We start from the raw sequence: 140,443 nt of genomic DNA, 5'->3' as shown, positions 1-140,443 counted from the left end.
AGGGGGGGAAAGGGCGGAAAGAAAAATGTGTGTTTCGATTGCCATTTTTACGGGCGCCAGTAAGTGTACACCTTTTTTTTTTGTGTGCAGGCAACCAATTTATAGCCCCGGCACAGACTAGCCGGGGGAAGCTGCAAATGTGAGAAGCAATCCATCTACTGATTGGCTTCATTGACAGATATCATTTATTTTGCCACCAAGCTCAACACAGTGTCGGTTCTCGACGGAGCGAGGCAATGTGTCTGTATGCTAGACATTTGGCTTCCCACATTGGTGGTGTTGGTCGTTGAATAAGAGAATGAAAAATAACACAACCATCTTCATTGGGGTGGAACGCGATCATCCGATTCGGCTCGGAAGGAAGGAGACGGTGTTGAGCAGACTGTTCTAGAACTGTTCCTTCAGCCAGCACAACGCACACTCCCGGTTCTGGCGCGGCTCGTAAGGAGAAGGTGATTACGTTTGATGAGTTTGCGCGAACATGTTTGAAGCTTAAACTCATGTCGGTGCTTTATCATACACGGTGGAAGAATGTAATCCCAACACACCGCGTATGTTATGGTACGCGATTATTTGAAGTAAAAGTATAAATGGCACGGAAGGATTGAGACATCAATCGTATCAATCAAATCTGGAAGCGATTCACACTTGGTATGAGTATTGAAAAGGCAATATATTCAACTGTGAGCTTTTCTTACCAAAATGATCTAAAGCGTTGCAGTTTGATAAAAAAAAGTTATCAGCCACTTTCCCAAACTCTATCGAACGATAGTTGCAGTTGCCTAGATACAATAGATGCTTTAATTTATTTCATGAATATCTTGCTCAGTAATGCGTACAATAGAGCACGTCGTACGATTTATTCATCGTCTCCCATGGATAATTCGTTCGTTCTCACGATTTATTGGTATCATCCCATTGGACATCAATACAACTGAACCAAACAAATCTGAGTAACGCTCAAAAAAATGTCGGAACAAACCAAAACACTATGAGAAGCAACCAAAAATGTTCAGGAAGCAATAAAAAAAACCATGAATCCATTTATATCTGAAGATTTAGTTTACGATTTTTATGAAATTTTGTGGTTAAAATGATGTCCATACTTTATTACTATTTTTTCTTTTTACTTTTTGTTTTTTTTTTTACCACACGAGTTTGACTTCAAACCAAACCATCTCCTTTGGTTTTCTTCTTATATCTCATATATATATATATATATATATATATATATATATATATATATATATATATATGTAAGAATAGTGGCAAAATGGTATTGCCTGATGCGAATCGGAATATTGTTATAAAGAAGAGAACTTGGGCTGAGCAGGAGTCGTTGATCAGAACTCAATAAAGCAACACCGTCAAAAGAGAAAAAGTCTGTGTCAACGTTCTCCCTCATTCGGTCCACCTCCTCCACCCCCTCGGTTGGTTTTGCGGTTGTCGTGATCCGGTTGTGTCGAGCATTGTTCTCCAGTGTTGGAGTATTCGGCGCCTTCCCTCATTCCTTTCCGCTCTCGTCTCCCTTTCTTCCACTTGGTGTCAGAAGTGGGATCACGACGAACGCGATTTTGGGACAAGTGTGAATTTCCTGGAAATTCGGTTGCGATCGACGTTGTGTGGAGTGAGGCGGTGAGGCATCAAAGCGCTGGGTGCGCTGGATTGTGCACAAAAGAACAGTGTACGAGTGTAGCGGCGGTCGTACGGGTGTTCGGTGCGATCAGGCGCTGGGTGCGCAAGTTCTGGCGGTGTGCAAAAAGAAATGCGCTGTGTGCGCGAGTAGCTGTGTGCGTTAGTGCGCTGTGTGCGCGAGTTTGCTGTGTGCAAAAAAGAAATGCGCTGTGTGCGCGAGTAGCTGTGTGCGTTAGTGCGCTGTGTGCGCGAGTTGCTGTGTGCAAAAGGAAATGCGCTGTGTGCGCGAATAGCTGTGTGCGTTAGTGCGCTGTGTGCGCGAGTTTGCTGTGTGCAAAAAAGAAATGCGCTGTGTGCGCGAGTAGCTGTGTGCGTTAGTGCGCTGTGTGCGCGAGTTGCTGTGTGCAAAAGGAAATGCGCTGTGTGCGCGAATAGCTGTGTGCGTTAGTGCGCTGTGTGCGCGAGTTTGCTGTGTGCAAAAGGTTTAGCGCTGTGTGCGCGAGGGTTTGCTGTGTGCAAAAGGTTTGGCGCTGTGTGCGCGAGACGTTGCGGTGTGCGAAGACGGTTAGCGGTAGGTACGCAAGTGTGTTGCGTGCAAACGGTTAGCGCTTGATGCGCGAGAAGTTGAGCGGTGTGCGTTAGTGCGCTGTGTGCGCGAGTTTGCTGTGTGCAAAAGGATTAGCGCTGCGTGCGCGAGAGTTTGCTGTGTGAAAAAGGTTTGGCGCTGTGTGCGCGAGAAGTTGCTGTGTGCAGAAACGGTTAGCGATAGGTGCGCGAATTTGCTGCGTGCAAACGGTTAGCGCTTGATGCGCGAGTTTGCCCTGTGCGCGAAAAAGGTGGCTGTGAGAAAAAAGGGCGCTGTGTGTGTGACTAGCGCTGTGCGTTTTGGGCGCGAGAAAAACACTTGTTTTCTAGAGTGTTACAAGTAGGGAAAAATGGACCGTTTGATAAGCGAATATACGCGTACGGGTTTGGTTCGCATGTGCGAAACGGCGGGTTTAGCAATGTCTGGAACCAAGGAGGATTTGGCTAAGCGGTTGTTAGAAGCCGGTATAACGAGCGATGAGCAGCGCGAAGAAAATTCCGGGGAAATGAACGCGTCGGGTTATTATGACGTGGAGGCGGAATCGGAGGCTAGCGAGACGGGAAACAGTGGGACGACTGCGGCGGGTGGTCCTATTGATGTTACCGCGGAGACAAGATCGATCGTGGCAGAGGTGGTGTCACAAAGGGCGGAGGTGCCAAGAATTGCGAAAAGGGAAACACATGCACCGTTGGTGCAGCCCTATTCGTTCCGTGATGTGGAAGAAGGTATTGAGCCTTATGGTAATGACCTCACCAAAGATATTGGTGTGTGGTTTGATGATTTTGAAGGAGTGGCAAGTATGGCGCATTGGACCGATGAACAAATGTTTATCATGTGCCGCCGGAAAATGGTTGGTGTTGCGCGAAGTTTTCTCTCGACGGAGAGAAACGTAACATCGTATGCAGCTTTGAGATTGAAGCTGATTAAAGAATTTGGAAAAATAGTGCGGTCGAGTGACGTGCATAGGCGACTTATGGCACGAGTAAAACGTTCGCAAGAGACAATGTTGGAATACGTGTACGAGATGCAGCGCATAGCTCGTGACACGGAAATCGATGATAGTAGCGTTGTCGAGTACATCGTGGATGGAGTGTCTTACGATGCAAAAGTGCGTGCGTCCCTTTATCGAGCGCGCAGTATAGCAGAATTAAAAGAAGAACTTTTGCTGATGGAAAGAGCAGAGAAGAAAAGTGCGGTAAAGAAGAACAGTGTGCAGCAAGAGCCGAGGTTGGAAGGAGGTGTGCGCAAGTGTTACAGTTGCGGCAAGCCGGGGCATCGGGCGAAGGATTGTTCTACCAAGAAGCGACTGGTAGCTGACACGCGCGCTATTGTACCGAGTACAAATGAGCGAACTCCGGTGAAGTGTTTTAGATGTGGTGGTGAGGGCCATTTCGCCAAAAATTGTGACAAAAACAGTTATAGTGTGATGGGTGGTCAAGCTATTGTAGCAGGTAGAGAGCTGCCAACAAAGAAAGTGAATATTTACGGAAAAGAATACACGGCTCTGATCGATACCGGGAGTGAAGTATCGCTCATGGGTTGGGATGTGTTTTCTGAACTTCCACCGCGGTGTAAAGTGTGGAACCAGTCAAACCAAATTTTAAGGGGACTGGGAGGAGTTCCACAAAAGGGGCTGGGTGAAACAATACTCGAAGTGAACTTAGACAATTGGGTCTACCAGGTGCAGTGGGTTTTGGTACCGTACGAAACAATAAGGATTCCTCTGATTTTGGGGATGGACTTTTTGCGAAGTGTTAATTATAACATTAACAACAATGGAATTTGTATTGAACCACGTAGAAACGAAGAGGCGACGGGTGTTCGAGAGATAGAGGAAAGGGAGGAACAACAACGGGGAGAGGAAAATAGGATAAGTGACGTGATGAATACGGTGTGTGTTCCCGAAACAAACGATCCGGTTATCTCGCCTCAATTTTGTAACTTGTTAAGAAGAGTCAGCGTGCAAAACGGTAAAGCCAATGGCAGTGCAGAAATTATTATGAGTGATGTGATGGACGCGGTGTGTGAAAACAAGACAAGGGAACCGATTGTGGTGGAGAACAAAGCGTCTGAAACCGTTGATGGGCCCGTGAACAAGTGGTTAGGAAAAGACGGAAACATTCAGGATTACAATGATCGGAAAGTGATGACTGTCGCAAGTGAACTAACGGCAAGGGTTCGTACGAAGCAAAAACAGGACGAAAAGGTGAAAACTGGTTGTGTAGTTTCTGTGGATAGGTCTTGTGAGTCGCAAAAACTAAATCGAGAACATTTGAAAAGTGTGGTTAATCAAACTGAGACATTAGTCAGCTTGCTGAAGCAAATAAGCAAGAAGAAGAAAGTGCTGAAACGACAAAAGGATTGTTTGAGATTAATAGAGAAGAAGAATGCGGCTTTACCCACAGGATGTCAGGACCATTGGGGGTCGATGGAAGACGCTACAAAACGATACAGGTACATGTTAACAGATGGTTACTCTAATTTTGCTTGCCTCTTTTCCACCAGAACGACGGAATCGGGAGGAGACATGCGAAAGTGCGAGACTATGTCGTCGATATTTGGATATCCGACACGAGCGACTACCGATAGAAGAACGCCGGTTAAGGCAAGGACGTTCGTAGAATGTACGAAGGGCAAGAATAACGAGCAAATTCTTTCGGTAACGGAGGTACTACGAGGAAACGGTCGGCCGGAACGAAAAAATTGGACGGAGTTATCAATCCGAGCAAGATCGTCATTGGATTCGAAGCCGGGTGTTATAATGAAAAGTGGGTCCGAGGGTTTGATCGAAGAAGTGTTTGATCGCCATGGGCAGGATTTAGGAAAAGACGGAAGAAAGAAGATAAAAAAGGAACAAGGTCGATACAAAAAGTATTTTGATAGGGGAAGAAGCAAGAACGCGAATGTGGTGTTAGATAGAATTCAATTATGATAAGGCGTAAAGAGTTTCACAATCAAATTCAGGAATTGGGATAGGATAATGAATAAGAAGGCTAGAACTTCGAGGATCGAAGTGCATCAGGAAAGGCCGAATGTAAGAATAGTGGCAAAATGGTATTGCCTGATGCGAATCGGAATATTGTTATAAAGAAGAGAACTTGGGCTGAGCAGGAGTCGTTGATCAGAACTCAATAAAGCAACACCGTCAAAAGAGAAAAAGTCTCGGTCCACCTCCTCCACCCCCTCGGTTGGTTTTGCGGTTGTCGTGATCCGGTTGTGTCGAGCATTGTTCTCCAGTGTTGGAGTATTCGGCGCCTTCCCTCATTCCTTTCCGCTCTCGTCTCCCTTTCTTACATATATATATCTCACTATATATAAAATCGAAAATCGCCACAATGACGTGAGAGTAAACATTCAGCGAGAGAGAAAGCGGTGAGAGCAGAGCTCTCTTAGCAACGCGCGTTGCTGCGAAAGGACTTGCTCCATGCACCACTGCTAGCCCGCAAGTAATGAGTGCAATGGTTACTTAGACTTTTTGTTTGACTGACCGATTCGAAATCACATGGCATTGGATATAATGATTTTTTTAAATATTTAAAGTTGCAAATTAGCCACCTGATGATAATGTGCCCCATCTCATACCCCTTACCATTATTAATCAAGATATTCAAGGCAATATAAAGAAAACATGTTTGAAAACTATCCAAATTAGCTTAATTGTAAAATGGTTGTAATTCCAATTTATTCAATCATTAATAAAGCCAACCATACTCATTATTGGTTGCACCTTAAGCACCTCGAATACTACATACACCGTCGTCATCGGCAGATAAGTGTGGTACAGAATAACCTGTAACACGGGTTGCTATACCCAGGACGTCGAACATGTACACTCCCTCAAATCTTCTTCTATTTGGCGTAACGTCCTATGCGGACATGCCGGCCTGCATAGGCTTTCGAGACTTAATTCATTACCACGAAGCCGGATAGTCAATCCTTGCTACGGGGGGACGGTCCATGGGCTTGAACCCATGACGGGCATGTCATTGAGTCGTTCGAGTTGACGACCACGTACCACGGGACCGCCCCAAATCTACTACTCCCTCAAATCTACTACTTCGCAATATTGGCTGAGTCGGGACAAGGACAACGCATGACAATTAGAGGTGGATGTAGCCGAAAGACCCTAAGCGGCCCATGCTAAAAAGCCTTGCTGAAATTCCGAGGAAAAAAAGCGGCGGATGTTGATGGCTTGAAAGTAAAAATTGAATTTGTAACGATTTGCTCGCGGGCGGGAAGAACTACTTATTTCAGGATGTCTTTCCGAAACAAAGCACTAAAGGGAGAAATGATTCATTGCGCAACATGGCTGCAACATACTGCGCGTTAGGTGAGACAACCGTGCACACTGCATTTAGCCGGATCAGCATCAACTGCAGAATGATCCACAATGAAACTATGCTTACTGTAACGTGCCCAAGAGGGCTGAAAAGATTCTGACTGTATCTATCAAGAGTGATGGCGATATCTACCATGTGATGCTATCACCGTACTATGGTGTTGATTAAGAACAACCACGTTATATTCAAGGACACGTCAAATTAGAAGCAAAATCTGAAAAATGTGGGTCGTCAAGAGTAAATAAAGTAGTTTGCAAGTAAACGTGAATTTAGTTAATTGATGTGGAAAGGCTATAACAGTGTTGAACCAGTCTTTTCTATAACAGTATAGATTGGAATATTAGAACTACACATTTGGAATGGTTATTTGAGGGGATATGTTCACTGTCGAAATCTGATATTTGGCACAACAATAACAATTGTCTCATACACATATACCCATTCCATTGAATACTTCAAACCCAGTTTCAGGATAATAAAATAAAATTTTGACGGCGTTTTTGGAAATGACCTTTTTGAAATTTAAGACTGGGAAAATTTACATTGAATATGTTCTAAGCATCGATTACTTATTACCTAACGTATGAAACATAAGTCGAAAAAAAGAGTAGAAATGGAATTCGAACCACGTGCAATATCATATTTTTATAGTTCAATCTTACATCTATGGGCACAAAAAACACAAAATGGATTGAAGCAGAAGTGAGCATTTCAAAAATTGTATGTTTTTAAGTACGCAATTGGGATTGGATCTAAACATGTTGTATATGTATTAGCGGCACCCTAATTTTTTTAATCCACTGCACATCAATACGTTATTCAATGAACGCGTTGTTGAGGTTACTACTTAGCTATGCTTTCCATAAAATCACGCCGATAACTAAAAAATAATAATCAAAAAATTATACATTTGTGTCAACAGAGGCATGGAACGTATCAGTTCGAAAATACAAAATTGCGTGACTTGGCTCAAAAGTAGCCTCATCGATATTTAACGTTTCTGCAAAGTACAGTAACTGTCCAAGAAGTTACAAGGTTAACACATTTGTGGTGTAACGCATAAGAACAAATAGGTCTTTGAGTTATGGTTGTTGCTACCGAACGTGTAGAGTTTGAAAATAATTCTTAATTTGAGGACATCCGGTAGATTTTACCGGGCCTTAACTAGTATATATATATATATATATATATATATATATATATATATATATATATATATATATATATATATATATATATATATATATATATATATATATATATATTATAAAGGATATTAGATTATAAATTCTATAATTGGGGCCCTTTCCGTTTGAAGTTCGTAGGCTGAAATTTCAGCCTGTCAGCTGTTTGCATTGTATAGCAGTTTTCGAGCAGCTATCTATGTGAGTATAATATACAGGTGGGCTTATCTCAAGGTGTATAAATTTAGAAGGCTGATTTTATCACTTCTGCTTCTGAATGAAGATTTTAAGAGTGTTTTGAGTATTCGTCAAGCCTCCAGAAAGCTTGTTGGAGCAAAAGTTTTCACTCGTTCTGTCAAAAAGTGTATTCAAAATTGGTTATAAAAAATGCTATGAGACCACCTGGACTACATACACTTGGATTCCAGATTCCACCACCTGATCTCTTTAATGCACCTTGGGATAAATGTAAACAACACCGTGTTTTCGAGCAGGTACTCGAATCTAATTCTAGCTTTGTAGCTAGAATAATCTAGACTGAAAAATGCAGGCTAGTTTTTTGTGTGGTTTTGTATGGAGTGTTTACATGATTTCAGCCTCCAACTGTCAAACTCCATACAAAAAACTAACTAGAATCGTGAAGGCCCCCATTTTCAGTAATTTATCATCTATTTTATTTATATTCTTGATCAAACATTCATCTCTACTATTCTTCTTCTATTTCAGTAGAAGGTTGTATATTGTCGAAGAGACGTTCGACGTTAAAAATGAGGATCAAAAAGTAATTTCGCTTCATAGTAATGTTTTAAACAATAAACAAACTTTATCCAACCAATTTACTGTCAATCACAACTGTTACGCAATAAACGCAATACGTTTTTGTGAATGCTCTGGACACCGGTAAACAATGACTTTAACAAGCTCCGGAACTGAGACCACCAAACTTCCATAACGAGTTTAACCCTTTCGCCAACTTCAAAAGAGTGTAGTGCTGGGAAGAATTGATTAGCGCAAAGGGCACCTATCAAAACATGGCATAACTTCCAGCTCAAGAACAGTTTCCATCTAGACGACAAGTAACGCTCACACGAGCGCACCGATTAAAACCGAAGTACGTACCGTACGCAGAGGCTACAGAAGGCACAGCAAACTAACCCTCCTTCCGCCGCCACCGCCGAAAAAGCATAAATCTGTGACCTCTGAGGCTTACAACATATGGATGCACTTTATCAGCACCAAGGGCAGCGCGCGCTCGCCTGCATGCTCCCCAGCCCCATTGGCTGCTTGCTGAGCAAAATGCAACAAAGCGCTTCTGGGCAGGGCGGCACCGACGGCACATGTACTGGATCCGATACTTGCCCGTTTGCAATACTCCTGCCCTGGTTCTGGCAAGCAGCAAGTGCAAGCTGCCCCAAGCAACGATAAATATTAGCTTGCACAAATCGGAAAGAGGAAACTTCCAAGGTGTTGCCGAGCATGGAGAGAAGTCCCGGCAGGAGGGGCGTGTGTGTTGTTTCGATCAGTAATTATTGGTGACATTTGACCGAAAACCTATTCATTTCAATGTGTGCAAAGTGTGAAACTGAAATATGCGCTCTCGAAGGCACCCAATAGCCATCCGAACGTACCGAGCTCCCTCTACTTCACATTCTCCCCGAGCAGAATGTTGAAGAATGCATCCGATACAAAATCATGTGAAGCACAGGATGGGAGAGGATGTGAAGGAAAAGGGGAAGGAAAAATGTTAGTCCAATCGTTGACATCTCACCAGCACTCCCTCTTCTCCTCCAAGCGAAACCAAACGAACCGGAACTGGCACATATCTCAACGGGTGTTCGGTGTGTGTGTGTTCCAGTGACAACCATTGTGAGAGGAAAAGAGCGGCGTACAATCGGAAGAAAATGTCTTGGCCTTGGATAACGAGCAACCCCATCTCAGGCACCCACATTTCAGCTCCCCGGAACCTCCGAAGGGGAACGGACACGGACTCCGGAATCGAGTTTTGTGGCATTTTGGAGTAGCTGAAAATTTACGACAGTGGCTCCGGAACTTGATGGGTTAACTCAATTTTGTACCGTTCCGGAAGGAGAGGCCGACCCCTGTTTCCTCTTCCTTTCCCTCCACAGTAGCTCCATAGCAGTAGTGCCAGCTCATCCTCATCCTGTGCGAGCCCAACAGCCAACCAAACGAATCATCTCGAGGAGAGTTGCTTCCTCGTTTTGTCTCCCTGGGGGAAGGAGCGAGATGGAGCCTCCATTTGCCACCATCACTGGGCACAGGGCACCCGATATGGTTTGCCTTAGAAGATGCAACACTCAGCAGCGCAGGGTTACCCTTCCCGTTGTACCATTATACTGCTTCCGACATGCGGCTGCTGCTGCTGCTGGTGCTCCAGGAACCGATGCGGAACCGGTGCACTGAACAGTATAAAATGTTTCACTTGGCCACGTGCACGGCCGGTACTGAGTAGCTACTGCTGCTGCTGCTGCTACCGGAATCTCGACAAGGGAGTTACATGCAACAAGGCAGAAGAAAAAGAAAAAAACGGGAAGCAACAAACAACAAGAAGTTGTGTTTTAGTTACGGCTAGCGTAAACCGTTCACCGACCATCACAATATCCTCTCCCCAAGGGGGCTCTCCCCCACTTGGGTCGGGGAGTAAGCGTTGGGGTAAGATTTCCTTCCCCAGGGTGCAGGCTATTATTCACCAACCACTGGGAAGCTGTGGGTGTATGTCGTTGTGGATTTATTTGAAATAAATATCCTCCTGCAATGTCTAGCCAACTCGAACGGGATCTCCATTGAGCATAACAACATGTGTAGTAAAGCCCTCAACCCCCTCCTACACCACACGATATACAATGACGATATGGTTGCGCACATTGCGTGTGTAGTGTGATTACCGTCCAGTGGGGTCAATATTGCAACCGATCATCTGAATAACGATAAGTAACGGCGGCACAATGCGAATCCAGGAAGGGGACCTTTTACAAAACGACGTAAAGGGGTGAGATTCCAACAAATCGTTTACAATAAAACATAGCTTAACTTCACTAATTGGGTACATTCGTTGACAGTCTGCATTCTTTGATAGATTAAGGGCAGCAGCGCTGAGAAGCTAACTGACCAATTGGGAATAAGATGAGCTCTTACAGGGTTTCGAATCATATAATGGACTACTTGATCTACTCGGTGGAATGTTTGAAATGGTAAGGGGATGTTTGCAACGTTGCTATGGAGGTTTACAGGCATATAGGGGAATATGTCAAACGCTTAGGAGAAGTGTGCAAAACAGCTATGGAGTTTTGCATCCAACTATGGAGCGCTCGGATGTAGCGCTGTAGAAATTAATCCTAGATTTTTTTAGAAACCACCACGTGATGATTTAAATGTTTAGAATGATTAAACATATGTTTCTGGTATTGTCAAGCAACATAATAATTGAATTTTAAGTCGAATTTGCTATTTAAACAATATTCTTTGTTACATTCTCTACTCTACTATTTCTTCTATGCGGCAACATTTTTCCTCGTCTTTAAACACGCATATTCAAATAATGTTCATCATAGTCCTCCCACCTAGTAATCAAATTACCCCCCCTTCTTTAATCACTCGCGTTAAATTTAGAACCAACTATGAACCAGCCTGAAAATACTAAAGCCTATGTCAAACGATTTCTTTTAAAACTTTGACAATACCCTCAAGAATCATCATGTTTAAATACTTGTAAAAATGTTGGTGATGTAAAGAAATAGTAGAATAGGATGTTGAATCAGATAGGACGTAGTGAAAAATTAATCCGAATAAATATTATTACGGATTAACCACTATTTCCTTCTGATGATCCTAAAACATATGTTTAATCATTCTAAACATTTAAATCATCACGTGGTGGTTTTTAAAAAAATCTAGGATTAATTTCTACAGCGCTACATCCGAGCGCTCCATAGTTGGATGCAAAACTCCATAGCTGTTTTGCACACTTCTCCTAAGCGTTTGACATATTCCCCTATATGCTTGCAAACCTCCATAGCAACGTTGCATACATCCCCTAACCATTTGAAACATTCCACCGAGTGGATCAAGTAGTCCATTATATGATTCGAAACCCTGTATTGACATTTGTCAACGTTAAGCTCTACCAAGATTCTACTTTAAACACCTGTGCTCGAGCTACAATGACGTCCTCATCTCAGCACCGTGGTTTTGGCTGGTTAAACATTATTCTACCATCTTATACGTCACACTATCGTCATGATGCCGTGTTTGACCGAAATAAAGCAAACATTCGATGAAATCTTCAAGCAGCCAGGCTTACGACCGTCGGACAATGCGGATAAGCTGCTGCAATCGAATCGGCTAAGGCTTTGTGGACAGTAGATGCTGGCACGTTTCGGTATCGCTTTCCCTCCCGGAGCCCGAACTCGTGACAAGTGGCCACACGGGCGAGTTTTGTTGTTGTTGATACTGTTCGAGAAAGAGCACTGTTTTAGCAACGAATATCGCCCGATCAGCAGTGTGTTCGTTATTTGTCAAACAGACACGCTTTTCAGATGAGAGGCAAACTGTTAGGGCAGCTAATCAAGCGATGTCTTGGAACGTGTCCGGCACGAAGACCACAAATATAAGCATTCAGAGGTGCGTATGTCACGGGACGATAAATACCAAACGGATTCCTTCCTATCTGTGCCGGAGCCAACCATAATTTGCGTTTCCTTTAGAGCTCTCATATAGTGCCGAGAGTTTTTTAAATATGAAAAATAGTTTTTCAACACATCCTTCCAACCTAGGCTAAGCATCCAAATCCAAACGTTACCCGTTTAGTTCCTCCAATACCGCAGAATCAAACCAACTGACTAGCGCAGCAACAAAAAAAAGGTCACGCCTGCTGACGGAGGATAAGCTGTAGATGACCGAGCAGTAGCAAAGCCACGAGCGCTCTCCCACCCTGTTCAGACTTGATTAATTGCTTCACCTGCTACCACTGGCTGACAGTGGAGTGGCTAGTGCTGTTTTAATGTGTGATAATTATTACACTAAGCTTTCTGTTAAACTGTCCCAAGCAACTAACGGTTATAAAACGTTCCAATCCACACAGATACACACACACTCACTCACTCTGGAAAAACTCTCCATCATCAAAAGCCCTTGCCGAAGCTCAGCCGGGTTGGGAAAAGGATTATCCCGGGTATCATAATTTATCTCATCCACTAGCAACGGGACAAAACCCCCGACAAACCGTCTTAGCAAACCGTTCACGAAACTGTGAGGAAATTGTTTTTGTGTGCTTTTTCTGGCGTTGCTCTGGTTGGTCCTTCGAGCACGATTCTTTCGTCCTCTACCGGTCGCCGTCTAGAAAAACGGCTGTTCTCATTTGCCGAGAACCAACGGCCGAGAGAAAGCGGGAAGAAATAATGCCATAAAACAGTTCCATCGGGTTATTGAGTTTGTTTGTTTTTCTTAACAATTTACATTCGCAGTAAAAGGCGCATTCGACTGGCACCACACAGTAACAGTGATTCAGCTTCTGGGCCCAGTTTTTTGTTTTTTTACCCCGTATCACTACTTTCCACAGCAAAGCAATCCTGAACTCTCCCATCACTAAAATTAGGGCACAGCTGTGCAACGCCACAAAATGGCACAAGAAAATCCCGCCTAACCCGAAACGCGGCAGTAAGTGTAGAGCCTCCAGCTGAGGGGGAAAAACACGCCGGAGGTTCCAGGAAAAACCTTTTGCCTTTAAATTATGATAGTACGTCCAAATAGATTGTCAACGCTGGCACCGAGTGAGCGGAAACACGGACACCGAAATGTTCCTTCGGGATCTTACTGCCGGTTAATGCCGGAATAACAAAACAAAAAAAAACAAAAAAAAACGAACAGCCGTGTTGACATACAGGGATAAACACAACGACCCTCTGCTGGGGAATGAGCTCTTCTTTCTCCCTTCCGCTTGCGCTCTCAATTATCGTGGCTGAGCTGTCTCTCTCACTTCGCCAATTCCGCCGTTCGTCCCCCCGACGTCCACCGGTGACCGGAAGCATCAAATGCAGGGTAAGCGAACGAGATTGACTAATTAGCTGGCGTTAAGAAACCGACAGAAGTGAACAGTGCGAATAAATTAATTATATCCCGGGCTCATCGGAAGCGACCGAGACGATATGGAAACGAAATGAGCCGTTCGGCGGATTGTTGCCGTCATTTGTGGGCTTTCGCCCAGGGCATCCAACCGGAGGGGGGCTTCGAGAGGGGGAAGAAGAAGTGCGAACTGTTTAACCAGTGCGCCACACCAGCAAACCACACGACACCGGGAAGAAATGAAAAAGAAGACCGGTAAAAGATTAGTGATTTTTCTTTTCCACTTCGAGCGTTCGTCTTCTCTGCTTCTTGTTTTACGCGTTCCCGGGACAACGGTAACGGCACCATCGAGCCACCACACCAGCCCGCGGGTGGCTTCAGCTCGAAGCTAGGTTTTCTGCGAATCAAAAGCAAAGGAAAAATAACAGCCACTAAAGGTGCTGTGTGTTTAGCGTTCGCAAAGAGTGGCGAGTAACGAGAAGGCAAGATATCTGTGCTTCCGGGATGTTTCGCACTTCATCATTGACCGCAGCGTTAATGTAGCGGAGCAGATCAACGAAACGGGACCAATGTCAACAGCGCACGCTGCTGCACAGGGCTACGACAAACGGCGCGAACGCCTTCGGGGTGGCAGTAAATCTTGACGCAACAAATGGAAAATAATCGAAATGGTCCTGTGCTGGTGAAAGGATTCATTGGTAACTTAAGGTGCCTTTCATGGGCGGAATTCAGTGGCGAGGAATGGGATCTTTTTGCTTTTAATTAAGAGATTTTGTAGCAAGGAGGGCAATCATAACAGCAGGCATCGGAATGGAATACGTTGATTGTGAATTGTGACTCTGTTGATGATATCTATGAGGGCATGAGGGTAGAACTAAACTTGGCCGTTAGAAAAATTCTGAGGTCTAATTACTTCTTAAATGACCATTCAACTGTTAGGTTGGAAATTTTGAAATGACGTCTAAATGTTCAAATTCAAACCAATTGCAATGTCTAGGATCCAAATCCTGAGGTTCAAGTAATATTTGTTTCCTACTTTCTTCCTACTTTCATTCCTAACATCAAAATTACAAATGTTATCAGTCTACGTTATCCTGCTATCACGTTTACTAATGAAGCATCATGTCGAACACCTAACGGAATTACTTCTTCTTCTTCTTCTTTGGCTCAACAACCGTTGTCGGTCAAGGCCTGCCTGTACTACTTGTGGGCTTGGCTTTCAGTGACTTATTGATTTCCACCCATAGCAGGAAAGTCGTATGGCGGCACGGTCCATTTGGGGATTGAACCCATGACGGGCATGTTGTTAAGTCGTACGAGTTGACGACTGTACTACGAGACCGGCTCTACTACTACGGAAACTAGATGGAATTACTAGATGATTTAATAATGTTTGTCCGGCATCTATGACGAATCCTCTGTGAGTAACGTCTAATGTCAATTTAATCAGCATGCATCTATCCAAGATCTTAAATATTTAGAAAAAGTTAATCGCCGTTGTTTGGCAGGTACTTATTCTCTGCATATAATTTCCGGAAAGAGTAATACACTTCCATGACATTTCTGAAGAACTTTGAGATCCGGAAAAGATCTAGAAACAATTAGTGATGAAAGATTGATCGATGGAAACGATACACAGACTGTGTCTGTACCAGACAAATCTACGTAAGCGCCCTGAAACTCCTACTGAAAGTCTATCATTCGTGTGGCCAAATCCTATCAAAAGTACTTGGCACAACACAGATGGTCATAAACTAGAGTTGGGATTACATCGTAGATTAGAATGCAAATCGATTTGCTCTATATGTTCTTGCACTATTTTGAACTACATATCATATAATGGACGACAAAACAGATATAGATAAAACTGAATAGAGAACAAGACAAAAATCATGTTCAGAATGTATCGTGGATTATCCTGCTACAATAACCTGGAGCATAACGAACATTCAAGAGCCATGATGTACACGTTGCTATAAAACATAATTGCACACTGATCCATGCTACAAGGATGCAAAGATCAGCTTTTAATTTCTCACTTGTGTACCTATTAAATCGAAGAAAAAAAACGACCCCATCAAGCCTACTCCTTTTAGCACGTCAGTATAAAGCCCTACCGAACCCACACCCACACTAAAACAACAGCTTCCTGATGAGAGCGTTTGCATTCCCCAGACGACTATTCCTCCACCTCTTACACCCTAAACCGAAGCTACACTCTGGTACATTGTACTCGTCTTATCCTCATCCTTGCCGTTGCATGGTTGTTTTTGGTTGTAGTGTGTTACAAATTAAGGGGAAACTTTACATCGCGTTCTATCCTTACTTCATGCACTGGGGAAGCGGAACGTCCCAAGCGTACGGTAGGATAGCTGCAATGTTGCCCTGCCTCACAAGTGCTGATGGACCGCGCCGGTGTGTATCATCATATCACATCACGGGGTACGGCTTGGTTACTGTAGTAACCGTACGGAGAAGTCTTCGCTCAAACGCTCCTCGCATGATATTCGCATCATCCTCAAACGCGCTACCACCGTAAACCGTAAAGTCCTCATCCGAACATTGTGCTGTGATTTTTTGTGAGTGTGTGTACACTTTTTCCGCTTCCTTCACTGCTCGTTTCTAACCCCAACTACATGTTAGTTATTTTTGAAGGTGTAGCCATGGCAGCAGTTTTCATTGCTAAAAGAAACAAAATCAGGCAGAGGTTGTGAGCCGCTACCGTAAAACTGTAGAGGATGAGGATATCTTTCCCGTGTATCCTTCCTTCCTCCACTACAACCCCGACTACCAAACAGGATACAGAACCGAAGCGAAGGAAAAAAACAAACACAACACTCACACACATTTCAAACTTTGTCTTATTTACGGTTATTTGTTCCGATATGAGCATGCAAAAACATTGAAACAACCAAACCAGCGTGGCAGACAGCAGCAGCAGTAGCAGCAGCAACAGCTGCAACCGCCGCTCACCAAGCCCTTCCCCCGGCCACCCAAAAACGCCCGCGCCATTATACCCGGAAGAAACCACCAGCTGTATTTTAATACCACACTTTTTAGCTTCTTTTACGTTTTCATGTTCAGCGTCACATGTGTGTGAGTGTGTGTGGTTGGTTTTACTTTTTCTACCATTTTTTTTTTTGTCCCAAAGCAGCATCCACCAGCCAAAGGCAGCATGAATCGTGCTCGAGATCGATATTTCGCTTTTAATTCTACCAGATTTCCATTTTTGTTGCTTTTCCATCTCTCCCCCATCGACTTTTTATTTACCCCGTTCGCCCCGCAAAAGCTCTCTCCTGTGTTTATGGGCAGGCGGTGGCGCGGATGGGGCAGAGTTGTTGAAAATGTTGCACATTTTTTTTCTTTTCCACTTTTTCGGCACCGTTTATGTTATGCCGATGTGTTTTGATTTTTTTTCCACCCCACCCAAGTTACTTCTTCGCTCTCTTTTTTGTAATCGTTTTCTGATCTACATCGTCCAGCATCGGGTGCAGGAGAGTGTGCGGCAATGTCGACGATGATACTACACAATACGTACAAGAACACACACATGGAACGGCTGATAATACGGCCATGTTGCTTGCCCCCGCTCGTTCCCACTGGGAAAAAGTGCGATCGGTTTCAGATTGTACCCCTACCTCTCGCAACCGACCGTGCGCGGCTGGAGGTGCAAAACAAAAGGGAATTAATTATTTTTCAAATTTGTTGTCCAACATTATGGAAAAGGGAGAATGGGGGAGAAGGGAAAAAAAGATGGAAAGAAGCCGCACATGAAAAAGAACCCATTATTATGTTAACTCAGCGGGTGCCGCTTACGGACGATAATGTGTAGCTTTTTTTTTTTGGGGGCTTTTGTGTTTTGTTGTACTCCCTCCCTCTCCAACACGAAGCGAGAACACGTTGAGGAAATTCATTAATCGATTTTAGGGAATGATTTTCGCACATGGTAAAGGTCACGTAATGGGATGAAATTTACAATTAACAAAGAGCAGGGATAAGTTTATCGAACAAAACGTCAAATTTGCAGTCTTATAGATCCTTAAAATGAGTATTATCACAGGAACAAGGTCTCAGGACCCCTGGGATATTGGCCACTTCATAACAATATCTCCAGAAAATCAAATATGTGTAAATATACCAACTACAGTTTATACATTGTTTTTTCCATCATTGAGAATCTTGTTACACAAATTCATTCCAAGTCTTGTTACACAAATTATATCCTAGTCCCGTTACAGAAATTCCGATAAGGCCTAGTTATTATATTTCTACGATGAATTCTACAACAACCGGCTGCTGGGAATGCTTCGTTTGCCAATAGCGGAGACACGGTACTGAATCGGAGTAGTAGGTACTGTGTATAAGTTCCTAAGCCGGGACAGATTCGCAATTCATTACTAGACTAGGGACAAATTCCAGTAAAGTTCTTGAGTCAAACCCTTGGTGCTGTCATGTAACCAAAATGACGCCAACCAATCCTTCAACTTTAACCACTTTTCCTATTTCAGACTTCAATTGTATGGTCAAATATCATCCTTAACGTACGGGTTTGTACAGACAATGCATCTTTCACATACTCAAATTGCAGCTAATTACTCGAAAGTACCAGCTAAAAGTGATCCAATTCCAATAGCAGAATCTGTGAATCTTAAAGGGTTTCGCGAGGTTTTTGAGGCTGTTTCCCGAAAAATGTTGGTTGCTTCCCATATTTTTGTTTTGTGTTCCCACGATTTGTTGGGCCTTTCTCAGAATGTGTTGGTTCAATTGTATTGACGTCCAATAAATCGCGGAAATTACCAAAAGTTTATGCGATGCAATGAAAGAATCGTCAGACAAGCCCCAAAAAATTACGAGAACCCACCAATAAATCGTGGAAAGCCCTGTATTAAAAGCAACCCATCTACGACGTATCTGCCACACGACATGGCGTACAGATATCATTATGAACTTCCATCCCCGTAATGCAATGGACAATGCAACCAAATTACACTCTCTCCGCTTGCACAGCTCACCATTACAATATCAAGACATTAAGACCCTGCCTCCCCCTCCTCATCCTTTATATCACGCAATAGCGGCAGAGACAGGCGGGAAAATAATGAAAATTAACTCCATGAATCAATTTAGTGCCGAGACTGAAACACACATACACATTCACCATCCCCCAGAAACATTCATCCATTTAGTGTCAGAGATTTGGAGCATCTGCATCGCTTCCTTCGAATGTGATCCTGCTGTTGCTGCTGCTACCACAGCCCCATAAGTCATCGACCAATATGCCAATTATATGATTTGTTGGCGTCTGTGCCTTCCCTCTCTCGTTCGCTCTGCAAGGTTCCGGCCAGACCGGTGGAACAAACTGCCGATTTTCATAAATAATGTTAAGTTTATCTCAATTAGCGTTGTCACGCTGATATCCCGCACGGCCAACGGTTCACGGCGACCATTAGCTGGGTAAAAACGTGCTGTTATGCTCTCGGTAAAGCGAGGATAAACTTAATTGACTGTTTGCATCGCACGGTGGCCAGTCGGGCATCGGAAGAGCGCAGTTTAAAAAAATGGACCTCATTTATACATTAAGTGACACAAAAAGCACAGTGAAAAAGGTTTAAAAAACTCAAAACTCCCTACAAACTCAAAAAAAAACAAAAACAAACCAATGCCTGTAACGACATGTGTCGTCATTGGGACTGCCACCAACAATCAGTGGCGAGATTCGTTGCATGCACATGTTTACTAACTTTCTGTCCATGGTGTTTTGTTGTCTGCCATTACTGGTGTAATCACTCAGTCTAATCAGAAACTACGGACAGGTTTTCGTTGTGCTTTTTTTTACAGTTTGAACTCAAAGAGCGGAAAACAAGTTGCAGTACAGCGGCAGTTTCGAAACAGCCTTGAAACTTTTGCCTCATGCAGTCAGTGTGAGTGGTGTGTCCGGTGGTGTTTGTCATACTTCGTAGTTGTAGTTTTGTAGGTGCTTTCGTTGGCTTATTTTTAATTTGTCCCTTTGCTTCTACTGCCCACCACATATACGGATACTAAGCAAATGTTTTCTCGTTTCCACGATAAAAACAAAAACTTTCAATCATAAAATCCACGCCACCGTTTTCACTGCTGCTGGACAACACCAGTTTTACAGCGCTTTTGTACAATTAGAATAAGGCCGTAATTAGCTAAAACAAAATTAGAAAAAAACATAAACTATTTACGTAACTGGATGGATAAAAAAGAGCAAACATAAACCAAGACTAACGAGACAGAGAGATGTAATGCCTTTCGCATGTAACAGTTACAACAGGGTGGTGGAGCAGCATAAAATCATACAAAATCTCCCAACCCTGCTCTGCGCGCGTCCGTTTCTCGCCATCATAGACAGGGGACAAAAACAAAGGCACAACACATCAACGCAAGAAAGCAAAAACAGTCAAATTGGGCGCTTTTCCCATTACCGGTAGGATGAAAATTGATTACCTTGATATTGAGAGTTGGGTTGGGCAGACTGTGCGCGAGTGGGCAAAGCAACGCGATGAAAGCTTTCCCCTCTTTCGCACCGTGAGTGGGGGGGAGGGGTGCTTGATACACACATTCGGGGAAAAACTTTCCTCCCGTCCTTTTTTATGAGCTTTATCCTAGCCGGAAGGATGTCAGCCGCCCGTGGGAAAGGGGAGAATATAATTGCAGTAGACTGCGTGATGCGAGCGACCCCCATTGAACGACGGTTTTTGCAACAGAGAAAATGTATTTTTTTGAAAGCACCGTTGAAAGGTCAAACGCGTTTCACAGTTCACCGATATTTCCGAGGATTAATTCCGGGCTGGAGTAAACATTTTTAAATCAATTTTTCGCTGTACGAGTGATGCGGAAAACAATCGAAATTTATGATTCCTTTGTGTCAGCAATCAAATACGCTATTTATGAGGTATTTTATGGGGTCCCTTTTAAGGGGGGAACAATTGAACAGGATTTTAAAAATAACCGTCTGCTTCAAGCACAAAGCTGAATGAAAGGCAAAAAAATGAAGCCACAAATATATCACAGTCACACACTGCAACTTATCTTCGTGTTCTAAACACCGCCCTCTCTTTCTCCCTCTAAGCAAAAGCTTTTTCACTGTATCAAAAGCATTTATAATGCCAGGACCCGTCTCTGGCTCAACTGTTCTAAAAGCTAACCAATGGCGGCAACGAGCACAAAAAGGCTCATCATCAAGCCGCCTTTTCGTCACAAACAAAACACACACAAAAAGACATGCATGCATAAGTCACGAATATCAGGACTTCTTTCATGTGTACCTAAACACAATCACACACATACACACAAACACTCAGCGAGTATATGCAAAACTGCAATCCAATCCTCTTTAAGGATACTCGAATTTACTTTGGCCCGGCTTTTACCTTTTTCCCCATTCGCTTTTGCACGATGTTTCGGGTAAGAGCACGACCAGAGGGAGAGCAGCGTGGCTTCAAACTGATTTTTCTCTCCCTTTCCAGCTATTTATGAGCTCAAGAATCCGGACGAATTTGAATAATGAACCAACAGACCCTTCGAGAGCTCGCCATGCATTACCTCCTTCAGCACACTGGGTAACAGCACGCCATCGGAGCATACGATGCAAAAAGCGGAAAAAAACGAAACATAATGCTGAATATTGGTCCGATCGAGTGAAGTTTGTCTGATGGATGGGGGTTAGAAAACGCCATGACTTTGTTCGGAAGACAAACTTATTATGCTTTGCTTCCAACCACCCCATATTCGCCTTATTATCACAATAAGCCAGACCTCGGACCGGTCTACCGATGTGGTGCGAGAGATTGATGGCATTATTCAATCTCAACCGTTGAATTATTCAGTAAAATAAGAAAATAGTGCAGCAAGGTAATACGAGCACAACTTATTCACAGAAAAAAAGGTTAAAGCAAGACAGGTAAACAATTTTGTTGCCGAAATCCTCTCCGTAAACTTTTTTCTCTGTGAAATTCTTTTCACACTTGCTTTGGATTTCACAATTTAATAAAACGCCTATTCAGCATTCCTTCAAACATTCTGAAGCTATTTAACATCTAACACCAAAAAGCCTCCAGGTTCGTTAGAATTAAGCTTTCGTATGGTACACAGAAACAAAAAACTTTGCCATAATCTTGCGTGTGAAGAATGCCCCTGTAGTAAAATGTCCTGAAAGCATACCCGAAAGCTTTCGCACGGCTAGTAAATATTATGGCAGAATTTCTCACAGCTCATCATCAGCCTAAATAGAAAAATAGCTATTCAATTAGAAAATAGATGATATATTAATATTAATATAAAAAATATGAAATTATACATCATATTAAATAATTATAAAAAGGAGTATTGTCCAACGCTTGCGAGAGGTTTTTCAACAGCTGTCATGTCATGTAGTTATTAGCGTCTGGTAAATCTGATTCAGATTCGTGAATCGTTATGAATCTTTGAAATGATTCAATGAATTTGAATTTCGATTGGAAATCTCAGATTCTCGAACCACGAAAGATTCATGAATTCCGAAAGATTCATGAATCTCAAAAGATTCACGAATCTCTCACGAATCCCTTGATATTCATGAATATCAAGGATCAATTTTTCAATTTTTCGAAGATTCATAGAGCACGCCAGCGTATACAGGCTTTCGAGACTTATTGGCAAGGCAAGTGCCACGCAGCTGGATAGTTTGTTTTGCTACGAGGAGACGATCCATGCGAGGCTTGAACCCACAACGGGCAAGTTTTAGGTGAGATTGGGCAAATTCAATATTTTGGAACTCATTCATCTCTTAAGATTCATGAATCCCTGGAGATATATGAATTTTAATGGATTTAAGAATCTTATAGATTCATGAATCTCAAGAGGTTCTTGAATCCTTGGAGTTCGTGAATATTTAGCGATAGATAAATCTTTGAAGATTCATGAATCATTGAAAATTCATGAATCTTTGAAGATTCGTGAATCTTTGAAAAATTTGGAATTTTAGAGATTCATGAATATTTGAAGATTCTCGATATTCGCATCACTCATCACTGAAGATTCATATGAATGAATCTCAACCAAAGATTCATTAAAAGTTATGACAGCCGGTTCTGTTGAAAGACATCATCTCACGTGCGTTTTATACTGATGACACGAAAAACGGTGATAGAATGTAAGCATTTGTTGATAAAAAAAATCTTGATCGTTTTTTTTTGTTGGGTGTTGTTCGATAGCAGTTTTATTTCCCTTCTTTTTTTACTTCTTTTTCTCTTTTTGAGGCAATTGCTGTTATATTCTTTTGTATGTTTTTTTGTTTTGTTTTTTGCCCATTTTTTTTAATCTGATGTCGGGTTGTTTTTCTTCTGGTTGTGGTTGTTGTTGTTGTTCCATTTTTTTCTCTCTCGTACTATCTCTCTTTGTGAGTTAAAATCGTGTCTAAACCTATTCCTACGTTAACGTTTACAAATTTCAGGTACCGTGTCGTTCTCACATTTATCGTCGTTCGCCCTGCACACCAAAGATTAGGGGAAGACATGTTTGATCGTTTTTACATGTTTTGTTTTGCTGTTGTTGCTTGATTCTTGAGTTCATTTTTCTGTTGCTTGATTTTCATGTACTGATTGATTTTCATTGTTGTGGTTGATTTTGTTCGCTGTAGTAAAACAACGTGTGTGTTAAAACTTTCCCCCTTCCACAAAAACGCGATTTGAGTTGCTTTTCTCTTACCGCCCTTCTATTGTGCTTCTTCTCTCCTCCGTCACGTTTTAAACGCCACACCATTGCTATTTGTTTTACCACTTTTCCCTGCTCTTGGTTCCGTTTTACTCACTCGTTAGATATTGATTGATTGTTGCACTCCTTTTGGTTGGTGTGCGCGTCTCTGTTGTGGGTGATAAAACATTAAAAACGATTTTTTCCTAACTTTGCGTAACATCGTTAAGATGTGTGCGCCATTTCAGATGCATTTGCGCACACACGCGCAAACGCATTAGTAGTCTTCCCCGCTCCATCGCCATAGGGCAAAGACAAAGGGTTCTTCTTGTTTTCCTCCTGATTTATAATACGACAATATTATTCTCGATTGGATGGTATTTGGTGTAAAAACTCGCCGATTCCATTTGCTACTTAACACCAATAGGAGTAGATTTAGAGTAAGAAAATCGCTCACTCCGAGGACACATACACGCACGCACGCATACCACGACACGCTGATTTGTTTGTGCCTTATCCCGCACTCACACACAAACACACATCATGCACCCGATTTGTACATTATTTTTTCTCCTCGCTGTTAACAAGCAGAAGTAGTTTGTGGTAGCAGTCCCATTTTGTGATGGAATTATGAGATGTATCATTTCGATGTTATTGTTCTGCTTCAGTTCATTAGTTCTCTCTATCTCCCTTTCTTTCTCTGCTATACTTGGGAATGAATTAATGTTTGTTTTATATCCACTCTGCTCTGCTCTTATTCCCACTTCATATTTCTCTCCCTCTCTCCTGTGTTTCACAAATCAAAGCCACTTAAAAACTGCTATCTTCAATAGGCCATTGTTGATGTTGTTTCTATGCTGTCTCCCCTGTTGGGCCATTCACGTTTCGCCAAATTTCATGGTAAGCTATCGGAATACTGTTTGCTTTTTTGTCCTGAAGTTCAATCAAAGTTTGATCAGTGCTATTTGTTATCAATTCATTATCATCGCATTGCTGCTGTAAAATATTATATTAAGATTAACCGAAGTCTTGGAATACCGTCGTGGTGCACAATTTGTGTCGGAATATTAAATGAGAATTCATCGAAGTTTGAACGAATTGCGTGAACAGCACCCGCCAGGGGATTATAACTTGGCCTACCTTTAAGGAAAAAATAGCTTTGATTTGTGAGGAATCTTCGATATGCTTGTTTTGTTGGCGTTGAATGTTACTAACTTTCGTATGTCTCGGGTCTAATAGGCACGGAGAGCTCACGTTTCTCGCCCGCGTTGCGTTTAAGTTCTTTTTTAACACGTTCTTACGTCTGTTTTTTTTTTTTTTTCATCCGCCTGTGGTGTGGATCACGCTTTCAAAGGACACTGGCTTTAACAAAATAATATTTGAAAACAAAATTTCGCATCGTCATAAATCGAATTGGAACAATTTTGCAAGTGTTAATTCTCATAAGCTATTCAAAAACTCATTCTACACCCATTAACTACCTAGATCACACACAAGCTAAGGTGTGTAGTGATCGAAAACACCGGACCGGATGTTTGGAAGCGATGGCTTGTTTGACGACGGACGTGTTTCGTGCTTTTCGATTAGATTTCATCAATACAATTTATATAAAGCGCTTCCTTCAACAACCTAAAATTGAATTTGCTTCATTTTCAACTAGTAGTAGGCAATATGAATTAACACACTTGGAGGTCTACACCAAAACAGAATTGTCCTTTCGCACCACACCACACGTCTGCAAAAAAAAACACACAGTTCAGATCTTTACTTCTTAAAGAGCGTTTTGATTCTGGACATGTCTTCATATCTTAATTGTCTTCGTGTAAAATGCAGGTACGTTGAAGTAATTGTTTTGCTGTTTTTCTCTTTTCTTTTTGTTGTCACATTCTTCGCTTTCCATCGTCTATATACGTATGTTCGTTTCTTTTTGTTTTGTTGTCGTCGATGAGTTAAATGAGTTTACCATACGCTATTACCGAAATAATACTTAAGAGAGACAACATTCTGCCAACACCGATATAGGGGGATCCTACGAAAAAACCACTTTAGGCCCCCAAACTTCTAAAAAGGCATCTAATGATGATCCTTTTATTTTAAAAAGGATTTGCTTCTACCCTTTTGATGGCCACCGAGTCCCAGTGGCGTCCAAATGGGTAAGCAATGATTGGTTTTATTACGATTGGCCACACACACAAGGATGATGGTTTCGCCCCGACATTTTGGTAGAAGATAATTTTCCCAACCGAAGATTCCCCTTTTTGCGTGGATACTTTGGCCTATTGATGATGTACAATTTTGTAATCGTTAAACTCTCGCTGTTGGATGGAAATCGAGCTGCTGGCCTGATGAAAGAGTATCACACACTTTTACAAATGAAATTTATCTTCCCGACCAATGAGGTGTATGAAAAAAAAAACTGTATATGGCACAATCTAATATGCGGAATACTCCGCGAATTCCATTTGTTTGTCTCTGCAGCCGACGTCATTCGATTTGCTCCAATTTTCTAACTTGTAAAAGTAAATTAACACACGCACACAGACGTTTACACATTCATCTTGTCTCGCTCCCCATTCATTCGAAATGCAACATTCACTCTTATCGATGGTCACAACGAACATTCCTGTATCACGCATTCACATCAACGCATCGTACACACCTAATATCCCAATTCATGCAATACGCCGCAGCCATTCTTGACCATCATCTCTTCCATTCACATTCATACGCAATTATTCTAAATTAATTTCCCACTAGCCCCCGCTCAAGTCGAGCTGAAGAAAGGCCTCATAGTAGGGGGTATAGGAGTATCGCAATTTGAAAGAGCACATATCGAACACGGATCGCAGAATAAATGGTATAGAAGATGATGCATTTGAATCATTAGAGCCCAGCCGAGCCGCCCACCACCGTCTTTTTCGTCTTTTTAAGTATGCACAGAACATAAACCTATCCCGGATTCCGTCAAAGGCCGTTAAGAAAAGAGGATCGTCCTTTCACTGATCCCAAAAATAGAGTAAAACAAAGATGGGGCCGCGGCTAAGGCTCTCCTCCTTCATATTCGCACTCAGTGCGCGTTTGTCGCTGTTGTTCCCTTCTGTTTTGTTATCATCAAAAAAAAACTTTGCAAATGACTCCCGTGATCATGATCTTTAGGGGATTTCCTCGACTGACTAAAGCTCTACACGCCTCGAACTCTTTACACTCACAGGCCACAGTGTGTCAAAACTGGCAAGAATTGGATTTGATGCAAAGCCGAAACTCCTTTCTTTTTGTGCGAGCAGGCTTGTCATGTTAGCTTTTGGCTTTCAGTTCAACAATTGTTATCGTCAGTCTCAATTATTGCATCGCATGCATACACCCGAACCAACTGCGGCCCAAACGCAAACTGATGGTGCAGCATATAGCAAAGAAACACATTTGCAGTCGTCTCATTTCAAAGGTTCATCACCTCTGTGAGCCATCATAGCAAATTCGGGGTTCTAAAATACGTATCCTGCACATTGCAACCATCCTCTTCCGGTTCGCATGGGTCCTCAATAGTCTCATTAAAATCCTGTTAACATGTGGCACAATGGTCAGGGAAGAGCACCACTTTAAGGGGTGCGCATTTCACCTCGAAACCCTGCTGCGCTGCTCGAAATTTTTCCAAAAAAAAAAGGGTGCTTCAATTCACTGCGCGAAATTTCCACCACTTCTTCTCTTCGACACAAGGAATAGTCGGGGGTCACGCGTTCAATTCTTGTTAGTATCTCCAGTTTACCACCGTTCCAAGTGTAGGAATAATCCTTCTCGTAGGAAGCTCTCTCCCAGACTACTTCCGATTGGGACTTTTTCACTAATGTGTTCCTGGCTTGTCTGTGGTGTTACAGCCACTTCTGATTTCAATATATCCATTTCATTTTTACATCATGGTTTGTATCTTTTCCCTCTCCACTTTCTTCACTACACACCTGTCAAATTCGGTCTCATTGTTGTCGATATTGTTTAGGTATCTCTTTCTGCTTCGTAAGTAGATTGTTGCAGACTTTTCTCACCACCGTCTCTCCCTCTTCTTTACAATCTTAATCGCTAATATTAATCTATTGTTCATATGTACATTGTGTTCTCAGCTCTCCTTTTCTCTCTCTCTCTCTCTTTCATTGTTTCTCAGCTTTTCAATGTGCTCTTTTCTCTTGTTCCGAGTGCGTTATCCAAAAAAACATGCTTTTCTCATATGGTGTTCCATCCGTTTGTCACGGTTTTGAGAGCTGTCTTCCCGCATCAACACGCTTCAAACTAAGTTTAGGTTTTTTTTGTTTTACAATCGCATACTATTAAACAAAACAAAAGCATTGAAACTACTTCTGGTGCTTCAACATTGTGCTCCGTCCGTGTGTTTTACTGTGCTCTTGATAGCAAACCGTACGTGTTGGCAGGGGCAGCAGCCCGCCTGCCGTGTATTTTTTCTCGTTGTGTACATCTCACATTCCAATACCAATCATATTCCCAGTCATACGCTTATCACACACATTCATGAACCATCAGTCCGCTTCGGGGTCGTTTCTGCTGCATTGCACTACGCAGTAGTACACCGATAGCAGAGATAAGCGTCCCTCTCTAGCGGGTTTTGGTTGCCACACACAAACACAACACACAACTACAACACGGTGGTCACACGTTTCCCGCGATAGGGGAAGGTTTAACACAGCAACAGAGCAACACACCACACGATTGTGTCAGAAACATATATGTGTAGTATCGACCCATGATTCTTCCGTCGAGAGAGAAATAACGATTACGAAAAAAAAATAATTCAAATGTAATGCGCTCAATAATACAAACAAACCAAAAATCTGCGTCCAAAACAATTTCCTCAATTTTGTAGTATTAACCGTTTGACTCACATTCCGATTCGAACATAATCGTATCAAACCAAGAGTTCCTGATTTCTTCCCACGCTATTGTAACCACGTTTGTTGTATACGGTTTTCCCTGTCTGCCTACTATATTCTCATCCCTTCCACAGAACCGTTTCATTCGCTTCTCCGTTCATCACATTCTAAAAATCCATCCTTTCCCCTGCTGTGCTTTTGCTTTCCGCAGTTTAGTTTTCCAAATTTGCCTCTGCGCGCTCAACAGGGAGCCCACAACACACACGCGCAGACTGATCTGTTTACTCCTTACTGCGCTTTTCACGCTTTTTCTTTGCTGGCTTCCCACCTTCCTCCCTCTCTACGATTGGCTGTAGTAGTAGTAGCTGATAATGCATGATATAATGGTTTTGTTTTATGATTTTGGTACCGAATATGGGAGACACAAAGAACGATACGGGGACGGGGGAACGAAGAGAGGAATGATGTACACCTGATGATGTGTGGTAAGAATAAATACGCGTTCGTCTGTTGGCCTATTAACGGGATAGAAAGTGTTCTCTAACGTTTTGAGCAACGACACCGAATGACGATTGCCTGTTTCACACGACAACAACAACAACAAAATGCAATCACACACACTTTCTTACGCTCTCCAACATCGATAGAAAAAGTCGATATACGTAAAAAGTAATTGCAATCGTTTGGATGTAATGACGATGAATCGCTATACACAGCAGAGAACGCTCGGGCACTACACGTCACGGAGGTAACGGTTCTAACGCCCCCTTGTGTGCTTGCCCTGTACGCAAACGATCCGCCACCCTCAGTATGCGCGCGTGGTGAATTTTGTCTAAAGAGTTCAATACTCTTCCCTAACAAATGCCTCTGAGACTCTTCTTGCGTCGCCTAGAATCGAGCCTGATTATCACACATAGAGCTCGAATTGGACAGGACAGAACGCGGAAACACTGGATTGCTCTTACACGGTGGTGTTCGTTTTGTCCACGCAACCCAACCCAAAAAAAAATTAGTACACAACAAGCAGCATGTACCCGGTATTATTTTACCCGCTCCTCGTGTTCTGCAGAAATGTGCAACACTGTCCCAATGACATTTCCTCGCATTCTCTAAAAAGGAATAAAAGTTCATTCCGACATAAGGAAAGGAGGAAAAAATCATATCTTTAGTTTCCACGCGACTAGCGCTATCTCAAAGGCATTGTTGTTGAGAAAAGCAATAGCGAGAACTTTTACGATTCGATTGCACGATTGCTTACTGAAAATTTGCCGGTGCGGTGCTTCTGTACGATGGCGAGAAAGCTTTGCTCTGGCCTTAAGAAAAGTGATGACGACGTCTGAATGATTCTTGATCTTTTTGCTCTCCATCGATCTTTCAACACCTTGGGGCAGACACACCACCGCCTCTCTATTGCCTCTGGGGACCTTGTTGTGTTATGTTAACATTGTTCTAATTTAGATTCTGTAAAATATCTGCTTTTCCTCATAGTTTAAAGTGCGCAAGCACCGTACGATACACACACGCGCACATACCTTGGCTTTCTGGCATTCATGACGATAACGAAAAGACTTACATTAGAATGCTCCGGCTCATCAAACGTTTCTTCGACTTATTTGGCTTTCTCTCTTCACTCATTTCCTACTCTGGGCGACGTACGTTTGCTGTGTTGTGTGTTTGTGGTTTGTACACTTCATTTCTCTTCTCCTTCCTCTTCTCGCTTCCCCTGCCTTTCGTTCTCCCGATATTCCAAAACCGTTCTATACCACCACACCTTCCTTCTCTTCTTCGTTCTCTCTCTCTCTCTCTCTCTCTCTCTGTGCAAAAATTAAATGTTTTCTCCGTTCTTTGTACGCCCCTGCGCGCACCATTCTTCACACCAACATTCTATATATCACACACGCCACGACTCAGCTCACCCTTCTCACCCCTCTTCTAAAGCGCCTCCTCCTCCTACTCCTTCGTTCTTCTTACTTATTTACTGACGTTTTGCTCCTCTTGCGTGCTGTTAGGATCATCCGGCCGCGGTACGTACAGTGCCGGATCGATCACCTTCGGGATGGGCTTAATTTCCGTGCCCAGCTCCTTCTCAATGCGGTGAAGATCGAAACGATCCTCGTAGGTGATTAGATTGATGGCGATACCTAGTTAGCATGGGCAGAACATATAGTTTACAATTAAAATTTTGCTTTCAAGTACTTTCACATTCAAGTGTGACAATAGTGCGTTGTGCGCACTTGATGCATAAAAAAAAAGAAAATGTAATTGAAACACTTCCCAGAGCTTGACGGTCACAGCGAAATGTGGTGAATTATGTAGCGCGAAATGTATCGTAAAAACATAAGAAATGTAAAGAAAAAATGACAGTACTACTTACCCAAATGTCCGAAGCGTCCGGATCTACCGATTCTGTGCAGGTAGGTCTCTGCCATCTTGGGGAAATCGAAATTAATTACAACGTTCACAGCCTGTACGTCGATACCACGAGTGAAGAGATCGGAGCAGACCAGGTTCCGGCACAGCCCCGACCGGAAGTCGTGGAACACCCGGTTCCGGTGGGCCTGCTGCATGCGGGCGTGGATGTAGTAGCAGCAGTAGCCCAGCTCGGTAATCTTTTTCGCGAGCAGTTCGACACGCTGCGTCGAATTGCAGAAGATGATCGACTGGTTGATCTGGAGCTTCGAGAAGAGCGTGTTGAGACAGTGCACCTTCTGGCGCTCCTGCACGAACGCGTAGTACTGCGTGACGCCCTTCAGCGTCAGCTCCTCCATCAGGTTGATCTCGTACGGATCGCGCAGATGCTTCTCCATGAAGTTCTTCACGCTCAGTGGGAATGTCGCGGAGAACAGCAGGATCTGGCGCTCCTTTGGCAATCTCATTATGACATGATCCAGCATGCCTTTGAAGTCCTGCGACAGCAGCTTGTCCGCCTCGTCTAATACTAGCATCCGGCACTGGGACATGTTGGCCACCTCCTTGTCCATGAGATCGAGGATGCGGCCGGGCGTGGCAATGATCACTTGCACTGTTGGGTGTGTGTGTGTGTGTGTTGGTCGGGTGGGTCGGGAAGAAACACAGAAAAAGTAAGAAGGGATGTATTAATTATCATATTGTAATTAAATAACGGAAACGACTGATCGATAACGCATAATTAGCATCTCAACGTTGATTAGCACAGAGCGTCAGAAAATAGGCTGTAAGTTAGCATCATACACACATTCGAACACACAGTGGCGCGCCGATGCATGTCAATGGCTGAGGGAATTATTCATCACATGCTCATGCAGAAAATCACGTGCCTATCATTTCAAACCAAAAATTTACACATAATTATCACACAAAACCGAACAGCGGCAAGGGAGAAAGGCATTCATATGAGGCAAGAGTAGCTTACCTTTCTGATAAATTCTCATGATATCATCCTTCAGGTTGGTTCCACCGGTCGTCACCATGACGCGAATGTTCATGTGCTTCGCCAGCTCGATGCAGATCTGTGACGTCTGCAGGGCCAGCTCGCGCGTGGGCACTATGATCAGTGCCTGAATGTAGTCCTTGGTCGGGTCGACCTGCTCCAGTACAGGGATGCTGTACGCGCCCGTCTTGCCGGTGCCGTTCTTCGCCCGCGCCAGGATGTCCTTGCCGACCAGGGCGATCGGGATGGCCGCCTCCTGGATCGGGGACGGTTTCTCCCAACCCTTCTCAAAGATGCCCATCAGCAGCGGCCGCTTCAGGCAGAACTCCTCGAACTCGTTTCCTCGGGTATCAGTAACATCCTGTACAAGGGAATTGATACAAAAAAACGTTAATTTTGTTGGACGGAAGTGTCGGTATGATTTGTGAAGCTGCAGATTCAGATTCCAAGTGATCGTGCACACTGCATGCTCGGCTGGATTTACTTACACTAGTCTTAACTCTAGTATCTTTGGGCGGTATTTTAAGTTTGGCCTTCCATCCCATGTCACCAACTTTGTTGTTCTCGCTGAAAAGGGAATAAATGCAAACCAAGATTAGCAATAAAGTTGGAAAAGAAGCAACGAGCAAACCCGTTTTGAACTACACTTACCCTTTCTGGCTGAGATGATTATTCGAATTCAACGTTTCAGTCATCATGACGCTGACACAAGTTGACTTTTAGCTCTTGATTTTTTTATAAACTCCTTTCACTCTCTCTCTCTCTCTCTCTCTCTCGCTCTACTTTTTGAACAATAGAAATTTTCCTATTTTTTGTGCACCACACACACACACAGGCGCACCAATTTGCTTTGCCTTCCGCAAGAAATTACAAGTAGACTAATATTTTCCCGGTATTTGCTGCTGATAGTTTCAGTTTAAAAACGATAAACCGAAAACAATTATGACTTGCCTTAGTAGTGGTAATAGTAGTAGTAGTAATAGTAGTACCAAGTATTAGCAATATTTTACACTGTACCCATTTGCGCCACACGGTGGGGTTCAACACAGGGGCTGTGGTGTGATTATTCTGCTTCTGATTTTGTTTTCTTTTTTCGCAAGACGAGTCTCCTCTTAACCTTTGCTTTTTGACTACGTGACACACCAACGCCGCCGCCGCTGGGGTTCGGGTACCGGGGGTTTTGTTTTACACTTAAAATTACAGCTTTCACCTTATACCCACACACTTACTGCCTAAAGCCACTACCGATCTAATATTCACAATTTTTTCGTTTAATGTTAATCACTTGATGCCCGTTTGTCGTTATTAGCTACGCAGCCGACAGCATCTGCTTGGTTGGTGTCTCCTCGTGTCTGTCTTCTCTCCTTGCTTCACAGCGGGTGCGCCGAAACGCCACACACACACAAATCGCCACGTTCTGTTGAAATGTGTTTCTTTATCGTGTGATTGTGATTTTGTGTGTGTATATACGTATATTGTTGTTGTAGGAAGAATGAATTTTCTACGCTTTCAATCTGATATTTCTCTTTTTCCCCGGGGGCACTTTTCTTCACCTTCGCTTGAAACCACCAATCCTTTTTATGTTCGCCGTTTTCGACCTGCTTTCCTCGCTACACATTTAGCGCTTCTCCACACACACACACGCACACACACTTGCTGCTTTATCAAACGTAAATAAATTAAAAAAGTCTTTTATTCTCACACCGTACCTTGCTCTGCTATGCAAGCCGGCTTTCACGTGCAATAGAGTGAGTGTGTGAATGGGTGCTTGTAACGTATTTTTCAATGTTTATGTTTTGCGCACGTTAACCTCTCACTAAGCACACACTGTTTTTTTTTTTTATAATAACACGACCGGGAGCGGGTGATCTATTTCTCTTCACGTCCGCGTGTACAATATGATTGCACAGGTAATAGTAATGTATGATGATTTTTTCTTCTTCAAATTCTTCCGCCCTAGAAGAAACGTGTGTTCCGGAAACGCGATCAATCTTAACCCAACAAAACAAGCTCTGGAAGAAATCCTCTCTCGTTCTCTCTCTCGTGTTACACAAAACTCTAACCAAAGAGTCTGCTGAATCTGCTTTGGCGATTTAGAGCCGTGGAGGAGGAAGGATGTAAGGTTTTATCGTCGATCGAAATCGAAATCCAAATTTTGCTCTCGCGATGTAGACAATTTTGCCGTGCGCGTTCGTACTCAAATCGCACACACACGCGCAAACTCACGCACACGTGCGCTCGCTTAAAGCGGTTGAAGTGGATCGTTTTGAAGTGCGTACTATTTCTCAGTTTGCGCTTATCGTTCTCGCACACTAATGGATGCTGGTGCTTCCTTATCCTTTAGAAAGGGTAGGGGAGGAACGTTGTATTTTCTCTATGCCACAATATTCCCTTCTTTTGTATTTACCGGTTCAGGATAATTCGCTACATGTGAAAGAGAGAGAAAAAATAAATAACAAAAACATCTTTATTAGTTCATGAGTATATAATTTAGTTTTTTGTTGTTGTACACAAATACATAAAATATTTAATTGCACCTAAAGACCTATTCCTTATGCATTCTAACGACCACATCTCTCGTACCTTGAGTACAAGGACAGGCAAATTGAGGATGGTACGCAAGGGAAACGACCCTCACACCGTTTAGGTAGCCCAGTGGGTCTATTTTCAGCGGTTTTAAGCTTTCCGGCAAGGAACACTGCACATAAAAGTACTTCCATTGAAGGTCATTGAAATATTCCACTACCTGCCTCAGTAGCAATACATTTTTTTAATATACACGTGTACGAATTTGTATAGTAAAATGAAATTAGTTGCAGTTGGTTAATCCTAATCCTCCAACAACGATAAGTTTCATTAATTTACTACATAAGTAAATGTTAATATTTTAGAACAAGTGTGTCTAAGTAATGATGGTACATTTGTCCACACAATTGAGCTTCCATAGCAACCATTGTTAAAAATTCAACCTCTTATTTCAAACCATCCGTTCGAACGGAGAGGTGTGTAGCGGGAAGTTAATCAAGTGTCACAATTGTTTATCTTATCGTTGTTTGCCATCCAACAAAATGAAGGAAAGGCTTTCTCTTTTCAAAATAGTGAAGTAGTACTACTTAACCCACACATCGATGTGAATTCTCTATTGCAACCATGTTTCACAAAAAAAAACACCACCATTTGCTACACCGGTGAATCCCATACGAAGGTAAAAGTAGGCACTGAACCTCCGGATTTATGCGAAATGCTCGCGCGCACGTGTGTGTGCGTAGCAAGTGAAAGAAATGCAACGTATTTGTAGAGGGGTGGGGGTGTATATTCTCTCTTCAACCCCATATTTTCACCCCACCGTCCCCCCGAGGGGTAGATCGGAGCCAAATGGCAACAGTGGTTACGAATTTGGCAAAACGGACGACGCGCGTTAGATACTGCTGCCTCATGCCTGTGTTTGTATGTGTGTGCGTGCATGCATGTGATGTGTGTGCGTATGTATTTGTTTCGGCCATTGCAATGATGATTCGTTTGTCTGTCTCTCTGTGTTTCGCGAGAAAGCTTTAAGATTCGCGTATTGTCCCCTTGCTCTCCCCCTGAACAACCCCATCTAGGAGAGGGGGAGTTGGCAGCGTTAGACCGAAACCACAATTCGCAGTTTTTTTTATTATTATTACCCTAATGTTTCACGATGCATGTGTGTATGTGTGTGTGTGTGTGTGTGTGTGAGCGTGTGTATGTGTGTGCGAGAGTGCGTGCAACGTTATACGCGAAACAAAAGTTAACGCCACGGAAAAAGAGCGAGCGCAGCAAACACAACCTCACATTCTTGAACAAAGCTCCTCTGTGTACGACGTTCGTCAACCCCCTCCCCACTCCCAACACCCTTTAAAATACGCATCTTTTATTAATGAGTAAATGATTTTCACTAAAGAAAACTGTTTAATTTACACCACTCCACCCTTCGTACACACGGCAAAACGAGGCAACCGTACCCGCACACCAAAAAGTGAGGTTATGTGCGTTCAACCTCTTCACCTCGTCGAGGGTTTTCGGTCGTTTGTGTTGCCAAGCCAACATGGATGCTGACTGGAGAGGATTTCGGGACTGTCAGAACGAAAAAAATCCCGTCCAAAGCCTACTCCTTCCCCTGTCCTGCGTGTGAGTGTTAGATGATCAGAGGTAGAAGATAGCCTCCCCCGGAAAGTTGACGTGACCGACCGTTCGAAGAAAAAAGGGAACGAAAAACGCACTATCAACACGTCACGCGAAGCCCTACCGCTTTCTTCTCATTTCCTCGCCTACTCCTAAAAGCCCATCAAACGCACGCTTCTTTTTCTGCGCCATCTTCGCCGTTCCTTCGGCTTGGAATGGTATTAACAGACCAAGTAAAGCGATATTCTAAAATTCACTCATACAGAGTGGTCGCGTTTTTTAATGAAGTTAAAAAACGATGAAAATTAGGGTGGAGGTTAAAAAAAACCAAGCCACCATCGAACCTCGCGATCCATCTTCTCTCTATCGCCGTCGTCCACCATTGCAAATCGGCTCACGCCAGGTAGCGCGGAACTTTCTCTTGGGTAACACACATACACACACGCACACAATGTACCCCGCAAACGGACCGGACTTGTAAAATCGCAATTTCATTCAACCATTTTCGGCTGATTATCTTGCTCGCTCGCGAAGGCCACGAAACTGAAGTCCTTCACCCGTTCCCAATCCCCTGAGAACACTCGCTGACCTTCGGGCCGGCAACGAAAATCCCTACAAAAAACGGGAGTTACGTCGCACCGCACCACTTTGTTCCAAAAAACCTAACCATCGCTCTACACGGACACCAGAAGCGCACGGCGGCGGCGTCTGCCATTTACAAAAAAGTGTACCCGTCCGTCCGTGTGTCCCGTGCATGTCGTCCATTTTTCTTCCATCGCACATAGGAAAAACGTGCTGCACCGTCATTTTACCGTGAGATAATGCCCTTTCCGTGTGTGGTTTTCCAGCTCAATTACCTTTTTAAGTTTCGCACGATTTCGATTTGCTTCCTTTGCTGCTGCTCGGTTTAAATTTTTTCGCTTGGAAATATATTTTCTTTGACTTGGAACTTTTTTTCTCTTCTCTCTCGATTGCTTCTTTCTCGATTCGCCAACAATTCTAAACTGCGGGCAATCTAGCAGTTCGCTACTCGACGCCGCACAAGCTGCTCGATTTATTTGTGTTCCGGGCTGCTCGACAGGCTGCTCGAACCAGTGTGGCCAGATTTCTTTAGCGGGTTTCGGTAGGAGCGTCTAGTTTTTATTTAAATTTTATCGGTAGTTTTCGCACCGACAAACTGACACTTCGAACAAAATGAGCTTCAAAAGTTGTCCTCTTTTTGTTTTATTCAGGAGAAACGGACAAGTTGACTCGTTAGTTGAGTCGTTATTTCAAATGAAAATACGTTAAACACTAGCGCCATCTTTATAATCCCAAATGACAATCCAGCCTGTTTTCACTATGGCGAGCTCAATGACAGCTGCTTCAATCCATAATGAGAGGCTATCATCATTTCCTCCTGCGTACTGAGCAAGCATGGTTTTTCCCCTCGCTGAGGCGAGATGATTTTGTTTGAATGGTGAGCAAATCTATCGCCGATGATTGCTCTAATGAGATGATCAAGCAACAGCCGCTCACATGATGAAATCATGATGAGGTCGGATTTTGGAGTGAGTAAAAATATCTTCTCCACATCGAACCGCCTTTGTGTTGTAGTTTGAGGAGAACATTGGATCACCTACGAATTGTTTGCATTTGTAAAACGTGCAATAATTGGCCGCGGGCTACATTTCTCGATTCTTTTGTTGAAAGAGCATATCAAATATCCCAAAATCAGTTAAAATATAGTGAAATGTTGTACCGGACACATGATGCTTAGAAGAAAACATAAAATCAAACATGGGAAGATGATGAACATCTTCCCTTACTAATAGTTGATTTACAGCCTCTAAGTAAGTGTAAAATACCCTACAGAGTGCTGTTGTCAATGTAAAAAAAGTTTTTAAATTGCAGAGGGTGATTGTTTCTCCACGACCGGCATCAACAAAAAATGAAGCAGCGTTTGACGATGAAGAAGATACCCAGTTGTGCGATGACCATTAACCGTTAACGTTGAAAACCAAGAGGAATATTACATGAATTGAAAATACCTAGAGAGCCTAGAACCTACCTAGAAACACCCAGAAATACCGCATCGAGTCGAATTTAGAACGTAAATAATCGTCCACAAAAGGCCATCTTTTGGATTGCGGGTGATTGTTAGCAGTGGCGGATTAAGACGAGTGGAGGCCCTAAGCGATCACACGAAATTAGAGGCTTGATTAAAGCGTGTAGCAAGGGATTGTATCAAATGTGAGATTGAGTAGCAATTTTACTTGTGAGCGGGGCGTAGGTGCCATTTTTGGGGCCCCTGGCCGACACAGATGTTCGACACTTAAACAACTGAATACGATGGAACACATTAAAACTGAGAGAAATACACATCTAATCAATTACTTAAAACATAGTATAATTGTATTGATTCGTGATGTATTTTGTAGTTTTGACCTGCAACAACATTTCTTAAACATTCCTATGAATCACAGAAAGGCCTAAAGCCTAAAAGCCTGCCTTATAAACATGAAAATTACACGCGGCAAACCCTAAAAAAGCTAAATAAAATCACGTGCTTTTAATGGTTTGTAGTGTAAATTGAGTGACAGAGTCGGCAGGCCACATGCACATAACATGTGCTGTTTTGCAGTGTTCTTACATCCTCTGTTATTTGCAAATTCATCCATGCTTAGAAAGCGTACACTCCTTTTCCACTGCTAGTCACATTGGAATTGCTTCAGTCATTATTTGCACTTGGAGGATTTATACATTCTATTTTCCCAAATTTTCTTCAAATACTTTTTCTTTGTCTAGCCTGGATCCTAAATCAGCAGCTACCATTAAAAAAGAATCAAATTTAGTTTCCACAATTCACGAAAAACCAATTCATTACTAGCACTCTCCATCGTATGCTCTTCATCATCCATTGATGTTTCTCAAACTCCATGCAATCATCCAAGGTAACACGATATCATCGTAAATAATTTCACTGGTGCGTTGATCTATTTCTTCTCCAAGTTTGGATGTGTCTACTAGTGCCTTTTAAACGTCCTAGATTTCGAAGCCTTCAATGGTTTACAAGTTTAATAAAGCTGTTCTGACTTGATGTACTGCAGATCAAATCCAACCACGGCAGTACAACAAGTCAACAGATGAACTGAATAGAAAGGAAGAGTCAGAGTGTACTAGGGATGTAACGGTGGAAAAAGTGAAAGAGGGGAATACCTTTTTTTCGCCATGACTACCATGACGATGATTGTACTGATTTTCCCCTTCCATTTTTTCTCACAGCACGCTGCTCATAGTGAGATCGCTTTCGTCTGAAAAGCGGAACGGAAAGCGACTTGCATCAAATGTCAACCCGATTTTCCGTGCTGAAATTGTCATCCGGGAACTGTCATTTCTCAACAGCGCGGATAAACGGACAGCCGGATAAAAGGTACCCGGATAAACGGCGCTCCACTGTATATACACCTTGGTAGGAATACAAAAAAATTTGGATTTCTGGCAAGGTGGAATGTATAATGAGGTGTAGTTATAGCGCTTTTGGCGATCCCCCCCCTGGGCTCCGATTTTGACAGATGGTTTTCCGCTTGTATATGTATTGATGGATTGTTTACGTTTTGCATGGTCAATATTTGATGGAGATCAATTTGGGTGAATATTTTAGTTTATTAGAACACAGTCCGTGATTTAAAATGGAAATTTTCCTTCGAGAACTTGAAGCGTTCGCCAAAAGCGGAAAACTAACTGTCAGTTTTCTTCGTCGATTCTTCTTCCACCTAGCTGTCAAAACGGGCTTATAACTTGACCTGATATCTTTACGGTCCTTGATTTCTGGTCACTCTGGCTCGGACGCTATTATCCGGGCTGCAGGCGAGTTTACACGTATTCGAGTTGGGTAGTGAAGTACTTTTGGGAGCATTTTTTTTATAATTTGCAGTGCGAATATAGAATACTCGTGTTTTTGTAAGTTGTTAACAAATTCAATTCAATTTATTTGTATCGCAAATCAAGTCAAACATGTGCTAATAAACAATAAGCACAGTTTTCGTTCCACCAATTCCACTGGTCTGTCACTGACACCCGTGTCAGCAGCGTCCCAGTGTGCTGTCTTTTCACATTTTTGTAAACAAATCATCCACTTTTCCAACCCATCGGGACCTCCAGGAATCATGGCAATTTTCAATAAAATTCAAATCGTACTCGGATTTCTGTCCCTGCTTCATGCGGCTTACTCCGCTGCCCAGCGTAAGTGCCCGTACACTGATCGCCGAAAGCTCCAAATCGTTACCATCTTCTCCGTATCTTTTCAGACCGTGCTTACCTACGGATCACGGAACAGGAATTCACCCAGCTGCCGATCGATGTAAGAGCAGTGACTGTTGTGCATTTTTATCACCTTGTTATATCGTTCTTTTCGTTTTGTTTCTCCCCGTTCAATGTACACAACAGATAATTTTCCAAGCGATTGCGAGCTTAATCTACATCATCTACAACATCCTGCAAGTGGTGGGCGATTTCAAGGAGATTCGTGCTGCGGTTGATTTGCAGGCGAAATCGTGGGAAACCCTCGCGAACATTCCCTCGTTCTACACGTTCAACCACCGAGGCAAAGCGCTGTCCCCAGTGTACGAGCAGCCCGACCCGGAGCAGTACGATCGTGCGTACACGACGGAATCGTATCTGGATTAAACCATTCAACCAAATACTAAAACTCTAAATAAACCCCCCCGAGTGTGGTCCACGTGGTGTACATCATGCTGCGTGGGGCGTGGATAACATGAAAATCGAAGCATGTTTTCATTTGAAATTTGTAATAACGTCTTTAAAGGTATTACACCTTCATAACATGTCCTTTGTTTATTGTCTTTCAACGCTACGCACGACGCATCTGAATAACCTAGCTAATTGAATTTACACACTAAACCCGCGTTTTACGTTTCTCGGAAAACAGCTTCAAAACCTAGAATTTCGAAACACATGGCACACACCAGTTACAGCGGTTGAATTGACCGGTCCGAAAAATGGTTAAAAATTCACTTCGACCCGTATCTCCCGCTCCCGCCCTATTGCTTCCAGTCCCACGGTATACAGACCGTGCCGTCCGTCAGCACCGAGTAGTACGTCGTGATGGTAAGATTCAAATCGGCCAGCTCCAGCTGGCCCCCTCCGGCTAGTCCGCCTTGCGCCAGCAGCTTCTCTAGACACTCGATCATACGGTCGGGCGTTACGGAATCGTCCTTCGTCAGCGACAGCAACCGGAACTGGGCCACACAGCGTGCGTGCAGATCGCGCTCGATGTGCTTTTGCCGGTCGTACGAGCTTTGCTTTTCGAGCGCCTCCTCCAGATGGTTCGTAAGAAAGTCGACCAGCAGCGAGCCGGGACAGGTGGCCGGCACTATTAGCTGCCCGGTAGGGCTTACCATGAGTGGGCCGGCTTCCGATTCGACCACCAGCTCAAACTTTGACAGATCGGTGGGCCACGATTTGGGGAACTTTGATTTGCCGAGATAATCGAGCAGTGCGGTCGTTATCTTGCGCAGATGCGAAGCGTACGCCATCGCTTGCGCTTTCGGCATAAACTTGCGCCGTCCGATGCGTATGTTGCGCAGCACTTGGGAGAGCGCGAACTCGTACGCTGGCAATTTTCTGAGGTAGCTATCGTGTTTATCAATCGTTTTAATAAGCTAAAAATATGAATACAACAATTAAATGGCATAGAAAGATTATGTCCATCGCTGTCACCTTTACCTCCAACCAATTCCTTTGCACATCGCCCGTAAACAGCATCACGTTCCCTTCGAGGCTTACGCCGGTAAACGCTGCAAACACCACCGTCCGATCTTTCAGCCCATCCAGCGCACCCGGATGCAGTTCGGCCAACTTTTCCAGACTTTTCAAGCAACCCCGAAAGTGCTCCACGTTCCAGCCACAGTCGTAGATGATCTCACGCAATCCCAGCCGCTTCGTAACGTCCTCGCGCAACTTTTCCACCTCCTCCTGCAGCTCCTGCACCGCTTTCGTGCGCACCGTAGCGGTGACGACATGCTTCCGCAACCATTTCCTGTGTGCGCAAACCGAGCACAAAAACCGATCAGTTATGTAATGTGTCAAAGAGCGTAATCGTTACCGGGAACGCAAAGCTACTCGCCCTTACTTTAGCGTTTCATTCTCGCGCACCTTCTTTATCCGAAATTGGAACAGATCAAACTCCTTCTCGAACGGGCCGGAATCGTCCGCTTCCTCTTCCTCCTTGCCAAAGTTGTACTCGGAACGCTTTTTGTAGTAAAACGATTGATGCTGCTGCTGCTGTTGGAAGCCTTCCTCGTACGGGCTGCCGCTGGACGAGGTGGCCGTTGAGCTAGGTTTAGTCGCGGGCATCTTATCCACATACCCCGTCGGCAGGTTGCAGGATTCGAGTATTCGCCTCAGCACCAGCTTTGCGTCGACCGTACGCTCCAGCGGTACCTTGATGAGATTGAACGTCCCCCGGTCCTGCGGCGCATTCGAGGCACGGATGTAGAACGGAAGGGCGCGCGGCGTCGAGGGCAAGATTCGTTTCTGCGTCAGCAACGATTCCAGGTGCGCACTGAGCAGTTTGAGCGAGTCTTCGTTCACCTGCCGCTGCTGGGGATAGCGCCCGAACAGATCCGGATGGACGGCGAAGTAGAACGGCCGCAGGGCGGTCGCTACCTCGGACGAGCTGATCATCCGGCGTACTAGCAGCGTGCCCGGAACCGCATACCGGTGCGTACTGGAAAAAAACAGGACACAAAACACAAAGGGGTAGCTTTCTAGCATCGCTCGTATGGTTTGCATGCTACGCGTTTTACCATTTCCCGATGAAAATGTACATTCCGAGCCGTACGAAGGAGGTTTTTTTGCGACGGAGAAAGACCCACCACTCCGCACAAAGTTTGTCAACAGAGTTCTGCTGGTGCGAAGCAAAACAACACACTGACAGCTGATCGCTGTCAAATAGATACTAGCTACAGCGGCTAGTTCAATACTCGGATGTTGAAAGAGCCGGTAAAATGAACAGTTTCGATAAAATTTGGTTTATTTCTATCATTTTCTTTCTTTTCAAGCGAGCTAACGCAACAATTACGATACGGTGTAAAGTGTATTTAGTAAAGTAAGGTTGTTTCTACATTGTGATCGCCGCTAAACCTCTCCCAAGCACATCGACATACTACAAAATAAGCCACATTAATACACATTTGCACATTTGTTTTGTAAATAAATGAGTTTCAAAACGCATCCTGTGGCAAGGACGACGATAACGACGGTCGACAAGATTCGATAAGAGGATTCCGTTCCGTTTTCCGTTTATAAATATACAAGCACACAAATACACACAAACACACACTGTTATAATTTCGGTTTTGTAAAAGCTATCCCGTTTCGGTGACTTTCGGTGACTTTGTAAGGCGCTGTACCGTTTTGGGTGGTTTAGCGCTAAGGCTTAGCTTAAAGGCATTTCGAATTAAAATTACTTGCTAGGTTAGAACAAGCTACGGTAAAACACTAGCTCCTTGTAGCATTCGATAAAAGAAAACCGACCGCACCAACGTACCGGTTCGGCAACAATAAACAGCTTTACACACGTTACACGGAGTAAAAGACGTTAAAATCTATACAAAAAAAAAAAACAACAAAAGAAACTGGAGCAAAAGCGTACTGTTGTCGCAATATTTCTAAGCAGCCCATCAGAAGGAAACCACGATGAGGAGATTTGTGTTAAGGAGACTGTGGTGAAGTGCTGCGTGTAACCCTAGATTGCTTTGATTCGTTTTGCATCTAGGCGGTCAGCGTGGAAACCGTTTGCTGCTGCTGCTGCACGTGCACGGTACGGGAGCCTTGGGCGATTTCGCCCGCCCGAACACTTTTAAACTTAAGGAACGCATCGACCCCGTACCCGATCATGGCACAGTATCCGAAGAACTGGAAAATAAAGGAAACAATTAACTGTTTTTAACGGTGTGTTCTTCCAAAAAAGAACAAGAGGCACCGTGCCTCCAACTTACCGCGGCCGCCTGAAACGCTTCGATGCTGGTCGAGGCCGCCACCGAGGCCGCTATCATGTAGAGGGCGGCCCAGCCGGCACAGAAGTACAGCTCTATTTTTAGCCAGGGGATTTTGTGAAACTTTTCGCACACGTGAAACAGATAGAACACCAGCATGATGCCGCTGAACCAGAAGCCGAGCATCGCGACCGTGTTGAAGAACGACCCCTGGGGCCGGTAGCTGAAGTACGAAAACTCGATGCAGATGAAGCCGATGAGATTCAGCACGATGCACACGATCTTCACGATGCCCGGGATGGTGCGGACGTACTCCGGGTCGTACCGTATGTACGGCTGGACGACCGTTTGCTGCTGCGTCACGGTGGCCGTTTGCGTGAACTCACTCATGGTGTGTGTGTGTGTTTGTTTGTGATTTTTTCCCTTCCTTTACAACTGCCGTTCTAATTATACTACAACGCTTTCTTTACGGTCTGCTACGCTGTCCAGGGTGTTTGATGTCTCTTCTGGAATTACTACGAGAGGGTGAAACAGTAAAGGGAAAGAAAATGCAAGCATTACATTAAAGAAAAATCAATAGTCCTCCTAAGCTTTTGTCGTCAATTAATCATTCGGCCCTTTCGTCACACTTGGCGCTCGATCGATAAGGAGGTAAAGTGAAAGCATAGAAAACCCACCCCTATTTTCATTCGCATTTGACCACCTCCTTCGAATTTCGAAGCAAAAAACGTTTGGAACGGCTCGAATTCATTCCCGGGACACACACACACACAAAACGGACCGACCTTGGAGGGCGTTGGAGAGACCATTGAAAAAAAAACCACCTGCCACCGTTTAGCGACCAGTTGCTAAACGGATGATGCTGATGACGACGACGGCAAGTGGTGTGTTGAATTCAAAAAACTTTAAGGGCGTGCACACACACTCACACACTCCGATCAGAGTTTCGTTTTCTTGCCACCCCCATTGCCAACACACAGGGGGGAGGGGAGGGGTGGGGGATATCGTGGGTGGCCCTAATTTAATAATAGAGAGAACGCGTTAAATTGAATCAACTAAGCCATACGGCACACGATCCACACACAGTCAGCACAATTTAGCGGTTTATGCTGCTTTAGTTTTTAAAACACACGCTATCACATGCGCTTTTGCGTTGGTGAGGACTCGCGCAAAAAGGGGGAGGATGTTGTACGCGCACCAAAACACCAAAACACACAAACACACACCCTATACGCAACAAGTATATGACTCAAGACGGGCTGGTAAAGACGTCGCGCGTTCTGCTGTGCCTACTATGTTCACTTGCCTACCGCGAGATGCTGATGTCATGGATGTCTGGCTTTACCTTGACTCACCTAGGCGACACGATTGAAGTAGAATGGTGAGTGCACGTTGTTTGTTTTTTTTTTTTATTTGCTCAAAACGCGACACTTGTTGAGGCGCTAATACTGATGCGCCCGCCGACGATCGGACAAGACTTCCATCGAGAATGCTTCGCGTACGGGGGCTCCAAACGCTCCAGAAGCAACGCGGCACCGCCAACAGTGCACACTTTCACTCGGTCTTGGACGGATGAACGATGGACGATGGACGGCTGTGGCATACACACATGGCACGAAGCGCAGCACGCACGCACTGCTGTGACCACTGCTTGCGCTGGGCTGGGGAAGCGAATCTGTCGTGTCGGGTGCACCAGCAATAGTAGTAAAAGAAAAACGGGGGTATTTCACATAAACACAGACACGGACGCGGCGGATACGCTTTCGATGTGGTTTTTCGTTTGTTTTGGTTTGCGGCGCTTTTTTTTTGTTGGTCGGTTTGGGAGGCGTATATTTCGTGCGTAAGCAATGTTTTACTATTTTCTATCGTATCGCACACTCTCTCTTTTTTACTCTCTCTCTCTCTCTCGCTCTCTTTCTCTCTCTGGCACAACACACAATCAGCAATGGTTTCGCCTCCACTGTGTGGCGACTGGTTGATAAATAAAAAGGAAAATAAACAAATGACTATGGGAGGCACCCGTGCGGACATCACAACCCCGAACACCAGTGACGTTTGGCAGGACAAAACTAAAATAAATATATTTTTTTATAATAAATCACAATGAGGAAGTAATGGTAAAATTAAACAAAAATCGTTTAATTTCAAGTAATCTTTGGGGGGAAAATAATTATTTTGTTAGTTTTCCGTGACCATTGTTTTCTAGTTCGAACACCCGTTGTGCCAGCGCTTCTCATGAAACAGGGGTTGTCATGCAGTATTTCACCCCTTCCAGGAAAAATGCATTTGAAGTGTATTTTCAAGTGTTTCGTATTTTTTTGAATCAAACGGATTTAATTTGCAATTCTTGTACAGTCTTTCTCCGAGTTAGCGCAACACTCGAGTTACGCATTTTTTTATAGTTCATACGTCAAATCGGTACTCCAATAATTTTTAAATGAAAAATAAATAGCAGTTTTGCTAAAAGTTTAAAATAACTAATTAAACAGAAATAACCAAATTTTCTAAACGAATTGTATGCGCCCGTAATAAAACTTAATAATATGCAAAAAGTGATTAAATTTAATCATAAATAACTACATATTTATAATTCACATTTAGGCTAAAAAACGTGATATTCGACATACGCAAAAAATCGAATAACGTGAATGTCCCTGGCAGGCAATATTCGCGTAACTCGGAAAAAGACTGTGTTTCAAAATCTTAAACAAAAAAAAAACTCGTAGCAAACAATCTTGTAAATTGGATTGGAAATCTTCAAAGGGTTTGAATAGCGACAAAACGCTATAATAATTTTAATTAAATAAATCTGGTTTCATAAATAAATATCACATGTCACTTCCATATAATTGTTTTTAGCTAAACAATTAAACAAAATACCGTCTGTTCCCTAGTTCGTGCAGAAAATTCTAATATTTCTGGCTTTTAAGCGGTTTCAATTTGTTAGCAAAAATGCAATTTATACCGAACTTGAAGCAAATTGTACTGATTTGACATTTAAGCTGTCAAATTTAGAAAAAAACGCGTATCTCTTAATCCGTGTAAGTCAAGAACCGTTTAACTCGGGAACAGACTGTATTGTTTAAATACTTAAACTCCAATGATAACTATTTGTTCTGAAGCATATAAGATTCGAGTAATGGTCGCTGGTGTTGATATTCACGAATCTGACCACACGACCATTCACATACATTTTTGCTCGGAAAGTTAGGAAGGTATATATGCCATGATTAGATGAAGGCTAGGCAAAACATATTGCAAGAAAAGGACAGCGATATAATAATATGTTGTAATACGCCATCTATTGAGCAAATCATTGAAGCTATTTTTGTAGCGCTTGGGATAATTTCAAGACGTTTGAAAGTTTTTATACAAGCAAATTTTTTATTCAAGTATCGGATGCTTTATCCAGTCTAGTGGTGCAGTCCGCAAATCGTACGACTTAAAAACGTGCCCGCATGGGTTCAAGCCGCAAATGGATCGTGCTCGTCATACGTAGGACTGACTATGCTGCTATGGGTAAATCAATAAGTCGCTGAAAGCCAATCCCACTAGTTGTTAAAGGGCCGGCCTTGACCGACAACGGTTGTTGTGCAGAAGAAGAAGAAGAAGAAGAAGAAGAAGAAGAAGAAGAAGAAGAAGAAGAAGAAGAAGAAGAAGAAGAAGAAGAAGAAGAAGAAGAAGAAGAAGAAGAAGAAGAAGAAGAAGAAGAAGAAGAAGAAGAAGAAGAAGAAGAAGGAGAACGGATACTCTCCGAGATGCTGTGCAGGTAGAATTCAAATGTCATCGCTGTGGCTGAAATAAAACGCTTCAAAATACGTAACAAACGCTTAAAAATACGTCTAGTGATGACTGTCTATCCGACATGATTATTAAAATTTTGTGTTTACTTGTGTATATTTTACTCGAAAACTGTCTTAAAAACGTATACAGAGTTGGCAACAAACAAACAGGTTCTATTTCTATTTCTAGTTATATATCAATTTTTTTATTTTTTAGAAATAGAGCTACATGTTCAATTCAACGACTTCTAAATACGTCATTCAGCGCTAGTAAATCACAACCGCAGACCTACTCAAACAACGGCCGCCAATCTTTACGCCGCCCAAGATTGATTGATTAGTATCCGCCCTGTGCCGACTGAATGTATTTACATCCCACTTGAATAGTGCACCGCAAACACACCCCCACCCCGTTGCTTAAATTTGCATAAGCGATATCGGTTTCACAAAAACAATCAGCCCGTAATGATCATTGATTTCCTGTGTTCCATCTTCAACGTCCGACCAGCGTTTGCTGTTTTATTCTCCCCTTTTCCGTTGCTGTTTTGCAATGATTCACTCCAGTCGAACCTCTTCGATGCTCTTTATTTATTTTTCCGCTCATTGCAAGAGTTCAAACTCCCGAACCGCAGAGGGAGAGAAAAAAAAAGTGATTTCAATAAAAAGTAAGCAAAGAGGCAATCGGTCTGGGCAGATAGCATTCACATCACCTCACAGCATCATAATTCCACCGGCAGCGGCACATGGTAATTGCAAATCCTACTACCGCCCAGTTGAGGGTTGTTGTTGCTGCTGCTATACTTAAAAGCCATGAACAGCCGTTGACCGTTTGGCAGCCCGACCGATTCGACTCACGGCTCGAGGGCAGGAAATGCCCCATTCCAAGGAGCCAAAACGACCAAGCACGGCAAACAGTTGGTTTTGTTTATTTTGCAGCACAAACCACCCGCTGTACATGTTTCTCAACCCCTTTTTTGTGGGTGTCCGTACGATCACCACTGCAAGCTGCAAATGATCTATCGAGGTGAAGTGCACAGTGCTCACTAAATGTCACTCGAACCAACCGGACAGCTTGCTTCATCTGGCTTAAATTGTATGGTTGGAGGGCGGGGACAACTTTTATGCAATCAGCTTCATCATTTAACGGTGGGAAAATAAAGATCGATAGTGATCGTACGGCCAAAAGGAGGAACAAATCTCCAACATCGTTTCGTCTGTTTACCTTTTACCATAAATGCTCATCGCTTTGAAGATTCGATCCTGTTTAAGCGCTCATAAAATAACACTTTTTCGGGCCAGTTTAGCTACACCAAACCTGTTGTTATCCTTTTCCCTTTGCATGGTTTTCAAAGGCAAAGATAAATGACCTTAAATCTGTTTCAAACCTGAGGGGTAATGGTCGGCGTAAAACACCATCTGCTACCACCAGTCTGTCTGGTACGATCGTAGAAAATTCCCGCCGTGCTTGCACTGCGCCACTGTGCGCTAGGTTTCGGCTCGCCCCGCACAGACGGAATATGTTACAGCAGCCAACGCTTCAATGTAGGTGAAGTTGAAGTGGAAAGCTGTTCGATGGAGAAGAAACAAAAAACACTACGAAACATGGCCCATACCTATCGCCCCCCCCCCCAACTGGCGATGTGAAAATGGGGTGAATACGCCTTTCATCACCTTGCAACGGGGGTCGATCGTTACTTGCGGTGGAAGGTTCCCGTTCACACTCGCACACACCACATGCTGGATCGTTGGCGTTCGATTGTAGGGAGTTATTTTCATGATTCAGGGTGGTCACACACACACACACACACACACACACACACACACACACACACACACACACACACACACACACACACACACACACACACACACACACACACACACACACACACACACACACACACACACACACACACACACACACACACACACACACACATCTACGTACGCAGCGCCTGTATTAATCACTAAATAAACTTTATGTCACAACGTTATTTTAATTAGCGGCACGATCGCGATCGTACAGAAAGATGGATAATGTAATTAAGAACCTTCATCGGCGGGTGGGTGGTTTTTCATCTGGAAGCGCGTTCCGTAGCGCCAGATCGAAATGTAAACATTCGTATGATCGCATTACGATTATCTGTGAATTATTTAAATAAAATCTAATAACATCAACTGCGATTGATTTATTATACGATCTTTCTTCTCCATGTTAAACAACCATGATCCATGGGCAGTCTGCATATCTGCGCCAATCCTTTTATTTGGTTTTGCTTGCTTTCCAGGAATTTTCCACCATCTGACCTTAGCCCCCCCAGGGGAGTGCCCGTGCGAAAAGTGACACATTGAGCGTGTGAAAAGCAATTTTATTACACTTCCTCGTGCTCGATGGCCGCGTTCGCCGCTGCACGAAGTTATTACTCCTGTCTCGGGGCCACCGGCAAGACACACCAGTTTACACAGCGCAACCGTGCATGCTACTACAGTAGCGAGAAGGGAGAAAGAACAAAAAATACCACCGCACACAAAAACAAATGAAGAAAGAAAACTCAGTTCAAAGCTGACCATTCACACTGGACCGGCCGGGCTCGTTCCGCGTCACCGTACCGTTGTGGAATGTCTTCATCTTGTGTATACTTCTCGCTGCCCTCGTTTCGCAACGCGTCCCGTCGGCCGACGACGCTCGGCTGGAACGAAACGCAACCTTTATTGCCGTTCATTGTCGGAAAGGGATGTATAAATTAGCTAGCCGCTTCCTACGGCTACCCCTACCTATTACAGCGCACGCTGGATGCAAGTAACCCAGGGGGGGAGGGGGAGGAAAGGGTTTAGAGAGGAGGCAAGAGTACAGCGAGAAAGCGTTGCAGATTTATTTTACTCTCCCAGCCCAGCCTCCATCCCATCCAGCGAGGTGAACAAGTTTTGCTCCATCTTTATTATTAGTACGCTACAGGAGTGTGTAGCAAGAGTGTATGTGCGTGTGTGTGTTTGTATCGTAGGCTTTTACTGCGTGGAATTGTTTTAGTTATAACCAGACATTCGCACAAGCAAACAATCAACCCCGCTCGGTGCGTGGTGCTGTGCTTTGTGGTTCACTTTGAAGATTAAAAGCAGCCAAGCTTCTGGCATTTTTTTTTTACTTTGCTGCCCTAACCTAATGGGCAGCTAGAATGTGTTTTAAAAGTTTTGCATCTTTGTGGAGTATTATCGAATCTTGGGGGTTGGTTTTTTTTCGCTTAGTTGGTGTTTTTGATCTTCAAAGTCAATCTTGGCCAGCTAATGAAGCTTATAGCAACTCTAGTTTTTACTAAATTCAGATAAATAATATAATGTATTTATATATTCCTAATAATCATGAGTCTAGTCAGGCAATCGTAGAGTAATCTTAACTTATATCTTATATTACAATACAATCGAACCATGATTATAAATTTGAAGTCTTGAACATTATATAGAAACTCTCTCAAATAAATAGTTTAAAGTTAGTTAGGATAGTCTGAGGCAAGTACACCGCTTATCATAACTATAGGGACAGAGTCATTTTTGCAGCGCCCATTTGTAGCGGTCTAAAAACAAATCAAGTTATGATTACATTTCTTAACTATATATGTAACAATAACAAACATTCAGAATATGATAAAAAATGTTATTGAGTTGTTTGTGTCGCTTGTTTTTAATCGGATCAGTTTTGAACCATTATTAACAAAGTTGATAAGGTTTTCTTGGCTTTTTTTTTACATACAGTGGAGCGCCGATTATCCGGACTCTTCAGGACTCGACCTCGCACGGATAGTCGAATAACACGGATAATGAGTCAAAGTATCTATTTTATCACAAAATCCTTTTGTGATAAAATAAATACTTTTGTTTATTTTTGAAATTGGTAAAACCTAGCTGGTAAACCTGTTTTGTAAACTTCATGTTTTTCCAATGAGAATATTTGAAATGTGCCATGAATTATAGCGTATTTTGTTATGACAAACAAACTCTGGTAACCGTTATTTCAAATATCCTCCTCCAGCACGCAATGTCATATATGTATTGAACTGTCATTTTTCAACAGCACGGATAAACGTTCAACCGGATAAAAGGTCCCGTATAAACGGCGCTCCACTGTACTTTGGTTTGTATTTTCAAAAAAAAAAAATCCGATAACATTTTTTGAATAGTTTTGATATTAACAAGAACAGTTTGACAAGAATAAATATAAAATTCTTATTTTCTAAAGTTCGATTAAAAAACATTTAAAAAATCGTTAAAAATGTACGTCTGTGAAATCCTACTAGAATATTTTATTCATATTTTTGGATGATTTTTAAATGCATGATTTAGTACGAAAAACTTATTTTTATATTTGTCTTTATAGTTATGGTACGCCTAAATTGGTTTATATTTTGTAATACGTCATGTAATTATAATAAAAAAATGTGACAAAAATATACATATATGTGAAATAGCATTTCACACGATTCATAAATTCACCGTTTTTATCAACCTTCTTCCATCGGAAAAAACGACAGTGCATATAGTTTTGGTAGGCGGTGTATGTTAAGGAACAGGTGATAACGTAGATTATAAATAGAAAAAGTAAAATAGTTCAAAATAGATGAGTTCTATATTTTGTATGTATGTATTTTGTTTTGGAAATTTTTCTAACAGTTATCATTACTTAAAAGAAAATAAATAATGAGGAAAGGCTTTAAAGCGATATTTAACAAACAATTAATATGTCCACATAACTACTGTACAAGTTTACTGCAATAATGCACACGTAAAAAGTCTTATAAGTAGAACGAATGCTGAAAATGAAACTATACATTGGTGTTTAAAAAAATGTATTTAATTAAATTTATTTTATTGTATTATTTTTTTGGTATCAATCATTTATATGGTTTCCAAGATAAAGTTTGTGCAGAGAAACCTTCATTTTAAGTTGTACAAATAATGATCAACTTTGATAAGAAAACATAATTTCTTTGACCAAAAAATGGAATCGACTCAAAATATTAGCTATTTTTTTCTTATTTTTGGCATAGTTACCTATGGTCATGTGGTGATGCCGAACTTTACATGGCTTTTGAGTTTTTTTTTTATATCAAACCACGCAGCCGGATAATAAAGTCGTTGCTGAGGGAGGACGGTCCATATGAGGCTTGAACCCACGACCGGCACGTTGCTAAGTCGTGTTGACCACTTTACCACGGGATCGCAGCTATGCTATTTTTTAAACGCTAATCAGAGTATCCCTGATATCAAACTGTGGCTAAAGATGGTGAATTAAATGGTCTTTTTAAAGCCTTTTTTAAAGAAAAGCCCATAACTGCTTAAGGCATACACAAATTTTCCCCGCAAATGAAAGAGACTACACGCTAAATATCATCATCTACCTATTTGAAACTGTTGGCAAAACGCAACTCCTATCAACTAATAACTGCGTGGTATTTAAAACCCATTATTCTACTACCCCACACATCACACATCCTTCACGGCGGATCAACACCTTAATCTACTGGTTCCACCCTCATCAACGGATGGTCACACATCATAATAACGAAAGGGTACCGCAAAAGGGTTCCGAAACGTTCGTTAGGGGCAAAAAAAAACGGGTTTGATTCCCATCAAAACTTTACCACCCTTACGCAAATGAAAACTACCACAGAAGCAAAACCGTTCACCGCTGTCCCTGTAGCCGATCATAAATCATTTAGCTGCAGGGTTGCCTACAGTGCTTACAAGAAAAGAACACAAGTACGGAACAAATTGCCGTGTGCGCGTTTGAGAGAGAGAAAGGAATCGACGAGGGGGAAACAAGTGGATTGAGTAAATAAATAAGCCGAAAAACAAAACGGTGTCTGCGAACGGTGAGATGCATCGTTCGCTAGCGGCTACACACTACAACCACGTTGAGTCATTTTTAGCTGGCATTTCCCGAAACGAGTGAAGCAAAAAAATGGTACAAAACAGTGCGCAACCGAAACCGTTGGCCCTTGGGACTGCCTGACCTGCCGTAATCGCGCCAAAACGTGCCTGAAATCGTGAGCTGCTCTTACTACGGCTCTCAGCTCAGAGGTTTGATCCATTCGGAGCGCCAATTTAACGCCAGGAGAGAATTGACAAAGCAGTTGATCTTCACTTTCGCTTGTTGGCGGTTGAATAAACACACACACAGAACACACTCTCCTTGTGGTCAATCCGTCGATGCTCGAGGTGAGATCTCATCCTCTCGATGCATCATCATCCTGCACCCGCATCATCCGAGAGACATCCGAGTGTCCGTCGGGCGAGCGATTTAAGAGTGCACTCTGTGCGGCCGTGCTCACTTGGCGCTCTCTTGGCTTGATTTAATTTCGATACACTTGTACCCTTTACTTACGAAAAATAAAAACACATACAAATAACATGTTTTTTGTTTGCTACCCATCCCACCAAAGCTCTGCCGAGAGAAGAACGTTATGTGAACGGCTGTGTTGATGTTTCCGCGCGTAAACGTTTTATTTCGCTCTTCGCTCACTCGCTTGCTTGCTGGCGGGCTCAGTTCAGTCTCACGCTCCGGCTCGGTAGCATCGTAGTTCGTGGAAGTGGTGCCTTCTCGAGACAGCTGCCCGCACGCGGTGTGTGTTTTCGTTCGTTCGAAACCGTTTCAGTTGCCAGACAGCCACCGTCAAGAACAAAATCCTACCGTGTCCGCAGGCCAGTCCGGCTGCACTTGTTAGGAAAGTAGGGAAATCAATAAAGTGAGTCGCTTAATTGGGACACAAAATAAGGAACAGAAAATAATTCAAAAATCGCTCGCTTACAGAACAAGAAAAGTGAACAAAAAGCCGCTTAAATAATCGTGTAATTCCGTCCGTTTCCTGCCCTGGTCAGAAAGTGTTGGTTACAAAACAAAAAAAAATCAAACAAACCAGCATCACAGAACCCCTCAAGCTTTGCATTCCTTCTACTGTCTAGTGTCTGTGTGCGTATGTGTGCGTTTGTGCGTGTATGTATGCCAGCGGTGGTCATCAATCAGTATTATGTTTAATTAGTGCGAGGACAGCTGCTCGACGTTGACGGCGCTGGTGCGAATCTGAAGCGGAAAGCCTGAACCTGAACGTGATCCGATCTCGTCAAACGGCCGACGAAGAGGAAGCTAAACGCATCCTCGAAAAAAAAAACCCTCCTAATAAGTGATACGGGTGATTTGGTTTTTGATCGTCACCGTCGTGTCAGTGTGCGTGTGTTATCACTTTCAAAACGTTCTGCCAACTAAAAACAAGCCCACCAAAAAAAGAAAAAAAAGCACATCCCCCAAAACAGTAGACGCATACCGGCCACGTGGTTTGTTGCAATGCGCTTTTCGTTGGTGCATCCGCTCTGGCACGCCGCTGTCTGTTGACCGTGAACCTGAATTCTGACATTGAGCAACTCACACTCGAGTGAAACATTCCACACGCGTAGCAACTCTCGCCAAACGCCAAGCCAGAAGAAGCAACGTGACAGGTAAGGTAACGGAACGAGTGATTCAAGTGATGAGGTACGGGAAGAATTCCGGACGCAGGGAAGGGAGTGTTTTGGGACGATTGGGGGGGTGGGGGGGGAAACCAAAAACAACCCGTCCTCCCCAGATTCTTCCCAGTTTATCAGCTGTTCGTTCCTTGCGCTCGATGTTGCGGATGTTTCTTGCAGATGAGTTGCGGGTTCGCAACACAATCCGGTTCGGTTGCAAGCTTCATCGTCCGCACACACGCACACACACACACACATACGCTCACCTTTAGCTTGATAGATTTCGCAAAGACTGCGGAAACACGAGAAGCTCTTTTGTTCTTGTTCTTTGCCCCTCCCTTCGTCATGCTCTACTCTTTTCCCTGTTTTTTTTTTTATCTCCGTCTATGTGATGCGTTTTCGATCGGCCGTTCCCTATGTGTACGTGTTTGTATGTGCGTGCGTTTGAACGTGATACCGCACGTGCGGTTTTTCCCCTCTCTCTCCACGCTCTCCACTCCCCGGCTAGTCTTTTAGTACTGTCTCGAGCATAAATCATGATTTCGGTCAACGCTTCACTACCGGTTTCTTATCGACCGTTTCTGATCGAGCAAAAAAAGGGGTACGGATTGGCAGGGAAGAGAGAGAGGGGGAGAGTGAGCAGAAATCAGGAAATGAAAAAAAGAAGTACGTTGGCTGCTGTGGGGGGGATGGAAATTTCTTTGGGCATAAGTATTGCTGCTGGCCAGTTTCGGCGGGCTGCCATGAATCTGTTTTCGTGCTGTTGCCGTTTGCTGATGGAGCAGCCTGGTGGTTTGTGACCGCTCGTTGCGTCGGCTACCAGGCGTCTCCATTGGATTGGAAGGCTTATGTTTTTTTTGGACGCATCGGAGGAAATTGAATAAAAGTAATACATTCGGCTTGTATTATGGACTGAGGCAAATAAATTGATAGTTGTACTGTTTGAAGCAATCTGCTTATGTAGGAATTCATGGAGTAATACGCACCACTAATAGAAAATTGATTAATTTTCAACGTGATTCACTAGCGGTTGTAGAGTTCATAAATTCACATGTTTCTTTAAGGTTTAATTGAGCTACCTGTTAAGGAACATTCATCATTTTTACTAAGAAGACAATTACTGTATCATTTTCTATAAAGTTTCAATCAAGTTTAGCACGTTTTTTAACTGGCTAGGACAAAATGTGCCTCTGCTGGGTTAAAATGCTCCATACTAACGGGGCAAAACGCATCTTAACAACGCATCAAGACAACGGAAAAAACGAGCCAATGTAAATGACAACCATAAAAACCCATTCTAGTTTGCAGTAACTGCAGTAACTGGTACATTTTGCGGCAATCTACCTTTTTTATAGAGATTTTGAGCCGATTGGCCTCATTCGCCTCTTAACCGCAATCTACTGAGCGCATTATGTGTACGTTCATAGTTTAAAACATTTTTGATTAAAATACCTGTAAATGTGTACATGCAAACACATTTTTGTGTTTTAAAGCACTGATTCCACGCTTGTATTCCCCGCTTCAATAATTTTTGATCTTTTGTCCCTTAACGGAGTGGTAGGCTAAATTACATCAAAACGTGCTCGAGCTAATAATGGTTTTATTTTGTGTATATTTTGTATTTCTGTATTTCCAGAGCTGTATAATTTTCATAATGAATGTAGTTTAGTTTGCTCCTCACTGGTGACTACTTTTTTTGCAACCAAGGATGCGTTTTTCATAAGAAATCAAGAAAGGTGCGTTTTGCTTCAGAGGATCATATTTCCCCAGCAAACCCGCTACTTTCGTTTCATTTTATTTATTCATTCACAATATGCTTACCTCGAGGGTTGTACATAGGTTAAATTTACCTAGATTAAGGTTGAAAGTTTTATTTTATTCAAGCTATACATTATTTTTTATGTTATTTATTAGCTTTAGATAGGTTAAGCTGCACACGTCAGCTGTACTAGCAAGTTGTGATTTGACCATGTCGTTGAACTAACCATGTAGCAAATTTCCAAATAGCTGTCTAGCCACTCACAGTTATTTTAGCTGTATTGGCCATTAGGTTATGTATAATAGATAACATAAAAAATAATGTATAGCTTGAATAAAATAAAAAGAACAAAAAATAAAAAAATGCTTCGTTCAATACGTCAAAAAGCGTTTATGTACAATTTTTTAATATAATTTTTTTTTTATTTTACATGCATATCAACTTATGCGATCACAAACAGCTCTTACTAGCGCATGTTTCCAATATTATATTGTATAATATTTCACAGAAGAAGAGTGCTTGTATATATATTAGAATTTTTTTTATTTCATAGTTGTACACAGGTTTCTACAAATGTTTATTTTTTCGATCTTGCCACTTTTAAGATAAATTGTAATTATTTTATCATAAATAAATTATTGAAATGCTGTATTCAGATTCACTGTTCAAAATTAACTAGTAAACTAGTAATGAATATCCAAATGAATATGCGAATAACATTATGCGTAGTCAAATAATATATTTTATCACCAACTCCTGATTAGTTTTAAAAAAATTATCTTATTTTTTTATGAAAATAGCCCAGTTTTTATTAACTTCATGTTTTTTCAATGAGAATATTTGAAATGTGTCATGAATTATAGTGTTTTTTATTCTGACAATGTGCTCTGATAACCATTTTTTTTTTCAAATATCCTCCTCATAACGCAATGATTACTTTAACATTGATTATTGTTCAACAACAATTTGAGGAAATATAAAAGCTATTCTCAATACGTTGCAGTTGTTTATTATGAAAAACTCTAGAACGAATCGACAAGCCTGGTATGAACATCACAATCTCTATTTATTTCCATTTTATCTACCATGAACATAATATTTATTTGCCTAACACTATAAATGGTTCGTGCAATATGCAATTTAGAATAACTATTCGTACTGACAGCTTAAGACTCCATTTTATAGCATTTCATTACAATGGTTCCTATTTAGAAAAAAATGCTTCCAAAAGCCCCCATCCATCAGTCAGTGACAGATGGGAAACACTGACGTCCAGTAGAAAACCACAAAACTACGGCACGGTAACATCTTGCACCGTTGATTGTGTTCCATCACAGCCACCTTCACCGGGTCGAGCAGGGCAGGTCATGGGGCATGGGGCCGTAAAATTTGCATTCACAAACGAAAACAGAACACCCCGCACGGTTTTGCGGTTGCACGGACGACATAGTAAAACTCGGCTCCGAGCGCAATTGCAGCCCACCGTCTTAGATTGTTTACTGCGGTGATTCCACGGACAAACAAACAAACAAACAAATCATAAAACCAATATGACACGAGCGTCCCAAAACCCAAGACCCTGTTGCTGGATTTGTACCATTTGCTAGGGGTATTAAAATTAAACCCTTTATCCCATTTATCCCTGCTCGATCGAACGCTTATAGCTTGTGTGTTTGGGTGTATTATTTTTGTTGTCCGCGTGTCTAATTAGTCTCGCGCCGTGTGTGATTTTGGCTTCACAATTCATCGCCAAATTAAATCGCGGGGGTTTTGAAAATATCCGGCCCCGATCGCAGGCGACATTTGAGTGGTTTTTCGGAGGGCGTTTGTTTTTTTCTCTCCTCTTCTTCTTTTTATTTTCATTTCAATCCCTTACCCTTCAAACCGCTCCCCCTTTCCCCTGGGGAGGGCTAAGTATAGAAACTGCCTGGTCTAGAAATAAAAGTTCACGCGAAAGGCTCGCGGCAGTCAGGCAGGCGATGCCGTGTGCGATTGTGATCAAATTTATTTCATTTTTTGTAATCGTTTGGCTCAACGATTCCGTCGTACCGCAGAAGTAGAGCCGCCAATCGGTTTTTTTTTTGGTGAGGTAAAAATAATTTGTTATTAAAAGTCGCTTCTTCGGATGGCGGAGAAAAAAAAAAGAAAAGAAACAAACCAACAAACGAGGATGAGAGAGGACATGATCGTGTTTTTTTAGCCTCTAGGTCTCTCTCTCTCTCTCTCTTTCACACATTCTCTTCCCTTTCCGCTCGTCTCCTTGGGTCTTGAAATAAGATTTCATTCATAAATTTTGTCGCTGATCTTCCGCCATCCGGAGACCACACCGGACGCCACGGGTCAGCCCCGAGCGGCGATGGTTTGAAGGACACCCCGATCACACTTGCCCCGTGTGTAGGCGTACGATCGTTTCAGTCCAGCGAGCAACAGTAGCAAAAAAAAACACACACACATAGTTTAAACTAAACTTTTCCCCCGTGCTCTTTGGCTGTTCACCGCCTTTCCCCTTCACGATCGTGCTCTTTCGCCGTGCTGGAATATCAAGGAAACACCCGGCTGCTTTCGGTAGGCCATCTGCTGTCCTGGGGGCGCTACTACACACACACACACACACGCCTGCCCGTTGTGTAAACATGTGGGAGAAGATCGCAAAAATGTAAACCACATCCCAATGAAAGAAACAGACTGCGAGGTAAGTAGCGGCAGCAGCAGCAGCAGCAACAGAAACTCACTCCTCTCTTCTCATCGTCTAGGGAGGTAGAGGTGGGATCGAAAGAAAAACGAGACATCAGATAAACGATCGTGCCACCGTGTTTTTCAGCAGCCGCTTAATGAAACAAATTGAAAAATGAACTAAAACATGTGTTTTGAGTATCAATTCGTCTTATAAACGGGGTGGTGGAGGAAAACAGCGGTAAAAAAACCGCGTTCATTCTTGAATTCTCAGACCGGGACTTCCTTTGGCCTAGCTTTTATTGCGAACGCTCGACGCACCCAGCTAGACGTTCATAAAATAAATTCTCTAAACCTTCTGTCGCACGATTTAATTGCGGGTTTTTTGCTGCTTTTTTCTGCTTTTTTCTGCTTGTGCAAAAGTAAGCTGTTCGGATTGGTATGATTAAATACTGGCTGTTTACTCTGCTCCACAGTCTGGTTGGATAGAATAATATTTATATGATACACGAAACTACGGGCAATTCAATCGATCGAGTATAATCGAACCCTTTGCTCGTTATGCAACGCCACCGTTTCATTTTTCAACCACCGTGAATTTCCTTAGCACCGTTTCACAGTCAAGGTTATAGTTTTAAGAGCGAGTGCCGATCGAACAAACAGCATCCACACGGGCGGGGCAGCACACTACTTTATTTATAGGATAATTGGTTCGAAATGCATTCTATTCCTACCGGTCACCCTTTCGCGCGGGAGTGGCATCTTGTTGAGCAAAGCACAACAGCTGAGCCTGTCAGGCTAGACAACGCGCAAACAAACAAACATAAAAACGACACCTTGGCTGACCACTGAGCTGGCGGCGACGACAACGACGACGATGATGACTTCTTCCGCCGGACCAGCTAGAAGCGATGCATTTTATGTACGTTTCCCTTTGCGCACGAAGGTGCACAATTGCACAATCCCGCCGTATTTACCCAAAGGTCTGGTCGGTCTGGGTTTGCGGGCAACCGCGCGCCGACCTTTTGCGTGAAGCGAAGAAATTATGAGCCATTGTGCAAATTAGGAGTGCTAATGTCATCGTCGCCTTCGTCGCTGGCATCGCCGTGCCCGCTGTTGGGCATTACTGGGTGAATCGGTAATTATGTGGAACGTAATGAGGCAAAACTCTTCCCATAACTCAATGAAAGGACAGTTTCGTTTATTGTGCGAGAAGAATACAAATTAGTTGCTAGTTCTATTGCAACGTTTACTTGTGGTATAAGGGATTTGTGACTTTTGTGGTGGTTAAATGAGTGTGTGTGGTTATATCAGTTATTTCATCATTCATATCGTACGCCATAACAGACAATACATTCGATTTGCTCGAGACATTTAATCCTTGTGTCTTTCGTTATACCGGGCTGGTGATTTACATTAATTTTGTTGAAGAGTTTAAAGACTATACAGATGATCTTTCTTTTTATGAAGGTATTTAAAAAAATCATATTTAGATCCTTCAAATTCCCACAAATTCTTACAACAAACAATTTTCTATTACAGTGTCTTGCAAGTCATTTTAGAATGTGCACATCATTATTCACCGCCTGCAAGATGTTTTTCAACAGCTATTTTATATTGTTTTGACGACCCAATAAAATGTCAGTTCTTACACATGATTTTCAATACATAGCAAATAACTTTCAAACTCAATCCAGTTTGAGTCGTGTTGAAAATCATGTGAAAGAACTGAAACATTATTGTGATGCAAATACAACATTTGACAGCAGTCGAAAAACATCTTACAAGCAATGAATTTGTTTGTAGACATTGATAATTGACTCAAAAAACCCTGTATGTTCAACACATTGGCACAATTAATGACGAAATAATTCGACCTAAAACAAAGCAAAATTTACACATTTCCAGGCATTAACATTACAGGGGTTTCCAAGGAACGTGAGAATTGAAGGCATTTTTTTAATTTCTTCAGCATGATTTTAAACACTTCATCTATCGTCGGGTGGTACAGAGTTTTCCAAGTCAGTTTCGAATGTAAACAATGTTATTCATCGCATGCAAAATGTTGTTCCACATCGATCACACATTTCATTTTCATCAAAATAATTTTTAATTTCTACAGCATGATTTTCAACACGACTCAAACTGGATTGAGTTTGACAGTTGAAACTGAAATTTTATGTTGAAATAAATAAACCATTTGATAGCTGTTCAAAAACATCTGGGTGAATAACAATGTTTACATTCGAAACTGACTTGGAAAACCCTGTACAATCCGGCCTCAAGCCCCGGTGAAAAAGCACGAAAGCAGCTCGTTGAAGCGTTAATGAATTAATTTATGCATATTATCTTCTTTCAATTGGTGTTTTTTGATTCATAAAACAATAGTTAACAATCTATTCTAATTTTGTGTGATCGTTCATACAGAGTTTTCCATGTCAGTTTTGAATGTAAACATTGTTATTCACCGCATCCAAGATGTTTTTCAACAGCTGTCAAATGGTTTATTTGGTTCAAAATGAAATTTCAGTTTCAACACATGGTTTTCAACACATAACAAAGAACTGCCAAACTCAATCCAGCTGAAAGTCGTGTTGAAAATCATGCAGTAGAAATTAAAAATTATTATGATGGATATGAAATGTCAAATCCATGTCGAACAGCATTTTGTATGCGCTGAAAAATATGTTTAATATGTTTAATATGTCTATAAGGAATTACGCTAGGAAATGTTAATGTCGCTTAGTGCACAAAATATAGTATAAAAACTTCTGACCCTAAATTACCAAATATTGTGCTGTAATAGACCAGCAAAAAATGTGTACAAACAATGACAGAACGCTTGATTTCAACATTTCAATACATTGGCAATTAAGATTCGCTTCGTCTATCCGATTTCAAAACATTATCCTATCTTGTAATGCATACATTTATATTGCTTCGTTTAAAATATGTAATCACGCTTCATTACTTAACTATCCTCCATACATTTCCTTCACTACCTACCAAATTGAAGTGATTTTTAAATGCATTGCCATCTTTCTTACATCATTGCTTTCATCCAATCCAGGCGCAGTGAGCAGTAAATTATGCTCCATTTAATACACTCATCACATCAACGAACCCACTTGAACCGTCCGACCACAAGCGCAACAAGAAATGAGTTATAACTGTTACACAGGAACGAAATAAAAAAAAAAAAACATTGAAAAGCGAAAAAAAAAGAATACACATTTTCTTCAACACTTCAGCTGAAAAAGAAATGAGGAAACATATCGAACAGCGGCGTTTGCTGCCACTCGCGATTATTTGTGGCAACTTTTTTTGTTCGTTTTTGCTTTCTTTCTGCCTCCCCCTTTCAGGCAACGGTTGGCTTTTGAGCCGTTCCGACCAGTCCAGAAGGAAGGAAGGTGTAATTAAACCTTCCCCAGCAGACAACGCGTGGCCAGTGACGCGCTGTGTTACATTGGTTGTGTGTTTGAAAGATTTCTGTCTTTTTTTTCTCTCTCCTCTATTTCTCATTCCCTATTTCTACCCCGCTTCTCCCGCAACGACAGGGTGAATAATCATCTACTAGCTGCTTCAAAGCGAACGCAAAAGAGAGAAGGAATAAAACCCGCACGCTTGGCGCTTCGTTCCCATCCTTGACACGATTGACTTGGACATCCCAGCGCTAGACCCCTAGCGTGTGTGTGTGAGTGTTCGTGTATCTGTCCACGGCTTTTATAAGTCGTAACTGGTGCGATCCACCTGTGCGGCCGTACCGTGCACAGATCCTCCTCTGCCTGTGCTACCTCCCCACCGCCTGTTTCATTTTGCTCAACATTCAAATTAACGATATTAGATTTGCTCGCCCATTTGTTGGCGATATTTTTATTCGACCGTCAGCATCACTGTCGTCGCCGTTGTTGCCCGTTGCCCCTGGTTCACCATTCACCGCAGCCTACATCGCATACTGTTTCATGGTGTTCCGCATGGTTTGCAAAGAGTTCCCTTTTGGCATTTAAAACGCAATGTTCACCGCCGCTCCCTACGTACAACCATCGGCCGGACAGAGAGCGCTCGAGTACTAGTAAAATCGTATGGTACTGCTAGCAATTAAATTGACCGTCCCAAACTCCCAAACCTCGGTGTGTAACGGTGGCTGGGAAAATAAAAGTTGCCCTCCGACAGAACAGTGTGGGGGGTTAACTATCAAACTGTAAATCATTCCGTTTGTCAAGTTAAAAGAAGGGGATTTATTTTTAAGAACAATAACCACATAATCCGGCCCGCGATGCTGTCCAAACCCAGTCATACGCGGTTCATAATTTAGCAATCGATTGCGCTTTCGCTTGCAGCGCCCTGGTCTTCATCGGTTCAGCTATTCAGCGTGACTCAGTACACTGCTCCGAACCGTTCTCATTGGCAATTGGCAATTGTGTGTATGAGCGCCCTGCTTCATACACGAAGATAAATCTGCTGCACGTCTGTGCTCGCGGAACGTGTCCTCGATGCTGAAGCCAATAGATCCGTGCTCCTACTTCTTTCCTCGCTGCATTACTGCACCATCATCATCATCATCATGAGCATCATCATCAGCGGCAGCAGTACCATTGGCAGGGTCAAATCGAGCGTCCATTTACATCCATCTTGCCGGGCATGACTTTTGGCAATCGGGTGGTTGCGATTGCGCTTGCTTCCTTTCTTTTCTTCTGCCACCTTCACCACGCACAGCACAAATCCTTGAAACGGTTTCTAAATTGATCGTTTACAGATCTTGATAGTGAGCTCTTCTTGTGATTGAGTGTAAGGGGGTAAGGAAACAAGGAAAGAGAGAGAAAGGGTGAGAGAAAGAAAACCAGTGCTCCAATAGGACACGGGCCGCTGCACAATCCGATTCGTGGGTATATACATTCAGAGCATAATAATTGCGTACCCTGAAGACATCTACATTCTGCACGAGTGCCGATGGGGGGAAAAAACAGGACAAACTATTGGCACCAACTGATCTGACTGGCAACCAACAGCACCGCGGCTCAATGTCACATGGAGAAAAAGGAGCCAAACGATGGCCACAAAATGAGGCTGGTCTGGCTGTTGCCCAGTTTACAGTATAAGAATTTTATTTTTTCTTCTTACATTATGGGCAAGTCAAGGAGGTGTTACAATGAAGTCACTGTGTGGTTTGCAGTGATTTATTGTTGTTTCGCAATCATGAATAAATGGGTTGTTTGGCTCGTAGCAGCATTTATCGAAAAACTGGATGCATCGATCGAGATGAACAGAGGGAAGAGGACAGTACTGTGGAAGATAACAATAAAAAAATATACCAAATATCCTGATTAATGAAACATTTCAAGTCAGTTGATGAGGCTAGAAAATATTATATTATTTGGAAGAATTTGTTAGATATTTCATTGTTTTGTCTTTTTCTTGTCTTATTCTTCTATATCATTAAGAAATATCAATATTTCAATCTTTTGATTTGTAGGCACTCGGCAAGTGTAACACTATCATATTCTTTATCGTATCCCAAAGATTTTCGTTTCGTTTCCAGGATGTATTGGTATCGTTCCATTAGACAGCAATACAATTGAACCCAGACAAATCTGGGAAATGCCCAAAAATTCGTGGGAACACACCAAACAAATATGGGAAGCAACCAAAAAACATTGAGAAACCCTGTAAACACAGGATTTGCCAGGGTAAGAAACAACTGCCCACATGTTTATAACAATAGTTTCCTTGAATATTCAACACAGGACTATGGTGTGCGTGGTAGACTCATTTTGAAGCATCATCTTTAGGCTTTCTATTCCTCTATTAGAAATTTCACTACCGGTGGATGTAGTATTCTCATTGTAAGCTCCAAAAATGGTAACTTTTGTAAAAAAAAAGTATGTGTTTTGTGGAGTGTAAGAAATAAACGGTTGTATGAATGAGCGGCCAAACAGCCAACCTGTAGAACATCAAAAAGATAGGAAAGTATACTACTATATTAGTATAAAAATTCATAAAATACTTTGAGCATTAAATGTATTACCAAATTGTCACAACGAAGCTTCTATTTTCGCTAAAAAAAGCCGCACGACCTTGCTTATAGTCAATAAAAATCGATTTGAATGCTGATAAAGATCGCCAAAAAAGATGCGATCTATTGGAGCAAACAGCCATAATATCGGTACCGCAAAAGTCCCAATTGACCGTATTCCTCAACATGCAGGACTATGCACTACGAATGCTAAGTAAGAGTTTTGTTTAACTATAAAAATAAGAGCTTTCGGATACATAACACAAAAACCAATTGCCTTGGTAAGTGATGGCCAGAAGGAGAATCTAATACACGAATGCAAAATGGGAAAATAAGTAAAAATAGGTGTATTTCGAGTGATGATTTTAATTCACATTACGACAGCCCAGCAAATGGAATATCAAGCGTTTTGAGTAATGAAAGAGTTTGTTTTAATATTGGTCATATTACATCATATTACACATTACATAAAGATGCATTAGCATGAACCTTCAGTAATAGAAGAACCTTCAAAATCAGAACTCAAATCTCTAAAGATCTACCTCGGAAGCTTTAAAGATTGATTAATCTTTTCAAAAGTCACGGTTCTTCAAAGATTCATAAATCTTATTAATCTCTGTGCTCTACGGACGTTGTCGGTCGATGTGTGTATTTAGAGATTCATGACTCCATAGTATCTCGAGAATCTTTAGAGACTTATGCATATTAGAAGAACCTTCAACCTCAAAATTTTTAATTCAGATTTCATTAACTTTGGAGATTCATTTAGATTCTTGAATTTGAATCAGAGCGACCCATCTTTAATTTGCTAAGCGAAAGGGATGTACTTTTGGCTTTATTCATGTTTTGATCTCTTAATTTATGTGTTAACAGTTATACTCTGTGCCTATAGATTGTTCATTTAACGGTAAATTTCGTTTTTCTTTTTAATGTTTTCTGCAACCATTTTAAGTCTAGTTATGCATTAGTTACTTAAAGGCTCTACTATCTGCAATAAATTGGATTACTCCTAACGCGATATTCTGTCTTGATAAAAGTATTTCTTTTCAATTCCAAGGTATCATTTACTGTTCGATTTGATGTTCGATTAAATTTTGATTAGGTTATTAACGTACAAACAACCAGAAATAGAACAGCAATCTCCGAGACAATCAAATAAGAATTGATAAGATTAAATGAGACACATAAAAAACACCCACATCGAAAGATCCAACAGCCAAATTATGTTTTATCAGCAACTGTTGAGCAGATTCCAAGAAAGCAAAGATTGAACACATCGCGTGATCGCGATGTGACCTAAATCTAATCATCTGCGAGCGTTATTGCGTCACACCCTTCTTGCTTCGGCTGCTTCTATCTTCTATCGTCCGTTAATTTACTATATCACCCTATTTATCTCGCATTGTGCACGCATACGCGCTTCCACGTCTCCCACAGTGTACCTCTCCCAAGTTTTAGTAACGCAAGGTTCACTTATCAGAACCTCATTACCGTTTGCCCGAACCTGATAAGCGCGCTCGCGTATAGAAGACATTTTTGGTAAGCAAATTGATTATCAGATCCACCTCCTTCCTCCTGCTCCTTCCACCGGTGCTATCTCAGACGCATATCCCCCATTTGCACGTCAACTGTTCAGTTTTGAATTTTATGTGCTGTGCTGTGTTTATCTGTTCCATCCTTCCATACCGGTTAGCGATTGTTTCTCCCCCACACACCGGGGGTTGCACATCCATTCCAAAGTTGAACGGCAGCCAACAAACCTTTATCGAGTGGAGTGTATCCCCAGCGTACTACGGTGTAAAATCTCCACCCCGAAAAAGAAGGCCCCGTTCATTAGAGGGGTTTTGCTTGGGGGGAGTGCATCATTCCCATCGTTTCGAAAGCATCTGAAAGGTCTCAAGTGGAAATCGGTGTGTGTGCTGTGTCTCTCCCTCTGCCTCGTCATTGAACGACGAGCGACGAACTAGACGGGTGGCACGTGTGTGTGTGTGTGTTGTTATTGCAATGGCTAACAAATGGCAAACATGCCGTGAATCGTGGCCAACAGTTTCGTACCAATAGGGCGCACTAGACTAGACTATAAAATCGCGTGCATTAGCGCACCGGCCGATGAGCGGAGCGGAGGATAGACACAGGCAGCTGAAGATGTAAGGTTACACGCGGGAATTGATTGTTATAAATAAACCCTACCGCTAGCAAACCAGTAAACCATTTCATCCGTTGCCTCGAGTTCGTTCGATTGCTCGACACTGACAGTGCGTGATATATATCTGCTCATTCTAATACATTTATACCATTTTCTTCTTTTCTTGTCTCTTACTTTTCTTCCAATTGTCCAAGACAGATGTATCAACAAATTACCCATTCAACTGTGTTCCGGCATTAACCGAATCTCAATCCTTGGAATCGGCAAGCAGCCACGAGCATGGACAGTTACCGTTGACGCGGAACGAAGCAACGCAACGAACGCAATAACTACAAAAAAACACGTGTAACACAACGCAATGCGCTCGGTCGGCACGACGGACGGGGACGAAACGGCCCGGGACGAAGCGCCAGAAACGGGTGCCAGCGTGCAAGACGCCACGGACGACCGGTGGCAATGGAGGCGGCGACGACAACACGAAGATGACATAAATTGGAAAATGTCAGACCAGCAACAGGTGACACCGGATCGGGTGGTCGTCACCGATGGGCCGGCCGACCGAGCGCCATCGCCCGCCCGGCCTCTCGCCGGACCCTGCGATGGGGAGAATAATCCAATTAAATCGTTGCGACGGCAACGGCGTGTTGAGGGCGCATCGTGCTCCGGCCCTGCCGTCACATCAATCACGCCACCCACAGTGCCGATTGGTGGCGCAGATGCGGACACCCGATGGTCGGCACGGCTGTTGCATCAGGGCCAGCCGGCCGTGCTACTCCCCAAGCCAGTCGAGCCGAGCGGTGATAAAAATAGTCCACCCGCCGGCCAGGACGATACGGCCAACAACAACAACAATCGGGCCGATGTGGCGCGCGAGCTGGAGGACGCACTGGAGCGGAAGCGCCACAACACGGTGAACGCCCGGCGACGCTGGAAGCTGCTGGCGAAGGCGCTCCGGCACGATTCGAGCGAGGACGATCAGTTCGCCAAGTTTAACCTGATCGAGGCGGATCGGGCCGGGGACGAGAAGGACGAGAACGTGTACGTGTACCGGCTGTACGATCGGTACCGGTTGAAGATCCGGCTGATTGGGCCCGAGCGGCCCTGGACGGCGAGTGAGCTGATCGGGTTCAACAACACCGGGAACATCTGCGTGTGGCCGTCGGAGGAAGCGCTCGCCTACTACATCCTTTCCCGGTTGTCCCAGTTCGAGGGGACGTCGGTGCTGGAGCTGGGGGGTGGTATGACCTGTCTGGCCGGGCTGGTGCTGGCGAAGTACGGCCAGCCCGCCTTCGTGCACGTGACCGACGGGAACGAGCTGTCGGTGGAGAATGTGCGCCACTCGCTCGTGCTGAACAAGTTCAACTGTACGATCAAATCGTCCGTGCTGAAGTGGGAACAGACGGCCCGGACGGACCGGGAACCTCCGAACGAGCGGTACCACTTCATCCTGTCCGCCGACTGCCTGTTCTTCGACGAGTCCCGATCGCAGCTGATCGACACGATCTGGCAACTGCTGGCGGACGAAGGTGTCGCGCTGATCACGGCCCCGCGCCGCGGTCAAACGTTGGGCCTGTTTCTGGACGAGTGTGTCGCCCGGGGCTTCCACTACGAGCTGCTGCAGTGCTACAACGAAGCGATCTGGGCGCGGCATCTCGAGCTGAAGCAGACGGACGGGTACGACGAGAACGTGCACTATCCGCTGCTGGTGAAGATGTACAAGTACGGCCAGTGCGGTGGCGCCGGCAGCATGTTGCACCGGTTGTGAGGTGCACCACGTTGCTACACAGTATTTGGTTGGGCTGAGCAGGCTGGGCCCTCGTTCGTTTTCCTCCACTGCAGATCCTAATTCCAGAAACACGCACGTGCACAAACACGATGACCAAGCCAAAGAGGTCTTCCATGCGTTTTTTTTTTGCCGTTGTGGCCTGGTCGACCGGGTCTTTAGTTGCTGGGTAGTTGTAATTTAATTGTAAGCCTTCCACACTTCCACACACACACACAAACACCAAAGAGAACGGAAGCTTCGAGCACGTGTGCGGATCAGGTTAAAAGAGGACCAATAATGGATGCACTTAAGCGGGAAACCCGGACCGGACGCAAGGTTGCAGGAGATGCATCCAACATACAAACTCAATTTTCCCACTACAAGCACGGTAAGTATTTATAGTTGCCCAAGCAGTGGCGTTCGATTTTCATAGATCGTGTGGAGCGGATGCTTCGTTGTGTTCGTTAGTAAAAGGCGTTCTAAAACCAAGCAAAGTGGTGCCACCAAAGAGCGAAGGCGAAATTTGCCAAAAACAGCGTTGCGAGAGAGAGGAAGAGCATTGGAGCGATTCAAAAGTATTCAACCTTAGGATGGGATGTAGACCGGACATGTGGATACATCCTTTATGTGATAGGGTAGGGAAGTGGAAAACCATTGGAATAGATAAGGGGGGAGAGGTGAGAAGAAAAAACAAAGCCAAGCAAGCCTAAATTAGCTCTAGTCTACACAACAAACGGAAGCGTTTGCGTGTTGGGGGAGCCGCTGCGTAATGGTTTAGTCTCTGTACGCACAGCTAGTAGCTACATGTGCCATTTTATTAATGAAACGCAAACAGTACAGACAGAGATAGTCCGAAGTGTGTTTGTGTGTCGGAATGTGGTGCATGCGCAACGTTTTGAATGTTTATTGTTTTGCGATACTCTAGAACTCCATTCAAAAGCATCACCGGCTTCCTTTCTTTCGGTTCTAAATTTGGATGTACTACATTTGCCGCTTGGCTGGAGGCAAATGCATGGCAAGTTCACGCGCCACCGTGTACTTTGCCACACCACCCACAGCAAAAAGGCGTGCCAAATGGGTGTGCAAGCAATAAAAAACACGTTCTGAGTCAGAGAGGTCGTGAGTGTAGGTGCATGACGCATTGTTGGCAGGGCTGTTGGTATAGGTAGGTAACAGAAGAAGAAAAATTAAAATAAATAGTGTTCCCTTTTTCACGCACAAATACACCAATCAATGCAGTGGAGCCTGGATAAAAAGGGAAGAGTAAATTGCGACCATATAAGTTTATTTAATTTTTTTATATTAATTTTATCCTTCTAAAGCCCCCTCGAATCCAGATTTTCCACCCGTACCGATACAATCGCGAAACATGTGTGTTGCAATTCCATAAAGTCCAGTATCACTGACACCACAAGCAACTGATCCCGTTTGTACACTCCCGCGTGCGTTAGGTTCGATAGAGTTAAAACTTCAATTAATAGATAGAAAATCCACGATCCACGAATCGGTTGTGGTTGATCGAGCGCTGTTCGGTCCATTATATCCACTAGCCTACTCTAAGGGTCGTTATAAATGCCCGTACCAGCAAACCAGACAAAGAAGAGCAATAAAAAAAGGAACTCCTTTTCGGTGCAGATACAAATTTTATTCACTTATTACTTAAATAAATAATTACCTTATGTATGCAATTGTGTGTGTGATGATCCTTTCCATACTGTGATGACAATTTCCCCCTTGGTGCCGAGCCTTGGTGATGTATGCCCCATTTTAGTACGGGTGTAGCCGCTGTGCTGGATGGATTTGACTGTGGTACGCTACCTGTGCCGGTGGATGGGTTGGCACGTGGGAGGACGGGTATGGTAACATACCCAACCCAACGCCAAGCGAGCCCGGTGGACCGAGTGCGTGTGGTGGGAGGGCGAGTGGTACCGGAACCTGCTGATGTGCCTGTTGTTGGTGATGGAGCTGATGCTGGAGCTGCTGCTGCTGGTGGTGCTGCTGGTGCTGTTGCTGCTGCTGCTGCTGCTGCTGCTGTTGTCCGTGTGGTGGCATAAGCTCACCCACCGGATCCGCCACGTTTACCTCCTGCGCATGCACCCTCATGTGAACGTTCAGATTGTTCAGGGTGGCGAACACTTTGTGACACTCGTGGCACTTGTAGCACTCGTTGCCACACTCTTCCAGATGCATCTTGCGCTTGTGTGCCATCATGTCACGGTTCCGGCTGAAGCTTTTCGCACATATATCACAGTGATAGTTTTTGATGCCCGAGTGTGAGATCATGTGCCGGGTCAGATCGCCCGACGTAATGAAGCCCTTGTTGCAGGACGGGCACACGTGATCCCGCTCGTTCGTGTGTATCTTTTTGTGCGCCTGAAAGTTCCCCAGGGCGGAGAACTGTTTGCTGCAGATCTCACACTGGTACGGCCGTTCGCCCGTGTGCGTCCGCAGGTGGATGGCAAGGTTGTGCTTTTGGGCGAACCGGCGGGGACAGAGATTGCATGCGTACGGCTTTTCGCCCGAGTGTGTGCTGTGAAAAAAGAGGAAAAAAGGGGAAATTATTTGATAAAGATAATAATTTGCTTTGGATGTTTTTACACCATACCGCAGATGCATTTGCAGTTGAGCGGCACACTTGAAGGATTTGTGACACTGGTAGCATGTTTGTGGAATTTTTGGCATCGGTTTTGGCCCCCTCTTCTTGCGCTCCTCGGGCAGTTTGACTCGGTATCGTTTTTTACTGTTTGTTTTTCTACAAATCAAAAGGAAAAGTGTTATAAAACCCTCACTCTTAGGGGTGAGAGAAGTATTCACTAGACGCGCACTTTTCCGGCGACTTTTGATCGTCGCCTTTATGGTCCATGCCCGACAGCAGCCACGATTCGTCAGTCATCGTTTCCTTGTCCAGCGTGTAGCTGTAGCTCATGGCCGAGCCTCCGTTCATGTACTGGCGCAGTCTCATGTCGGAATTTTCACACTGCTGCTTTAGGTGAAATGCTACCCCGAGCCGGTACATACAGTTGTTGCAGATCGTGCTGGGAAGTCCATCGTCTCTCGATACCTGTAATGTTGCACCCTTTGTTATCTGATTCCGGTTCATTCGATTGCACATTTCCTTACCTTTATGTTGGCACACATTACGAGCATATTGGCCGGTGCCATTGCGACCAGATCGGTGCTGAATATTGATGTAAACACTCCCTCCTCCAGGCACACGCGGCACAGTCGACTAATGTTGTAATCCATGATTGGTGATTAAAGTACTAATTGCAAAGTGCTGTGTACGGCGTTTCGTCGCACGGTTGTTTACATGGAGCGTTTAGAGTTAATAATTGCTGTAGAAACCAGTATCTCTAGCTAAAACGTCCTTTTAAAACATAAAAGCTAGTGGTTGTTATTTGATAAAAGTTAAATTAATACACCGAATTAATGGCACTTACATCGTACGAAATGCATCTTTCACTTGTGTTGTTCTTTCTTTGTTTTGCTTTGTTGCTATAATAAATACATTACCGGTTAATTCCTTATTTCCAAACGTTCTACTATTCGCCTATAACACAGATCACGTGATGAATGTACATTTAACTAGAAAAAATGAGTTTTTCTTTACAAAATTTCATTATTTTGTAGCTGCCCAGCGAGACGCTGTTCGAGGCTGGGATTTGTTTACGTTTGTGCCATCTGTTTACGAACGCGAACTTTTGACAGTTTACAGTGCTGTGCAATAAAAGCGCAGAAAAAAGAAAGATGGTTTTCGAGCTCGTTTTTTTAAATTACCGTTATCATGAAGAAAGTTTTACTTTGTTATATAGATAATATCGCATTTTAAAATTCATAAAATGCGTCATTACAGGAGCTGTAGGGAAAATAATATATAAAATATCAACGCATCTGCTATTTATTGAAACTGCTCGAATTTACTCTAAACTGCTGGAACCGCAAATGAGCGAGAAAAAACATATTTGAAAAGGTTCGGCATGAACGACGGTGAGATTAAAAAGCCTTTAATACATTTTCCACGAATCCAAACACATTTTTACGATTGATAAATGATTAGAAGCATGTAAATTAGCACATTCTCTTTTCATTTTTCTGTTTACATTTCTACAATACGTTCCCCTAATAACAGCAAACATATGATGCATAGCAACGCGTGTCCATAGCAACCAACATATTGAACTTATTTATCGCAGACGCTTCTCCAGAACGGTTCAGGTTTTCGCTTCAAACGTACAAGAAACTTTAGTTTTGCTCGACCAGTCAAGATGAATCCGGAGGAGGATGCTAACTCCATCAGTGTGCAGGCCGACGCATTCAACGAATCCGTCATGGATCGTGTCGGCGTACTGGAAACGGACCATCCCCTGCTCGAGCGGTTCCAGTCCGCCCTGAAGTCTCACCTGCTGAAGGTGAAGAACCAGCTCGAGGAGGAGGTGGCCGATTTGAACCACCGTCTGGTGCAGAACGAGAAGGAATCGGAAGAGGTCGGCGCGGAGCTGTACGATCTGCAGGAGGAGATCGACAATCAGAAGGAGCTGCTCGAAATTTACGGTAAAGAAATTCTCGAACTGGCCGCCCAGCGGCAGCAGGAGGAACGGCTAGCCGCCCAGTACCGGAAGGAGTTTGAGGAGCAGCAGCTCTCGCTGAAAGAGTTTCGCAAGATGCACAAGGAGCACCTGATGGAGCTGGAAAATCTGACCGTGCTGGAGAGCGAGTTTGCCAAGTGGGCGCAGGAGATTAAGGACGAAATAGCGGTCGCGAAGCGTGTCGCCAGCAAGGACGCCAAGGATGCGCTGGCCGCGGCGGAAGAGAAGCGGCAGGTCGATCTGCTGCTGCTCAACCTGTCCAACGAGGTGAAGCGCAAGGAGCACGAGCTGGAAGAGATCGAGGAGCAGATCCGGGAGCAGGACGGGCAGCGGGAAACGATTAGCCGCAGCCTGGCCGATGCCAACACCGACCTGGAGGCGTTGCAGCACGAGCACAAGTGTCTGGCACAGGCCTGGGGCGAGGTGATAGTGGCGATCCAGCAGCGCGATCGGGTGCTGGTGAAGACGAAGGAAGAGCTGGAAGCGATTTACGAGGAGCACAAAGTTATCAAGAGCAAGACGGAAATCACCAAGAAGGCGGCGGCCAAGGAAATGGAGCAGAACGAGAAGCTGGCCGGCTTCAAGAACCGCATCCAGGGGGACATCAACTCGCTGGAGAAGCAGGTCCGGAAGGAGCAGGAGGATGAAGATAAGCTCAAGCGTGACCTGGATCACTACGCGCTGATTCTCGAACAAACCGAGGCCGATATCCTGAAGGCGCAGCAGGAGGGCCTGCAGCTGGAGAATCATCTCAAGTCGCTGCGCCAAACGCTCGAGAAGCAGAATCGCAAAAAGTTCGAGCTGGAGGAGCAGATACTGGAGCTGCTGCAAGATCAGCTGACCACCGATAAGGCGGGCGAGGCGCAGGGGAAGCTGCTGCGCGATACGCAGGAGAAGCGCCGCGAGCTGGAGATTAGCATGTCGGACACGGAGAACCAGCTGTCGGTGGTGCTGCTGGAGCTGGAAAAGTGGCGTTCGCTCGTGGAAAATTCGAAAGACGTTCTGCGAAAGGCTAAGGTAAGAAAGACGTCGAGGGCGGTTTGCTGGTGTTTGTTTTGTTTTGCAATAGTCATCTCTTATCTTTGCGTCAGCTTGAGCACGACGAGCTGGATGCCGACGCGAACAAGTACAACGAGGAGATAAAGCTGGAAAAGGAGCGTATTGCTGCGAAGCTGCGCAAAATGGATGCGCTGAACAGGGAACTGGAGCAGCTGATCAGCAAGGCGGGCGGGCAGGAGATGAACCCGGACGAGCTGAAGCTGCTCGACGTGCAGCAAGACATCGTGGAGATAGAGGCGCAGCTCAAGGAGGCGAATGCGTCGTGGGTCAAGCTGCAATCGAACGTGGTAGCCCTGTCGGAAAAGCGCTCCCTGCAGCTGAATGAAATCAACTACTCCAGAAAGAGTAAGAGAGGGTCGTGTGGGGCGTGCTTCTGGTAACCTTACTGTGTCTTGTTCTACATTCCTCTTTTGTCATTTTGCAGAGCTGCTGTTGGCGGAACAGAAAGCGATCAAGATCGAGGCGCTGCTGGCGGAGGTGATGAATGAAAACCGGGAGATTGTGCGCTCACTATCGGCACTCAACACGCGGCTCGATGCGGCCAGCCTGGAGCTGTTCAAGACGCGCAAGGTGCACGAGAAGGGCGAGCAGGAGTGCGAAGTGGCCCATCACCAGGCGACGGAGCGGCTGCGCGATGCCGAAATGGCGGTGCTGAATCTCGAGCAGGAGCTGAAGGACCTGGGCAAGGAGATCGAGGACTGCAAGCAGGAGGTGCTGGAGAAGCACCGGGAAGCATTGTCCTGGGAGACGAAGTGCAAGATGTCGTCCGAGGCGAAGAAGTTCAAGGACGAGGAAACGACCCAGAACAGTGAGATTGGTATCATGAAGGCGGAGATCCACCGGATGCAGGTGCGGTACGGGCAGCTGAAGCGCATGCAGGAGAAGCTGGTGCACGATCTGGAGAACACGGTGCACCATCGGGAGAACATATTCGAGTCGGTCAATGCACGGGAGAAGGTGTTCGATGGGAAGTTTAAGACCCGGTCAACGATGCAGCACAAGATCAATGAGCTGAAGAACAAACTGAAGGTGGTGTTTTCGGTAAGTTTGGAGTGGTGTCTTCTTATTCTTCTTTTTGTTGTGACGAGTTTCCCCCGGTCATATCGACAAAGAGTGGCTTAGGAGAAACTTATTAGATACCCTACACGCACAGTAACCGATTAGTCATATCTTAATACGGGTTTATGGTCCGGTTGAGAATAGACTCTATCCGGCTCTGTAGGAGCCGGTGCATTTATAGATTAGACCTCCGGCCCACCTCCAAGTTTCGTAGCCTAAATTAAAATAAAAGGTTCACCACACTACTCAATTTGCTCTCTGAATTTCAGGAAATATCTCAAGCAGAAAAGAGCCTGCTCGAGATCGACACCGCTCAGAAGCTGCTCCAGGCAGAGATCGAGAACAAAAAGCACCAGATCGAGGAGGAAAAGCTACAGACCAATCTGATTCGCGCAGAAACGGAACAGGCATCCCTGCTGAAGCAGGAAAATCTGGATTACATCGTGCGCCACCAGTACCGTGCCCGTCGGTATCGGGGACTGGCCAACGCACAGCAGCTGCCCAAGTTTCGCAACGAAATCCTGATCCAGGCTGATCTGCAGCGCCAGCGCGAGGTGAACGAAAACATTGCCGCAGTGGTGGAGACGCTGCAGCAAGATTTCCCCGTTCAAAAGTATAATCTGAACAAAATTCTTCAGTTGCTGAAATGAGGTGTGAAGTAGATACTTGGGGGCTTTGAAGGTGATGATAATTTTGGATGTTTTTCAGTAGCTTTGTGTGTGTGTGTTTTCTAACAATCCAGTTTGATCGAGTTTAAATAAAAATATATATTTTTATACACGGGCTCTTTTCCATCCGGCACTCTATTAGTCTATCGTTATCTTTGTACACAAGTCTTTGGTGGCACTCGAAAGCTCTCTGCATGGCGTGGTCTCATGAGCTTTAGTCGCCTAAAAATGGGTACCGATTGCTGGTATCCTCCGGATCGGTGCTCAGCAGCAGCTCGTTCAGCTTTGCGTAGCTTGCCCTCCGCTGTTCCGCCTCGTCACGATCGTACAGATCGTCCGTCAGCTCGCCCATCTCGGCACAGCAAACGGCCTCGCTGAATGCACCGAGCGATCGCAAGAAGCGGTAAGTGTTTTGCTTGATGTTTAGCAGGTGACTGTCGTGGTCGTGGTGGCTGGCACGCTTGTTGTACGCGGGAGCAGGAACCGACAGCTTGGGAGCGGTCGCGATCGGCACTTGCGGGACAACGGTAGGAACGATCAGCAACGGCGTCTCGACAGTAGCCGCCGTTGCACCAAGCTCCTCAACGACGCTACTAACTTTAGGATCATCGAACAGCTTCATCGTGTACGATACTACCAGAAAGCAGACGGCGTTCATTGGGAAGGCACGCAGCAGCGTTGAGGCGAGTCCGCGCGATAAAAACGCCCATCCCTCGGCGGCGTGGCTTTTCCGCACGCAATCGATGAGCCCATTGTATTGTGGCTTTCCCGAGATACCATCCGCTTGCAGGCGCGATTTGACGACATCGAGCGGGAAGGTGACGAGCCAGGAGAAAGTACCGGCAAGCCCACCGGCCATCAGGATAACGAAAGGCGATGGATTCGCAACGCACCGGACCATGTACTCGTAGGCGACAAAGTAGCTTGAGAATCCTGTGAATAAATGGACATCGAAACAGAGTTGTAGACCCATGGAAAAACTCCACACTCACTGCTACACAACTTACCCGGCATGTCACGGGCAGCCGTGATGCCCAGCCCGCGGAAGATGCCCCGGAAACCTTCCCGGCGCCAGATGGCGCGGGTACAATCCATCGGTCCACTGAACCGTTCCGCAGCGCGTGGTAGATTGTCCTGCAGCTGAAGGCGCGTCTTGATCAGCTCCATCGGCGAGCAGACAATGCTCTGGGCCAGCCCAGCCGCCGAACCGGCCAAGAAGTGGGAGTACAGCGAGTCCGGATTGGCGGTGCGCCGCTGTATATTGCCGTACACGCCGAACACGATCGCGTTAACGACGGCGACGCCCGCCATCGGGCTGGACATTCCGCGGTACAGTCCATGGACACCCTCGCGTACAACGATCTTCCGGAAGCAGTCGTACGTGCCGCGGTACAGCGGATTGCGATGGTTTTGCGTCTGCAGGTGCACCTTCACCGTGTCGAACGGGAAGCCAACGAGAACACCGGCACAACCTGTGAAGCGAAGAACGGAATCGGTTCGATTATCGCGTGCCCAGGTTATCGGTCAATCGGTTAGGTTAATCAATAGTGCGATAGTGTTGATGGTTTTGCAATCGCTGACTCGTAGAAAAAAAAGCATAACACGATTGGAAGACAATCAACGGATCAGATCGATCGAGAAGAGTGATCTTCCCTGCAGGGGGTATAGTCATGTTTAGCTAGGCCCGAAGTACGCCCCAGCCCTAATGAATCCGGATCGGTGAAAGTGATAATAAGGGAGCGCGACTTGGTGGGCTTGAAGTGGTTAACGATTTTACTGGAAGTTCACAAACAACAAACACATTCTCAGTGATACTATGCAGAAGTCGACGGAAGAAGGGACGTGGACGATTGTCAATCATTATCAGCGGTGCCTAACCGTTGGGGTGATAGCGACGTTGACCTACCGGTCAGCTTGATCATCATTTGAGGTCTTTGTTTGTTTATCACAGTCTCTCTGTCTGTTTCTCTCTCTCTTTGTGTGTCTCTCCTGTTTACTTTTTAGTAAAATCTTCCAAATTCGTAATGTCCGGGTCCGTTGGGGAACGTCGCCTATCAAAGTCGTCTGACCGAAACGTGAACATCACGCCAGATAGGAATGGGCGGTAAGTCCCCAAGGCTCTTGTGTGTGACACGTGCACTTCTGAATGGTTCCGGAATTCGGTGTGTACTTACCTCCCAAACAGCCGGCAGCAAAGTCCAAAGCCATCGAACCAAGGTTGAAGATTAGTTGTTGGCAGTAGGCAGTTTAGTAGATAGAATGTGGCAGGATAGACTTAGCACAAAGGATCGCGGATAGTAGTATAAGAACCCGTGTATGCTTGATATAAAGCCTATATAATGATGGAATGAAGCACAAGCCGAGAAAACTGAGAATGGATGATCTATTCTTGTTCAATTTTCGCCCAGTCGAATGAACTGTGCAAACGAAAGCTCAGTTCAGGTACGATCAGCCTGAAGATGTTGGTCGGCGATCTGCAAAAAAAGGAGAGAAAAGAACAACCATCAACCATCAATGCAAACTTATCAGCAATATTCAAAATTTTCAACATTGGTTTGGCTTTTGCACTTCGGCACTGGGAGATGGTTGTTATTTGGTAGAATTCCATCCATAATCGCATCATATGTCTTCTCGAGACATCTCTCGCAATTACTGATCCTGCTGTTCATGTGGTTGTTGTTTGTGTTGATGCTCTTGCTGTGGTTTTTGTTGTTTGCGGCTGATTACGGAGGGTACCAGTGTACCAGTGTACCAGTTGTGCGTTGCGTGATGGAGAAGCAGAGAGGAGTGTGCCTCAGCATTGATAACCCCAGCGTCATGTAGGCTTCGCTGGGCGGTAAGCCCTGCCGGCTTTCCTGCTTCACTTCCTGATCGGCAGTGGATTGTTTAAGAAAACTTCCCTCTACGACATCATGAAACGCACATGGTACATACGACACCAACGAGGGGTGTGTTGACTGGTGCGCTGATGCTGTTTGTTCTAAATGCGTTCCACGTAAAGGTATGCGGCGGCGTAGAGTGAACGTGCGGATGAATGGAATTTTTTGGTCATCGATCGGAGGGCATGACCTCGTATGTGATAGTAGTAGAAGCATTTGTGCAAATATTTGCCTTATATAAAGTTGGAGAAGGATTAGAATTGAGTGAGCGAAGGAATTATAATTTTCTATAATATACTCCACTCGATCGAGGAGAAGTTACTGATGATCAATTTTCGGAACATTTTGAGATGTTGGAAGCACACCAGCCTGCAGGATCGTGAAATTCGTTCGAGTTTAGCGGGATAACCTTCGTTACCCCGCGTGCCACTGATAAGCGGAAGGCAATTGCGATTCAATAACCGTAATCATCGCTGCTTTACTGGTACAATCGTACAACTGAAAGCTTCGGAACTAAAGACGGCGGATGGTGATCATGCAGACTACGTTAGTTTTACTTTATGCCTAAACACTTTACAGTGAAGCGGTACGTGCTCGTTGGTACTTACCGTTTAGAATGGATTATTAACTAGGAAACTTAGAACGGCACTAAGAGAGACACTCTGTGTCATGAGCTGTCTATAATTGGTATCGGCACAAAGTTGTCGTATTTGAGCACAAGCATTCTCGAGCGGATGGGAGCGATCGTCTGCTACCTCTTTGTGCGTGGAGAGTACCGCGCTTGGTACTGACACTCTGTGCGTTTTTCTTATTCTGCGGCAAACACACTAGTTCACCAACCCACACCAACCACAGTGCTCTACACTACAACGTTTTTCTTCAAAGGCCTCTTCGTTTCGATGAGCTCCTTTAAGTCCACTTGAAGGTTCTATTACAGTTGAACTTGATTTTTCACTGTATTAACACCAACCCGAACTACATTGGAGATTGGTTTTAGCGATGTTTCATTTCACGTTCATACACTGGTCGGACTATACACAAGCAGGTAAATGGAAGCAGGAATGAACGACCGTACAATTGCCCTCCACACAGCACAGCAGTGTAAACTTCCAGACCCGATCGGGGGGAAAAATGGGAACAGTTGCGCACAGTAAAGCCTTCCGGATTTGACTATTTGATCAGTCCGATCGGGACGGCTACTTTACGTGTGCGGGCTGTAGACTATCTCGGCGAACTCGGTCCTCGTAGAACGAAGCGATCGGATCGATCGGACACAGCACTCAGCAGCGCGATCGCGATCGTACAACCGGACCTCATCTTCATTCAGCTGATAAGCCTTCGGGTCGTTTGGCGCGGCCAGCCTGCGTGTAGGCTCGTTCGCGAATAGCCTGGCACGGTCCATTCTCCCGCCGGTGAAGCAGTATCAGCCTAATGGACACAAAAAATTTAAAACCACCAAGACGGCACACCCGAAATGTACGCAGGATCATCCCGCAGGAGTCCCCATCGGCTTTATGGATGCTATGGTACATAGTACTTTTTCTTTTCTTTTGGGGTTCGCTGTAATCTCTGTTACAGCTGCCCTCCGCATTGGCGAAGGTTATCGACGTCCGTGTGCTAATGTGAAATCGGTTCGCAGCAGTTCATCCGCCGTCATGAATTCGCCGCCGCATGGACTATTCAAGAGCTGCTGCACTGAAAAGAGAAAGACGCACAAAACAAAGCTCCCGTCTGTTTTGCGTACATGGCTGGTTTGAATTGTCCGTCGGCATCATGAGTTGGCTTTTTCTAGTACGTAACAAGCACGGCCGGTGTCTTCCGGCCGGAATCAATTTCACAACATCGCTTTCGTCACGAGCAGTGTCGTTAGAATTGCGTTTTAAAGTAGCAGTACTGCTGGAACGTTTCGTTTGAATGTACAAATAATTTCCCGGAACGTAACTTTGTTGCACGCGTGAAGCGTGGCCCGTTCCCGGCACATGGTGGCTGATCGTATGCACCGGCTGCTGCAGCTGTCTGGTCGAGTGTCTGAGATGCAACGTGGCGATAAGAGAGTCAGAGCGAGAGAGCGGACATCGATCGTGGAAAGTAACTTCAAAGTGCACTCTGAACTCACATGACATGGATTGCAGTTGGGTGCGTCCTGCAGGGCAGGGATTGATGTGCTATTGAGATAACATCATGATCTCTTTTCTAATATGTAAGAATATTAAAATCGTTGATCACAACCTCATAGTAGGATTAAAAAGGAGCAAAGATTGATGAATTAATCGATAACTTTGAATGGTATTAACGAAGATACTACAGATAAGATATCCTCTTGGTCCTAAAATTACTAGGACAGGGAGAAATTGCAAAGAAGCATCGTTTATTTTTTATTCATTCATGTTAGCGCTCGTATAATCTTTTTAAAGGTCCTTCACGTCCTATTCGAAAATCTGGAATCTTCCAACAACTAAAGTAGTGTCAGCTTTGGTTGCCATTTTCATTCAACGCCAGGTTAAAAGGTTGTCTAAATATAATTCATAACATTTGTAGAGCCCTAGATTACGTTCCAATCTAGTTCTTTAAACGTTATAGTTCGTTGCTTTTAACGTCATTCTCATTTTGAACAGTATTCTGATGATAAATTCTCACAATTAAAATGTCTTGCTAAGAAGCTCTTAGGTCAAAGTTTGATGATATTGTGTTATCTTAGGTTGTCGTTGCTGGAGCTACCATGCAAAGTTTGTCTACGTACGACTGGTCGTTTGTTTAACTTTTTGCTTCGAATTCATTTGGTACTTCTTGCTTCTATTTTAGCTTTTTTTCTTTCTTTAATTAATTATTTTAATAATTCTTTCTACTATTTGTTCACTGTTACATCCATGGAATGGTTACTTTCGTGCAATATTCAAGCATAACTCAGTTTTTTTACTTAATCAGAGGTCAGTTGTTTAGATGTTTTTGAATTTGTACATAAATGGGAATCTTCGATATTGTATGTTTCGGGTTTTCCACAAATTAAAACACAAACTATAGCAGAATCAAATACAGTCTTTCCTGAGATACACAAATTTGAGTTGAGCGAATTTTTATTTTTGACAGTTCATATGTCAAATCAGTAAAAAAATCCTACCTATTATCAAATAATTTGCAAATTTTCCAAAAGTTTTAAATCACAAAAGATAACCAAATTTGCTTTACGAATCGCATTAAATAAATAATAAATTACAAAAACGAATTTATTTTATTTTATTAAAAAAATCATTATCAATCAAAAATATTTTGGCTGTAAAACGTGATACTTACGCGAAAATCCGAGTTATGCGAATGTCTCTAGCACGCATTATTCGTATAACTCAGAGAAAGACTTTACTCCTCGGTGTACTCCTCGGTGTCCTACCTACTAGTTAAGATTTCTTCCCGTTCTCGCCCTTGCCCTCCATTGGCAATCCCCAGCCGCCGCACGCGATTTGGATCATGCGATCCTTCCCTCTCATGTATACGTAATTTTAACTGTTCGGCTGATCACTTTGATTTCCACCTGTCTCTATCTACCTTTCGTTCACGTTTCGTCTGTGCTCGTCCTCCGTAGACCTTTTGTTTTTTTCATTTCCTGTGTCTATTTCATTCCTTCAATTTCCTTCTCTCTTTGTCAATGTAATTTTCATCTGTCCTGACCAGATTTTCCCTTTTCTAATATTTTAAAATATTAACAAATCATAAATACTCCATTTTAGTATTAGGGTTTAGCTAGATAAGGTTTAGCTTTAAGTTTTTGTTGTACAGGTGAACTCGAGGCGAACAATTGGAAAATAAATATAATAACATAATAATATAGTAATATAAATAAAATATAAAACTATTGACAATATCATTTCATAATTGATTTCGCAATAAAAGAAAACTTCCAATAAATCAATTGAAATGGCACGAATTAACAAATTCTGCAAGTATATGCTAGATACTCGGCAATGGATGATAACTAAAAAAATACTACACAACAAAATGTGGATGAAATATTTCACTCATACTAAACATACTAAACGAATCACCCTGCAGCATCAACCAGCACCCGCGAGTTGAACGGTTTCATGGGATTTGTTTTCCCAATGTTCCGTGCGCATGCGCACTTTGTGAGAATTTCCCATACTGTCAAAATTTCCCTTCGCTATCTAGGAAAAACATTCCCCTCTTCTTTTCTGCTCGGCTGCATTCACCCCCCATTTGATAACGTAATCCTCGCGGGGAGGTCATTCGGTAAAGCTGACCGTCGCATCGAATGACAGTCAGCACACGTTCTTTTCACGTCTAAATCGGGTAACAATTTTGCAGGCGAAGGCGTAAGCGGCGCACAATTATATTGATATTCGGTCTGGGCACGTGGTGGTGTTGGTGATATTGGCGGTTGTTAGTGGCAACCGAAGCCCCCGGCAGCATCCGAACCCGTTGATTGGCGTTAATAGACGCTAATTGTTGTGCGCCAGCCGTGGTGCGGTGCAATTGATTCGCGTATCGAGATTAACATCTGTGACGGACGAACGGCCTGGCCTGAGTTGGTGTGCGCTGGTAAGAATAGCACACTGGTGTGTGGTCTTTCGGGTGCGCGTCATACCGACGGCCGTATTGCGACGTAGGTCGTAAGCGAGCATTGGATCGGAAAAATACGCTATCTGTGTGCAAAAACCTCAGTGTGTGAGAGTGTTTTGGACCGGAAGATACGAAAAATTCCTCCTCCCCCGCGGTCTGTTAGTGTGAGGTGTGCTATCGTTACGTATTGTTGGTCGGTGGTGAAGGAAAAACACGACAAAGAACCAGCTTGAGAGTGGCTGTGTGAAAGCGCAACCATGAATCACCTGCAAATATCAACCGATCCGACCCTGCTCGGGGCGGATCTGCTGCCGGAGTCGCTAACGACCTCGCCCTCGGTGTCGACGTTTCTGCCGGAGGAGGACGCCTCGACCTGTCTGCTGCTGCCGGAAACACCGAGCCCACCGCTGGATTTCTCCCACCCCCTGACACCGAGCATGGGCAACGCGACGGACAACCATGTGCGGGACTCGGTCACGGGCGATGATGACCAGGCGGCCGAGACGAGCAGCTCGTCGGGTAGCTCGGGCATCGGGATGGTCGCACCGGTCGGTGCTGGAGCGGGCAATCTGTTCAGCCACAACAGCTATCAGCATCTGCGCAAGAAGAGCGATGTGGTGAAGGCGGGCCAGGATGGGTCGATGCATCATGCGGCCAGTTTGGGGATTGCGGTTACGAAGGATATGCCCGGGTTTGTGCACTGGAACTGGCCGTTGATAAGGAAGTGTACGTTTTTCGTGTTTCTGGCGCTAATCGTTGCGATGGTCGGGATTGTGGTGGCCATGATCGCCACCCTGCCAAAGTCGTGCAATCCTCCGTAAGTGTTTTGAAGTTCGTTTTAGGTGGACTGTTCTCTACCGTTGACTTTTTCCACCTCTTTCAGCGCCACCTGGTACAAAGGATCGGTGTTCTACGAAGTGTTTCCCGCCAGCTTTCAGGACACGAACGACGACGGTCTCGGTGACATCCGCGGTCTGATTGGACGTGCAGAGTACTTCAAAACGCTCGGCATAGGTGCGGTACGGCTAAACTCGATCTTTCCCTCGAAACACTATCCGGACCACTTCCAGGAAGTTACCTCGCTACTGGATGTGGACGAAGTGCTCGGCAAGGTGGAGGACGTACAGAAGCTGGCAGCCACACTGCACGAGCGCAACATCTCGCTCGTGCTGGACCTACCCATTCACCCGTTCCTGGAGCATCTTAGCCCACCGACGATCGATCTCGATCGGCTGCCGAACCGCACCGACGGTGATATGATCACGAGCGAATTTCTGCGACTGTCCCGCTCGATCACAACGAAGCCAGAGTCCGGTACGGTCGTGTCCGACGTGCTTCGCTTCTGGCTAACGCGCACCGGTGTGGATGGGTTCTACGTGAAGGGTCTCGAGCACTTTGCCGACGATCCGCTGCTGGTGGAGAACGTGAAGGAGTGGAAGTATCTGCTCGGCCCCGATCGTATACTGATGGTGGGACAGAAGTTCGTTGAGCAGCTGCCCGAGCGCACTGTGCGCGATGTGCTGTCGCAGGTGGATCTGGTGGATGTGTATCTGGACGTGAGCAATGGTACGGATGGGATAGCGAGCACGGTACAGGATGCGATCCAGGGCCGGCTGTTGCGTGATGTCGACCACCCCTGGATACACTGGAGCCTTGGCAGTGTGTCCGAGCGTCGACTTACGTCCGGTCTTAGTCCGAACGCGACCCTAGCTGCTACACTGATGGAGCTAACGCTACCCGGTACGCCCAGCATCTTCTATGGGGATGAAATTTCACTCGAAGAAGCAAACGATCCGAAGGGAGAACATGTCGATACGCAGCATCTGCATCATCTGGCCGCCATGGTGTGGGACAGTGCACAGAATCAGTTCACAAGCCGCGGTTCGTTGCCATGGCTTCCGCGCAGTGCTTCCGCTTCGCTGCACCATCTGGACTACGTGATTGAAGCGATCGCGCTGCGGAAACGATCACCCTCGATCTACCAGAACGCGGTCGTCAAGGAGGGACAGATGCTACCGAACACGGATATCAAATCGAACCAGAACGAAATCCTCGTCATACAGCGCTGGTATCCACGGCGGAACTCGTTCGCTACGGTGGCAAATCTGGGCCCGAAACGGGTCTCGCTCGATCTGACGGCCATGTTCTACAGTGGAGAAATCGTGGCAGGATCATCGCTAAAGCACGAGCGTGTTTACTTCGATCGGTTTGAAATAAACCCTCTGGAGACGATTGTGGTGAAGCTACACAAATAAGCCACGTGTTGATGTGGATTTTAAAGCAACGATGGTGAGATCTTACTAAAAGAAGATAACATTTGTAGTGGTAGAATAAAAGAGTTTTGATGATCTTTTCTACCGTTCCAGATCCCTCCGTCGCTCTGTTGTCGATCCAGGAATCGGAATCGAGCCTGCTTCTTGGTCCCTTCGATGTTATCCTCCCAACCCAGTTAGACCATAACTTTTTATCTTTCTTTCTCCATGATCCTCCTCCGCCCATAGTTCCGCAGTTAGTGCCCAACCATGGCATTAGTCAGTGTGTCATTATGCAGTGTTGCTTCGAGTGCGGGTTCGCAAAAAGAAAAAGAAAAAAACGCACGACCACCATAAATGTTGAATTGTATTGTTTCATTAGATCTCTAGATTTTATTTGCTGGTTTGCTGGTTGCCTATCTAAACATCTAAACTACACTATTAATAATAATAATTGTATATTGAAAGTTTGTTAATAAAAGAAACAAACGCATAGTTGGAAATTTTAAAACGCAAATCCTTCCGCAAAGCGGGACACGGTCCGATCGGTGCTCCCTCATCGGGTGGGAGGGTGGCGTGCCGCCTCTATCCTACACTATACACTTAACGATCCTCCTGAATCTCTGAATATCCGAACTTCGTATGCTGGCGTTTCCTTCCCCCTAGCTAAACTATCTAACGTCCTGCGCTTTTAGGAATGGATGAAGAAGCTAACAGGAACCGGTAAGAGAGACAGAAAGAGTGTGTGAGAGAGAACGATTTCTCTTAAATCTACCGTTCCTATGTGCTGTCGCCCACTCACTGGACAGCAGAACAGAACGGATTAAATAGCTATTAAAATCTACCACTAGTACCGCTCTAGTCACTCTATCTGGACGCTCCGGAGGCACGACTGTGTCTGTTGTTCCCTCAAACCAGAATGTAAGAAACAAGATAGTTTCCAACAAAAAACCTCCCTATTTTTACATTCGTAAGTGTTATCCCCTCTCTTTCTCTCTCTCACACACACACTCTGCTTCTTTGTTCCTTTCTTCCTGTGTTTAAATCTTTTCAGGTGCTTCACCAAGATTTGCGATTTAGCCCAATACCGAATGGGACACGTGTCGTCGTGAGTCAATCCTATCGCACTTCAGTGAATGGAGTTTACTAGCGACGAGACGTAACCGTGTCCCCTGGCGGTGTTACGATCGATAGCAAACCCTCTAGTAAAACAAACGAAAAGAACACCTAACGATGGCAAACTATCTTTGCCATTATTTGAGCAAAAATCCATAAAGCGAGTCCTACCTATAAACCTATATGAATAAGAGCTGATGTATCCTTTTTTTGTTACCATTTTTACCTTTTTGTTTGTTAGAACAATTTTGATAAAATAAGACCGAATAAGACTAAACATTGCAAACCAAAACAGAAAAAATATAAGGCAAAACCCCAAAAACTGAAAATTTCATAAATAATAACGTTCCCAAAAAGAGCAAAAATTTCCACCAAAACATTTTCACCAAATTTTGATGCACTTTTACGATTTCTATCCTTTCCTATCCTTTTCATTTTAGAATTCTTTCCCACTTTCTATTTGACAATCACGCTTGTATCATTTTGATATCCCTTTCGTTTTGTTCTTTTGTGTGTGTTTTTTTATATCCATTAGATAGCAAGATCAGTCCGCTTTTCTCTAGGCTCTAAATTAGTCTTTCTTCTCCGTAATTGTTAGTAGCTTAAAAGACCTGTGGACCATGTTCTGTTGGATGTTTTACTCTTAGTGCGTGCGCTGCATGTTTTGGGCAAATATGTTACAATCCGTATTGTGAGTGTTGGCACCTTCTTGAACTACATGTCTACGTATGGTCCGCCTTGCTGTCCGCACTGCTTCCAAGTTTTGTTTTCTCTGCTCCAGTTCCATCGAGCTACATCTTAAAACGATTCTTCTTAGTTTCTCGTTTCCTCCTGCGTGCGTGCGTGTATGTTTTGGGTCAACATGTATCCGTTGTTTCGTTGCCTTGGCACCTGCTTGAACTATATGTCTACGTATTGTCCGTCGAGCAACACCTTAATTCGATTCGAGTTTGACATTATCGCATATCGTTTACTGCCGTCTGTTCGTCAGCCCTACCCTATTTACATCGTTAAAATACTACTGCTAAAAGTTTTATAAAAACAAAAGTGTTTGTGTGTGTGTGTGTGAAACAGATACGCTTACTGTTCTTCTGCCCACGGACACATACGTACAATTCGCAAACATCGAAAAAATAAAAATAAACGCGAACTAAACAAAGCAAAAAACAAGAGTAATAAACCTGAGTAATTTTCCAATTATACCTTCCGTTTGATTTGTTTCCGATTCCAGTCCTCCCTTCGCATTCTTTCATCCTATTTGCAGCGCATTTGTTCCTTCATATGGAACTATTCCAGTTCGATCTTTCATCCTATCTGTATCTCCTTCCCTACCTTGCCATTGCTTCATTACTTTATACCATTAAAGATCAATCCGATGTTAAACCATTTTCTTGCTCTCAATAACACCCGCATCGAGCCCGCTATTGAGCGCAACGAAGAGATGGCGAACAAATAAATACTACAAAATACTGCTGCACTGTTGATAATGATGCGGCGGTGGCACTGCTGATCGGTTCGTCGCTCATGAAAAGTCGCAACCACGATAAAGAGAGAATGATAGAAAGAGAGGACATTGTCGGTGGGTAAAAATAGAAAAAGAGTGAAAGAGAGTTGAACTTGAGGCAGCAGCCCGTTGTAGACTCCTTTTGCACTCCCGCATCAGGCACTGGGTTGGGAGGAGCTGAAGCTTTTCTGCTTGATCGGGGTCGGTGTCGGATCCATGACGTAGTTATTGCCCTCCGCCGTCGGTCCCGTCTGCCCTGGGCCCGTTTGCCCCGGCAGCGGCGGCAGCTTGTCGTTTGGATGCCGATGGCTGGCCGAAGTCTTGCGCGGTTTGGCCAGCTGCGTGGTGGATAGGCCCGACACGGGATACTTGGATTTCGGCGATGGCTGACTGCCCGGCGGAGATCCTCCATTGCTGGTTGGGACTTCGCCGTTGTGTGGGGCAGTGGCGCCGGCGGGACCGCTCACGCCACTACCACCGCCCGCCCCTTTCGGTAGCCCGTTGGAGGCGTTCGCTTTCGGGTGCTTGGGCATGACGAAGGCGCGCGTCTGCTTGAGCAGCGACCGATCGTGCATGAGCGCCGATATCAGTGGCAGATCGAGATGTTTGCTCTTTTCCCGCAGCGTTTTGATGTCGATCGAGGTGTGGTCGCTGGCGGGCTGCTGGTCCACCATCGACGCGACCGTGCTGAGGTCAAAGTCCGGGTACTGCTTTTTGATCTGCGCCTGCAGCTTCGCGCTCGGGCCGCTCGGTTTCGGTGGTGTCGGTTTTGCTGGCACTGCGGAAAACATTAAAAGGTTGCTCTGTTAAACTCTTGCCCTGCTTGAAATATTAACCAAACCAGCTTACCTTCCGGTGGCCGTTCCGGATTGAACGCTGGCACGACCGGTTGCGAAGGTGAGGGTACAGCCATCGGGGGCTTCGGGATGAGCTTTTCCATCGGCGTTGGCAGCGGCAGCGGTGGCTTCCGGATCGCTTTCTTGCTCTCGTACGGCGGTGGCGGCGGTGGCGGCGGATGGCGCCGAATCTTGGGCGTACTTTCGACCGAGTTAAGGATGTTATCGTCCGAGCGGGAGCGCGCGAACAGGGCGGGCGATGGGCCGGCCGATGCCATCGATAGGTGGGCGCCACCGTTCGGCTGCATCGAGCCGGCGCTCGCCTTCGAGGACACCATCGGTCGGGGCCGTAGCGGTGGCGGTGGTGGCGGCTCGTACGAGGAGCAGAGGCTTGCGACCGACGGGCTGTAGAGGGGGGAGTACGCACCCGGCAGCTGGACGTACGTGTCGGACAGGTTCTGGGTGGAGGCGTAGCGCGAGTTGGACGACAGCGCCATCGACAGGTAGGGCGTGCTGCGATAAATCGCGTGGTTTTTGCACGCATCCCAGCTGCGGTTGTGTGCGCGCACGGTGTGGTAGGCGAGGTAGGGCGGTGGGGGCGGGCTTTGGGCCATCGCCGCCAGGATCGAGCCCTGCTTCGCGTCTAAGTACTCCTGCTGGCTGATGGACGGGTCCTGGATCGGGTAGATAACGTAGTCGACGTCACTGTACAGCTGCTGCTGGTACAGCTCGATCTGGGACCGGGCCAGCTGGCTGGTGTACACCGTGGCCAGCGAGTGGGGCGGCGGGGGAGGCGGTGGTTGCCGTGGCATCGTTGGCGGCGGTGGCGGGTGGTACTGGCGCGGCTTGATGACGGGCAGCAGCACGCAGGCGGTCGTACGGTGGGGCGGCGGCTTCGGCATCTCCGGGTAGGGGGGCGGTGGCGAGGTGATGGCTTTGTGGTTCGGGTGCAAATTGTACCCCGGAATGCCGGTCGGCACGGGCGGTGGCGGTGGAGGTGGTGTTGCTTGCGCCAAATTGCCAATGTTGTTGACGGTCGGCGCGGCAAAGCTGGGCTTGGGCGTTTCGCCAACGACGCTCGCGTGCGCTTTAAGGATGTTAATCTGGGGCCGGGTTGTGATGAACCGTGCTGGAACTTCCTCGGACACGGGCGCTGTCGTTAGGACGGTCGGTGTGACCGGGAGGGCCGGCGGAAGGATCGGACTTTTCCGCATGGCGATCGGTTTCTGCGGGTAGGGCGGTGGGTCACGCAACGGAATGGCTGGCGCTTCCGGATCGGTGGTCGCGGGAGGCGCGGGCGATCGTATGTCCGGTCCGCGCAGTCCCGTCGTTTCGTGATGCGCATTGTACGGGGGTGGCGGTGGGGGTGGTTGTTGTTGGGCCAGCTCGACCGGGGGCTGTGGGAGTTGCGGTGGCCGGGCAGGACACGGCACGGCCGCAGCTGCCACTGCCGCCGCCATGTTGCTGTCGATGCGTTTGGGCGGTGCCGGCGGCAGCACCTCGTCGTCGTACTCGTCCTCGGTCGGGGCCGTGTCCTCGCTGCCCTGCAGGTAGCTTTCGCCCTCGAGCGGCAGCGGCAGCGTCACGTAGTCACAGTCCGAATCGAGCGTGTGGCTGACGGTTTTGCGCGACGGGTACGTGCCGCGGCCCACGATCAGATCGGTCAGTTCCTCGGCACTCAGCAGCGAATGCTTGTTGTCCGTCGGATCGCTACCGTCGCCCCGGAACGACCCAGCCGCACTGACGGTCGAGTCGGACCGCATCCGGAACTCGCTGTTCAGCCCGCTGTCGAGCCGGGGCCGATGGTAGTCCCCATCGACCGAGTCGACCGGCTCGAGCGGATCCGCCATCTCGCTCTGGCACGGCTGGAAGCTGCCGTAGTGCGAGCTTTCGTGCGACTCCGACTCGGCAATCTCGGACGACTGGCCGGTCAGCTCGCTGCTGTTCATCGTGTACACGCCGCTCGTTTCCGTCGGTGGCACGTGCGCGATCGTGTACACGCCCGAGTGCGTTTCCTCCTCCTCCTCGTTGATGTCGTGATCGAGACAGGTGCTGGTCGCCACGCTCAGTGTACTATTCTGGGCGGTGTGGCTGAACCCAAGCACCAGGCTGCTGCACGTCGACGTCTGCCGCCGGTCCGGGCTGATCGTGGTCTGCACCATTGTGCTGTTGCTGCCTCCACCATTGCTGATCGTGGTTGTGCTCGTTGCGGTCGAGCTTTGCGGCAGGCTGAGACAGTCCGTGGCCACCACGACCGTACTGCAGGTGGACGAGCACTGCGACCCGATGTTGTGCTGGGACGAAGGCGACGATTCACACTCCTTCCCGGGGCGGTCGGGCTTACCCTCCACACTGCCACTGTCACTGTTCGCACAGTTGTTGGCGTTGCTGCTGCCGCTGCTGCACGGTACGAGCGAACCGGCCGCATTCACCACGCTGCCCGTCCGGCCCACCGACAGTGCCGCGAACGTGCCCTCCAGCTCCTTGAGCGACACCTGCCCGACGGAGGACGTCTGGCGCGAAACGCTCGGACAGTCGAGCAGGTGGGCCAGTGCGAGGCTTTCCGTCGAGGGCGCGGCCAGTGTCGCCGTCGGCGGCGTGTTGATCATAATCTCCAGCTCGTCCTCCGAGTGGACGCGATCGCTCACGATCCCGGACGTCGTGTTGGAGCTCGTGCTCGAGATGACCGAAATGCGCTGGTCGCTCTTGCTCTTGTACGGCAGGTTGAGGGCACGCGAGCACAGATACGGGTAGCCGTGGATGCAGCTGCTTTCCTCCTCCTCGCGCTTTATCGCCTCCGTCAGCCGGGGCGCTATCTTCATCGAGAACTGGTGCGTCTCGCGGCACAGCGCCAGTATCATCTTGTTCTTGTCGTCGTTCGTGGAGTAGAGCGTGATCTTGCTGTCGCCCGAGCGGATTTCGAACTTTTTCCGATCGAAGCTCAGCTTGCCGATGTGCGGCCACTGGAAGGTGGTCGCGGTCGAGCTGCCATCCTGCGCGATCCGTATGCCCTTCGCGTAGATGCTGAGCGCTACCGTGCCGAGGCCGGTTTCGTTCTTCGACTGCTTCATCCGGAACACGTGCGCGTTGACCGCTTCGTTCAGGTTGCACGCCTCGCGGATGAAGTGCGTCTCGGCGTCGGCCCGGGAGAGGCCCCGGTTGTCCCGGTGGCACGTGGTGACGGCCGCAATGCCCCAGGCAGACCGAAGCGCCGGATTAAGGTACTCGTCCGGTCGGAAGTACTCCACCGAGGGCGAACTGGTGGTGGTGGTGGTGGTGGTGGTGGAGCTACTTGCGCCATCGTTCGCTGCGATGTTGGTGTTGGACTGGACTGGAGGTCCCGAGGTGGTAGTGCAGGCTGAGGAAGCTGCTGTCGAGGTGGACGACACGGACGCAGCACCACCGGCTGATGGGTTCGGGGAGCAGGCAGAGGTGGTACTGGAGTTGCTGCTGGTGCTGCTGCTAGTAGCGCTGCTGGTGTTACTGCTGGCGCTGCTGCTACTGTTACTGCTGCTGCTTGTGCTGTTGCTGCTGCTAACGCTAACGCCCGAGCTAAGGACGCCGCCGCCAGTGGTGCTGTTCAGGTTGGCGGTTGAGCTGCACGGTACCGTCGCCGTCGAGGATGTCGCCGTCTTGATCGAGGGTGTGGTGGGTAGGGTGGTACCGGCATCCTCCGGTGCACTGTCGCCCAGGTCCGCCTGCAGCGAGAGGCCGCCGAGCAGCAGCAAACTCTGCTCGGAGCACTCCTTCGGCAGGTCCCGGTTGACCGCGTTGTACTTCAGCTGCAGATAGTAGTTGTGCCGCGACACCTCATCACGCAGCATGAGCGGGCTCTCGATGTAGAACTGCACGCGAAAGTGTAGCTCCAGGAGAGGCTTCCCGTTGGCGTCCAGGCCCTGTGTGGGGTTTTTGGGTTGGAATTGAGGAAAAAAGTCATTAGGTCATTTCTGTGTGTGTTTGTGGGGAGGGGAAGCAAAGAACGCCACTATTCAGACACTTACATGAGTGTGCGAGGAACGCCAGCTTTTTGGTCCGTACTTGGACAGTTTGCTCTCGGGATCGGCAAACAGGTACTCGCCATCTGTTGGGGTGAACAAATAGACATCAGGGAAGGTTAGTAACTATTACTTAAAAATACTTTAATGGAATTACATTGAAATGAACCCAAAGAGTTGCTGTAACGATGCCAAACAAGAACACGCAATAATGCAACACACCATATCCGGCCCCATCATTCTCGGAAGTGAAGGCCTGCGAAGAGGTATTTCAAGGTTTCCTTCCCCCTCTTCATCAGTAATTATAATCCACCCTATGGAGTGTGCGTTCGCATGTAAAGTTTCCGAGAATGACTAGGAGCTAATGTGCGCTTCATTCTGCATGAGGGACAGGGTACAATTGCAACAATGCACCTAATTGTCGTGCAATGTATGAGAACACACATACATATGACGCCATATTATCGTGGCGCCAGCGTCATGTCGCCGCTAAGCGGTGGACGCATGCCATATGGTAGAGCTTGCTGCCAAAGCCCCTGGCTCGAGACTTCTTCCGACGGGTCAAGTGCATGGTGTAAACAGAGAAAGAAAGCAGAGTGGGTTGCATGGGCGAGAGCGAGAGCTAGGAGGGGTGGGACTCCATGACGCGGATGAAGTCATCGATCGGAGATGAGCGAACGAATTCCATCCATTCAAGCAATGCAATGGGGGATGATAAAAAGGGCCAGACCGGTGTGGTCTATACAACGCAACAATGCAGGATGTGCCGGTGGAATGATACGGGATTGTTACAGCTACATTTTTCTTCTGTCGCATTCAATGGGGATGAGAAAACAAAAGGACTATAATGGAATAAAAAACAACAACTTTCAGTTGTGTCTTCAAACAGGCACATATGGCTTCAAAACGATATTGACGTCAATGAGATGTTGAAATAGTCTTAAACTTCAATTTACTCTGATGTCTAACTCAATTTTCAACCACTGATCTCTTCAGAAAATCACAAAAAACTTGGAAACATAGACAATCTGATGCTCTTTACAAAACACCCGGTGTCGTCCCGTCCGATAAGTGCGATCTGGTAGAACGTGGGACAAATGGCAACGAAACAACAATAAAAAAATGCCTGCGATTGATCGTCAAACACACACACACATAGACACTGTCATTACGAGTTCGCGGAACGGACACACGCATACCATCACCGTCAGAGTCCCGCAAGAGTCCCCTCCCTCCAGAGTTGGAGATCGAGTTTTGAATCGAATCGAATCGGATTCATTGGAATGAATTCCAAACCCGACCCACAAGATGGAGGATCCGACGGAGGAAGGTTGTGGTTGTGTGTGTGTGTGTGTGTGTGTGTGTGTGTGTGTGATGAAGTTTGGTCGCTTTGGTCGATTTGCTGCTAGGGTTGGGTCTTGCGCATAGCTCCGAGATACGAGCAGTGGAATACGCTGGAATTCGGATCAACCGGCTCGCTGAATGAATGCCACGACGCTGAGGAGAGAATGCGGGAATGCGACACTTTGCGAGGAGCCCGCTAGATGTTGCAGGAGAAGCAGCAGGCGGAGGTGGAATTCCAGTTTCTGTTTCTCCTCTCCCATTCCACCGATCGTACCAAGCCCCGCGTCCAGCAACGTGTGGAGACAACGGGGTGAAAGACGGTCCCGATCGAGCGGGTTATGCGATCGAGAGCGCGAGCGTGCGCGCGCGCGCGCGTTCGCCCGCACTCACGATGGCAATGAATCGAAAGCTGTGTGAAGTGAAGGGATAAGCGCAAGACACAGGCATGCAGCAGAAAGTAAAGAGCTTGGTGCCTCCCTTTTCCCACCACATCCCATTTCCCTCCTGCAAGCATCGAAAGATCATTGATCGGGCGGGCAGCCCGCGAAAGCTTTTGCACGCGCTTGATCGAACGGTCGCGTTTCAAGCAGGGGGAGCCCACATAAGGCAGGCTCAACGGTAGTGTTTTGGTCTGGTGTGTGAGTCAGGGTGCCTCCCGAAAAAAAAACTAAAACACATACACACACAGGCGATGTCCACACCACCCAGCGGCCATTTTGCCACCCCGGGAGAGTTTGAACTTTCGGCTCACGTGTTGTTGCCGTTTTTTGTTTCGATGCCAACACGCTCAACACCGCTCCTTAGGCTGGTGTGAAAAACAAAACCGCACGAACCTACTTTAAAAAACCAGATTGAACCACATTCTGGCCAGGTAAGGTGGAGCGCTCTCGGGGAAGGAAAGGAAAGACCCATATAGAGAGCGAGGCGAAAAAAAGGCGAACAAAACTGTTTCGTTGTTGCCTAAAAATATCTGCCGGGCGGAAAGAAAGGTGTTAAACACTATCAGTCTTACTACTGCTGCTGCTACTCGCGGAGCGTTTCGGTGACATTTTTAAACACAGAAACATGGTTGCATAAGAGCGATCGAGAGCGTGTGTGTGTTTGGTAGTTTGTTGTGAATACCGGTGCAGCTGCCGCTGCTGGAAGAAACTCGGGTGACCTGACCTGGTAGTGTCATGTTTTTGATGGACGCTTTTTAATGCGAGCTTTACGTCACCGTTGTGCTGATGGGGAGGATGTTTCTCAATTCAGTGTTTTGCTATCTGCTTGTTTGGAGACATTTATACTACCATTAACATTACGCTATTTTTAAAAATGAGCTTTGATTAATGTCTTTCAGAAAGGCAAAGAAGCGCAAAGAAGCGATATAATTTATGATTTTTGTCCTAAATTTATAGCACGTTATCTGAATAGTTTTCAATTTGAATGATTATTCGATGCAAAGGAATTTGAGCATCATTTCGAAATAATTGATTGCCATCAAACCTGCGCTAGAACGTTCCAGTGGACCAGAGGTTCGTTCTCTTGCTGCTGCTGCTGCTGCTGCCATCATTCAACAGACATCAACGCCAAGCGACGAACGCTGCTTGATGATGGGACTGGGACTGAGCACAAAACGGAAACAAAAAAACTCTCTTCTGGTCCCTCACCCACCCCTCAAAAGAATGAAAAAATCAATGTCCAAAAGCAAAATTGATGATGACAAATACAAATCGATTATGTAAATCACATTTTCAATTCCTTTAACTGCGCAACACACACACATAGGCACATGGCAACATCGTTGGATGTCTTGCACAAAACTTGAGGAATGCTTCATGGTCAATCGCCGTGTGTGTGTGTGCTTGAGGATTGTAAGTACTGTTTGAGAGTTGTCCAAAAGGGTTTTTTTAATACTTCTCGTTTGTCCAAACTGTTTGAGAGCTGTCCAAAAGGCGGGTTTTACTTGTTCTTGCTTGCCTGTTGCTTTCTTGTTCAGAATTTTATTTGGCATTCGCAACCAGCAGACCAAATTTCCTTCTATCTCTCGCTCCTTCTCGTCTGCAAATACGTGAAGGTGTTGTGCTGGACGGGCCCCGGCCACAACGGTTGATTAATTTTGCAAATCGACAGTTTCATTGCCCTTTGTGTGCAGGACGCGCCGCATGTTAGAGATTGATTTTTGGAAACATTTTTATGAGCACAATAAATATTCGAATAATTTGACACCAATCACTGCGATTGGTAATCGGTATGAGGGATGGATGATGGGTTTTTTTTGGCCAGACCATCGCAACATGTTTATGGTGATTGCAAACGTTCTCCGCATCACGTTTGTACACACAGCGACGCAAAGCACTTTATAGCCTATATGTAACTCTTTTCATCGCAAACCAAAATTCGCTTGGAGAGCACTGGCAGAGCAAGTCGAGTAGAGAGTTTAAGAATTTTAATGGAACTTCGAGGCGAAACTGCACGCGAACAAACGCCCCAGTGCGGTGATGACGCTTTTGCCCCTTGCCCTTTCCTTCTGCTCGCACTTCTGCCGCGTACGGTGCAGGAAGCAACAAGGATAACGCTCGCAAGGAAGCACGAAGCGTTTTCGGAACGGAAATGTATAATAAAATTCACTCGAGGAAGGTAAAATGAACACACCATCCCGGCCGGTTGAGAAGGAACGGCTTGAACGGAGCAACAAGAGCTGGGAATTAAAGGAAAGAAGCAAAGAGCAAAAAAAAGGAACGCAACACGACTGGCCGGGCACAGGCAGGGAAGACAGGGAAGTAGGCGAGTTTAAACAGCATGAATCCCAACAGCGTCCCAAAGGTGGGCTTCCGGGGCGCTGAGCAGAAGGAAGCGCGGTGAAAAGATCGAGATCGAAGGCGAAGACTTGAACGCACGGGAAGGTGGCGAACTTCGGGGCCCGTAGGCCATGATCGCTTTAGTGAGCACGAAAGAGAAAACGCTTGCGCTGAGCGGCCATAGTTTGGTGGTGATGCTGTGCTCTCTGGCTGTAGCCCGTCCTCGGCTCGGTGTCGTTTGCCGCGCGCTCGGACAGCAAAGTAAACCTGTCCAGGGACATTAGCAGCAGCAACAACAGCAGCAGCAGGCAGGCAGGCAGGCAGATAGATTGGGCAAGAGAAAGAAGGCAAAAGGCTGGTAAAAGGAATATTACGACGTTGCTTGGGCACGACACACACACACACACGGCACACACAGCCACATGGAAAAGCATTATGTTTTTTTTTCTTCTCTCCTTCACTTTGGGTTTCGCCTCTTCCTTACCACGCCACACCAAAAGGTATGCAGATAACGATGTGTATAGAGAGTATCGAGCGACAGATGGCTGTGCCGAGGGACCAGGGGAACGACGACGATGATGATGCTGCTGCGTCGAAAGGGAGTTGGAAGCGGATGTGGGGCAGGGGGAGGGGAAAAAGGGAATTGAATCGCGAATGCCGGCATTTTGGGCCGGCTTGCGCGCGGTTGGAACCAATGGTGCGGGAAGCCATGCTGTCGTGGCCAGCATGGAGGAAGAAGAAGAAGCGGTACGCATTAGTGGACAACGGACAGGGGGAGGGAAAAGGGGGATTTTCTTTTTGGCGTCGTCGCCCTATGTTGCCCCACGACGTCCCCACGACGAGCGGTGGAACGATGATGATGATGATCGGGAGCTCCTCCTCTTCCTCCCGTGTGTCGATGATCCTCCTCCTGAGGGTTTCATTTCTTGCTGTTCCTTGGCATAGTCGGGAATGGAATGGAATGGAAAGGGGGGAGGGGGGGGAGAGAAAAAGAAGAACCAGCACACACACACAAACACCCAGCAGGGCAAAAATGCGCGCGCGATCCGCAATCGCGTAGGAAAAGGAACGGAAAGGAAAGACGCCCAGAGATCGCGCAGAGTGATCTCGTAGGGGTTTGAAGCTGAAGATCGACTCAATAACAAGAAGAAAAAGAAAAAAAAAGAGCTGCCTGGAGGCTGGAACATAACAAAAAAGGAAAGAGAGAGAGAGACAGAGAGAGAGAGAGAGACAGGGAAAGAAAGGGAGGGTACGCGAACACGGGAACGGGAAACAAGGCACAAGGAATTTCATTTTAGTAGGGGCTTCACAGAAAAGACATAAGACGCGTGTTTCAGTAATTCAGGTAGCTGGTTCGGTGTTGCGCCCGCCCGTATCTCTTCCCCATACTTCCTCCCCCCCTTTAGGGCTCTCTGTATTGTGTGCACATGTGTGTGAGTGTGTATGCCAAGCGCGATCAGTTTTTTTGCTCTTTTCGTTGTCTTCCTTCTCCAATTCTTTGAGAAATGTGTTTCCCTGCTCCCTGCAAGCGTCGCAAAGTCCTATCGGCTGCAGGTCTGTTCTGTAGTCGAGCTGAGATATTCTTCTCCGTTCTAAAACTTCCAAGCTTCAGGGTTTGGTTTAGAAGTTCTACGAAGAATAGCGAAATTATTGGTTGCACCAATCTTGATTGGGGAGTACATTGATAACTTCCCCATTTCTAAATATTACAAGAAATTTGCTGCAGTTTCTATCCTTCTGTTGAAGTTGATACTGCACGTGTATGCTCATTTTATTCCTATTCCTTCGACCCCCATGAGCTCCCACCAATCTTCTGAGGCTACGGAAGCCGAGGCCCTGCTTTCTTTTTAGACCTTTTTTTTGGGTTTTTAATTAATGGCGCAGGCGCGAGATATCAAATTTTATGACGTCGACCAGCAGCAAGCAGGGAACGGGAACGAAACAACGCTCAACAACGGTCTGCCGTTGGTGGAATCCACTTCGACTGGAGCGCTGTTTTGTGCGCTTTTCCCAATGGAAAGTAAGTGGAAGAGCGAGCGAAGTTGTTCGACGAACGATCGGTTCAGGTGATGGTTGGCCTAACCACAATAGATCTCCCTAGCTCCCTCAGCTTTCCACCTCATCAGATGCTCCCTTCCTCCCCTCCCTACCCCTCCAAAACAATGGCTTTGACAGCGGGAGCAAAAGGCACGCAAGGATAGGAACCTGTGCCGGTGCGCGCAGAATGCCAGCCTCTCTATCGAACGAGAAGAAGAAAAAAAAAACCCCAACAGCTCGTAAACTGTGCCCAGATGAGATCGTCGTCGTCATCGTCGTCCTCGTCGTCGTCATCATCGTCAGCAACATCATCGGAATGTAATCCAAGTGTCTTGCGAGGGATGGGGGAGGAATCTCCACCCAATGGAGCGACGGCAGCAAGAGGTATATGAGAAACGATAGTGTTGGCATGGAATGTGTTCATGGGGCCGGCCATTCCAGCCCAAGCTTCCCCGAAAACTAAAATAAAAAGGGGGACCTTGCCCAAGAGAAGAAAGGCAAAACAAAAAAATAGCACCTTGCACCGTTCGGGGGATTTTGCTTTTGCTTCTCCTCCTTCGATTACTGCCCGATTGATGTTCATCATCAGCCTACCCAAACCACCCCTCGAAACCCAGGACGCAAGGCTTCTTTCTATTAGCCTGCCCTTAGCGTCTCAGGGTCCCAATTCTGGGCTCCCAGCCTCCCCCCCCGTTTGGTGGTTTCCAAGCGTCGCTTTGAGAAACGATTAATTATCGCTGGGGGGACGCTCGCTACAGTACACGACCCCTCCCAGCAGGTTGTACAGCCTTGGTTGGTGGAGTTGCGGTCAGGCTGGTGCTGCCCTTCCTCCTCCTCTGGTCAACTTCCACGACCCCTTCACTTACCTATTAGTACGGCCAGCCCGAACAGCTCCGTGTCCAGCATGCCTTGCTTCGAGAAGTGATGGCATGTTTGTGCGTATACTTCGCGTACGCGACTTTTTGCTTCGACTAGGAAGTAGAGTGTGCGTGGCTGCGGCGTTCCCAATAATCTGGAGTAGAGAGAGAGAGAGAAGAAAGAATGCGGAGAACGGAGAAGAAATTAATATAAAATAATCGACTGATAGAAAAAAAGGTGAAATACCTTTGAAACATGCCTTCTATAGTACAAAAAGCGATCTTACAAAACAAAACAAAATTAACAGTTTACAATACATTTTTACAGCTACAAGTGTGAGTGAGCACAGTGAGTTGGCATTTGGTTGGCCACTGCGTGAGGCGGTAAAAGGAGAAAGGCCCGGCACTGGCCTGGCCCATAGTGTTCCGGTGGCGTTCCTCGGATTCCAAGCCCCATCCTACCCCAATCAAGCGGTCTGTGGGCTGTGGGGACGCAGCAAACCAACCACTACAACCACCGCGGAGAGAAACCATATAATTTCGGGCGTTCGCTCTAAACGGTAGGTATGGTGATTTATGATGGTCATAGCCGATTTAATGGGGTCATTGAGATGGAATTTTAATTGATTCGATTATACCGAGAGGAGTGCACAGGGGCGTCGTTGTCGTGCAAGTGCCGCCCGCTCGCCCGGGTGAAAAGGAGACCACAAACGTCACCACGCACCCGGGTCGGGGCACATACATTTGAGCTGGTTTTTGGGCTGTATCATACGCTGGCTGGCCCGGAAAGGGACCACACTGACCCCATAATTAGCCCAGAAATGAGGGAAAACAACCAGATACTGAACTGAGGAAGGAGAGAGGAAAAAACCAAATCCCAAACACGGGAACATTATCCCGGGGGTCACCCCCGTCGGTCGGTTTGTTAAAAGAGAAACACGCAACAACAAAGAAAAAGGTTTCCTTTAATTTCAGTATCTCAACAAGCTGCCAGGGACCTTCCGGTGTGTGGTTTATTTTTTGTTCTGGTTGTGACGGTGTGTCCGAAATTAAAGGTCACCGACGGTGGTGCTCTTGGGGTCCGGGTTGATCGGGGTTTTACGACCACGCGAAAGGAATTTCCAAAATTACGGTAGGATCGGGTTGTTTCAACGATCGAACCAAATGCGTCTGTGCGGCGCCAATCGTCCGTCGCGCGCGGTTTGGCCCTAGGGAGGCTGCCAAGGTCACGGCACCGCGCAGATGGTGGTACTAGAATTACGGAAATTAAAAACAAAGCGTTGTCGGCCATATGAAATCTAATCGGATTATTACCTGCCGCCCGTTTATGGTGCGTGTTCTGTAAATAAAAAAGGCTTCCAAAAATAGATTCCTACAAACGACCGCATTCCACACGTTGTAGCATCGCCGCGTGTAAACGAAACTGATCGAATTTCCAATCCGAGAACACACACACACAAGCCGATCGTGTGGATGCGGGGTTTCAGCATAACCAGCAAAGACATCAACGACAGCATCGGAAACATTCACCGATGCTTGGCACTCTAATGGAGGAGCGAGGGACGGAAATAAGGCGACTCAATCTTGCTTGAGACCTCGGCGAAGGTCAACGAGGCTTTTGTTGATTGTTGATTTTTTTTTTCGCATACCTGTCGAACGAATGGAATGTAGCCAACTCTTCGCAATCGAATGATCATCATTTGCTTCTCAAAAACACTTCTTAGCATCTATCTTACCGTGTAGTGGGTTTAATACTTACTTTAAAGCTAGAAATCTGGTACCCGGAGGCAGAGGTCGGGAGGGTGGTGCGCAAACCTCTAAGGGTGCGCTGACGGTACAAAAAGCTCGCATGCTGCATCGTTACCATCTGCAGTAACCTTTACGAAATATTTCCTGGAAGGGAAGAACAGAAAAGGGCAGACATTAGTATCGGGACTAAATTTGGGGGAAACGCTCCCCATTAGACGGTTTAGTTTGAACAGTTTCCTTGCTGGACCAGCAAACAGGATGCTGAAAATCGTTGGCTCGTTGGTAATCGGTTTTTTCTCCTTTTCTTTGATTTCCAATGCTTTCGAAATGCAACAAAGTTTCACGCAACGGCGGGGACGTTGCATGTCGTATGGTACACGGTGCAGCAACATTGTATGTGCATTGAAATTGATTGCTATGAACGCTTGCGTGTCTTAGACGTCTTAGGCAGTCGTCGTGGCCGTGAACGGAAGGGTGTCATTAGGGAAAACCTTCGTCAGGCGGCGGCGGCGTTCGTGTCTTGACAGGCTTGACGGTTTCCCTCGGACCCACGGCAGCCGGTTATGGGCAGGACATCCGCTTAGCGTTAGAAAGATGGCTTTAAATGGTGTTGGCTGGTCGTTCCTTAAAACGATCTTTATCCCTGGGCAGCTAGAATCTTTTAGTTTTAGTACAGAGATGGCGACTGGAGGGGAAAGGGAGAAAGATATTTCAGGCTCGAAATGAGTTGGAACAGCAAACAGGCAAACGGATCGTTAAAGCCCCATTAAAGCTAGCAATCCTTCGCAACCGCTCCACTGCAGCCCCGTGTGAATGGCGATGCCTGGGATGTTTGTTGCGTTCGCTGTATTGAAAGTTCGGGAAAGCTTCACAAATCACGCAGCACCGGCATTAGCGTAGCGTACGACAACAATGTGAGAGCCAGCTGCTGGCTGACGGTTGAAAGCGGTCCCACTTCCCTCCCCCCCCCAAACGAAAGCGACCCGGAGCTTGTGCCGTGTGGATGATCCTGCAGATCACCGTCGCCAGTTCTATTCCAGCTCACAGCAGCGAGCATCATCACCATTTAAATGGGGACTCCGAAAAACCCCTCCTGTGTATGTGCGAGTGTGTGTGTGATCCAAACGGGGTCCGAAAATACGAAACCCGCACGTATTCATTCCATCCGAACCTTTGGCGTGCGGATCCAAAAACATAACAACGTCCCAAACGTCGACTACGATTCCACCACGATCATCACGATCATCATCAACGGCAGCAGCAGCAGCAGCAGCAGCATCGCGACGCCGTCGTGTATATACTTATTTTATCCCTTCGGGTTATAAAACCGGTGATGGAATGTGGATCCGTTTCGTTCCGTTTTGTTCAGACGTTTCTCTTTTTTTTTTTTCGCTCCACCATCACCGGCGCTACCACCATCGTCATTTTGAGCGTCATGATCATGATCGTCCTGCCTCACGCCTCCCGCGGCAGAGTTGTGTTGGGTGGATCGACGACCGTTTCCCTTCCGCGCTAGACTGGGTGAAGTTCGCTTTCTGCGTCGCGCAACGAGGCTCGCGAGCGCGATTTTAACGCACGGCGAAGAAACATTCTTCGGCTGGGCGCTCGATGCCCGAGGGGTGAGCTCGCGAGCTGGTAGTAATGGGCTACCCCGATCCGAGCCGGGGCGGCCCCCAGCAAGCTCGTAGAAAGCCTTAGCAGGGTTTTAGCACGAACCGGGACAGCATCGCGTCCGCGCGAGGTGTTTGATCGTGCAAACGACGAGACGGTGGAGAAAAGGGAAGCAGAAGCGGTACACGAAAAACACATATACAGACGGAGAGCACACAAAACACCCTGGTGGAGGTACGCTCAGAATCGGGGGAGACATAAAAAAACTGAACTAAAGAAACACCAAGCGACGAAGCGAGCCACGGGATGGAGTTCCCGACACACGATTTGGCTTGGCTTTCGTTTCCAAACCGCGCCAAAAACTCTGTGACGCGCTTCAGTGAGAAGGGCGGTCAGCAAAAAAAAAAAAAACAAAAAAAAACAAACCCACAAAAACTGTATGCATGTTGTATCGCTTCAGCAATAAAAATAAATAATTCTGTCTCGGGCTGGGGCTCCTCGCTTAAGCCGCCGTACAAATCGTTCGTTTGTTGCGGGGTTTCGCGTAATACGCGCGCACGAGTCCAAGGAAGCGGGCGAAGCGCTTAACGCCTTTGCGTCTAAACGGCTTCCTGTCTTGGGCGATTCCGTGTTTCCCCGTTGGAGCGCTCCCTAGCCTTCCTCCGTCCCTCTCCTGGAGGACAGTGTGAGCTAAATCGGGTTTATGTGTTTTTCATTCCTTCGAGCTGTTTCGTTGTTGCTGTTGTAGCAAAGTTTTGGCACCATAGTCAGCATCCGATCTCGACGTCGTCCAGGAGAAACGTCATTGAATTAAGGGGAAGATTTTCGTTGTTCAGAAATGTATCTACGTTTTAAAAACGACTGAATTTTCTTCCGAAATTTGGACTGTTTTCGGTGTAATTAATAAAATATTCTTAAAATACTTATACCATTAAACAAAGTGTTACATACAATGGAAATAGTTCTTTTTATGCATCTTCGAAGTACGGCAGTGCGATCACTCAAACGCATCCCCACAAAGCGACGAAAACACATGGCACGCTGTTGGCATTCTGGTGGCAAAGATGGTTCCAGAATCGCCAAAACAACGCGCGCGCGCGCTCGCGATGCCTCAAGAAGTTTCCGACGGCAGACCCGAACGAAGATCGAAACCAGAAAAACCAGCTCTCCGCATGCTTGGCCCCAGACCTCCTTCTCCAAGCCGCCTCCCTCGCCCTACAGCGCCTCGGGCCGTGCCGAATTTCTTTGCCGCTTGATGCCCGGCTGGGTGCCCGTACAAGACGAGATTCGCTTCGTTACGAAACGGAACGAAAAACCTGATGCTGCTGCTGCTGGCAGGCTGACAGGAGAAAAGAACATTCAACACACAAGCACAGCGCGCTTCTTCGCCGTGCCATCTTTGAACCGATTCGGTCCAGGTTGGCCCTCCCGAGGTTATCCCGCTTCCCATTCAATCCCCACCCGATCGATAGTCGGTGGTTGATTTCGGCTGGGGATGGGTTTTGTTTTCGAACGTTTTGGTGAAACGCTTTTTTTTTGGGAGGACGGGGGGACCGTCTTTGGTACCCCGCAAGACCGCCCGAAGGTGATAAAGAGAAAAATGAATCGCCCGTGAGCGCGGGCGCGCGCGCGTTCGCTCGTTTCTTCGCTTTTTTTTGGTGTGTGTGTGTAGCACGGTAGCACCGAAAGATGTCGACGACGATCGCTGGCCACATAGGGCTGGTCCCTTTTGGACCGAACCGGGAGGTGGTGTTGGACGCAATCGAAAAGGGGGGGTTCGGCCACATTCAGGCCGATTGACTTAATGCTAATAACAACCTGTTATACGGTCGCTGCCGTGGAGCAAAACTGAGATGACCGAGCCAAGCCCCAAACCGCGAGGGAGAAAATCGAAAATCGGGTGTGTGTGTGCGTTCTGATTGTATTTTGCTTCTTCACCATCTTGCGTCTCCAAGGGAGTGATTATAAGCACACGCAAACGCACTGTTCTTTTTTTGTGCTGGGGACTTAAAGCAGGACAGACCAACTCCTCTCTTCAGATGAGGGAAGATGAGCAGAAGCATTGAAAATGTGCGTTTTTTTGGAGGTTTTCTTTTTATCATCCCCTTCTGCTTCTTTTCAGTTGGAGATCACGTGTGTGTGTGTGGTTGTTTCTTTTTCCCGCCTTCTTGTGTTTTGCTTCCGTGTTGAACTGCTGCACCGCGATGGCAACGATGCTGCTGCTGCTGCCGGTTGCTACACAAAACACACGGCCGGACAGACAATATAATTTTCAAATTCCAGTAGCCAAATGTAATTACACGTGCGCGCTACAACCCGCTCCCGTGGACAGGGAAGAGACGGCCCTCCTTCCCGCTGCTACCCTCCCCTTCGTTGTGTGTTTTTTACCGCATTTTATTTTTACGGTTTGAGACACACAAGTGACCCTCTCTCTCTCTCTCTCTCTCGCTCTCTCAGTGATGCTGTTTTGCTGTACTTTATCATGTGCATCCACATGCTACTGGCTTTTATTCTGCGCTGCAAAAAAGGCATCCCCCTCTCCCCCTTGCTGCAGAAGAGCATTTGCTCTCGCTCCCGTCAGCCTGGTTGGTGTCTGGTGTGTACGTGCAAATATGCATCCCATCCCCCGGGGGCAACATGGGACGAGGGTGAGGGGGAGGAGGGGGAAATGAAGCAACGTGTTTGCTTATTGCGCTCACACTTTATAAGCGCTGCTGGATAAAATACCGATGCGAGACAATGCGCAACGCTGAAAGGGTTCTGGCATTATTCACATTCAATTGTTTCACACTCCTTCCGGGGGTGCATGCGTGTGGGTGGGTGGGTTTGCGAGTGTTTTGCGTTAGCAGTTGCATGTGAAACGTCACACAAACGATAACATAATCCAAACGTTCTCTTCCCCGGTCTTTATCACACACCAGAGAGCCATTCACGGTGCTACATTCCGTTCCGCTAAGGCACTATTTAGCACACCGGGTGGGTTTTGTGAGCGTTTTTGTTTTATTTGCTTCCCTTCCCTGTATTGGATGCACTTAATTTACAACCAACACTGGTTTGGTGATGGTTGTTGTTTTTTTTTGTTGGCTCGCTCTCTTCTCCTTCTAATTGCTGCACGAGAATAAAAGGTTATGCCTGTGTGCTGTTGAGGAGCGGAACAAAAAGAAGGAAGGTAATTCAAAATGATACAATCCACATCCCCGTAAGGGTTTGCGGCTGCACATTCCAACCCCGGGAAGGCGGGCAAGCAGCAGCTTTGCCAAGGGTGCATCGTTACGCGTAGGAGTTATGATTACGCCCATGGAGATGGAATGCTTTTTTTTTTTTGCTCTTTTACACATCTTTGCTCAGCGTCAGGAGATTGTGTAAAAGAATTCCCAACCATGGATGGTAGGTACCACGTGAGGCCTGCTGGATTATGGATTCTTTTGTATGGGCTTTTCATTATCTCATCGTACGAGAAAAGGGGTACGCTTCCCGATAGGGTATGCACCCATTTACGCAATAAGATCTCAGCAGCTACGTTCCGTCGCTGTACAATTATTGTTTTGCGCTTTCATTTAACGGAAATAGTTTGTTTAATATTGATCTGTTTTATCTACTTTCAATTCAAACTCTTCCCTGATCGCACTGAAAACGTTGGTGTCTAGACGTTAGTGAGCACTTCGTGCAAAGAGCTAGTCATCAAAACATTCCTATAACCCCCATCCATCGCCCATTAGCCGGGTGGATGACGCACGTAACTTAAGCTATTGACTTAATTTCTGGTTTAGTGTTCCGTTTTCACGATTCCATCTCCAGCGGCGATCGCGGCCAGGCGAAAGAAATTCCTTCCACACCAAATTAAACAATCATTAGGTGCTTTGGTTTTGTTTTTAATTTGTCTTGCGGTGTGGCGTGGGACAGTATTTACACGGGAAGGCGGGATGGGTAGAGTGTACGGCATTCGCCATTACCGTTGATGACGTCTATTCAACAAAACGCCAATCTTGACGGGGTCTTCATTTCAATCACTCATATTAACTCTCTTTCAGCTCCACACACAGATAACCCCCATAAACTGGCTGCGATCAATCAGTGCAAGGTCATTGTCGTGCTGCTTGCTAGTGGATGCTATTACTTCCGTGTTAACATACAAACATTCCATAGTACACGGGGGAAAAGCATACGCACCGCAGGGTGGGAACAAAAAGGTTCATAAATCAAAGCTTCGAGCTGCACTGAATATTGAACGAATATAAATAACAACCCAGCCCAGCAACAAACTTCACCGTCTTGTCTGTGCAGAGCGCTTTTTTTTGTGCGTGTACTGTTGCTGCTGTGGCTTTTAAGATTCATATCTAATTTTTAAACCCCAAGCTGGCCAGGCTCGTTGCCAGGCTGGCCACATTCCGGAGTGGTTTAAGCAGCAGCAGCAGCAGCAGCAGCAGAGAACGAGTAAAAAACGAGCTTGAATGATAGAGCTTCTTCCAGATGCTTCGCTTTGTCGAGCAACTCTTGCCCGGGTTTTCTCGATAGGCTCGAGAGACGCCTGTTGCGCATTTTCCAATCATTCTCATTTCATCATCCCTTCGAGATTCGATGCACAGGAAAAACAGAACAAACAATCCTAAACGACGAAGACGCTGATGATGATGACGGTGGTGGTGGTGGTAGTGATGCTGTTGATGGTCTTCACGCTGCTGCTGCTGCGATGATGTGCCAGGTGTGTGCCCTCTTGTTTGAAGAGGATTCCAAAAAGGGTACGCCCTTAACCTGCGGCTTTCGCCCGTCGCTCGTGTGTTCCCGCTGCGAGAGGGGGCCCTTTTTGTGTTGTTGCCTGTTGTGTGTACTGGTGTTGTTAAGCTTGCGCATTTTTTTCCCCCACCGTTTCCCCTTCCCATTCTCCCGGGGTATGAGAGGTGTAATGATGTGGTTTTGTGAACGGCTTCCCGGGTTCGGGCAACCGAGCAATAAATACGGCCGAAGGGATATACATAAATTTTCTTCCACAAACGTCTAATTCTCCGTGTGTCCCACCGTGGGGGTTTTGATCGGATGCTACGGGGGAAACCCCCAAAAGGGAGGGAGGAGAAGGGAATCGTTAGAAATTCAATCCACTCGAAGCTCAATGACAGTAATTTCTGCAGCGTCGCGTCGATATAATCCACCGGACACGTGAAACGAGCGATGAAGAAGGATGAAAACACCAGAAGCAATAATTAAAGCACCCAGAATCCAACGGACGGCTGTTTGGCGGTTTGCCGGGTGTACGATTAGGGCTAAAGCACTCCCGAGCCTCCTACGAGGTACGGCGGTGCTCGGGGCAGGAACAAGGTAGTGAAACGAAAATATTCACTCAGACAAAAATAAAGGGTTTTGAAAAGGCGAAAGAAAGACAAGCATCCTTGAATATTAAATCTAGCCCACTAGGGGATACGGTACGGGAGCGGCCATGGGAGGCAGAGGGTACACCGTTTGGCTCGCCTGCGGGCAAACTCCACTCCACCCGGGAATGATAAATGGTAGAATTGTGAAGTGGAAGAGCGAAGAATTCGAGACGTTCCGCCGCTCAGCCGTTCCTCCGCAGCCGCTCCGTGTTCCCTTCTAAATAAAGAGGGGGGAGGGGGCGTTAGGAGGAGCTGAAACACTGCACTGGCGGTGGTGTCCAGGTGTGTACAGAACGGTTTGAACGAGATTGTTTCGGTAACCGATTGGGAAAGCGGGATGCAAAAAAGAAGAAAGAAGGCAAACGAAACAGGCCCCCTTTCCGCTCCTCCAGGCACTTCAGGCCACATTTGCTTCTCGTGCCCTTTTGCTCTTTCTCCCTTCGGTCGCGATCGCTTTTGCCCATCCAGGCACAACAGACAGCAGCAGCAGCACAAAAAATGCGCGTCCCGTGAAGCATCACCTCTTTTTGATGATGCTCGTGCTGATGTTTTCTTTACGTTTTTTCTTTCGTTTTTTGATTCCTCTGCTTTCGAGCACGAGTGGCACGTTTATGGCCTTGAGCAGAAAGTGGCGAATTCCAGAACCCTGAAGTGATCGGTGGTTGTATCATCTTTAGTTCGCGGGAAGGTTTCTGATCGACAGTGGACGAATGCTTCGACAGCTTGTAAATTATTTCGGTTCAATGCGCCAGCATTATAGAACTTTGAAGGTTTAATGCATCGTTCAAAAGGAATGCTTACTTTCTCATCATCGATTTTGCCTACATCGTCATGAAATTTGTGAAATTCCACGTCGCTTAACACGTCGCTCGCAGTACAAGGACACGCATCCATTCTCAGCAGCACTTCACATTAAATCTATCAAAAACTCAACGTACCTCGGCACTGGCACACACACACATCGCTCGCCGTGCTTGAAACCGTTCCACTACAAGCGAAGCAAAACATTAAACGTAGCATCATCATCATCATCATCATCATCGCGATCATCATCATTGCTGTCGACTGACGAGGTCCGACGCATTCCATTCCCGAAGATCGTTCAAAGGAAGGAATGTGAAAAGGCCCGCTCCTAGCCAATGTACGGCAACGGTGTTTGTCTGTGTCTGTGTGTGCGTGTGTATCGTCAAAACGGACGGTTGGAAGATCTTTAAATATACAAGCCATAATAAGCATGGAGGCAGCGTTTGACGTACCACCACCCGTCAGCGAACGGCTTTCGAGCGCATCGCCGACCTTCCAGATGCCAGATTCCGGAGCGTGCGTGAACCGTGCAGGGATTAGGGAAGGATTTCCAAAACATTCATTGCTTAATGTTTCCGAACGGACAGTCAAAAAACAAAAAAGGGGGTAAATACTTCTTCTAGTGTGGTAAAAACACGAAAGATTCAAAGTGCCAGGTTTTAAGCGACGAACCTGCCGCGCCGTGTGTTGTGATCGAAACGTGAAGGAGGTTACAAAATGAAATACAATTTTGCCAGCCGGGGTAGATGCATCCATGCAGGGCCAATCAAGAGGTCCCATGTTTTGGGGTCGATACTTTCATGTCTGCTGTGTGTGTGTTTTTTTTAAAAAGAAAATGAAGTTCTTTCTTCCCGGTGACGATCACCCTGCCTGATCGTACGTAAGAAGAGCGGGCGAGAGCGCATGCAGGTAATTGTAGTACAAAAAAAAGGCATTCAACCAACAGTACCCGTACACCCATACACACATGCACGTACAAATACACAGACTCAAGGCGATGATATCGGGGCGCAGCGTCCGGCTCGACCCGACCCCGTCCGGGTCGACCAAACAAAACGCGCCATTTGAAGGCCAGCCGCATTCCAGAGCGTGATCATTCGCTCCCGCGCACTTCATTTTTCTGCTCGTGTTTTTTTGTTGTTGTTGTTGTTGGGTGTGTGTGTGTGTGCTGTTGCCTTCTCTTTTTCCATGCCGTGGTCGTCGCCGTTGTTGTTGTTGTTTGAGGTTGTGCGCGCTGGCTACCTTGCGGCAGACTTGCAACCCCCATGGCAGCCCTCTTCAAAGGCAAACCCTTCGCTCTGTCGCTTGCTCTTTCACGCACACGCATCCTCCAAACCGGCCTGCTAATATATAGACCCTGTTCCGATGCTCAGGCCCCGGCTTGCTTGTGTGTGTGTGTAAGTGTGGCCAAAGAGTCTGTATGTATTAGCGTGGCCATATTTTTTCTCTTCTATCCACGCTCAATCGGACGCGCACTTGTCCGCAGCACGGGGCGGATGGGTTCGGTGTTTTGAAGTATTTGCCGTCTTTTTCCCCCTAATCACCCCCACCGCATGAGTGTCCGCAGTATAGGCGCTCCAGGGACAGCTCAACCGTAACACCCAGACCGTTCGCCCAGCGCGGATCATCGATGGAACAGTTACAAACATCTGGGAGCGGTCCCCGTTTGCGTTTCGGTCGCGGTCGCGACCGTACGTACGTACGTGTGTACGTCGCCGGGAATGAGGACAGCCGGGCGGTTTCTTTTTGCACGGTCAGGGTTTTTTCGCTTCATCCGCTTCGCGACACAGTTCGATGGGTGCTGCTGCTGCTGTGTATGTGTGCGTGGCGCGAGACAACACTAAACAAAAACAGCCAACCCTCAAACGTATGCGCTGTTGGGTACACGGTAGTACTGGCGCTACAATAAATATGCTAAATAGTGACTACTCGTCTGGGTGTGTGCGTGTGTGTGTGTGTGCACCGGCGCCCTTTCATCGTTCTCACGTGAAGCACATACTACAGCTTGTTGCGGAATGACTTTGAGCTCAGCCGCACCAGCACAGTAGTGCGGTCCCTCCTCGACCGGCAAAAAAAAACAAGACATAAAATACCTCGAAACATTGGCAGCGCATGATGCATGTACATACAAACGAGCTTAAAAATTTGGCCAACATACGAGACGAAACGTATCACGTCGTCGCTTTTTTTGTTGTTTTCTTTTCAACAGCTTACTTATACTCACGGGCGGGTGGCACAAGAATTTTTGGATGGAGATCGTGAGCATTTTTTAAAATTGACCACACCTCCTTCGCTGTACTGTAGAAGTGTATAAGAGGCAAAGGGGGTGCAGCAATGGTAAACTTCAGGTGTGGAATATTAATGTCCACGCTGGCAGCAGCGGTAAGGCAGACCAAGGTGCCATCAAGCATTCATTGGAGACGATGATAACTCACATGTTTGGGCGCCATGGGTATAGTACAGTATCGACCTAACGCATTGCTAAGTGATGATGCAATTGTCGCTGTTTGAGTAGTTGCACCGTTTTAAAGTACGATTTCCCGTGTGATCAGAGCTGCTTACCAAATTCATCAATGTTCTCGAATAAACAAAAATAGCCAACCTTGCATAAGCGCACACGAATGGTTCTTACGATTTTGCGCCACAGCCAAACTCCCAACTGTCTCCACCATTACTCACCTGCAAAAAAAAGAGAGAAAAATACATAAACTCATGAATATGCTGACGAGATTAATGAGAACAGCAGTGTGACAGTGTGAGCCAAATACAAACAAACGAAAATAAATGGATCAACATCCGAGCGCCCAAGCCCAGCCACCGATTTGCCCTGCCCTGAGACACGGTTGCGAGACTTTGAGTACTTTGGGGGGGGGGGGGGGGAGCCCTATTCTTGAATTACAAACCTACGGGGAGTACATTCACTTTTGCTCAGGGTTTTAGTCCGCACGCCCGCCAGTAGAACAGTGAAGGGACAGCAACGCAGTGGCAGCTGGTAGGAACGCCACGGAACGCCATAAGCTACCAGGCCGCTGCAAAGCTAGAACCGGGCCAAGTCTTGAGTCTTGGGTTGGGTGGCTGTAATTCGAGCAGGAGGCCTGGCTCGAGAGAGCAGAAAAAACAGCCAACTCACGGATTATTCTCCAACCACCACGACCCACCACCCAGTAGTCAGTAGTCACGACGGTGTGTGTTGCTTTGGCTGACCTCCCCTTGATTGGGCCGGCGTGGAATCGTGATGGTTGGGCAGAGAAAGGGTTTGAAAAAGGTAGGTAACTACACATCAACGTTATAACATTGCACGAAGTTTCCGAGTTCGATCGGTTTTTTGGAGCAAATAAAGCGAACTAAACTAGTTCAACTCCTGTAGCACCGCACATCACGTCAGCTCGGAAATGTCAGTTCGGCGCGTGCAAGTTCAGCGTAGAGTTGCATTCTGCGCGGGAATGGCCAATGACCGATGCAATAACATAGACAACGGCAACCGAAGCATCACTGACGCCGCTTGCAGGCATTAGAAACGAAAACGCGGGGCGTTTGCAGTACTCCCCTCAAACAACCCTTGGAAGGGGCCATTTTCTTCTTGTTCCGTTTTTCTGCCTGCTGAATCTTCTCCAGCCACTCGGCTGCAATCAACACTGCTACGGTGGTAATGAACTTGAGTATGTTAATAATATTTCCTCCCCGTGCACCAAGCTGCGCTGTGGAAGTGGCAAAAGGAAGATAAAAACACAACGCTCCAAAGGTGCACACACACACACGCGCGGTACGCCCGGAACGGAATGCAAACGTCACGCCGATGCACACAAGCGATCGATGCAGCTGAGGCAGGAAACGAGCAAAACACGTTGTTGAATTGTTTGTTTGACCGATGTTGTAGCTGTTTGTGGTGGTGGTGTTGCGGAGGGAGTGGGAGCCCGGCTGTGCACTTTCTTTCCGTACACGTCCTTTCCCTCCGCGTGTGAAACTCCCCCATCAAGCAACAAGAATGATTCGCGAAGGGGGTATTGTGGGAGAAAATGGAGGCTGATAGAGTGAAGGGATGTATAAAAAAAAAAACAACAACCACACGCTTATTTACAACTGTCACCTTCCTCCCCCTCTTTGCGCGTATGAATTTCTCCATTTGCGCATAGAGCAAACTTGCACACCGAGCTCTAGCGCACGACGAGCGCACGGTGGCTTATTTGGCCAGGCAGAAAGTGAATTTTGCGTTACGTTACGCTGCTGCGGCGGCGAGAGAGAAATGAGAAAGTGCAATATTTGTCGATGTCATTGGTGTGTTTGCTTGCTGCACCGTTGCACTTTTAATTGAGCGTGCCTGTTTGCCTACGGTACACGATCACTTGCTGTTTTTTTTTCGTACGGTACGGTTTTATTACTCGGGCGGACTGCAATGGCACGATCGCGTGTATGGAAAAGCACAAATAAATAAAGCTTTGTTTACATTTGTTTTCCCCTCTTTTGTATAAACCGTACCTTTTGTGTGTATGTGTGTGAAATTGCCTTTCCTCGACTAGTCCGACCTAATTTTCCTCCCAGCAAAACCGAGCCCTGCAACGCGCAAGACAAATCCCAGCGGGAAGGTGTTACGTTTGCTGCGCGTTGCGCGCTTTGTTTTCCACCCGTTAAGACTGCGCTCATGCTCGATCGATCTGTAAACTCCGGTAGCTCTGTAAGCCGACAGCAGACAACGGCAACTACAACAGTGAAAAAAAAACAAGTACCACAACACCAGTGTTAACGAACCCAACAAATCGCCTCCCGGGACGGTTTACAAGGCACAGACGGCGACGGGTGACACGCCTCGCCACCGCGGCACCGGCTAAACCGATAATTTCCTATCAGGTGGATTTCAATCAAATTAATCTCTCAACTACATTCGATTCGTTTGCCGAACCGCCGTTCACCTCGCTCCGCTCCAGCTTTGGAGCGCCTCGACGGCGACGATGATTGCCTTGCCGCGGGTTGGCACCGCGGGCATCCAAACCGACCCCACCGGAACGGATCCGGCGTTCGTCACCGCCTTCGGCCGCGATGAAATAGAGATTCGGTGAAAGGGAATGTAACCTTTTCCTTTGCGCTATTTGCGCTATTAAGCCTCCGGAAGGTGCGGTGGCTCTGGATGATCAACTTGGCCAACGCCTTCTACTAAGAGAGGTGAGGTGAAAGAGGAAAATAGAAGAAAGAAAAAAAACACGACAAGGAGCATTGCGTATCCATCAAGACTCCCTTTAAGAAGTGTACGGGACCGTACAGCATCCAGTAGCAAACGCTTTTCTAAACACTTTTTATCTTAATCTGCCCAATGATTAATGGTGCTAGCGGCCCTGCGTAACGGTTGATTGTCTGCCGCGATAGAGGAATGTCCGGCGACACGGGGGAGATACACACACAAAGTGTGGGGCCAAAATGGTACAGACAGGCAGGTGTGTGTATTTGAGAGAGAGAGAGAGAGAGAGAGGTGTTGTTGTAGTAGTTTTGTTTCCGTTTCGTTAGTCGAGCGGACGAGACAAGTGTTGCTAGAAAAGGGGCGCGAAATGCTTTCGAATTTCTCTCCACAGCCAGCACAGCTGCATGCTGTTTGGGTGATTGGGAGCACTGAGCAACAGTGAGATTCTACAGTACAAATGGAAAGCATTCCTATGAGTGTGTAAGAACTAGTGGTGTGTTTTCAGGAGCGCACTTACGACTCCCATCTGACTCTGGCTATTTTTAGTCTGATTCTGACTTTGGCAAAATCTGAACTACAAGTTCCGCCCGGAATTGGAGTTTTTTCATAGTCATCCGGAGTCGTCCAGAGTCGGTCTCAGTCGGCGGGAGTCGTCCTGAGTCGAGGTTTGCAGGCGCAAAGCGTAAGAAAAAAATAAACCAACGAGATAAAATGCCTCCGGCCGATTCTGATTCCGGATGAATCTGGACGACTCTGGACGACTCTGGAAGATTCTGGATGACTCTGGATGTCTCTGAATGACTCTAGATGACTCTGGATGTCCCTGGATGACTCCAAGAGATTCTAGACGACTCCTGATGACTCCGACTCCGGGCGAGTTCGGAAGAATTCGAACAACTCAGACTCCTACCGACTCTGGAAGACTCCGGAGGACTCTGTGCGACTCAAAGTCTCGAAATTTTTTCGCGACTTCAGAGTTTTGCCATATCTACCCATCACTACTAAGAACATCAGCAGAAGAATTCAATTTTATATCTCTTTTACGCAGATAATGTAATGCAAATGAAAAAAAAAAACTGCTTTTCTCGCAAGAACCATCTCGCCCCTGGGATTTAATTGTTTATTGGCTAGCTTGAGTTTCATTCCCCACGTACTCGGGTGCAATACGAGCTGGGATTGAATTTCGCACCCACCTTTTCCTTCCACCCCTCCAGTAGCAGGTGAATCTCAACGGCGGCTGATCACGCAACCACCACCGGCACACCGGCGTAAATGTGTAAACATTGTATTCCCCGTGCGCGGGTGCAAACAGATGTTTGCCAGCCGCCGGGCTGCGGCCTGGTCTGAAAATCGAAACCGAAACCGAATTCCGTGTGCGATACACTCGCCTGCTCGTTGCGTAAACATATTGCTTGGCTGTTTTTTTTTTTTGTTGGTTTGTTTGTTGGTGAGAAGTTCACGCGAGTGTGCGCGCGGGCGGCCGCGCAATGTGGTGCGCGATCATTAAAATATTTTCGCCCTGGAATGTGAGGCGGAATTTGTGCCGGCTAGCATACGGCGGTGGTGCTGTTGCTTGCCTCACACCGTTACAAGCACACAAACACACACATGGAGATTTTGATTTTCTTCTCTACAGGCAGCCGGGCTGAAGATTAATTTCGGCCAAATCGGAATCGGATAATTACGCGCTGCGATGCCAATTGCACCGAAACGTCTGATCTTCAAAAAGGAAAATCCCTCATCACGTACGTATCATCTTGCGCATTCGCGTATTTCCCCCCGGGATGCCACAGAAAAGCAAGTGCACAGATAGGAATGCATTTTAGCGATCGTGCGAATCGACGAAAGGGCGATCGTTTTTACACTCGCTACACGTCGGGTCGGGGGCTCTTGAGGCGTTGATCATTTTAGACCGTATTAGTGTGTGTGTGTGCGCAATTAGTGAAGCGCATGGCTGGTGCCAGCCATGACAGCTTAGCCCGTCCGGGGACAGGTTTTTCCACCTCCAGCACCACCACGACCACCATCCGCCAGCGGGATTTTGAAATGGGATCAATTAATGCGTTAATGGTAGGCAATCAATTGCCAATGGATGATAAGCGCTCTTCGCGAACGCAAAACGACGCCGAGGTTGCAGGCGCAATTAATTCTGCTTCGGTACTTCGGCGTAAAATGGTGCGCACCCCGCACGGTGCAGGCGGGATGGAGAATGGTATGATGACTCCTTTATGACAGGCCATTGCACAGACGAACGTCTTAATCGTGCAGTGGGGCTGCTGTCACAGATACACACACAGCGCAGCAAAACGCATACCAGAAAGAAACGCTTAATTGCACCTTCCCAAATGGGTCCGGTTGGATGGGGACATGAATGTGGGACATTGGGGGTGCTTCTCGACCCCCGCTCCTCACAGCATTAAAGCAAACACAAAAGAAAATCCGTTTGCTTCAAACGCAAAAGGAAGCGAACGCGCGTAGGCTGAACAGGATTTATTTGAGTCTAATTGGCAAAATCGTGCTAGAACGGCAGAGCAGTGTTTTGTTTGCAAAATTATGCTAAATTCTTGCCTTATTTCGCGCCTAGGCAGGGAGCATTGACTCTTAATGTCTTGCTGATTTGCGTGAAAGAACGAAGACGCCTCAAAAATTGCGGCGAGTGTGAAAATTATACAAATCGCTAGCCCGTGCCGCTGCGAACCTGCGAAAACGGTACCTTTATCATAATTCTTTGCGGGTATTTTGCCACAGGAAAGGGAGCATGAGAGGGCAAAAAAGAGAGGATGAAACAAGCGCATAAAAAAACAACAATATAATTATCCAACCCAAAAAACCACACCAACCCAACGTCGGGCGAGTTTTGGGAGAAACAAAACAAATCGCACGCTGAGCAAATAAAAGCCGCGGACCGTTCACCATTCCCGGGGTCCTCTCCCGGGGACCATAAATTGTGTGATTAGCATTTCTAATTAAAATGGCATATTTTTTCGGGACGCCCTGTTCGCTTCCCTGCCGCGTGCAATAACAATGATCATAAAATGTAACATGCAGCTAGAGCGAATGAGCCACCGAGGGAGGGGGAGGAGGGCATAGGAAGGAAGGTGGTTGTGAAATAATTTCCGAAGATGTCGTCGCTCGCCCTGGCATGAATATGTATACATATTAAATTCCATCGAAACGCCCTCGCGCCGAAACGATTTTCTCCAACAGCCCCGTCACGTCACGCCACCGAGATTTTTGTTAATAAGTTAATCTCCCCGTTGGCTTTTCTTTGTGGTCGTCGTTACCACCCCCCTGGGAGACCCAGGGTCGTAAATTGCGCCTTCCCAACTCACCTGTAGGCCCTGGGGGAAGGAAAAGAATTAAGCAGGACGATAGCTGTCGTCTCCGGGTGGAACCGTTTCTTGCCGTACGGGGTTGCGTTTGTTGCCTTGCACATTCCATTCAATCTGGCAAACGATCGCTCGTTGACGAGATAGAGAGAGAGAGAGAGAGAGAGGACATACAGCCCCGATGTAGGAGCAAATTTTTCAAACATAAATCCCTCGCCCTCACCCTCTATGCACACCTACGCAACCGATGGAAAAGAAGTATCGAGGATGGGAGTCACATCATCATCAACGACAAGTCCGCCCACGGAACCTGCCCAAACTCGGCAGCTCATCAGCAATTAACGCTCATTAAGGTGTGCGTTTTGTTTCGCCTGTGGTGCGCGGTCAAAAGTTTCATCACCCTTACGGGCCGGGGACGCAAAACCCGGTGGCTCTCTCTTCCCTTTTGCCGAACCATTTTTGGCGACGGTGCGCAGGCGTCCGGGCGTAGGCGTCCGCTGGTGTGGGTTGTTTCACGAAGTCCAGGTCGCAGCGCGCCATGTTGTGCGGTTTGCATGTATCATCCAGGGCGGGCACAGGTGGCTCGTCTTGCCGATGCGCGGGTATGCGGGTATGCTTCTGCACTGCGTTGGCGGACACAGTGTTCAATGTTCGTCGTCTGTTTTTTTTTGGGTCGCAACATTCCATTCAGCTCAAGGATCAAGTGCCCACACCCGAGTTGGAATGTTTGCCTCTCCCTCTGACGTAAAATGACGTTTAATTTACTGCCCATGCGAAGAGAAGGCCACTCATTCCTTGCAGCAACAAACAAAAAATGAGATGCTTTCACGTAAATCAATGGTGCGTCCGGTCGGGCTTCGATCGGGCTCGGGTAACTGACGCGACGGTGTAAGCGAGGAACGGCGCTTTTGCGTGTGAGAGATGATTAATCGGTGCTGTGTCGCGATCGTGATAGATTTGTGGAAATTGATTACGTGCCGATCTGACCGAGGAGGACGGACCGAGCCAGGACGGAAGTGGGCTACGTGGCGTTCTCTGTTGCCACACTACACCCCAGCGCTGTTGGTACGAGCCAGCGAGCAGCGTTCGGTGTGTACTACATTCTCCGGCGCGTCCCTCTGTTGTACGTGCACATTAGCGGAGCGATCAATAATGAGGAAATATTTGTTCCCAATATAAACGTGCCGTTTTCTTTCTACCCCCCCATCCTTTAACTATTAGCTTAAGGAAAGAAAGATCAATAGCAACAGCAGCAGCAGCGAAAAATTAAAACCGTTTTTTCCCGGCACATTCCAAACGGCTCGGGCTGTGTCAGAGCCACGCTCCACGCTTAAGATTTGTTTTATATTTTTTCTCCTGTGTGTGTGTGTGTGTGTGAGTGTTCCTAACGAACGAATGATCACGCGCTACCATCCACCACCGATCGTTTGTCATCGAGTGTCTGTGTGTGTGTGTGGGGTTGAAACTGGTGATTCGTTTTTATTTTTGCCTGCCAGCCTGCGTTTGCCTGCAGTACGACGAGTTAATTAATTAATTTATGCGTGTTTTGCTCGATGTTCGCCAAACATAATTAGCGACCAAACCGGGGGAACGGGGAACAAAATAAATGTTGGCGCTGGCGCACGGCGGAAGAAGCAGCGGTATGAGGCGGACAGTTTTGCGTGAGAAAGTAACTCAATCGTGCGTACCTGGCGCGCACGTCGTCCCAGATTTGTGAGGGTGGGGGGGGGGGAGCCTTTTTCTTTTCTGGCAATTCCGCCCCAGAAAGACCCGCACGCGGGGACCTTAATCTTGGCTTACGGGCGACGTTTTTCATGCTGCTCCTCTCTCGCCGGCTCTCGGTTCACGGGAGTGGAGTGGCTTTGAGGCGTGGGAATGCTCTTGACGTGACATCGGCATTAAGGCGCCATACAGCGTGATCTGCGAGCCCCTTGGACGGATAATTTTGAGAGTCGTGTGCATGTGGTTGAGTGCAAAACTACAAAAACAAGAACATCTTGTCTGCATAAACGAGAACGACCAGTTATGACGAGCTCTGGTCTCCCTCGGATGGCGATAAAGATCGATTTTAATATTCAGATGAATACCGAACGCACACGAATCAGGCTTTCGGTCGCCGAAATGGCTTAATTTTTGTGTCCCAAAAAAGCTCGATCACTGATGCTTCGAAAAGCGGACAACGTTGCGAGCTTAATTGGAGGGACATAACTTTGTACTTATCTGTAAACTAGCCTCTTACCTCTCGGCATTTGTCAAGACGCTGATACTCATCGTTCTCATGATACCCAGCTCCCGAGCAATTGGATAATCACCGTCGGTTTTTCGACCGGCGCCTTTCAACCTACTTTTCCGAACGTTTCTCCCCAACTCCCCCAGCTGGAAGATGTTCGGGGTGTGCAAAACAAACCACTCTATCTCTACCCTTTCTCTACCGAACACAGTGGACTTCCGGTGCGGTCGGTACGTTTGCCGTGAAACTTTTACGCATGTTGAACGCTTTGGAGGGTAGAAGCGTGCGGAATCCGGTTCCGTTCGCAACGACCAGGCGTTTGTGGGCTCATCATCATTGGATCGATTGGCACCGTATTGGCACCGAAAACCAAAAAAAAAAAAACGGGAAGAAATGCCGTCCCCTTGTACTTCGGAGATCACAGGGCGTGAGGTGAGGCACACAAACACACACATTCCACGGAATAGGAAATGATAGGCGATAAAAATCGAAAGCCAACGACTTGGAGAGTTGAACACACTCTCCGCTGGGCACGAAAAAAGTGGGAAGGGAACGAGGAATAGAGCAACGGTGTACAGGGTGGCATACCTCCAACTCCAACTGAGCGCCCCCCCCCCTCCCCTCGAATGGCCCAACGAGTCAAAAAGGACGTGGTCGTCGTCGTCGTCGTCGTTGGCGTCTTGGCGTACATCGTGCCACGCTCTGGCTGTGGTATGCAGCAATGGTCTGCTTGCTATGATGAAATGGAGATAGAGACACCTTGTTGGCCTGCCTGCCATTCGCTTCCTTTACACTACCGCGGACGAACATTGCGCGGTCCGCTGGAAGCATACCTTGCCGGTCGCTCACATTTCTGGTTTTTCTTTTGTAGAAGTCGCTTTCGCATTTCGCCCGTGTGTGTGTGTGCGCCGTTCCATTCCTTGTCCGTTTCGCGCTATTCTCAATGAGCTTGTCGTCTCAGCAGCTGTTACTGCTGAGCATGCTGGGAACTCGGTAATGGCAGTGTTCCATCAACTTGATCCTCAAGTAGTGTTCGTCCTTGGTTTTGTAAATTAGGTTCGTCGCTTGCGGCACTTTTTGAGGGTGATACACTGCTGGATAGATCTGTGATATACCATCGAAAATCATATTCCATGTCGTACCATGCCACTCTCATCACAGCCGACAGCTGATGAGCAATGCGCCCGGTCGTCACTTACCACACTGTCACGGCGCGGTGATAAACGATAAGCGCGCTTTCTGTTCGATGAACTGCCGTGGAGTTGAAGGAACTGTAAAGATACCCGCACCGTTACGGCGACACAGAAATGCTATTATCCATTAAAGCGCTTTTGTAATGAGCGCGGGGTGTATCTTAAGTTTATATCTCACCGTGCCGGGGGGTGGGTACCACGCGTCGAGGGGTACGTGGAGGATCAATGCCTTTTGCATGCCTGGCCGGGGGAAAGGCCCATATCGGTTTCGAAGGCGAATTCTTGGTCATCACATTCCTTTCCCTGTGGCGAGCATTTCGTAATAGTGCCGCAACGGCCGCACACATTCACACGGTCAATGGACGAACGCTGCACTGCGCGAGGTACGACGGTAAAAGGGCGCGCAAATCCATTGCGCAAATACTACCTATCTCAATGCCCTGCTCTCTCTCTCTCTCTCTCTCTCTCTCTCTCTCTCTCTCTCTGTCTCTGTCTCTCCCTCACTCCCTCTCTCCCCATACAGTCGATCGTTACGGCGAGGAACGAGAAACTCGCTGACAAGACGCTTTTGAGCGCTGGATGGCACGGAGAAGGAAGTACGAACCCACCGAGGCGAGCCGGAGCGCAAAAACGGTGCTCATGCAAAACCGCGCCTGCGACGGGTGAAAGAATTTTTATGGCCCAATCACGCGACCATGCTGCCCGCGGTTGATAAAGTGTGTCCGAGGCGCCTGCAGACCCCGCTCCGGGTGGGGTGGGTGATGATTAAAGCAATGCCCCCTTTTCTCCAGCACGCTGACCCGCTGGTGCAAAGCGGTCGTAGCAATCGAATCGGTTAGCGTAGCGGTACTGGGTCTAGAATTTATCGCAACGCGCAAGAGCGGAGAGTATAGGAGGGCACCCTGCCCTCTTTTTTCTTCCGAACCACCGTCGAAGATGGAAAAGGTCATCCACGATGACGGTTTGTGAAGGCAGCAAGGAATGTTGCCAAGATGTAGTTGGTCTTTGGAATTCCACAAATATTTGGTGCTGCTAGGGTACATATGGGTTAACGCCTTCCTAAGCAGCCACGAGTAGCCCCCGGTGTGCGCGTGTGTGTGTGTGTGTGCGTTATCGGGCAAGCTAGTTAGAGGAATTTATTGCATTCGAAGCATATCACGCCGGACTGTTACTTACGCAATATCTTACCGCTCCAGCGTGCTGGAAGGAGAAGACCGACACACAGCGAGAGAGCGTGAAGGAAAGAGGAAGCTTTAAAAGGGTCTTTGTATCACGACTTTCTAGAGCCATTGGCGGAGCATGGCAGGGCAGATAAGAATGTCCAATCCTGAAATATGTCATTCGTACTCTGTTTGCTGCGCTCGAGGAATTCAAGTTCGTACCTCAAGATCAATATTTATTGTTGCATGTTAATGTTTACTGCACGCATCGAACGAACGAACGGCGTTATGAGTGGTGGTGGTGCCGTGACCAGGATCAAAAGCCCGATAGCAATGGCTACGCGATGCGACGAGCGTTAATGAAAGATACTATCGAACGCTGAAGTAGCCAGTTGTAACGATCCAAACCACGAAGGTGATTGTCTCTATAACATTTAGCCTCTTCGGCGTAACCTCGTGGCATTAAACTTCCTGGGGCGACTAATCGCAACCACGGGATAAGAGGCAGCCCCGTGCAACCGAGGCATACATCTGTGTCGCTGTGCCTTTCTGCCTCTCTCGCACTTCCAATGCGGTGGCCGGGTTTTGTCGATTGGCTCGGGCGCTGGCTCCTCGAGAGCTGGCGGCCACATTCCACAGCCACAGCGACGGACGGACGGACGGTGTCCTCCGCTCGCTCGCGCACACCATCATTAGCCCACCAGGTCGGTTCGATGTCTCGAGGGCTTCGAGTGCCGTTTCACCTGTCGCCAGCTGCACAAGGCGTGCGCTCGGTCGCGAACGATCGAAGCGGGCCTGTTTGCGCGAGCGAGAGCTCGCGAAAGATCAACCCATCTCCCCGCACCGCTGCCGCCTTATCATACGTTTGCCCCACGTTAAGGTGTTTGCGGAAGGTGCGGACTATGGGAGGAGAGGAATCATTTATTATTCGTCCACTGCTGCTGACACACACACACACACGCACGAACGCGCGTTCCGTAAATGCGCCATCTGTCGCGAGCTAATTTATCGTTGGCGCCATGATTTGGAAAAAAAATGAGACCAACATTAATGGTCGATCGAGTGAAGGGGTGTGAGCGCGCGCGCGCGCCCTCATGTGTGTGTGTGTGTGTGTGACTTTGGAACGCGAAATAAAGGGGTGGAAAAAACGGCGCATAAGCCGAAGCGATAAGAGCGATCCAGCTAACGAAGGCGCCGATTTTGGAGAGGTGCAACCCCCTTCGGTGTGTTTTTTACTCTCTCTCTCTCTCTCCCGAATCACCCTACTTCCACACCACCCACTCAAGTCCCGCCGCCGAGCCAGCGTCGAGAGGGCGCGACGACACTTGTGTATTTTAATTAAAAATTTTAATGCCGATAAAGCCTCCACAATAGGATTTTCTGGCGACAGCCTAGCCGGCGAGAGGGTATCTGCTCGATCTGCTCGGCACGAAAACCGGGTCGGTGTCGCGCATCATTATCCGGAGCTTCAAACATGTTTCGGCGTACTGAATTCGTGGTTTCGTGAAGATATGTGTTTTCATTTCGTTTAAAAAACAAACAGCGCAATAAAATTCGGCTGGCAGGGGCTTTTGGGCGAGCAGGCTGTTTTACGTTCGATACCAACGCACGAATGATGGTTCAATGAAATTTGGTTTCACGTAAAATGGAAACGAGCTTTCGGGTGCGCTGTTAGGACAAGCCCGATTCGCGGGCGGAAATTCTTAATTCGCTTTTGCGTTTTATGAAATATCTCCGCTCATCTCAACAAACTGATCGCACCACGATTCAGTGCTCCGTTTTGAATGAAACGTATTCGTTATCATCGTTCCGAAACAGGACCAATGGAATGGAATTGAATTTTAGCCACAAAGCAAACCCCCGCGAACCGCAATAGATGCCCTTTTTATGACCTTTCGGTGGTAATAAAATAAAGCCAAAACGCTAAACCAGCTTCCATCCGTTCGCTTGCTTTCCGATCGTGGCGATGATCGATTCAGCAGGAGGAAAGGAAGGAAGAGAGCAAAGAAATAGAATTAATTAAAATTTTATCATTAAAATATTTGCCTGCAGCTGGGCCGGTGAGAGCCCGGTCGGTTAATTAAAATCGTTCGAGGCAAGCAACCGAAGATCAAAACGCGAGCTCGATCGATCTTGCTCCATGCTCTCGGACCATGAAGCAAAAAAAAAAAGAGCAACGCGTACAAGTGGCAACACAGTCTCGTTTTTAGCCCCGTGGGAAAAAAAGACATCGATGATCGCCATCCGGTGGTGTGGAGTACACCCGAGGTTGTCTTGTCAACGCGGTACCGCTCAGAGCTCAGTGCGGACATGCGGACATGCTGCTTTTGCGCGTCTTCTAGGTGCTCTTATCGCGCCATTGCTTTCCCGCCGTATGCTAATATCCCGTGTGTCCCGTACCGATGGGAGTGTAGCAGCATAGACGCCATCACGCATGCAGAACTCTCTTTCGCTTCACGGCAAACACCTCAACCGGCGGACATAGGACAGCTTGTTGTTTTGTACGACAACTTCAAAATGATTAGCATGGTGCGCAAACAGGAAGTCATTTCGACACATGTTTTTTTTTTTGTTTTTGGTGCCTATAGGCTTGACGATCGTTCACTTCCTTCCTCGTGCACGTGCGCCGGTTAAAAGTGGGTTGGTGTACTCGGTCACCGCGCCGCCATGGGTGGAATTTTAAGGATGGACTAAATCAACCCCACTCGCGCTAAACCTAAACAACAGCCCCGCGGAAGGTGTGGTGTGGAGAGTGTTCAAACAGAGCAAAAAAAAAAAAATGGACGGTCTCTGGGTGCGAGTGCGTTCCATCACCACACCTCGATTTGATTTGTGCGCTTTGGTAAACAGCGATGATTAGCCGTGCAGGATGTGTTGCGAAATTGGTGCCACCCACCCGGCCGGCCGACGTGCCGCATCGAACGTGGTTTTCTTTGCCCAACCGGCCCGACATCGAAACAATGAAGCGCGTGATGGAATTCCCCCGTTTGGACATTCATCGCAAGGCAAGGTGCCGCGCGCGCTGGTCGAGGGGCTCCGGAACATGATCATATTTTTAATTGATCAAATATGGCGCGAGGGTAAAACCCAGCAGCCAGAAGGACGAACGCAAGCAGGTTTTGGGTTGTGCGCACCAACCAAAGACAGAGGGAAACGATTATCGCTTGCAAAGAATGCTAAGATCCTCGCGAAAGCACTGATTCATCAAGAAGAGGGGAATTTTGAGGGCGAAACAAACGATTTGACGTGCTGAGATCTCACCAAAAACAAAGCATCAGACGACGAACCGGACCGAACCGAGCAAGAGGGTAGCAAAAAAAAACATATAATGAACGGGTGAAAGATAACGAAGCACCGTCGTTCAAACGTTGGCTCAAAGTTCCACACCCTGTCAGGGCTTGCGGTTGCGGCGAATCCTTCAGGCCATCCACAGGAAGCCACTGGTTCGTTTTATTGCGTTCCCTCCCTCCGAGCAACATTCAGATTGCAAGCAGCGTTTTTCTACCGTTCGACTAAGTTGTGTAGCGTTTTTTTGTTCATCTGCTGCTAGTTGGTTCTCTTCTTGCTACTGCTGTTCAACTCCTCAGCTGCTTTTTTTTTTGTTTTTGGGAAGCCTGCTGTGGTCACTGTCACTGCTGCTGGGCATGAACAGATGAAGAAAAAAAAAATGAAGCTTTGGTGGTTCATTATTCATTTCGCTTCCACCGTCGATTCTGGTTACCGGACTTCTGGTTAATTCTAGGGGTCCTTGCGATCGGTGCTTCGGGTGTTATCATTCAAAAGAAGAAACAAAAAATGCACACCCCAAAAAACGCAACCATCCCCCCGGGGAAAGATGACCCGAGCGATTCGAGTAAGGTGGGAAATTTAGAATGAGCAGCAGCACGAGAAACAACCGAGAAAAGGTAAGGGGTAAATTTTATTAATTTCACCACCACCACGAGCACCACCGGAATGCGAACAAGTTGCGTGTTGTGCATCGGGGCACGTTGGCCAAACAAGACGGGCAAGCAGAGGAAGTGTGGAAGAGTAGAAAATGGGAGGTTTTGAAAAATATTCTGACAGTTTCCGGGCTGACGACTGCTGCCTGGATTCTTTTCCATTCATTTTTCGTGTCTCTGGAGAACATGCTGCTTAGAACGATCGTTTCGTGTTTGTGTTTTCTTCTCTTTATTTATTATTGCTTGTGTTGTGTGCATTAGAGAAGAGTTAGAGGGTTTTTTTTTGCTTTAAAGCCAAGCCTACAAGGAGAAGTGTTTTATTTCCCCTTCGGGCGACACCAAACCCCCAGCACAGGGCAACTTCCAGAAGCCATCAAACGCACGGGAAACTCATCCAGCGGAGCCAGCCAGGGTAAAACAGGGACCATCGCTCCAGGGGCAGGTTTGGTAGCTCGGAAGGAATGCGGCCTCCGTAACCATCTCCGTCTAATGACGATTTAAATGGTGGTAATTTTCGAATCGGAATGAATTAGTGTCAAACAATTATCGGAATCGTTCGGAACCGCACGCTCATTAATCGAGCGCATCACGTTTTCGGACGTCCCGAAAAGCTTCTGAGAAAGCGCAGCGGCAGCTTCTCAAGAAAACACGGCAACGGCGGCTTTTGGGAAGTGAAACGATCTTCTCCCCTTCCCATCTCAAGCTATGTTAGATCACGATGGCATGATTGATAGCCACAATTATCAGCGAGGAGCTTCCTAGATCGTTCTAGTGCTTCCTGGAGTGGGTTGCGTTCCATTTTGCTGTCACTTCAGGCGAGCTGATCGTGCGATGCCACTGAGCAAGCGTACTGCAATAAAGTGTCACCAACGGCAGGGTTAAGAATGTATCGTAAATTCCACCGATAACACTGTGCCACTCACGGGATGGCGTTTTTACAATTTCCTGATTGTGCCAATCATCGGAACTCGGGTGACGAAATGGTTGCAATTGCGCTGGCTTGCGACCTCGAGAGACAGGCAGTAGCCGGCAACCGGCATAGTCATCGCGTAGCCCAACACGCTGTTTCACCCCTCTTAAAGTCTTATCGTAGACAAACAACAAAGTGATTGTGAGCAAGAAGATCACTGCGTATTTGTTTGCATGAAATCCATTTATAGTCCTAATCACGAACACACAGACACACACACACACAGAAATACTCATAAAAAGGGTAAATAAATAAACAATTTAATCAGCAACCGCACGGAATGTTGCAAAAAAGAAACAAATAAACTAGGCTGTAAAGATTGCTGCCACCTTTCGATTTGCAGTTTGACGTCACAGCGCTGCTCAACCCCAGAAACGGTGTCACACGGGAGGAAGGGAATTTTTTGAGCGCCACACCAAAGCGCCCATAGCTGGACGCTTTCTTTTCGATGTGACTAGAGTTTTGTTGTTGTTGTTGCATTGCCTGGTCATTTTCTATCGTTTGTCCATACAAGCTAGCGGCTAGTTTGCGGCGTGCTTAGTTTCGTGCGGCGCGGTGTGGCAACAACAAAAATTCGCCACAATTTCTGTGTACGAGTTTATGCTAATGCATCAACCCTTTGGCAGTACCCTGCTTTTTCCATTTTGCACCCTGGAGCGGCTTGGAGGTGTTTTGTGTGCAACTGCAGATAAACTGCAGCGCACGAGGTTCGATTACGAAACCATCGGCAACGGCGGCGACGAGTGCCTGCACGTTCACAGGCACCGTCGACTGGCCGACCCGGTAGGTAAGGGAGAGGTCATGGAGCACGGACCTGGGGTGGACATTTTACGATGGATGCATGGCAATAGTTGCTGCTGCTGGTGGCCGTAGCGCTGCTACTGCAATGAGCAGCCCGGGAAACGAATTGTGATAGAAATGGCATCGTAAAGATGGGATTAGTTTAACGCTGACCAGTTGCATAAGGCACTGGATCAGGCTTGTTGATGACTTTGTTGTGACACCTTCAGGCCCGGTATAGGATGAAAATGAGGCTTTTTGAGGTGTCCACCGAAGGAACGAGATCGCGGCTCTTTTGGGTACGTACGCTTAAATGTCAAGCAAACGGTCCTCCACAGCTGCAGAGTACTATCCGCTCTCGCGCACCGGTTCAAACCCGCTTGGCAAAGCGAAAGGGAGCGAAACGACTGGCAATAGCAGCAGCAGCAGCAGCGAATCGAACGAATTATGTGACATTGGAATTCCTCCATACCAAGCATACCAGGGGAGTCGCGCACAAGACGCAAAACGAGCGTGCGTGTGAGCGAGCGAGCGAGAGCAGCCAGCGCATGTGCTCACGCTTTCGCTACCGGCAAGCGATGGGCAGCATCCAGCAGCATACCAACACAGCCGTGGCGTTCCTCGATCGCTCGCAAGCGACCGAGCGCATGATGCTGGAACATGGAGTGGAGCTCGAGCGTAGTTTTGTAGTGAAGCCGCACAGAGAGACCAGCGCTGGCAGGGATAGGGAAAGGCACGAATGCGCTGCAAACGCGGAATCGAATTTACCGCGCATGAAACCGTCCGTCCTTCTCCGGGTGGACCATGTGCCCGCTCCCACCCGAATCACCTGACCGGTTTTTTTTGCTGCTTCCTTTCGTCTCCACCAAAACCCACCCCGCCAATCTGCCAACAAACAAAACAAAAAAAAAAAGCTTCCATTGTGGTCGCACATAAGGTTTGGGGTGGTGTGGTTATGCTGCGATCAAAACCACCAACTCACCCACAGATCCTCCTTCTCCTCCGGCCAAACCGCGTACTACGGAACGGAATGAAGCGAACGAACCAGTCCGGCTGGTTTTTTGTGTTGTGTGTGTGTGTCTTTCTTTCCATCGCTTCGAAATTGGATGGCGAGAGAGCGCGCGACTGGCGCGAGATATCCAGTTTTGCTTCCCTGGACCAACACAACCGAACGGTCTTGTTTGGCTGCTAACACTGCCACTGGATTGGGTGATTTTCCTTTTCTAGATAATTTTTCCTCTCGATCAACCATGCTTGCCAGCCTGGTAGCACCACCGCTGTCGAAACTACAGCCACGGCGTTGTGGTGGCTTGTTTTGCGTGCCCCTGCACGTTTGGCGAGGCGTTGCATGACGACCTCGTGGACATTCGAAGCAACGCAAGCCAGCGGTCAGAGCGATGTTATGGCTAGCGCGTGCGTTTCATTTGCATGAAACTAAACTTGAAGTCAAGTTTACAGTTTCGTCATGATGAAATGAATATCTGAATGTCTGCATTAGATTTCTCTTCCAAAATGCCGCATCTTCGGTTTGGAGTTTCGTCCATCGTGTCCAATAACTCCAGTTAAAACGGATTTTTGATACGCCCAAAATTATGACCAAGAATTGCAAGGTACTGTTTCCTCCTTCTTAGTGAGGCACACCCGGCAAGCTATGAGGTCATAGGAACATATGAGCTGTAAACCGGCATACCGTACTTGTGAATGCTTCGAGCGTGAATCACATTCTCCACCAAACCGGAACGGCGGCCCCGGTTCTAGTTCCCGAAGTAGTCGACTTACGTAAGCCTGTATGAAACTGTATACACTCAACCGAGTTCTTGAGTGTGCTTGCAGTAGGCCCATTTTTTTCGTAGAACGGACCCAGGTGATTCTTCGCGTAGAGAGCGAAATTTTAAACCGAAAAAGAAACAGACGAGCGAATTGTTGCCGATTGTAGCAGAAAGCATAATTAGATGGATGGAGTGGAAGCCAAGTGCTGCAATATTTTCGGGGAGAGCATCACACCCCCAGACAACGTGCTGTGAGCAAATTGCACCATTCGAATTGTTCCGTTGATTCGATAATAAGCTGACCGATTAAGTGGATCACTGAAGACTGAAGCTGACCGTGGTATAGGCAAACGCGGCAGTTGTGCTGTTCATTTCTATTTCGAACCTTTTTCGCATGACGCACCGCAACGCTCACGCCTAGCGCTAGACCTTCTGGCTCTGGCTTATTGGCCAGACGGGCTGGACCGGTGGATATATGGGATGAGCAAATATGCTAATTGCACCGAGTCCTCCGGCAGACAGAGGCGGTTGAGGTTGAGCACCGAGGTTACGCTTCCCTGTTTGGCTTCCCAACAAACCCCCACCACGGTGGTCGATGAGTACGCTGCAGACATTGTGGAAACTTTACACTTATTATTGGCCAACAGTTTTGCCTGTGTGCAGCTGTGGGGATAGTGATTCACTTGCGATTTCTAGACAGTTCGTGATAGCGGAAACCAGTGCTGGCAGAATGTGCCTCCGAGGTCTCAACGGAGGTCAAGCCGAGCGGGACTGGTCGGGAGAGCCTGTTTATTGAGTTTTGAATAATAAAATTAACGATTTTATCACTGTTACGTGGAATGACGTAGATGTTGATGGTGATTTCGTAACGTAACGACCTGCTGCAAACGAATGCTCGCTGTGTCTAATGTTTGATCCAGCGCATCATCTACCCAACCAATTGCCTTTATTTTGCTCTATCAGTAGACTCGTGGAGCTATTTCCTATGGTTATCGTTAGCATGAATTGAGTTGGACACGATCACTCACAAACACAGTCATCAGCGTCAGCCGGCTGTCGGAGTCGTGTGTGCTGAGTCAGCCGCAAAAAATGTCAAAAATGTGGCTCTGTTTCGATTCGCTGCACACTAAATGCACACACAGACACAGAGACGCGAGCGAGCGTGCGCTCGCGCCCATCACTACCGTGACGCGCTGTTCGAACGCTGACTACGAACGGCTGTAACGTCATCGGCGTGTTTCGGCTTTGTTTCAACAAAAAAAACCAACCCCCATGTGTGTACGTGTAAGAGGGCAGCAGCGTGGCAGGCATGGGCCGTGAATCACACCCGAAACCGATGCGCCAAGTGGTTGTTCGCTGTTCGCTCGCTCGCTTGCCTTTTGTTTTCTGGTTGCGGCATTGCGCCCTCTCCCCGCGGTTGGGTTTGCCTTTTTCGAACGACTCTCGGCTTGTGGAATGTGGTTATTTTTTTACCGGTTTTCTTATTTTGGGTATGGTGAGGTTATTTTCCTCCGCGTTTGATATCACTTTCGGGGTCGAACAGCAACAACAACAGCAGAAAAAAGGCATGAATGTTAAAGGTTTTGCTCGTGATGTAGATTTCTCCCGTGCCATGTTACGAGAGCCATTTTGGGGGAGGGCTATGTTTAGTTGGTGATATCGGTTTTATGGCTACGAATCTACCCTCCCCCCTCATATCATCTTGGATGTCGAAAGCGGTTTGTCGAGGTTGTTAAAAGGTGTTTCGGCTACTCACCATTGATGCTGGATAAAGATGACACACGTAAAGAAACCAATCCAATAGAAGATGTGTCGGTCGATTCTCGGAGAGCTCGGTTTGAAGGATGCTATGTCTGTATTCTGGTTTGTTGCGACTTGCAGAAGGTAGCAAAAAACCAAAAACCTTTCTCTTTCTCGCTCTCTCTCTCTCTCTCTTTCTGCCAAGCAGATGCCGGTTTAGTTTGAGGTTTGGATAAAACTTGTTGAATCAAGACGAGCACTTTGTAGATTTATTGACGACACCGCTTTCGAATATTTCGATTATCTGCTCACTCCCCAAATGGATTCACTCGCTATTGCAACCCAGGATATCCGATTTCGATTATGACACTGGACCGCATTCGGCACACTTTTTGCACTGTTGAACCCCCTCGCGCACACAGACCCTCGCAAACGCAAACATACACACTGAACCCCACAGACACGTTTTATTCGATCGCACAACACGATCACGGATCGGATCGAAGTTAGGACAAAAGCACAACAAAACTTGAAATTAAGAAACGATTTGATGGGTTGGTTTGTTTGAACTTTTCACTGCCCTGGTTGATTTACGTGGACGTCGGTATTTTTCTGTTTTCCTACCACAAAAACCATACACATAGTACACACTGTTACACTCTAAAACACACTGTTTCGCACGATCGTTTTACCGTTGGTTGGTGTTGTTTTTTTTCGAGGCGATGTTTTCGACTTGCACTCCTTGCATAGAGGACGGCACAGCACACCCGGTCTCGGCCGGACCAGATGGGAACCGGGACTCCGTTGGGCCAGCGAATGGAATTCTTCCCGACTTTACCCTCACACAAACACACATACACACACACACACTACAGCCGATCGATCCTGCCGATGAAACGGGGGCACTTGCTGCAACTGCAGGCAGTTGTTGTCGGTTTTTTTCTCTTTTTCTGCCCTTCGCTGTTCAAGCGAAGATGCAACACAGGCAGCCGAGGGTTCGGGAAGGCAAAAAAAAAAAAAAATCAGAGAACCTCTCTCACACGACGCGCACATGCACTATTCAACACCCACGGCGTACACGCGTCTGCAAAGCGTCAGGAATGTTAACAGAAATGAAGGCACAGCACAGCATGTGGCAAGCCCGCTCGGCCGTAGCGATGCCCTTTTGCTATTATGAGTATCTGTTATGGGCCGTTCCTTTTGCACACCCTTTGCTCACTTGATGTGTTTGGTTGATGGTTTTTGTTTGCCTGTATGCTTCACTCGAATGCAATACACGAAATACAGCTCGAGAAATGCGTGTAAAATCACTTGCCGAACTTATATTGTACAAAGATCGCTTCGTTTGGTTGCTTTCGCTTAGGCGTTTCCTGGTCACGGCACCAAACCGTCACTACACTCACCCAGCCACTTTTAAGCCACTCGGCGCGGGGAGATTATTTAGCGAAAATTGAATTGCGAATAGCTAATCGCTTCAGAAAACAACGCGACAACGCGTTCGAGTAAACGTGCTCGATCGATTGTTCACTGTCGGTAATATTATTTCTACTGCTGCTGCTGCTACTGCTGATGCTACTACTGCGGCTCAATTTTTGGTCTCACTTGTACGTGTTTCTAGCTATAGTAGCGTGTCTCACTTGCTCCCACTTCTTGAATGTATACACACACACACACACACACTCACACCCACACACAGGCACTCCAAGGGGGCGCAAAAAAGGGGTAAGCACGCAGCGAACGGTCTCTCGGTTTGAGCTCACGCAGCGGAAAACCTTTGCGGTCGAGTTTCTCCAGCAGATTGAAAGTGTTCGCGCTGGAAATATTTTCGTTAGGGTCCGAACAGCCAACGACGACGACGACGACGGCTGCCACCATTCCTTTATCTCCCTACCTGCACCCGCTGCCCCTTCCACAAGCCATCTTGTTGCGTGTCCGTCGCCATTGCGCTGGAATGCGCCCGCACACACACTCACACACCAACGATGGCTGCCATGGGGTATCGTTGCCATTGGTGTAGCGTCGGGCAGCGTGCGGCAGGCAGCTGCACGCGGGGTAGAAGCCTTGTATAGTTGTGAGGTATTACAGTGCGTAACGCGCTTTATTCTACAGTCGATGTGGTTTGGTGTGGTTGTTGAAAAATTATTTAATTAAAGTTTTGTTCAGTTTTGTTGAAAAATGAATGTTAAAGAAAAACTTTTCGAAACATTACAATTATTAAGTATTCATCGCGCATTCCTTCCCATTGCGTGGTGCTACATTTCCGTGTGTAATTGTCGCTCGGTTTGCTTTGGTACGCACGTTTTGGAATCCGCTGCCGTGCTGTTGATGATCGCGTGGTTTCCGAGACTGGTTTCTCGTGCGCTGGTGTGCGTGCCAACCGCTGAAAAATGTATGCTGAATCTTACAGCAATAAACACACAGCGGCGTAGCAGCTTCTCCGTTTGCCGCACGGTGGTTGGGCCGGCTTCTCTTTCCTTCCTTTTATGCTGCACACCGCCCTGCCCTGCCTGGAATGTTGGCCTGCCGCAACCCCGCTGCTCGCTACACCGCCTGCACCATATTCCATCGATCAGTTCTCCGCTTGCCCGGTAGGGGTTTCCATCTCTCTTTCGCTCTTTTTATCTCTCTCTCTCTCTCTGACTCTACTTCTTTCTTTCTCTCTCTCACTCTTCCTCTCTCTCTATATCTCGCTCTGTTTAGCTCCCGGCCCGATCTTTCGCTCGTGTTTCTCGCTCGCTCTCACCGGTCACATCTCCCATCAACCGCCCGTTCCATCGGGTCCATTCCACCTCCCGCACGCCGTATATTTCTCCTCACCCTCATCTCTAGCACGTTCTCCTTGCAGCCTCCTTCTGCCCAGGTCGGGCGCTGTTTCACAAGCATCTAACTATTTTCTGTCTATTTTCTTTTGCCAGCTTCGCTTTTCTTTCACCTTCGGCAGCGCGCGCGACATGATCTTCGGAGCGATCGTGGACCGGGGCTCGCGTTTTACCTGCGACCACGGTTACCGGTCCGGCCCGTCCGTGTATTGGTGGGATGCTTGGCATGCAACCTCAGCGGTTTGAACTTCGCTGCAGGCCTCCTCTTCCTGCCCTCTTCACACGCCTGACCGTCCCATGGCCATCAGTCAGAGTGTCTCTCTCTCTCGCTCGCTCACTCCCTCCGTGGCTCTTGCTGGATCTTTCTTACCGCGTGACCCCACCGTAATGTCGCGGAAGGCATCTTGGTGAACGGGTGGCAAGAGAGCTGCGGGGCAGGGGTTTTGTGGACTTCGATTTGATCGAATGCTCCCGCACGCGGCCGCCCTTCTCTGTTCGCTTCGTTTTAGATAGCAAAAGCTTCTCGTAACATTTTTTCACCTACCTCCTCCCCCCCCCCCCATGTGTGGCCCATGTTTTGCGGTGGCTATGCGAAGCCTCCAAATCCTGCGCCCATACACACAGAGCCATTTCGGGCTGATTTGGAACGTTCGACGTAGCCATTTAAAGAGCCCCGCTGGTTTAGATTGCACGTGGAAGGGTGGCAGTGGCTGGGGCATGGAATGAATGAGCGAATGAAAAAAAAAAAAAAAAACAATCACACACTCACAAATCGGTCGGGCGAAATGTAAAGCTGTGGCTGCAAGAAAAAAAAAACAGCAGCTCAGACTACGGAGGGAAATTGCACTCTTGGGTACCGTCCTGTGGAGCAAAAGCATCGCTACAGTTGCCTTTGGGGGGGATGCGGTTTAGAAAGGCCATGGACAGCATTTCGCCAGTGGTTTTAGTACATTTCGTGGCGATGTTTAGATTTTTTAAGGCTTTCGGGCAGTAGAGGATTAAAGAATTTCGAGCTTTGTTCCAAAATAGTTAAAAAATTGAGGTTTATATGAAATACATGTTAAACGAAAATTTGTTCTGTGTGGAGACGCCAGGTAAAATTGGTAGCTATACGGAATGCTATTTCGAAATTCTTCTGTGCACAAAGTCGTGTCTGTTACATTATTAAAGCATTAATGCATTATTTTCCAGATAAATTGTACGTGTAAGAATACGTGCTTAGAATTTAAGTGAGCGTTCAAATTGTATTCGAAGAATTATTTAAAAAACCTATTACGGTTACGTTTTATTTAAAAACAGACCGCACGATGTACTCTAAGAATACAAAACCCCAAACAAACAATATTTTTAACATTTTAATTGCAGGTAGCTCTTCTTCATGTAGAATCATTCCATTGGAAATAGTAAACCAAAACACATTCTTCAGATTTTTTGTGATACTGCCTGTGAGTGCACAACTCCATGATGCCTCCTGTGCTACTCTATTGTGCTCGCAGCAAACGTGACCAACGGCAAAGGGAATCGACTCGATTCGAGCGTTCCGTTGGAGCGAGAAAGGTGAAGAAACAAAACACACACACAAACGGCGAGCGAGCCAAAAAGACAGCAGAGCAGGCAAGCGAAAGGGAGAGAAATAGAAAGAAAAAAGAGTTGGAAAGAGAAGGAGAGACATTTGTAATGGCTTCGAGATCAGAGCAATTGTACCGATATAGCTTAGTAACCATCAATCGGCATGGCACGCGAATGGCCCCGTCAGAACCGGCATGGAATAAATACATTAATAAGAGCTCCGTTAAAAGTTCAATACCGGCTTTCCTCGATTCCCTCAGCGGCAAGATCACCGGCAAATGAAGACTGTATATAAAAGTCCACCACCGGGATCAGCTGATGCGATAGCGTAACATGGTACGAGCAAGTGAGACGACGGAGCGCACACATTGGCACACACATGAAATGTTGTAGGACCCCGTGGGGTCAATGAGGAGGAGATGCAAGAGTGATGGAGTGTATTTACTTTTTGACCATTTAATTTTGTCCACCAACACAATCGATTTTTGACGGCCATCTTGAACCCTCACAAACCCTAGCTCGAAACGTCAAAAACCCTCACAACGACTTACGAAAACGATCGCCAGCGAGGAAAAATCGCACCGCTTTCGAGCGTTGGCAAGATCGTGCAAACCGGTTTTTTGCCTCCAGTGGAGTTGGTTTATAATCGAGTGGTTTAATACTTCAAGCGGCGTTAAGGATGGTTAGGGGATGATTCCGTAGCGACAGGCAGAGTAGTTTAAATACAAGAAGCGTTGTTTTAAAAAAAGCGGATCCTTTCAACAGTTTAGTTGAAAAATGTTACCACTTTAGTTTAAAATTACACGCTAACATTTAATTAACGTAAAAAAGAAAGGTTCAAGCGTACAAGAACCTGGCATCATGGTTTTTCTTCCCAATTGTTCAGCAAAATACTTGGCGGATTTTATCTGCCCCCAGTTGCAGATGTTCACCTCTCATCCTTATCACCTTGGCCGTGCACGTCTGCGCTTGCCCCGGAGCGGAGCCTCCTCCGTCCTTCCCTAGCCTCCCCAGCCACTCCAGCTCCTTTCCCGAGCCTCCATTCCAGGTGGTGGCACATTCTTTAGGATAGCTTTCTTTTGGCCCTTCTCTTCCCTCTGGCACGGCACATTCCTTCGTGTTTGCGTTCCGTAGCCAACCACCAACCACCACCACCAGGTTTGCTCACTCGATGGACACGTACACGCACGCACACACACACATACATCGGTGTGCGTTTTTGTATATTTTCGTCATTCCTTGTTGTTCGCGCTCTCCATTCGGTTACATTTTTCGATCGAATCGTGGCGCAGTTTTTGTGTTTCTCTTCTTGCCGAGCGCTTTTGGATGATGATCCACCTTGCCCACCCTGCCCACCCTGGGCACCCGGGTGCTCGGATCAATCGCTTCACTCTGTGGCTTTTTCGCCGGGACCCTGCCTACCTTACCTCGTTTTTTTTTTGTTGGGCCCGTAGTCGCCAAGCCGTGTTTATGTTGGGTTATGTTTCCTGAATCTCGATCCTCGGCAGGGGATCTGTGGCGCGCTTTCGCAGCAGCAGCAGCAGCTGCGCTCCGGAGTTTTGGTTGTTTTGGAGGCTGTGTAAATCGCTTTCTGTCCGCCTGTATTTGTGTGTGTGTGTGCTTTGGCTCTTTTCTCTTTGCACTATGATTCGCATCCGAGTTTCTCGCTCGATCGAGCCCCCATCCGCTTCGTCCTCCCTTTCTGGCGTGCCCTTGTTGAACGACGAACGACAAAACCGGGCTGCGTATTTGCGCGATCCGATCCCCTGGAATGGGTTCCTCACTCTCTTCCCCCACTCCTGTGTCTGTGTGTGTGTGTGTGTAGGTCGTCGTCGAAGGGATTTCCTTTCCTTCGATTATCACGAAGCGGTTTGGAACGTCCGAGCGACGAGCCTTCCAGCAGCGATGGAATCTATGGGTAGGAAATTGCGTTCGCTGGAATTTTATCGCTTTTCCTGTGGCTACAACCGAAGGTTTCCCCGTCCTCCATGTCTCCCATTTAGAGCGGGTGTAACGAGTGGGGGAAAGGATTTTTATTCCTGTTTTATTTGATCAGCAGCAACATCTCGGGGCAATCGCGCGATGGAGCACGTCGTTCGACATCTCCATCCACTGCCGTTGCTGGGGTACGATGTGCATACAGTCTGTGCGTGTGTGTGTGCTTGTGTGTGTGTGTGAGCCACGTTCTTGTTCCGTTCCTGCGGGAGATGGTTCCTTTCCCTTGTTGTCCGCACGCTCGTTCCCGCTCGTTCAGCAAATGGCGAATTTTTGATGCCGAATCCGATCGTATCGATTCCTTCGGTTTTGGTTTGTGCATTTTTCTCCATCGGTTCAGCGGTTTCCTCCCCTCTCCCCGCTCTCCTACCACCCGATACGGAGGAGAGTTTTGAGATTCCATACCGGATTCCAAGGTAAACGATTTTTGCGCACAACCGATTTCCTGGCCGGTTCGGTGTTGTTGCGCCATTGCAAGGAATGTAGTGCATTGTTTTGGCTCGCAACCGCGTTTTTATTTCGCTTACGGCAAAGTATGAGGAGCCGGCGAGCGGCTGTTTTGCTGGCGAGTGAGTTTCCGAGTTTGTTTTTGTTTGCTCCCCGTATGGAAATGAATACGACGCGAGTGAATGATTCCTATTGCACGTGTAAATATTTGTGCTCATTCTACGACGGATGTTGTTGGACGTTTCGTTTAGGAGTGCAGCCAGTCAGCGCCTGGCTAACTTGTTGGCTAACATATTTATGATTAATTGTGTTACACATATTAGGAGAGGCAGTCCTGTGTGCAGAGTACTTGGTGTAACAGATACTTGAGCCCATATCAGACAGTTTACTGAAATGGCCTTCTACCACTTGAAAGGTTGTGTATTTTCCAAGATCTATGTCTTTTTATAGCTTCTTTTATTTAACCGGTATTGTTTTTTTTAAATAACAATAATTATAACAAAATAATAAGAAAAAATATAACAAGCAAAATTATAATAATTAGCTTTTTCTTCTTCTTTGGCACAATAACCGTTGTGATAATAATAATAACAATAATAATACAGAGTTTTCGAGGATTATATAGACATGTTCATTGAGTTGTAGTTTTGTTCAGGCATAGACTTTTTCAGGGAGATAAAGCA

The 140,443-nt window shown here is 46.4% G+C and overlaps 10 protein-coding genes across 20 annotated transcripts; 4 read left to right on the top strand and 6 right to left on the bottom strand.

Annotated features, from left to right (window-relative positions):
• Positions 1 to 24,801: 24,801 nt before the first annotated feature.
• LOC120904795 (ATP-dependent RNA helicase me31b) lies at positions 24,802 to 36,953 on the bottom strand. Its single transcript, XM_040315145.1, has 6 exons — positions 36,803 to 36,953; positions 32,454 to 34,226; positions 32,291 to 32,369; positions 31,785 to 32,163; positions 30,768 to 31,415; positions 24,802 to 30,534 (listed from the first exon to the last, which is right to left on the bottom strand). Exons 2-6 carry the CDS (start codon positions 32,498 to 32,500, stop codon positions 30,365 to 30,367), a joined length of 1,323 nt encoding a protein of 440 aa, XP_040171079.1. The 5' UTR covers positions 32,501 to 34,226; positions 36,803 to 36,953; the 3' UTR covers positions 24,802 to 30,364.
• A 3,025-nt stretch (positions 36,954 to 39,978) lies between these two features.
• LOC120901839 (ER membrane protein complex subunit 5) lies at positions 39,979 to 40,708 on the top strand. Its single transcript, XM_040310157.1, has 3 exons — positions 39,979 to 40,169; positions 40,235 to 40,287; positions 40,374 to 40,708. The coding sequence occupies exons 1-3, from the start codon at positions 40,094 to 40,096 to the stop codon at positions 40,611 to 40,613; spliced, it is 369 nt and encodes a 122-aa protein (XP_040166091.1). The 5' UTR covers positions 39,979 to 40,093; the 3' UTR covers positions 40,614 to 40,708.
• Positions 40,709 to 40,755: 47 nt separating this feature from the next.
• On the bottom strand, positions 40,756 to 42,876 carry LOC120901837 (T-cell activation inhibitor, mitochondrial). The gene is made up of 4 exons (XM_040310152.1): positions 42,755 to 42,876; positions 42,079 to 42,675; positions 41,673 to 41,985; positions 40,756 to 41,608 (listed from the first exon to the last, which is right to left on the bottom strand). Exons 1-4 carry the CDS (start codon positions 42,775 to 42,777, stop codon positions 40,988 to 40,990), a joined length of 1,554 nt encoding a protein of 517 aa, XP_040166086.1. The 5' UTR covers positions 42,778 to 42,876; the 3' UTR covers positions 40,756 to 40,987.
• Positions 42,877 to 43,025: 149 nt separating this feature from the next.
• Positions 43,026 to 45,935, bottom strand: LOC120901838 (plasmolipin-like). Of its 4 annotated transcripts, none has more exons than XM_040310155.1 (3): positions 45,291 to 45,935; positions 43,949 to 44,460; positions 43,026 to 43,865 (listed from the first exon to the last, which is right to left on the bottom strand). In XM_040310155.1, exons 2-3 carry the CDS (start codon positions 44,333 to 44,335, stop codon positions 43,722 to 43,724), a joined length of 531 nt encoding a protein of 176 aa, XP_040166089.1. In that variant the 5' UTR covers positions 44,336 to 44,460; positions 45,291 to 45,935; the 3' UTR covers positions 43,026 to 43,721. The 4 variants fall into 4 exon arrangements, with proteins under 4 accessions (XP_040166089.1, XP_040166088.1, XP_040166087.1 ...); XM_040310154.1 differs by having other exon boundaries at positions 45,301 to 45,935; XM_040310153.1 differs by lacking the exon at positions 45,291 to 45,935 and adding an exon at positions 44,623 to 45,160.
• Positions 45,936 to 54,253: 8,318 nt separating this feature from the next.
• LOC120902218 (calmodulin-lysine N-methyltransferase) lies at positions 54,254 to 71,262 on the top strand. 4 transcript variants are annotated; one of them, XM_040310780.1, is made up of 3 exons: positions 54,254 to 54,464; positions 54,530 to 55,212; positions 68,008 to 71,262. In XM_040310780.1, the coding sequence occupies exon 3, from the start codon at positions 68,168 to 68,170 to the stop codon at positions 69,572 to 69,574; it is 1,407 nt and encodes a 468-aa protein (XP_040166714.1). In that variant the 5' UTR covers positions 54,254 to 54,464; positions 54,530 to 55,212; positions 68,008 to 68,167; the 3' UTR covers positions 69,575 to 71,262. The 4 variants fall into 4 exon arrangements, with proteins under 4 accessions (XP_040166714.1, XP_040166713.1, XP_040166715.1 ...); XM_040310779.1 differs by having other exon boundaries at positions 54,254 to 55,212; XM_040310781.1 differs by having other exon boundaries at positions 54,254 to 55,212; positions 68,004 to 71,262.
• LOC120902219 (zinc finger protein 235) lies at positions 64,788 to 73,236 on the bottom strand. 5 transcript variants are annotated; one of them, XR_005739390.1, is made up of 6 exons: positions 73,015 to 73,236; positions 72,695 to 72,941; positions 72,400 to 72,635; positions 72,180 to 72,326; positions 71,250 to 72,104; positions 64,788 to 64,933 (listed from the first exon to the last, which is right to left on the bottom strand). XR_005739390.1 is itself a non-coding variant. In XM_040310784.1 (5 exons), the coding sequence occupies exons 2-5, from the start codon at positions 72,818 to 72,820 to the stop codon at positions 71,342 to 71,344; spliced, it is 1,272 nt and encodes a 423-aa protein (XP_040166718.1). In that variant the 5' UTR covers positions 72,821 to 72,958; positions 73,015 to 73,236; the 3' UTR covers positions 71,195 to 71,341. The 5 variants fall into 5 exon arrangements, 4 of the variants coding, with proteins under 4 accessions (XP_040166718.1, XP_040166717.1, XP_040166719.1 ...); XM_040310784.1 differs by lacking the exon at positions 64,788 to 64,933 and having other exon boundaries at positions 71,195 to 72,104; positions 72,695 to 72,958; XM_040310783.1 differs by lacking the exon at positions 64,788 to 64,933 and having other exon boundaries at positions 71,195 to 72,104.
• A 526-nt stretch (positions 73,237 to 73,762) lies between these two features.
• LOC120902378 (coiled-coil domain-containing protein 40) lies at positions 73,763 to 77,056 on the top strand. Its single transcript, XM_040311084.1, has 4 exons — positions 73,763 to 75,177; positions 75,252 to 75,564; positions 75,644 to 76,260; positions 76,548 to 77,056. The coding sequence occupies exons 1-4, from the start codon at positions 73,840 to 73,842 to the stop codon at positions 76,926 to 76,928; spliced, it is 2,649 nt and encodes an 882-aa protein (XP_040167018.1). The 5' UTR covers positions 73,763 to 73,839; the 3' UTR covers positions 76,929 to 77,056.
• LOC120902379 (mitochondrial basic amino acids transporter) lies at positions 77,026 to 81,144 on the bottom strand. The gene is made up of 4 exons (XM_040311085.1): positions 80,434 to 81,144; positions 79,121 to 79,420; positions 77,954 to 78,418; positions 77,026 to 77,879 (listed from the first exon to the last, which is right to left on the bottom strand). Exons 2-4 carry the CDS (start codon positions 79,152 to 79,154, stop codon positions 77,161 to 77,163), a joined length of 1,218 nt encoding a protein of 405 aa, XP_040167019.1. The 5' UTR covers positions 79,155 to 79,420; positions 80,434 to 81,144; the 3' UTR covers positions 77,026 to 77,160.
• Positions 81,145 to 84,018: 2,874 nt separating this feature from the next.
• Positions 84,019 to 87,144, top strand: LOC120899815 (neutral and basic amino acid transport protein rBAT-like). Its single transcript, XM_040306042.1, has 3 exons — positions 84,019 to 85,214; positions 85,281 to 86,686; positions 86,764 to 87,144. Exons 1-2 carry the CDS (start codon positions 84,655 to 84,657, stop codon positions 86,650 to 86,652), a joined length of 1,932 nt encoding a protein of 643 aa, XP_040161976.1. The 5' UTR covers positions 84,019 to 84,654; the 3' UTR covers positions 86,653 to 86,686; positions 86,764 to 87,144.
• On the bottom strand, positions 87,010 to 134,750 carry LOC120899814 (protein expanded). The gene is made up of 6 exons (XM_040306040.1): positions 132,947 to 134,750; positions 102,878 to 103,011; positions 101,128 to 101,273; positions 94,107 to 94,186; positions 90,119 to 94,001; positions 87,010 to 90,047 (listed from the first exon to the last, which is right to left on the bottom strand). The coding sequence occupies exons 2-6, from the start codon at positions 102,967 to 102,969 to the stop codon at positions 89,425 to 89,427; spliced, it is 4,824 nt and encodes a 1,607-aa protein (XP_040161974.1). The 5' UTR covers positions 102,970 to 103,011; positions 132,947 to 134,750; the 3' UTR covers positions 87,010 to 89,424.
• Between the last annotated feature and the right edge of the window lie 5,693 nt (positions 134,751 to 140,443).

The sequence above is a fragment of the Anopheles arabiensis genome, chromosome 3 (assembly GCF_016920715.1).
Source record: "Anopheles arabiensis isolate DONGOLA chromosome 3, AaraD3, whole genome shotgun sequence".
Taxonomy (NCBI): domain Eukaryota; kingdom Metazoa; phylum Arthropoda; class Insecta; order Diptera; family Culicidae; genus Anopheles; species Anopheles arabiensis.
Note: the sequence above shows the minus strand (reverse complement) of the source record. Positions and strands in the feature narration are given on the sequence as shown.

What these genes read in the sequence shown, in the direction of transcription:
- LOC120904795 (XM_040315145.1), bottom strand. Translation starts at nt 32,500, where the DNA reads ATGATGACTGAAACGTTGAATTCGAATAATCATCTCAGCCAGAAAGG. An exon ending in ATACTAGAGTTAAGACTAGT is followed by an intron (nt 32,164 to 32,290) that starts GTAAGTAAATCC and finishes TCCCTTGTACAG; the next exon opens with GATGTTACTGATACCCGAGG. An exon ending in CGGACGCTTCGGACATTTGG is followed by an intron (nt 30,535 to 30,767) that starts GTAAGTAGTACT and finishes CATGCTAACTAG; the next exon opens with GTATCGCCATCAATCTAATC.
- LOC120901839 (XM_040310157.1), top strand. Translation starts at nt 40,094, where the DNA reads ATGGCAATTTTCAATAAAATTCAAATCGTACTCGGATTTCTGTCCCTG. An exon ending in GGCTTACTCCGCTGCCCAGC is followed by an intron (nt 40,170 to 40,234) that starts GTAAGTGCCCGT and finishes GTATCTTTTCAG; the next exon opens with ACCGTGCTTACCTACGGATC. An exon ending in TCACCCAGCTGCCGATCGAT is followed by an intron (nt 40,288 to 40,373) that starts GTAAGAGCAGTG and finishes TGTACACAACAG; the next exon opens with ATAATTTTCCAAGCGATTGC.
- LOC120901837 (XM_040310152.1), bottom strand. Translation starts at nt 42,777, where the DNA reads ATGTACATTTTCATCGGGAAATG. An exon ending in CGCGAGAATGAAACGCTAAA is followed by an intron (nt 41,986 to 42,078) that starts GTAAGGGCGAGT and finishes TTGCGCACACAG; the next exon opens with GAAATGGTTGCGGAAGCATG. An exon ending in TGCAAAGGAATTGGTTGGAG is followed by an intron (nt 41,609 to 41,672) that starts GTAAAGGTGACA and finishes TCATATTTTTAG; the next exon opens with CTTATTAAAACGATTGATAA.
- LOC120901838 (XM_040310155.1), bottom strand. Translation starts at nt 44,335, where the DNA reads ATGAGTGAGTTCACGCAAACGGCCACCGTGACGCAGCAGCAAACGGTC. An exon ending in AAGCGTTTCAGGCGGCCGCG is followed by an intron (nt 43,866 to 43,948) that starts GTAAGTTGGAGG and finishes TTTATTTTCCAG; the next exon opens with TTCTTCGGATACTGTGCCAT.
- LOC120902218 (XM_040310780.1), top strand. Translation starts at nt 68,168, where the DNA reads ATGCGCTCGGTCGGCACGACGGACGGGGACGAAACGGCCCGGGACGAA.
- LOC120902219 (XM_040310784.1), bottom strand. Translation starts at nt 72,820, where the DNA reads ATGGATTACAACATTAGTCGACTGTGCCGCGTGTGCCTGGAGGAGGGA. An exon ending in TAATGTGTGCCAACATAAAG is followed by an intron (nt 72,636 to 72,694) that starts GTAAGGAAATGT and finishes GCAACATTACAG; the next exon opens with GTATCGAGAGACGATGGACT. An exon ending in CAACTGCAAATGCATCTGCG is followed by an intron (nt 72,105 to 72,179) that starts GTATGGTGTAAA and finishes CTTTTTTCACAG; the next exon opens with CACACACTCGGGCGAAAAGC.
- LOC120902378 (XM_040311084.1), top strand. Translation starts at nt 73,840, where the DNA reads ATGAATCCGGAGGAGGATGCTAACTCCATCAGTGTGCAGGCCGACGCA. An exon ending in AATCAACTACTCCAGAAAGA is followed by an intron (nt 75,565 to 75,643) that starts GTAAGAGAGGGT and finishes GTCATTTTGCAG; the next exon opens with AGCTGCTGTTGGCGGAACAG. An exon ending in AACTGAAGGTGGTGTTTTCG is followed by an intron (nt 76,261 to 76,547) that starts GTAAGTTTGGAG and finishes TCTGAATTTCAG; the next exon opens with GAAATATCTCAAGCAGAAAA.
- LOC120902379 (XM_040311085.1), bottom strand. Translation starts at nt 79,154, where the DNA reads ATGGCTTTGGACTTTGCTGCCGGCTGTTTGGGAG. An exon ending in TGCTGCCGGCTGTTTGGGAG is followed by an intron (nt 78,419 to 79,120) that starts GTAAGTACACAC and finishes TTCGCTTCACAG; the next exon opens with GTTGTGCCGGTGTTCTCGTT. An exon ending in GGCTGCCCGTGACATGCCGG is followed by an intron (nt 77,880 to 77,953) that starts GTAAGTTGTGTA and finishes ATTTATTCACAG; the next exon opens with GATTCTCAAGCTACTTTGTC.
- LOC120899815 (XM_040306042.1), top strand. Translation starts at nt 84,655, where the DNA reads ATGAATCACCTGCAAATATCAACCGATCCGACCCTGCTCGGGGCGGAT. An exon ending in CCAAAGTCGTGCAATCCTCC is followed by an intron (nt 85,215 to 85,280) that starts GTAAGTGTTTTG and finishes CACCTCTTTCAG; the next exon opens with CGCCACCTGGTACAAAGGAT.
- LOC120899814 (XM_040306040.1), bottom strand. Translation starts at nt 102,969, where the DNA reads ATGCGAGCTTTTTGTACCGTCAGCGCACCCTTAGAGGTTTGCGCACCA. An exon ending in ACCAGATTTCTAGCTTTAAA is followed by an intron (nt 101,274 to 102,877) that starts GTAAGTATTAAA and finishes TCTCTACTCCAG; the next exon opens with ATTATTGGGAACGCCGCAGC. An exon ending in TCCGGAACGGCCACCGGAAG is followed by an intron (nt 90,048 to 90,118) that starts GTAAGCTGGTTT and finishes TGTTTTCCGCAG; the next exon opens with TGCCAGCAAAACCGACACCA.